The 123421-nt window shown below is 46.2% G+C and overlaps 1 pseudogene; it reads right to left on the bottom strand.

The window, feature by feature from the left end:
* Positions 1 to 24928: 24928 nt before the first annotated feature.
* On the bottom strand, positions 24929 to 110848 carry LOC103628040 (probable E3 ubiquitin-protein ligase BAH1-like 1; annotated as a pseudogene).
* Positions 110849 to 123421: the final 12573 nt, after the last annotated feature.

Genomic DNA, 123421 nt, shown 5'->3' with positions numbered 1-123421 from the left:
CTCATGAGATTCCTTGAGAATCAACTCCCGAATGGATTGGACATTGGGAACACACAAGCGGTCTTTGAACCATATCACACCTTCTGCATCTTCTCGAAAATCTTTGCCTTTGCCTTCTAGAATCAGTCGCCGGATCTCACTGATCTTCTCATCATTCTTCTGCGCTTCTTTGATTTCGCGCTCCAAGGTAGGTTCCAATTCAACTGTGACTCCTCGCGAATTGTTCAGAAATCCGAGACTCAACTTGTCGAACTCTTTGGCCAACTCGTAAGGCATCGGACGAGCGACCATCAGATTGACTTGACTCTTCCTGCTCAAAGCATCTGCCACTACGTTTGCTTTGCCTGGATGGTAATGAATCTCCAACTCATAGTCTTTTATCAACTCTAACCATCTTCGTTGCCTCATATTCAACTCTGACTGAGTGAATATGTACTTCAGACTCTTGTGGTCTGTGTAAACATCACATTTCTGTCCATATAGATAGTGCCTCCATGTCTTCAGTGCGTGAACCACTGCTGCCAACTCTAGATCATGGATTGGGTAGTTCTTCTCATGAACCTTCAGCTGTCGGGACGAGTAAGCCACAACTCTTCACTCTTGCATCAACACACATCCCAAACCTGTGTAGCAAGCATCACAATACACCGAGAAGGGCTTGTGCACATCAGGCAAGACTAGGACAGGCGCTGTTGTCAACTTCTCTTTCAGCGCTTCAAAGGCCTCTTGACATTTCTGGGTCCACTTGAACTCAACCTTGTTGCCTAGCAACGCTGTCATTGGTTTCGCAATCTTTGAAAACCCTTCAATGAATCGCCGATAATATCCGACCATTCCAATGAAACTCTTGATTCCTCGAGCATCTGTTGGCGCTTTCCAGTTCAGAATGTCTGTCACTTTCTTCGGATCCACAGCCAATCCTTACTTGTTGATTATGTGACCCAAGAACAGGACTTCATTGATCCAGAATTCGCATTTGCTCAACTTTGCATACAACTGGTGCTCTCGCAATCTCTGCAATACCATCTTCAAATGATCTGTGTGCTCTTCTTCGCTATGAGAATAAATCAGAATGTCATCAATGAATACCACCACAAACTTGTCAAGATAATCCATGAATACACTGTTCATCAGATTCATGAAGAACGCTGGCGCATTGGTCAAACCAAAAGACATCACTGTGAACTCATGCAACCCATACTTGAAAATGACTGCCGTCTTCGGAATGTTCGAAGGTCGGATCCTGAGCTGATGATAACCTGACCTCAGATCAATCTTGGAGAACACACTGGCTCCTCTCAGCTGGTCGAACAGATCTTCTATTTTGGGCAAAGGGTACTTGTTCTTGATCGTGACTTCATTCAGAGCTCGATAATCAATGCACATCCTTTTGGTGCCATCTTTCTTCTCCACAAATAGGACAGGGGTGGCCCAAGGCGAGGTGCTTGGCCGAATGTAACCTTTCTCTGACAGCTCATCAATCTGCTCCTTAAGTTCAACCAACTCTGGTCCAGATATTCTGTAAGCTCTCTTAAAGATGAGGGCGGTTCCAGGAAGAAGCTCTATGGCAAATTCAACTTTCCGCTCTGGTGGCATACCCGGTAAGTCCTTGGGAAACACATCTGGAAACTCGGACACGACCTTGATACTCTCAATCGGGTCTGCTTCACTGCTATCGACAGCTATCTGATAACAACTTCCTTTCTTTGGCTCAGGCGGGACTAACTCGGTCACCACTTCCTCTCCTAGTGGGGACACCAACTTGATTGTCCTCTTATCACAACTGATAACTGCCTGATACTTATCTAGCCAATTCATCCCTAGGATGACATCTATTCCCTGAGTACCCATTACTATGAGGTTGGCGGGAAACGCTATCCCCCTTATTTCCACGCTTATATTCAAACAAATGCTATCGGCTCGGATTCTACCACCGGCTGAGTCAATTTGAATGGGGGTTGACATGGTAGTAATTGGAAGATTATGTGCTTCTACCCATGATGCAGTAATGAAAGAATGTGTTGCTCCAGTATCAAATAACACTTCTGCAATATGGGAGTCGACTGGGAACATACCTACTATCATGCCGGGGGTCTCCTGAACTGCTTCAGCCTCCAAGTGGTTCAGTCTCCCATGATTATAGCGCGGTTGAGAGCGGTTGCCTGCTCCAGGCTGAGACACATTCTGCTTTGCTGGGACATTGGGGCCTGACTGCTGCTGGGCTGCCTTCTTCGGACATTGCATCACCCAGTGGCCTTGCTCTCCACAGTGGAAACATGCTCTGTTTCCAACCTGAGCTGGTGCTGCCTAACTGTTCTGCTGGGCTGCTGGGGCAGGAAGACGAGGTGCCTGTGGATTCTGCCTCTGAAACTGACCTCCTGACTGACTGCTCTGACGGTTCTGATACTGGTGCTGAGGATGCTGCCTTTGGAACTGCTGATGATGCTGAGGTGGACGCTGGTTCTGCCTGAACTGCTGAGGTTGATTGCCTGAGAAACGAGGACGATTGATGCTTCCAGGCTGGGGTCCACTGATCTTGCGCTTACGATCTTCCATCTCCTTACGCTTCCTCTCTGTCATGATTGCTCTGTCAATCAGGTGTTGGAATGTCGGGAAGGTGTGATTCATCAGTTGGTATTGCAGAGGGTCAACCAAGCCTCTCAGGAAACGGTACTGCCGCTTGGCGTCGGTGTTGACATCTTCAAGAGCATAGCGAGACAACTACAGAAACCTGTCCCGGTACTCACTGACAGACAATGGCCCTTGCTTGAGGGCCAGGAACTCCTCCTTCTTCACTGTCATCAGACCTGCAGGAACATGGTACTAATGAAAGCTTCCTCTGAACTCTTCCCAGGTGATGGTGTCGGGGTGGGCATGGGTGGCGAGGTAAGACTCCCACCATGACTGAGCTGCTCCTCTCAACAGACGGGGACCATACAGGACTTTCTCCCTATCGTCGCACTGAGCGGTATGTAACTCCCGCTCCACAGTGCGCAGCCAGTCTTCAGCATCCATGGGGTCAGAAGAGTGAGCAAACGTTGGTGGATGACCTCTCATGAACTCAGCACGCTTGTCTCTGGGCATCTGAGGCATCTGAGGCTGAGGTGGGGCCTGCTGCTGTTGCTGCTGCTGCTGCTGAATGGCGGCTAGAGTCTGACCTATGGCTTGAACTGCCTGAGTCTGCATCAGAAACATCTGCTCGATGGACATCGGGGGCGGGGGCGGCAGGTGCTGTTGCTGGGGCACCTCCTCCTGTTGAGCGGCTCGCTCCTGCTGAGCACGCCTTCCTCCTCTGCGCCTGTTCTCTGACATCTGCAGAATGCAACCACACATCAGAACTGATCTGGCAAATCTTGCAGCATAAGAAAAGAGTATAGAATCCTTCAACAGCACTGAACAGATGAGCATCTTCACTGATCTTCAACACAGACCAACACAACTTCTCAGATAAAGAGGAAAGTGGAATAAAAGGTTTCCCAACTAGCTAACTAACTCCATTAACATAATAGGTAAACCAAAATGCAGGGGATACCCACACTCTGGTGACAGTCATTACAAAGATCCAAACCAAACACAGTTCATCATGACAAACATAAATGCACAGGATATAGCAAACTATCCTGTCTAACTAAGACTAACTAAGACCGAGACTAACGCTAAGACTGAAGCTTCTACGTATATATATTTTGTATTAATTACAAGGTCCAACTCTAACGATCTATGGTTCTAGCTTTATCTTGGTCTTGCAGTCGGGATTGCCATAAGACTGGCGTCCACGCTGAGGTGAGCGGTACTGGTGCTGAGTCCCGACGGGAGCGGGGGAACCATCATCCAGGTGACGACGTTCCGCGCGCTCAGCCCGCAGCAGGGCGATCTCAGCACGAGCCCTACTCAGCCCGTCTAATGCATGGTCCAGCTCCGTGTTTAGCACGGCGGCTAGGTTGACTGTGCTGTTCAACCTAGGATTGCCCTCACCAACAGGTGAGACAATCACGCCTCCTGTGCTGCCAGATGGACGGCGGGGGTAATACTTCAGGTCAAGACCGTCAGCTACCCCACCGAGAACCGAGCAGTAGTGCGAAAGCGCACGCCGTGCAGCATCTTGCATGGCTGCCTCAGCTGAGTCCCGCTCAGAGATAGAATAGTGCTCTGATCAGGCCTCCGCACCCTGGAGACTGTTCTCCGGGCGGCACACCAAGCAGGTTGCCTCCCAGCGGTCCGGGTAGACCCTGCGACTATGCTGGTAGACCACACAGCGATACTTGATGGACCAAGTACGCCGGTTAAGTGCCCGACGTAGCAGGGTGTCGAGCGCATCGTGGAAGTGACACCCGCGAGCAGCGTCGCGAGTGATGGGTCGAGCAACCCATCCTTCTGGCTCATGGTCAGCAGAGAGGTTGGTGTCGTGGCTCGAGCTGTCGTCGCCACCTCCGTCATCTGGGTCTCCTCCAGCAGCCACTCTAGAAGCTGGGGCGCCCAGTGGTGGTGCAGGGGGCGCCTCCAGGGGAAGCACAGAGGAGCAGCTCCTCACAGACTCTATCTCCTGCTGGAGCGAGAAGGAAGAGCCCTGCTGCTCCTGTCGTCGACGTTCCTGCTCCTCATGCAGGCGGTGGTGCAGTCTCTCCAAGTGACTGGACTGTCCGGCCACGGAACGGCGAAGCGGACGCTCAGCAAGGCGGGAGGGTAAGAAGGGGATGACGGACTTTCGTGCAGTGTGTCTAAGTCGAGCCATCTACAAAAGGCATCGCAAGCAAAAGGGTGAGAACAGAATCAATATGACCAGCAAGTAATGAATCATAAATAAATGAAGGATTAGAATAAAACATGATTTTCAGCAAGGTATAATATATAGTAGAACATAGGTTTGGTCGGTATGACCAACTTTTGAAGGGATATCAAAGTCAAGGCAGGGATAGAGGTCTATAGTCCTTAGAACGACCATTCTATTCTAGATTAGCGGTCCTACAGTCAGCACGGCTTTGATACCACTTATGTCACACCCGGTTTTTAGAAGGCAAACCGAATGCGAACCATGTACGTGCCAGGATCAGTTATTCACGTACACAGCAGTTACATAACATGGACATCATCACACAGTGCTCAAAATGGTATTAAAAAGGGAAATAATAGTCGATTACATCATACGTCTGAGACGTCCATATAGTCCTTACAATAAATCAAAGTGCGGAAAAGAAACATAGATAAACGCGGCCTTCACAGGCAGCCGATTGGGGGTTGCCGCTAACCCACGCCTAGAACTCGTCGTAGTCTTGGAACTCCTGAAAGTCTCCTTCCACAACTTCATCTTCGCCTGAGCAGTGGTTGCAATGCTGGCAACCTGGGGATGGGGGGGTTTGGTGTGTAGAGCAAGGGTGAGTACACATCAACATACTCAGCAAGTATCCTGTTTGGCTGTAGTTGTCGGTGTTTTGGGTCCGACCGCACACCCGGGTTGCCCCTCTAGGTGCTTTTAGGAGTAGGACGGTGTCGACGACTGTAGCAAAATGGTTCGTGCCGATCGCACGAGGGACAATGGACAAGGTTTGCAGGTTCGGGCCGCTTAGAAGTGCGTAACACCCTACGTCCTGGTGAGTATATGAGCGTGGTTACAAGAGGATTCTCTGGATAGAAGGCACAGAGAATGTTTGTGGGTGGCTAAGTAGAATAGGGTCCCCTCTGAAGGGGTGCCCCCTAGGCCTTATATACTCGGCCGTGGAGCATTACATGTGATACGATAACAACAAGTAGCTGAAAGATAGTAAACCTCTTGAGTTTATCCTTACGTAACCTCCGCCGACTTATCCTCGCATGGCTCCGTTGCATGGGGGCTTCAGCGCGGGAAAGTCGGGTCTCTGTTTGTGATTCATTCGTTTGACGTTGTGGGCCGCCTGTGTTTGCACTAATCAGTCCCACGTCTTCTTTATTGGTTGTCTTTCCCTAGGCCCACGAAAGAATGACCTTACGAATTATTTGGGCCCTTGGGCTTTTCGTGAGGCCTTTTACTTCTTTAGTGGACCCAGGGGATATCTATCCCCCACAAGCCCCCGATCTTTGAGTTAATTTAGAGGTAATCAACTCAAAGATCCAAGGTCCGGAAAATGACTTCCTGCTGTCTTCTCTGGCTCTGATCACTCATTCGACCAAAGTTTGGTTTTGTGCTTGTGCCTTAGAGGTCGGCATTTTGGATTGTAAGACTCTAGACTTCATTGGGTGCACCGGAGGTGCACCCAATGGGTGTAGCCCCCGACCTTTGAGTAGATTTTACAAGATAATCTACTCAAAGGTCTTCTCCAAAGATTATCTCCATTCGCGTTCCTGTATCTCAGTTGAGGATTGACCTTTCCAATCTTGTTCTACGCCTTAGAGGTCGGCACTATATTGATTTAGAATGATAATCCATGGGGTGCACCGAAGGTGCACCCAATGGGTGTAGCCCCCGACCTTCAAGTGGATTTTTGAGGATAATCCACTCGAAGGTCTTCCTTCTGTGTCCTTTTGCTGAGAATTATCCTTTCTGCTTGTAAAAAATTGGCATGATGTCATCCGCGCTATGTCATCAGTTTTTATGCTTCAGAGGTCAGCATGTTTTCTGTCTTTTGCAGCCGAGTTCGCAATCCATCCATATCTCGCTAGGTAGTGTAATTTATTTGCTCTGTGACTGATTGGACATTTGATGGACGTTCTCTGTCTAGTCTTCAAGTCATTTCTGTCGACCATATTTTGCACTCCACTGGCTATATTTGGCTTCCCTCTAACTCTTGTTGATATCTCATTTTTGTCTTGAGGTATTCACTGCACGCCCTGCACGGATGTGACCGTTTGAAAAATATACTGATAATTCCTGGGCGTCCCCCCCCCCCCAATGGGTGTGGGCAAGAGATGGCTTGGTACGCTGAGTGTTTTAGCCTGGTTGCCTCTGAGTAGTAATGCGATGGGACGGCTAGTGTAATCATATCCTTTGCGCTGTTGACTGGAGTCCCAATGGGTGTAGTGTTGCATGAAACGGCGTCCGCCGCCTGACGTGTCTTCGGGTGGGTGGAAGTGCTTATTGAATGCCTTGCGACTGTTCAGTGACCGCGGTTAGAAGTGAGCGGTTGCCTTTCCCTTCTATAAATAACCCTTTTGCTTCTCTGGTTTCTTCGCATCTCTTCGTTGCTTCTTACTGCCTCTTCTCCTTCTTCTCTCCCAAAGCTCTCAACCATGGGCAAGAACAACAAGCGTAAGCGTGAGCCGACTCCTCCATCAGAGGAGTTTGGCGACTCGGAGTACTCGGAGGAGGAGTTCTCCTCCGAGCCCGAGGGGTCTCCGGCTCCCGTCTCTCCCCCGGCGTCGTCCGATGACTCGGACGACTCCCAGGGGATAGCCGCGGAGGTCTGGACATACATCCGGGCCGTCGAGCGCGCCGGGCTCGAAGGCTCGGATGAGTCGGAGTACTCCTCGGATGAGGAGGACTCGGACGGCGGCGAGGAGGGTGAAGACGACGACGACGACGACGACGACGATGACGACGACGGCGGCAGCAGTGGCGGGGGCGACGGCGACGGCAGAGGCGGCACCAAGGGCGGCAGCGGCGGCAGCGGAGACAGCACCAGGGGCAGCAGCAGGGGTAGCACCCGGGGCGGCGGCGGCGGCAGGGGCAGGGCCAGTGGCTAGGTGCCACTGGTCTTTTTAGATTTTAGTATAGTTTAGTATATAATGTAGTAGTAATTAGTGTAATTTAGTAGTAGTAGTAGTATAATGTAGTTTAGTAGTAGTAGTAGTGTAGAGTAGAATTAGGGAAGTATCAACTCATAAAGAGTTGGTTTGTAACTTGTTGACTTCCCTTCAATGAAAGTTGTCGTTTATTTCCTCTTTTTGATGACTCTTCACTGGTTTTGCTAAATGTTGAATCGATTCTTTTGATGTAGTAGAAATAACGCCGAGCAGTTGTGAAGATTGACATCAGCGTTTTAGAAGTAACACTGAGCAATTGAACACAAGACCAGCATTTTAGAAATAACGCCGAGTGATAGAATACCGGCATCAGCATTTTAGAAGTAATGCTGGGCGTGTGAACACGTGGTCGGCGTTTCAGAGGCAGCGCCGAGTGATTAAAGGTCGGCGTCGGCATTTTAGAAGCAATGCCGAGCGATTGAACACATGGTCGGCGTTTTAGAGACAGCGCCGAGTGGTTGAAAGTCGGCTTCGGCATTTTAGAAGTAATGCCGAGCGATTGAACACGTGGTCGGCGTTTTAGAGGCAACGCCGAGTGATAGCAAGTCGGCGTCGGCATTTTAGAAGTAATGCCGAGCGATTGAACCCATGGTCGGCGTTTTAGAGGCAACGCCGAGTGATAGCCAGCTTCTTCAAGTTTCTTTGAGGAAAATGGCCGAGTGATGAGGTGGCACATCGGCTTTCTTGGAAATAACTGTTAGATATCCACGTGGCGTGCTGAGATTTCGGAGATGACCGCTGGGTGATGACCGGGCACTTTTTCAAAAGGTATCTGGCTCAAGAATATCCCTTAAGTGTCGCGCTTTCAGCCGCCTTTGCTTTCCGTGCCCTAGTTCTTGCATTTCCGCATCTGAATCTTCTCTGCCACTCGCCTCCCACTCTGTTTCGCTAGCGAGAAGCAAGAATGGCGCCCAAGAGGAAAACCGCGAACTCGTCTGCTGCAGTGATCCCCGCCATCGATCCCAACAGTCAGTTACCCTTCGCAGGTAACCATATGTCTGTGATTTCTGAAGTTGAGCTTCTCCGCCTTGTTTCCGTCGGGGTTCTCCCTCCATGGGAACTCTGTTCTTGGCGTTCTTGCCATGGGACTACTGTCCCAACCGAAGATACCCACGAATCAGTGGTCTATACCCCTTTCCTTCTTCGCGGCCTCGGCCTTCCCATATCTCCTTTTTTCCGTGGCATCCTTGATTTTTATCATATCAACCTGACTCACCTGAACCCTAACTCCATTCTCCAAATCTCTATTTTCGTTCACCTTTGCGAAGCTTTTCTTGGCGTGCTGCCGCATTTTGGCTTGTGGAAATATTTGTATCACTGCCGTCCTGGGATGGCCGGGGGGCAACATCAATTGGTCGGAGGTGCCAGTTTAGAGATGCGCCGGGGCGGAAGACCGAGTATCTCGAGATACCCCTCAAGGATAGCATTAAAGGCTGGCGTCTGGAGTGGTTTATAGTGGACAATTATGAAAACTCTCTTCCTCCTCGTTCAGGGAGACAGGCAGACGTTCGCACTCCGAGTTGGACTGAATCTCCCACGGACCAAGAAGTAGCCGAGGCGGGCGTGTTGCTTACTGAGGTTGGATTACTGAAAGAGAGAGGTCTGACTGCCGAAGCTGTGGTCACAGATTTTGTTTTCAAAAACATTCAGCCGCTGAAGGACAGGGCCTATCCAGCATATCTTTACCGAGGGCTGGCCGACCCAACTCGAGTTACTAATAGGAGAATTCCTTCTGTTGATTTGATGAGCCGACTCGAGATGATCCTCAGGGGTAAGGTTTCAAACGTTGGAGCTCCAGTGGCATACTCGGCTTGGAATCTGCCTTCTCCCAAAGATTTCACTCTTTTTGTGTCCAATCCGCCCGTGACAGATAGCAATTTGGGTCTTAGAGTTCGACCTTCTGCTGAAGATGTCCGTTCCTTAGTTGCTTCGCTCGGGGAGATACCTGATGATGAACGACAGATTTATTTTGAAGTGCCCCTGAACCCTAGTGACGCAGACATAAATGACATGCTCGATCTGCTAGCTGAGGATTCGTCTGATACTGTTCCTGATGGTACACTGGCAGTGGTGCCGCCTCCAGAGGTTGTTGTGACCTTGGATGTCTCGAAACCTGCCAATATTCGCCCGAGGCGTCCTAGCCGAACCAGTCAGCCCGAGCCTTCTGCTGATGATCAGAAAAGGAAAAGAAGACGCCTCCGGCGAGTGTCTAGCTTTGATGAGGACGCCAGCACCTTAGCTCCTACTGCTGAAGAAATGACTGCAACTGGTCTAGCTGACGTTGATCCCAATGGGTGTGCTCCGCCTGTTGCTGACCCTAATGAGGATGCTGTCTGCGCTGCTGCTGTGGAAGATGAGGAGGAAGAGAATGAAACTCCATTAACTCGGAAGAACAGTCGGCAGCTCGTCGCTAGCGGTGGTAGTAGTGGGGTTCCTTCTCCTGCCTTGTCTGCTCTTATTGGTCTGCAAGAACTGTCCATGACCAATTTTGATCAAGCTCTAGAGGATATGGTCCCTGAGAACTTGCTGTTGGAGCCTGCAGACGTTGATGCAACAGAAATTTGCGCAGCCGTGCCAGATGCAGGGTTGAGGTCGTCCCGTGCCTCGTCGACCTTAGAGCACGATCTTGAGGGCCGGGATAATGACTTGGGTCGTCCTGATCCTGTGGAAACGGCTGAAGGCCCGTCGACCTTAGAGGTGGTCACGGCGGAGAGCTTGGATCCTTTGAACAGTGCTGACATGTGCCCAGCCCCCGAGGGTGTCGCCGGGGAGGACTCAACTCAGGTGAGGAGTGTAGGCCACTACCCAGCCCCCGAGGGTGTTGCCGGGGGTGACCCGGCTCAAGTGGGTAGTGCCAAACTTGACCCAGCCCCCGAGGGTGTCCGAGTGGGGTCTCCCTCCTGCACTTCTATGGATGTTCATGTGGGTTCACCTCCACATTCTGGCGGCATGACGGTGGCTCGGACTTCGGATCAGGGGGTCGCTTTGGAGGGCAGCATCCCCACTGGTCTGAAGTTGAACTCTGCTGAATGTACTGAGCTTGTTCCTGCTGGCCTACTACGAGCTGCTTCGGGTGGTGGTCTGATACCTGATTACCAGCTGATTTCTCCTGACCTGGGGATCTCTTCGTTCTTTTCCAACCTCCAGGTGCTGTGCCGTGCTTTAATTTGGTCTCTATGTTGCATGAATTGCTGTCATTATACTCATCTGTTCTTCTCGTCAGGCTTTGGTGAATGGATTGGTCAGTCAACTGAAATCACAGGGTGCTTCTACCCCAGAAGTGGCATCATCTCTCGAGTGTTGGAATCCAGTGTTGCTTCGCCGTCGTGTGTCTGAGTTGGAGGCCATCAATGCTGGTCAGTGTCCTTTTTTCTTCTTCTTTGCTCTTGTCCGTAGGTTGTTTTACCTTCTGATCTCGTTTTGTTTGAATACTTCTCGATAGGGATGACTCGGCAGATCATAGTTCTTGAAGAAAAACATTCTCAAGATCAAGCCGAGATGACTCAACGATGTGCTGACTTCGAGGAGAAGTATTCTCAAAGTCAGATCGAGTTGAGTCAGGTCTCTGCGGCTTTGGATGACGCTAACGCTCTGAGCTCTTCTCTTCATGTTCAGCTTAACTCTGAGAAGGTAGCTTACGAACCTGTGCTTCGCCTTATCACGATCTTGGATTCTGAATGAGCTTGATTTTTGCTTGTAGGAAGAGAAACGTAGCCTTGCTGCTTCTCGCGACAACTTGGACAGACTGTACCGGGATTCCAGTAATTCGCTGACCATCTTGGAGAGGAGCCACCGCTTTACGATGGAGGAACTTGACAATCAGCGCCGTCAACTGCAAGAATCTTCGGACGAAGTGGCCCGCCTTACACAGTTGCTATCAGCAAAGGATGCCTCCATCAAGGAACTCCGAGCTTCCAAGAAAACCATTGCCCGGGAGTTGGAAACTGCTCAGCAGGCTGTTAAAGTTGCTGAAGAGGCTGCTGTCACTTTCAAAACTCAGCGCGATAAGGCCCTGGACAAGGCCATTCGGGCGGGACGAATTTTGATGAGAAGACCTGGCGTGGTTGTCCCCGAGGATATAAGAGCCGATGTGGTTGCTGCCCCTGATTCCTCGAATCGCCCTTCTTCGTCAGTCGTTCCTGAAAGAGACATTGGAAGATAAAGAAACAGTTCGCGTGCTCTGAGCGCGCAGTTAGCATGAGCGAGTATTTATTTAGAGGACATCAGCTTATCACTCGAATGTTATGATTTCTTTCTTATCGTATCAGAATTAGTTTGCAAATTTGTGGTATGCTACATGATAATTATGAAGTCTGTTTGTGGGATATGGAGATCATCCCTTGAACTGCATAAGCGTGAGTATGCTATACTGGTTTAAACCATCAATTACTTTTAGCCGGTAACTTCCGTTAGTAGGGCATAGTGGTCACCCCTGAGTTAAATAAGCGTGAGCATGTTGCACCGCCTTAAGTCGTTGCCGACTTAAGCCGATTGCTCCGTTTGTAGGGCATAGTGGTCACCCCGAGTTAAGTAAGCGTGAGCATGTTGCACCGCCTTAAGTCGTTGCCGACTTAAGCCGATTGCTCCGTTTGTAGGGCATAGTGGTCACCCCGAGTTAAGTAAGCGTGAGCATGTTGCACCGCCTTAAGTCGTTGCCGACTTAAGCCGATTGCTCCGTTTGTAGGGCATAGTGGTCACCCCGAGTTAAGTAAGCGTGAGCATGTTGCACCGCCTTAAGTCGTTGCTGACTTAAGCCGATTGCTCCGTTTGTAGGGCATAGTGGTCACCCTGAGTTAAGTAAGCGTGAGCATGTTGCACCGCCTTAAGTCGTTGCTGACTTAAGCCGATTGCTCCGTTTGTAGGGCATAGTGGTCACCCCGAGGTAAGTAAGCGTGAGCATGTTGCACCGCCTTAAGTCGTTGCCGACTTAAGCCGATTGCTCCGTTTGTAGGGTATAGTGGCCACCCCGAGTTAAGTAAGAATGCAGGTCAATCATAAATGAATCAAGTATCTTTGAAATTTCTCTTTATTGATGACATATTTCCACTTTACAGAGTACATGGCCGCCCCGGCTGTTTTGAAGTACAGCTAGGGGTAAAACTTTCTGAGGTGTTCTATGTTCCAAGAGTTCCCGACTTCTGTACCATCCATCTGGGTGAGGCGATACGATCCGGGTCGAGTGACCTCTGCCACTATGAAGGGTCCTTCCCATAAGGGTGATAGCTTGTGTCGTCCCTCCCCCGTTAGAATTCGGCGGAGGACGAGGTCCCCTACTGAAAAGAACCTTTGCCGCACAGCCTTATCGTGATAGCGCCTTAGAGTCTGCTGGTATCGCGCTGACTGTATTACTGCATTCAGTCGTTCTTCCTCAAGTATATCAATATCTTCCAGCCTGGTGGCCTCAGCTTCCGCTATGCTTTCGAAAATCAATCTTGGCGCCCCAAACTTGAGATCAGCGGGTAGCACTGCTTCTGATCCATAGACCATGAAAAAAGGAGTGTTTCCATGCAGGGCCCGGCTAGGTTGAGTTCTCAAGCTCCAAACAACATAAGGCAATTCCCTTATCCATTTTCCTGCGAATTTTTCATTTTTATCAAAGACCCTCTTTCTGAGTGCCTCCAATATCATTCCGTTGGCTCGCTCAACCTGCCCATTGGCTCTCGGATGGGCTACAGATGCATACTTGATCTGAATGCTTTTCTGCTCGCAGAAGTCAAAGAATTCTGAGCTGGTAAAGTTGGATCCCAAGTCAGTGATGATACTGTTTGGTATCTCAAATCTGAATATTATGCTTTGTATGAATTCCACGGCTTTAGCAGAGGTTAAAGAGGCAATGGGCTGAAACTCTATCCATTTAGTGAACTTGTCAATTGCCACCAATACATGGGTGTATCCTCCTTGAGCTTTCTTGAAAGGTCCAATCATATCCAATCCCCAGCATGCAAAAGGCCAAGTTACTGGTATGGTTTGTAGTTGCTGTGCTGGCAGGTGCTGTTGTTTTGACAGGTACTGGCAAGCTTCGCATCTCTGAACTAGCTCGGCTGCATCATTCTTTGCTGTCGGCCAATAGAATCCCGACCTGAAAACCTTCCCAACTAATGTTCTGGATGCTGCATGTATTCCGCACTGCCCTGCATGGACTTCCTCCAGAAGTTGCTTCCCGGTGGACGGGAGAACGCACTTCATGAGGACGCCTGACGCGCCCCTCCGATATAATACCTCCCCAATGAGTGTGTAGTGAGCTGATTGTCTGGCAATGCGCTCTGCTGAGTTCTTGTCATCTGGCTCTTCTTCATTCTTTATATACTTAATAATCGGTTGCCTCCAGTCATCAGAGTCTGGCTCGGGTTGGTCTATGATGTTGCACTCTTCCCTTTGATCCATCGAGATGCTCGGCTGAAGGATTTCTTGCACGAAGACCCCGGGCGGGACTTGAGTTCGACCAGATCCGAGCTTTGACAGTATATCAGCCGCCGTGTTCCGATCTCTTTCTATATGATGAAACTCCAGACCTTCGAATTTATCTTCTAGCTTTCGGACGGCGGCGCAGTATCTCCCCATTGAATCATTTGAACAATCCCATTCCTTGTTTATCTGACTGATGACTACCAGAGAATCCCCATATACCATCAATCTCTTGACACCCAGTGATATGGCGATGTTTAATCCGTGTATCAAAGCTTCATACTCGGCTGCGTTGTTAGAGGCCGGGAATAGCAATTGGAGAGCGTACTTGAGGTGTTCGCCTCCCGGTGCAGTGAAGAGAATTCCTGCTCCTGCTCCCTGCAGCTTCAGCGAGCCATCAAAATACATTCGCCATACTTCTGCGGTTTCTGGATTATCCGGCACTTGCTGTTCTGTCCATTCTGATACGAAGTCGACCAGTGCTTGAGTTTTGATGGCAGTGCGAGGTCGGAACTCGATATCATGGGACCCCAACTCGCAAGCCCACTTGGCTATTCGGCCAATGGCTTCCTTGTTGTGAAGAATGTCCCCTATTGGAAAACCAGTAACTACTATGACTTTGTGGTCGTCAAAGTAGTGACGCAACTTGCGGGCAGTTAGAAGTACTGCATATAATAGCTTCTGAACTTGAGGATACTTTTTCTTCGATGGGCCTAGAACCTCACTGATGAAATAGACGGGGTGTTGGACCGGGTAGGCATGCCCTTCTTCCACTCGCTCGACTACCAACGCAGTGCTTACCACGTGAGTCGTGCAAGAGATATATAACAGCAGATCTTCAGCCGGCTGAGTCGGCATAGCTCGCCGGGGCGGTTTCAATACTGGCGGTGTTGTCAGGAATTTCTTCAGTGCGTCTAGAGCTTCTTGTGCCTCTGAAGTCCATTGAAACTTATCCACCTTTTTCAGCAGTTTATAAAATGGCAGACCTTTTTCTCCCAGTCTGGATATGAATCTGCTCAGGGCTGCCATACATCCGGTGAGTCGCTGAACCTTCTTCTGTGACCGAGGGGCTTCCATCTTCATGATAGCTTCGATCTTATCTGGATTAGCTTCAATTCCCCGGTGGCTGACAATAAATCCGAGTAACTTCCCTGCTGGTACCCCGAAGACACATTTTTCAGGATTGAGCTTCCATCTATATCTTCTCAAACTGTTGAAAACCAGCTGTAAGTCTTCGATGAAGTTTTCTGGATTCTCCGTTTTGATCACCACATCGTCCACGTAAGCTTCCACACGCTTGCCCCAGTGATCGGCTAAGCATGTTTGAATAGCTCTCTGATAAGTCGCTCCAGCGTTTTTGAGGCCAAACGGCATGGAGGTATAACAGAAAGCACCGAATGGGGTGATAAATGCCGTTTTTTCCTCGTCTTCTTTTGCCAAACTAATCTGATGATACCCGGAATAGCAATCTAAGAAAGACAGCATCGAACATCCAGCGGTGGAATCCACCACCTGATCTATCCTCGGGAGCCCGAAGGGATCCTTCGGACAGTGTTTGTTGAGATCGGTATAGTCGACGCACATGCGCCAATCCACTTTATTCTTTTTGAGTACAAGAACAGGGTTGGCTAACCACTCGGGGTGTAATACTTCTCTAATAAATCCGGCCGTGACCAAGCGAGCTAACTCGGCACGAATGGCCTCTCTCTTGTCGGGCGTGAAACGACGCAGCTTTTGCCGGATTGGCCTCGCCTGGGGATAGACCTTCAATTTGTGCTCGGCCAGTTCTCTTGGGACTCCCGGCATATCCGCAGGTTGCCATGCGAATACGTCTCGGTTATCTTGCAGGAACTGGACGAGCGCGCTTTCCTATTTGTCACTTAAACTGGAGCTGATGATGGCCGTCTTGCGCTCATCAGCGAAACCCAGGTTGATCCGCTTGGTGTCTTCAGTCGGCCGCATAGAGGTCGCGGCCTGAGCTTCGTTTGCCGGCACGGCGAGGTCTTCGTCAGGCTTAGAGTTCGCCGGTGTAGAAGAAATCGCTGATGGCTTGGTGGTGAGGGCTGCCTGGATGGCCACTCGGAAACACTCTGCGGCGCCTTGGAAGTCGGCGCGTACAGTTATGATTCCTCGTGGTCCTGGCATCTTCAGTATCATGTACGTGTAGTGTGGAATGGCCATGAACTTGGCCAGCCCTGGCCTCCCGACGATGGCGTTGTACCCGCAGTCGAAGTTCGCCACCTCGAACCTCAGGAACTCGGTTCTGTAATTATCCGGAGTCCCGAAGGTGACCGGCATGTAGATGTGGCCCAGCGGATACTCCCCTTCCGTCGGCACGATGCCGAAGAAAGGAGTGTCTGACTCGTGGAGCTCTTTGAGGTGAACCCCCAAGCCTTGAAGTGTGCGGGGGAAGGTGACGTTGATGCTGCTCCCCCCGTCCACTAGCACCTTCTTCACCCGGCTCTCTCGGATCACCGGATCGACGAGGAGCGGGTATTTGCCCGGGTGGTCGAAGTTGAGCCATTGATCCTCCCGAGTGAACGTGATTGGGTGCTCCGACCACCGGTACGGGGCGGGAGGGCCGGTGGTCGCCACCAGTATCTGGCGGTCGTTGAGCTTTTGTTGTCTCTTGTTCTCCTGCGACCCATGTCCGCCGAAGATGACGTTGACCTCCCTGTCAACGCGCGGGAAAGCTCCGCCTCCCCCTTCCTCCGGCTGATGGGGTTGTCGTGGTTCGTCTGGTCCTCCCCTCGGAGGAGGAGGTGGTAGAGGTTGGAAGGGTCGGCCATGCCCGACGGAGTGCTTGAAGTCCCGGCAGTTGCGGAGAGTGTGGCGCATATCCTTGTGGTACGGGCACTGGGCGTCGAGGATGTCGTCCAGCGTGCGTTCGCCTCCACGAGAACCTCCTCGGGCGCGAGAGGCGGGTGGTCCGGCGGCGTGTACCTCTTCGCGAGGCCTCTTCTCCCAGCGCTTGTCGGACGGCTGGTTCGCGTCGCGTCGTGGTGCCGCTGGTACGGGTTTTGTTCCTCCGATGAGGTCCTGGGCCCGCTCGTCAGCGGTGATGTAGAGGTCGGCTTCCCGGAACAGTTCCTCGGAGGTGGTTGGCGCCTTTTGTAGTATGGTTCGGACGAAAGCCGAGTCATTAGATCCTCTGTAGAAGTCCTCGATCACGGCCGCCTCCGTGACCTCGGGGATGCGGTTTCTCATGGTCTGGAACCTTTTAAGGTATGACCGGAGAGTCTCATCTCCCCGGCGCTTGATGGATTTGAGGTCCCATGGTTGCGCCGGCTTGTCGGAGAGAGACTGGAAGTTGGCGGTGAAACGTCGGCTGAAGTCTCCCCAGTCGTCGATGCAGTGTCGGGGTAGATGCCGTAGCCACTGCAGTGCGTCTTGCCCGAGGACGATGGGCAGATACGCAGTCATGACGTCCTCAGATGCCCCGGCAGCCCGAGCGGCGGTGGTGTAGACGGCTAACCAGCCCCCTGGGTCCTGCTTAGGTTCATATTTGTCGACGTTGGATACCTTGAAGTTTGGAGGCCATTGGATGGCCCTAAGGCGCGGAGTAAGAGCAGATACTCCGCACGTGTCCTCCTGTCGTCGAGGATGGCGCCTGTCCCGGGGAGGGGAGTGGCGGTGGTGGTTCCTCGACCGTTCCCGGGAGGTTCCACCGGTTGAAGCCGTTGCTGACTCAGTTCGGGTGGCCTGGCTTTGAGTCGGGAAGCCATGATCTCGGTCATACTCCTCCCGACGGCGAATTTCGTTCTTGTGCCGCCTTTCGCGCGAAGCATTGATAGAGCTTCGCGCGTCTCGGCGACTGTTGATGGCGTGTCGCAGATCGTTCGGCGGATGGGCGAGCGGTAGAAGATGATTGGCTGCCTGAGTGAACAGGCGCCGGTATCCCTCGGCGTCGGGGGTCCGAGGAAGTCCGTCGGCTATCCGGGCCAGAACGCCTCCGACTTCGCTCGGCGTATTCATAGCTCGGGCGAAGTCGGGGTTCAGGTTGCGCCCGAAGAGCGGATTCTCGCGTCGTTGCCTTGCATCTTGCTCAGCTTGCTCCTGAGTCCGACGGCGATCTCGTCGTCGGGAGTTCCTTCGTTCCCTGAAGACGCGTTCTTCCGGAGTTTCTCCCATCTCTGAGACCTCGTCTCGTGAGACAGGCTGCTCCGGATCCCGTTCTCCAGCTGCGTGATGTCGTCGGATGTTCCTGCGTCGGTTCCTTCGTCGGCGGGACTCTCGCTGAGGCGGTTCTTCTCCGGGTGCAGTCGGTTCATCGTCGGAGACGGCGAGCGATTCTGCCCTCCCAATGAAGAGGATGTCGGGGTAGAACGGCATCGTTGCCGCGGCGGATTTCTTTCCGTTCTCCTTTGAGGTCGGAGGAACGGGAAGAATGACTGGCCTCCCTCTGATCTCCTTCTTCCTCATGACTTGTGTCCATTCCTTCGTTGGGGAAGTAGACAGCGGAGTCTTCCGGGTCAGCGAGCTTCTAGCTCCAGCCTCCCCGGAGGCGATCTTGTTCCGAAGAGCCGGAGGTAGTGCTTTTCCAGCATCCTCGGAGTTTGTTGGAGGAGACTTCCGTTCCGGTAGATCCGCGAGGCGGTGTAGAATTCCTTCTTCGTCCACCACGGATGAGATTGTTCCGAAGCAGAATGTGGATCCGGGGCGCATGGTAATCTTGCTGTGGAAGGTGACGGCCATTGAGCTAGCTTGGATCGTCGACACACCCCCTACCTGGCGCGCCAGCTGTCGGTGTTTTGGGTCCGACCGCACACCCGGGGTTGCCCCTCTAGGTGCTTTTAGGAGTAGGACGGTGTCGACGACTGTAGCAAAATGGTTCGTGCCGATCGCACGAGGGACAATGGACAAGGTTTGCAGGTTCGGGCCGCTTAGAAGTGCGTAACACCCTACGTCCTGGTGAGTATATGAGCGTGGTTACAAGAGGATTCTCTGGATAGAAGGCACAGAGAATGTTTGTGGGTGGCTAAGTAGAATAGGGTCCCCTCTGAAGGGGTGCCCCCTAGGCCTTATATACTCGGCCGTGGAGCATTACATGTGATACGATAACAACAAGTAGCTGAAAGATAGTAAACCTCTTGAGTTTATCCTTACGTAACCTCCGCCGACTTATCCTCGCATGGCTCCGTTGCATGGGGGCTTCAGCGCGGGAAAGTCGGGTCTCTGTTTGTGATTCATTCGTTTGACGTTGTGGGCCGCCTGTGTTTGCACTAATCAGTCCCACGTCTTCTTTATTGGTTGTCTTTCCCTAGGCCCACGAAAGAATGACCTTACGAATTATTTGGGCCCTTGGGCTTTTCGTGAGGCCTTTTACTTCTTTAGTGGACCCAGGGGATATCTATCCCCCACAGTAGTGGACTAGCTTTATGTGGGGATAAGTCAAGCAGTTGCTTTTAGTTGGTCAGATTATTATTTACTAATAGAAAGCCAGGTTTTAGCATTAACCCAAGTTATTAGCCCGATGTACCCTTTCCAAACGGAAAGAATACCACTTACCAGTACCATAGTCATAACCAAAACCATCGATCTCATAACCACCTGTACCATAATGTCTCTGATCAAGTACCACTAATCACTGGAGCTCCCTTGGCCGCTCATAACCGCGAGCACGACTGATATATAAGTTTTCAAACACTCTACAGAGGTTGTGCACTTTACCCACAAGCCATGATTCCCTTTCTGCCCGGAGATCATGACTCTCCATTGATCACTACCAAGGTGACCCAACAGGGCATCACTACATAGTCTTTACAAAGATTCCCCGGGGCTGTAGCCACCCGTTAGGTTTCCTAAATGCACCACACTCCTCCCCAAGGGGCGAACCCAAACTTGGCAGAGCGAGCCGCATACACCGAGCCCCATTGACGGCACGACGGCTAAGTGATCTACACCCCGGATCCTCTAATTATTCAGCTAAGGGCATCCCATTCCACCCTCATGGTTGCACTGTTTTCCCGGGCGGTCATCCATAGAACAGGTCCTTACGGAGAGGCACTCGAGAAACCGCTCGAGCCCCCTTGAAGACCACAAGTATAACATCATAACAAGGGAGAGGAAATCAACGTATCATTGATAATCTCATCATGTTCATTGATTAGAGTTTGAGCAATAGCATGAATCTAGACAATAATAATCCAACCCAAATAGGTAAACAAGGACATGGATATCAAAGCTAGTCAATCCTTAGGCATAAATGTGTAATGCGGGAGGTGAATTAAAGAATGAATAGGACAAAGATATGTCAAGGGACACTTGCCTCCACCAACCGACTACTGCTCAGGGGCTTCTCCCGCGAGCTCTTCGGGCTCTTCAACCGGATCGTTCTCTATGCGATTGCAAGCATACACACATCCATATATTCAAATTAGGAAACAAACAGTACACCATACAGGAGAACAAATAAAGTATATATGCATAGAATATCACATACGATAATGAACTCACCACGGTTAGAAAGAAATGAGAAAAGGTCTCGCGAGAGTTAAAGCTTATGCCCGAGACGCACTACGGGTAAACGAATAACTAAACACTACGTGCTCTAGTTCCAATTGGTTCTAATAAAAGAATTAGCTACATGCACTAATGTAAACGTGACCACTTTTAGTAGATTAACATTGAATGAGATAGATGATTAGTTATACAAATTAACTAACGTAACCAATTTCTAAATTGAGACTCCTATCTTATTAATATAAACACGTGATTAGCGCGCAAAGGACACGGGGGGGGGGGGGGGTAGACGGGGATACGATGGGTCGTGCCAAGGCACTGCGCACTACGCGAGCACGCGCGCGAGACCGCACGCACACGCCACGAACTAGCCGTGCGCACGTCGGGGCCGAGCGCTAGCCGAGCTCAAAGCCTCGCGCTAAAGGCACGCTGGGCCGAGCTCGAGGCCACGCCGGGGCCGTCACGACGCGAGCAAGGCACGACGGGACAAGCGGGCAGGCACGCCAGGGCGAGGACACGACCGACCACCACGCCGGGGCGGGGACGGCGCGGCCGAGTCGGGCACGGGGGCGGGCTTGCCGGGCATAGCCGGGGGCGGCCGGGGCGAGGCCGGGCATGGGATGGGGCGGGGCGAGCTCGCCGGAGCGAGGGCGGGGAAGGGGCGGGTCGCCGGGGTCGGGGGCGGCCGAGCCGGGGCGGCCGGGGCGCGGGCGGGCTCGCCGGAGGGCGGCGCGGGGAGGGCGGACGCCATGGGCGGGAGAGCTCGAGGCGGCGGGGCCGGGGCGCGACCGGGCACGGGACGGGGCGGGGACTCGCCGGAGCGGCCGAGGCGGGGCCGGCGCGGCCGGGGGCGAGGCGGGCGCGGCCGGGCCCGGCGGGGCGCAGGCGGCCGAACCGCGGCGAGGGGCGGGCGCGGGGCGCCGGGGAGCGGCGCCGGCGGGCGGGGGAGGGGGAAGGGAGGAGAGGGGGGGGCCTCACCGGAGGGGGCGGCACGGCGGCGGCGCCGGGGGGAAGGGGCGGCGGCGGCGGCTAGGGTTAGGGGAGAGAGAGAGTTGGGGGAGGGGGAGGGGATGACGGGCGGGGCCCGCGGGGAGGGAATTTTGGAAAAAGAAAAAGGGGGGAAAGGGGCGGTTGGGCCGTCTGGGCCCAAAGGGGGGGAAAGGGGGGTGGGCGCGGGGTGGGCCGGCCAGAACGGCCCACGGCGGGGGGGGGGGGGGGGGGCTGGGCCGCCGCGGGGCCCACGCGGGGAGGGGGAAGGGGGGGGGGGGGCGGCTGGGCCGCCAACTGGGCCGACGCGAAGGGGAAGGAGGCGGCTGGGCCAAAAGAGAGAAAGGGGGAGAGAGAAAAAGAAAAGGCTTTTTCTTTTTCTAATTTCCACAATTTCTTATATGCCTAATTCTCCACTTCACTCAACCACAAACAAAAGAGTGCATAATCCGACATGATCCAACAAACAAAAATAGTTCTAGGTTTTGGTTGCACAAGATGTCGAGCTAATTCTCGCTATAACTTTTGAAAATATCAAGGCTTGGCGAGAAGAAAAGGGAAAAAGGAAAGAGTAACGCCTGAATTTGGTGAGAGAAAAGAAGAAAAAAATTCTACCCCCAAATTCAGGGCGTTACACCTACTGCCAGGCTCCATGAAAGGGAAATAGGGTTTAACCTTTTCCTATAAATAGTTTTGGTGGTTAAATGCTCAACACAAATAATTGGACTAACTAGTTTGCTCTAGATTATATTCCACAGGTGCATAAAGGTTCAACACAAACCAATAAAAAGATCAAGATAGAGTTCAAAAAGAAAGGAGCAAAGAAACCCAAGTGTGCGCTAGTCTGGCGCACCGGACTGTCTGGTGTGCCACCGGACAGTGTCCGGTGCACCAGGACCGTAAAGCTATGAACTCGCCACCTTCGAGTTTCTATGGCCGCTTCGCTATAATTCATCGGACTGTCCGGTGCACCAAGCGGAGCAATGGCTCTCCAGCGCAACGGTCGACTGCATAGTGCCCTGACAGCGCTACAGTACGTGGCAGAAGTCAGAACAGAAGTCAGAGGCGCACCGGACAGTGAACAGTACCTGTCCGGTGTGGCACCGAACTGTTCGGTGCCACAAAAGACAAAGCTCCAACAATCATCTACGTCCGAACCCTAACGGTTGGGTGACGTGGCTGGCACACCGGACAATGTCCGGTGGTGCACCGGACTGTCCGGTGCGCCCATCGACAGTAGCCACCCCCAACGGTTGTTGTCGGTACCCTAAAACTAGGGTACCCCTTACTACTATATGAAGACGCAGTACCCACGCGACTATCTTTAGTCGCATGGTAAAAGAGCTGTATGTGGGACCAGGCCATGACTCGCCCAGCCTCGGGCGACTACTCTGGGCCAGCAACAGCACCTGACCCCACCACATGGGCAGGTCCGGGACCGCCACGTGTCCAGAGAAAGTGATATACTCCAAGGTATCAACAGTGAGTCTGAATCCCCATGGGAGAGTGCCGGAACCCTGGATATACAGTCCGGATCTCCAAGTTTGGTCCAGGACCCCCACGTGTACGTATTGGACCCCTGGAATGGGATCCGAACCCCCCCGTATGGGGTCCGGGCCGCCCACAGCAGGGTCCCAAGGTCCTAGGACAGAACACGCCCGGTCCTTTATTAGGGCCCAGGTGGGGGTCCGGTGCCGACACGTGTCCGGACCTATCCGCATACACTCCTGCTCCTTGCTCAGGCGGAGACCCGACGCTGCCACATGGCATACTGCGCGCGGCATAAGCCAACGGGCGGAACCTGACATAACGACTCTGGGCTATGCGCGCCTTCGCATTCATTACGGATAAGGCGTGTGCATGTCCATTCCACTGACAGGCGGCATGCCTAGCCCACGATACGTGGGCCGCGCAATTACTCGCACGTTACTATATTAAGGGCAATCACTCACCATTACTCGTGCGGGTTACTGCCTACCAATGCTGCATGGACTGCAGCCATCATGGACTGCATTTGTTATTCCCATAATGTATTTCTTCCATTATGCTTCTGGGCCCACATGTCGGGGCTCAACATCCTTGTATGTGCCTCCCTTAAACTATAAAAGGGAGGGCACACAACGTTACAAAGGACAGACTCAATCACACTCTCAATACTACTTACACACACTGGAGGTAGGGTATTACGTTCCGGCGGCCTGAACCACTATAATCCCTTGTGTCCTCTTGTGTTCATCCACCATCTACCAGACATGCAAAACGCTTAGGCCCCCTCCTCATCTTAGGATTAGGGCGGGTGCGTTTCGCCACCCAGCCGGTGGATTTTTCCCCACCGACATTTGGCGCGTCAGGTAGGGAAAAAAAATCCACCTCCAGTTGGGTGTGCCAGTCGCTGAGGCGCTGGTGCTCAGCCTCAAGCGCCTCCCACTCCCATAAGATTGCTGCCCCAGTGTTGCTAAGGATCTAGTGGGCGTGGGACAGCATACAGGGGAGGGGGACTGGCGCAGCTTCTTGCTCGGCACCAGACCGGAGCCATCGCCCGAACACCACCTCCATCTCCTCTGGAGCAGGCAGAGGGTTGGAGCTGGACGCGCCTCCTGCGTCGCCGCCAGCGTCCGGAGGGGGCGCGGACCCCCCCAACTAGGGCCTCCAATGCCGCTGTGACGCCGCCCGTCGCTGGCGCCGCTGCCGCCGGACCCCCGGCTGGGGCATGGGAAGCTGCTGGCGTTGTCTTGGCAGCAGCTGAGGGCGGATCACTGTCACCACTCCCAGCAGATGCCTGCTGCTGAGAGCCAGACTTGTCGGTGGGCCTGGAAACCGACGGAGGAGGTGTGACCTTTGGAGCAGAGGGGGAAGAAGCCCTGAAAAGCAGACGATGGGTTAAGACTTGTCGGCATGATGATTAAGCTCAAAGAAAAAGGGGCTACACTTACTTGGGGACCTGGACCTTCCAGTGACCCTGGAAGTGAGATCGCCGCTCTTGCTGCTGCTGCTACTGTTGCTGTTGCTTCTGCTGGTGCCCCTGGGGGAGATCACCCCCAGATGGTGGTGGTGGCGGCGGGACCGATGGTGGTGGTGGCAGCGTGACCGGAGGACTGACGCGCCTCTGCGCGTCGTGGGCCTGGGAGCTCGCCTCCTCGACCCCGCCTGCGGTCCTCTAGCGCTTCTGGGGAGGCTCCGAAATGAGCGACCTGTCAGCGCGACGCAGCCGGCGTCGCCTCTCCTCTGACCCACCAGCGCCACCTGGGGTGGAGGCGCTGCTTGCAGCCCCTTTACCCTTGTCCAAGGGGCTGGGGGCCACGGCGGGGGCGCTGGGAGCCGCACCGGTGGGTTGGGGACCTCCAGCCGGTGTATCTGAGATCTATATCCTGCGGTGGGGGTCTCGACCACCGGTCTGGCGAACCGCCACGCCGCTCTCGCCGAGGGTTGGCAACTTGGCCAAGATCGCCGTCCTCGGCCCTGGGTCGTCGCAGAGCGCAGGGATGTTCTGGGGGAGGATCAGGGACTCAGGGACAAAAGTTTCCCCAGTGATCCCTCCCACTAGGACTGCCATCTCGTCCCAGGACAGGTCGGTGCTCGGCCCATGCTGGATCCGGCCAGTGAACCAGCAGCACTGGCGCAGTCTCCTCTGTAGCGACGCAATCCGGCGCTTCAGGAGGTCGCTGACCACGTGCATCGACGTCAGGCTGCCCGTGGCCAAGCCCTTGATCCTGTCCAATACGGACAAGAACTCTGGTGCCAAGGACGGCTTGGTCCTCCATAGCTTGCGATCGAGCGCCGTCCCATCGCTCGGCAGGACGAGGCAGTCGTTGGCCTCGGCGCTGGCAATCACCCAGTCGTTGCGCCAGTTTTCCCACCTCGCGCCACGAGGGTGGGGATGTAGACGACGGCTGGATCCGGCCTCGTCTAGAAGTAGTAGGCACCAATGTGGCCCCTAGTCTTCCCGGACTTGACCAGCACAAAGAAGTGGCGGAAGAGAGAAGTGTAGGGAGCCACACCTACGAACATCTCGCAGAGGTGGACGAAGATGGCCGCCTGGAGGACGGAGTGGGGCGTGAGGTGCTGAAGATGAAGCCCGAACTCCTCCAACAGCAGCAAGAAGAAGGGCAAGATCGGCAGCGCCAACCCGTAGGAGATGTAGGAGGTGAACAACACGAACTCCCCGGTGGCGAGATCGCCGAGGGGGGCAGCGCCGACGCGGATTCTTCCGGCGAGCCCTAGCACGCTCCACCCGAGCAGGCCACGCACCAGGTTAAGTGCCTCCTCAGACTGAAAGTGGTCAGGGTGACCAAGCGAAGCCATGGCGTGTGTGGCGGCACGAGCGGAGAGCAGAGGAGCATGAAGGCAAAGGGGCGCAAGAAATTGGGAGAGAATCGGAAAGGGTACCTGCTGCACGCGGGGTGAATGCTTTTTCAAGGAAACCAGAGTCCTTGTTAGGGAAACCCTTCCGCGCGCCCCTCAATCGCCGCAGGAAATCTCGCCCGACGGGCACCAAGGACCAAGACAACCCAGTCTATGACATGGGGGCCCGAGTCCACAAGTCATACAGTTTGTGTGCCGGACTTCGGGTGCGGAAAGAGCGAACCGCCGCACGCGCCTGTAGTGCGCCTCCTTAGGGCCGCTGCAGAAGACGAACCCAGTCTATGACACGGGGGCCCGGGTCCACAAGTCATATGGTTTGTGTGCCGGACTTCAGGTGCGGAAAGAGCGAACCGTCGCGCGCGCCTCCTTGGGACCGCTGCAGAAGACAGAAGGTAATATTTTAAAACCAATGTAGCAGCAACGAGGCAGCCCACACGTGGCCCGACAAAACCACCAGGCGTGGGGGCCGTGGGTCAGTCAGCCGTGGGTACATATATGGCAGTTGGCGTGACCGAAGGTGGATTGACGGTGGGTGCGTCAGCATACGCGCTGAAACAGCGCGCCAATCATCAATCAGGCCATGTTGAGACAAAGTACAAGCTTTGGACCCACTTGTAGGCTCGCATCCTCCCCTAAGGTGGGCCTGGGGGCCACTGTTGGTACCCTGAAACTAGGGTACCTCTTACTACTGTATGAAGACGCAGTACCAACGCGGCTATCTTTATTCGCATAGTAAAAGAGCTGTATGTGGGACTAGGCCATGACTCGCCCAGCCTCGGGCGACTACTCTGGGCCAGCAACAACACCTGACCCCACCACATGGGCAGGTCTGGGACCGCCACGTGTCCAGAGAAAGTGATATACTCCAAGGTATCAACAGTCAGTCCGGACCCCCATGGGAGAGTGCCGGACCCCTGCCGGACCCCTAGATATACAGTACGGACCTCCAAGTTTTGTCCAGGACCCCCACGTGTACGGACCGGACCCATGGAATGGGATCCGGACCCCCCCCCCCCGTATGGGGTCCGGGCCGCCCATAGTAGGGTCCCAAGGTTCCAGGACAGAACACACCCGGTCCTTAATCAGGGCCCAGGTGGGGGTCCGGTGCCGACACGTGTCCGAACCTATCCGCATACACTCCTGCTCCTTGCTCAGGCTGAGACCCGACGCTTCCACGTGGCATACTGCGTGCAGCATAAGCCAACGAGCGGAACCTGACATAACGACTCTGGGCTACGCGCGCCTTCGCATTTATTATGGATAAGGCGTGTGCCTGTCCATTCCATTGACAGGCGGCATGCCCAGTCTATGATACGTGGGCCGCGCAATTACTCGCACGTTACTATGTTGAGGGCAATCACTCACCATTACTCGTGCGGGTTACTGCCTATCAATGCTGCATGGACTGCAGCCATCATGACTTCCGCTAATTACTCATGCGTTACCCTATCAGCATTAGTTATTCCCATAATGTATTTCTTCCATTATGCTCCTGGACCCACATGTCGAGGCTCAGCATCCTTGTCTGTGCCTCCCTTAAACTATAAAAGGGAGGGCACACAGCATTACAAAGGACAGACTCAATCACACTCTCAATACTACTTACACACAGTGGAGGTAGCGTATTACGCTCCAGCGTCCTGAACCACTATAATCCCTCGTGTCCTCTTGTGTTCATCCACCATCTACCAGACAGGCAGAACGCTTAGGCCCTCTCCTCATCCTAGGATTAGGGAGGGTACGTTCCGCCACCCGGCCGGTGGATTTTTCCCCACCGACAGTTGTTTTTGTGGTTGAGGGCTATAAATACCCCCAACCACCTCTACTCCAACCATCCAAGCATTCATCACTCTCCATTCAATACAAGAGCAAAGTGCATCACTCCAAGACACAAATCAAAGCCACCGATCCGATCAAAGTCCCTAATTCAATTCAAGTGTTTTAGGACTTGAGAGAGGATCTCTTGTGTTTCTTGTTGCTCTTGTTTGCTTGGCTTGGCTTTCTTTTCTTTCTCACCTCTTACTCTCAAGCTTTGTAAGCGAGGCAAGAGACACCAATTGTGTGGTGGTCTTTGCGGGGTCTAAGTGACTCGTGAGATTAAGGAAGAAGCCTCACTCGATCTAAGTGACCGTTTGAGAGAGGGAAAGGGTTGAAAGAGACCCGGTCTTTGTGACCACCTCAACGGGGACTAGGTTCTTTGGAACCGAACCTCGGTAAAACAAATCACCGTGTCATCCACTTTATTTTCTTGGTTGATTTGTTTTCCCCTCTCTCCCGGACTTGGATTTTATTCAATGCTAACCCCGGCTTGTAGTGTGCTTAAAGTTGTAAATTTTAGTTTCCACCTATCTACCCCCCTCTAGGCTACTTTCAATTGGTATCAGAGCCCAGTACTTCATTAAGAGTCTAACCACTCAAAGTGATGTCGGGAGGATCCGCCAAGAGGGAGATGGAAACGGCCACAAGCCATGGGAGGGCTCCATCAAGGGATTCCGGCGCCTAAGGAAGGGAGGTGTCACCACCCCGCATCAAGTCGCATCAGAGTGGTGACAAGAAGAAGATGAAGAAAGTGGTCTACTACGAGACCGATTATTCGTTGCCATCCACCTCCGGCTCCGACGCCGCGTCCGTCACTTCTAAGCGCCACAAGAAGTTTAGTAAGATCCCCCTACGCTATCCCCGCATTTCTAAACGCGCTCCTTTACTATCTGTCCCATTAGGCAAACCACCAGTTTTTATGGTGAGGACTATTGTATGTGGAGTGATAAAATGAGGCATCACCTAACCTCACTTCGCGCAAGTATATGGGATATTGTTGAGTTTGGATCGCAGGTACCGTCCGTGGGGGATAAAGGCTACGACTCAGACGAGGTCGCCCAAATCCGACACTTCAACTCCCAAGTCACTACTATACTCCTCGCCTCTCTATGTCGAGAGGAGTATAATAAGTACAAGGGTTGAAGAGCGCCAAGGAGATTTGATACGTGCTCAAGACCGCGCACGAGGGAGATGAGGTGACCAAGATCACCAAGCGGGAGACAATCGAGGAGGAGCTCGGTCATTTCGTCCTCAACCAAGGAGAGGAGCCACAAGCTATGTATAACCGGCTCAAGACCTTGGTGAATCAAGTGCGCAACCTCGGGAGCACCAAATGGGATGACCATGGAATGGTCAATGTTATTCTAAGATCACTCATTTTTCACAATCCTACGCAACTTCAATTAATATGTCGCGATCCTAGATATAAGCTAATGTCTCCCGAGGAGGTTATAGGGAAGTTTGTGAGCTTTGAATTGATGATCAAAGGCTCCAAACAAATCGTCAACTTGGAGCAAGGCGACACCTCCACACCCGAGGTGCAACCTGTCGCATTCAAAGCGACGGAAGAAAAGAAAGAAGAATCTACATCAAGTAGGCTCCCCATCGATGCCTCCAAGCTCGACAATGAGGAGATGACGCTCATCATCAAGAGCTTCCGTCAAATCCTCAAGCAAAGGAGGGGGAAGGACTACAAACCCTGCTCCAAGAGGGTGTGCTACAAATGTGGTAAGCTCGATCATTTTATGGCTAAATGCTCTATGTCTAGTGATAGTGACAGGGACAACGACAAGAAGGGGAGGAAGAAGGAAAAGAATAGGTACTACACGAAGAAGGGCGGCGATGCCCACGTGTGTCGGGAATGGGACTCCGATGAGAGCTCCACCGACTCCTCCGACGATGATGCCGCCAACATCACCGTCAACAAGGGTCTCCTCTTCCCCAACGTCGGCCACAAGTGCCTCATGGCAAATGACGGCAAAAAGAAGAAGGTAAAATCTAGAGCCTCTACCAAATATACAACATCTAGTGATGAGGGTAGCTCTAGTGAAGATGAGGATAATTTGCTTACCCTTTTTGCCAACCTTAACATGCAACAAAAAGAAAAATTGAATGAATTGATAGGTGCTATTCATGAGAAGGATGAACTCTTGGATAGCCAAGAGGAATTCCTTATTAAGGAAAACAAAAAGCATGTTAAAGTTAAAAATGCTTATGCTCAGGATATAGAAAAATGTGAAAACCTAACTAAAGAGCTTAGCATTTGCCATGACACTATTTCCAACCTTAAAACTGAGAACGCTAGTTTAATTGCTAAGGTTGAAATATCAAATGTTTGCCATGATTCAATTGCCAATCTTAGAAATGAAAATGCTAGTCTAATTGCTAAGATTGATAAGTTGATTCAATCAATTTCTAGCCTTAAAACTGAGAATGCTAGTTTAATTTCCAAGGCTAGAGACTTAAATGTTTGCAATGAATCTATTTCCTATCTTAGAGATGAAAATGCCATACTGAAATCTAATATAGATGAATTAAATGTTTGCAAACCGTCTATATCTACTGTTGATCATGTCACTATTTGTACTAGATGTAGAGATGTTAATATTGATGCTATTCATGATCACCTTGCTTTAATTAAACAACAAAATGATCATATAGCTCAATTAACTAGTAAAATCAATGAGCATGAGATAGAAAATGAAATATTTAAATTTGCTAGAACCATGCTCCATAATGGGAGACGCCCTAGCATCAAGGATGGCATTAGTTTCCAACAGGGGAGCAATGTCAAACTTAATGCCCCCAAAAGATTGTCTAATTTTGTTGAGGGCAAGGCTCCCATGGTTCAGGATAATGAGGGCTATATTTTATATCCTGCTGGTTATCCCGAACACAAAATTAGGATAGTTCATGCTAAGAAGTCTCATTCTGTTTCTCACCATGCTTATATATATAAGAATGAGGCATTTAGCTCTAGGCATTCTACACATGTTAAAATGCCTAAAAAGAAAACTCCTACTGCATCAAATGAGCCTAATGTTTCATTTAAGACTTTTGATGCTTCTTATGTTTTAACTAATAAATCTAGCAAAGTAGTTGCCAAATATGTTGGGGGCAAACACAAGGGCTCCAAGACTTGTATTTGGGTAACCAAGGTGCTTGTTTCTAATGTGAAAGGACCCAAGACCGTTTGGGTACCTAAGAACAAGGACTAAAACTATTTTGCAGGTTTATGCATCCGGGGGCTCAAGTTGGATTATTGATAGCGGATGCACAAACCACATGACAGGGGAGAAAAGGATGTTTTCCTCCTATGAGAAAAACGAAGATCCCCAACGAGCTATCACATTCGGGGATGGAAATCAAGGTTTGGTCAAAGGACTTGGTAAAATTGCTATATCACCTGGCCATTCTATTTCCAATGTTTTTCTTGTAGATTCTTTAGATTATAACCTGCTTTCAGTTTCTCAATTATGCAAAATGGGTTACAACTGTATTTTTACGGATTTAGGTGTTACTATCTTTAGAAGAAGTGATGATTCAGTAGCATTTAAGGGAGTATTACAGGGTCAGCTATACTTAGTTGATTTTAATAGAGCTGAACTCGATACTTGCTTAATTGCTAAGACTAATATGGGTTGGCTCTGGCATCGCCGACTAGCCCATGTTGGGATGAAGAATCTTCACAAGCTTCTAAAGGGAGAACATATTTTGGGACTAACCAATGTTCATTTTGAGAAAGACAGGGTTTGTAGCGCATGTCAAGCAGGAAAGCAAGTTGGTACCCACCATCCACACAAGAACATCATGACAACGGATAGGCCACTAGAACTACTCCACATGAATCTATTCGGCCCGATAGCTTACATAAGCATCGGCGGGAGTAAGTACTGTCTAGTAATTGTGGATGATTATTTTCGCTTCACTTGGGTATTCTTTTTGCAAGAAAAATCACAGACCCAAGAGACCTTAAAGGGATTCTTGCGACGAGCTCAAAATGAGTTCGAATTAAGGATCAAGAAAATAAGAAGCGATAATGGGACGGAGTTCAAGAACTCACAAATCGAAGGCTTTCTTGAGGATGAGGGCATCAAGCATGAGTTCTCTTCTCCCTACACGCCTCAACAAAATGGTGTAGTGGAGAGGAAGAATAGAACTCTACTGGACATGGCGAGGACCATGCTTGATGAGTACAAGACTTCGGACCGGTTTTGGGCTGAGGCGATTAACACCGCCTGCTACTCCATCAACTGGCTCTACCTCCACTGAGTCCTCAAGAAGACATCATACGAACTCCTTACCGGTAAAAGGCCCAATGTTTCATATTTTAGAGTCTTTGGTAGCAAATATTTTATTCTTGTTAAAAGAGGTAGAAAATCTAAATTTGCTCCTAAGGCTGTATAAGGCTTTTTACTTGGTTATGACTCAAACACAAGGGCATATAGAGTCTTCAACAAATCCACTGGATTAGTTGAGGTTTCTTGTGACATTGTGTTTGATGAGACTAATGGCTCCCAAGTGGAGCAAGTTGATCTTGATGAGCTAAATGATGAAGATGCTACGTGCGTCGCGCTAAGGAACATGTCCATTGGGGACATGTGTCCTAAGGAATCCGAAGAGCCTACACAAGCACAAGATCAATCATCATCTTCCATGCAAGCATCTCCACCAACTCAAGATGAGGATCAGGCTCAAGATGATATTAATGAAGATCAAGAGGATGAGCCACCTCAAGAGGAGGACAATGGTCAAGGGGGAGATGAAGACAAGGAAGATTAGCAAGAAGTACAGGGTCCAAGACCGCCACACCCAAGACTCCACCAAGAGATTCAAAGAGATCACCCTGTGAACTCAATTCTCGGTGACATTCATAAGGGGGTAACCACTCGATCTTGAGTTGCTCATTTTTGTGAACATTACTCTTTCGTGTCCTCTATTGAGCCATACAGGGTGGAGGATGCACTAAGAGATTCGGATTGGGTGCTGGCAATAGAAGAGGAGCTCAACAACTTCACAAAGAATGAGGTATGGCATTTAGTTCCACGTCCTAACCAAAATGTTGTAGGAACCAAGTGGGTATTCTGCAACAAGCAAGATGAGCATGGTGTGGTGACAAGGAACAAAGCCTGATTTGTGGCCAAGGGATATTCACAAGTCGAAGGTTTGGATTTCGGTGAAACCTATGCACCCGTAGCTAGGCTTGAGTCAATTTGTATATTACTTGCCTATGCTACTTACCATGGCTTTAAGCTTTATCAAATGGACGTGAAAAATGCCTTCCTCAATGGACCAATCAAGGAAGAGGTCTATGTTGTGCAACCTCCCAGCTTTGAAGATAGTGAGTACCCTTACCATGTTTATAAACTCTCAAAGGCACTTTATGGGCTCAAGCAAGCCCCAAGAGCATGGTATGAATGCCTGCAAGATTTCCTTATCACTAATGGCTTCAAAGTCGGTAAAGCCGATCCTACTCTCTTTTCTAAAACCATTGCAAAAGATTTGTTTGTATGCCAAATTTATGTTGATGATATCATATTTGGGTCTACTAACAAATCAACTTGTGAAGAGTTTAGTATGATCATGATTCAAAAATTCGAGATGTCTATGATGGGGAGTTGAAGTATTTTCTAGGATTTCAAGTCAAGCAACTCGAAGAGGGCACCTTCATCAGCCAAACAAAGTACATTCAAGACATGCTTACCAAGTTTGGAATGAAGGATGCCAATCCCATCAAGACACCCATTGGAATAAATGGGCATCTCGACCTCGACACGGGAGGTAAGTCCATAGATCAAAAGGTATACTGGTCGATGATAGGAACTTTACTCTATTTATGTGTATCTCGACCGGATATTATGCTTTCCGTATGCATGTGTGCAAGGTTCTAAGCCGATACTAAGGAAGTTCATCTTAGGGCTGTGAAAAGAATCATGAGATATTTAGTTTACACTCCTAAGTTTGTACTTTGGTACCCCAAGGGATCCACCTTTGATTTAATAGGATATTCAGATGCCGATTGGGCAGGGTGTAAAATTGATAGAAAGAACACATCAGGGACTTGTCAGTTTCTGGGAAGATCCCTGGTGTCTTGGGCTTCAAAGAAACAAAACTCAGTAGCTCTTTCTACCGCCGAAGTCGAGTACATTGCCGCAGGCCATTGCTGTGCACAATTACTTTGGATGAGGCAAACCCTCAGGGACTATGGCTACAAATTGAGCAAAGTCCCTGTCCTATGTGATAATGAGAGTGCAATCCGCATGGCGGATAATCACATTGAACACAGCCGCACTAAGCACATAGACATTCAGTATCACTTTTGGCGGATAATGAGAGTACAAATCGAGATAGCTTATGTTAGCACCAAAGAACAATTAACCGATATCTTTACCAAACCATTAGATGATAAAACTTTTACCAAACTTAGGTATGAGCTAAACATTCTTGATTCTCAGAATTTTGATTGAAACATTGCACACATAGCTCATTTATATACCTTTGATCATATCTCTTTCATGACTACGACTAATGTGTTTTTCAACTGTATTTTTATAATAAGTCGTAGATTGAAAGGGAAATAGAGTCTTCAGCGAAGACAAGGCTTCCACTCCACTCTATCGGTATTATCTACCCCTCGCCGCCACTCCACATTACTCTCAAATTGGTATAATCTTCCACTCATATTTACTTGTACCAATGGGAGAGAAAGTAAAAAGGGCTCACAAAGTCTCTGTTTTTGGCGATTCATGCCAAAGGGGGAGAGAGTATTAGCCCAAAGCAAAAGGACCGCACCACCACCTTTCGAAAATTTTTAGTTGATATATTTCAAATTGGTATGATGATTTTCAATTGGTATATTTTCAAAATTAGCATCTCAATATATTTCCAATTGATGTCTATTAAAACCCTCTTGAAAACTAAGAGGAGAATTTCATTCAGGGGGAGTTTTGTTTAAGTCAAAGGAAAGGCATTTGAAACAGGGGGAGAAAATTTCAAATCTTGAAAATGCTTCTTGAAATCTTATTCATATACCTTTGACTATTTGCAAAAAGACTTTGAAAAGATTTTCCAAAAGAATTTGCAAAAACAAAACAAGTGGTGCAAGCGTGGTCCAAAATGTTAAATAAAAGAAAGCAACTTATGCACTTACCTTATGCAAACTAGTTCAAGTCTGCACTTATATATTTTCTTTGGTTTGTGTTGGCATCAATCACCAAAAAGGGGGAGATTGAAAGGAAAATAGGGTTTAACCTTTTCCTATAAATAATTTTGGTGGTTGAATGCTCAACACAAATAATTGGACTAACTAGTTTGCTCTAGATTATATTCCACAGGTGCATAAAGGTTCAACACAAACCAATAAAAAGATCAAGATAGGGTTCAAAAAGAAAGGAGCAAAGAAACCCAAGTGTGCCCTGGTCTGGCGCACCGGACTGTCCGGTGTGCCACCGGACAGTGTCCGGTGCACTAGGACCGTAAAGGTGCGAACTCGCCACCTTCGGGTTTCTGTGGTCGCGCTCCGGTATAATTCATTGGACTGTCCGGTGCACCAAGCGGAGCAACGACTCTCCAGCGCAACGGTCGACTGCACAGTGCCCTGACAGCGCTACAATACGCGACAGAAGTCAGAGGCGCACCGGATAGTGAACAGTACCTGTCCGGTGCCACAAGAAGACAAAGCTCCAACAGTCATCTGCGTCCGAACCCTAATGGTTGGGTGACGTGGCTGGCACACTGGACAGTGTCCGGTGCGCCCATCGACAGTAGCCACCCCAACGGTTGTTTTGGTGGTTGAGGGCTATAAATACCCCCAAACCACCTCCACTCAAACCATCCAAGCATTCATCACTCTCCATTCAATATAAGAGCAAAGTGCAACACTCCAAGACACAAATCAAAGCCACCGATCCGATCAAAGTCCCCAATTCAATTCCAGTGTTTTAGGACTTGAGAGAGGATCTCTTGTGTTTCTTGTTGCTCTTGTTTGCTTGGCTTGGCTTTCTTTTCTTTCTCACCTCTTACTCTCAAGCTTTGTAAGCGAGGCAAGGGACACCAATTGTGTGGTGGTCCTTGCGGGGTCTAAGTGACCCGTGAGATTAAGGAAGAAGCCTCACTCGGTCTAAATGACCGTTTGAGAGAGGGAAAGGGTTGAAAGAGACCAGGTCTCTGTGACCACCTCAACGGGGACTAGGTTCTTTGGAACCAAACCTCGGTAAAACAAATCACCGTGTCATCCACTTTATTTTCTTGGTTGATTTGTTTTCCCCTCTCTCTCGGACTTGGATTTTATTCTAACGCTAACCCCGGCTTGTAGTGTGTTTAAAGTTGTAAATTTCAGTTTCCGCCTATCCACCCCCCTCTAGGCGACTTTCACTCCACATCACCAAGGCTGAGCTCGTTGGCCATGGCACAAGCCCATGGTGCTTGGGGTAGCCTCAAGTTCATGGCGTTCGGTGCAGTAGCCGACCACCTCCTGCAAGTTCTGCCTTTGATATTGCCAAGGTAGAGCGAGCTGCTGCTTACCCTTTGAACCTGAAGGACGACAACATGGCTACACCAACCTCGCCATGGCAAGGCAGTCTACCGACCGTGGGAAACCCTCATGAAGGATGACCACGCGTTCCAGTAGGAGTCAAGGTGGGCACAGAAACCTAACCCATCGCCCTCAAGCCTATGGCGCTTGGGATAGTCCGAGTCAGGCTAGAAGGCTTAGGCGCATGACATTCAGAGTAGCTGTCGGACCTCTCCCCTCAGCACTGCCTTCGGGCATCGCCAAGGAGCAAAAGGATGTTGCTTACCCTTCGACTCCGGAGGGAGGCCGCACCCCCAACGGGGGTAGAAGAGAACATCAACCACCTCTCCGCCCTCGGCAGCCAAGTGACCGTCGCCTAACCTCGCCCTCGAGCATCACCGAGGCATGACTTATCAGCAGCGACACTAACTCATGGCGTTCGGGGAATGCTGTGCAGATCAGTAGCTCAGGACCCATGGAACTGGGTTTGCCATTGTTGACACTCGTCACCGACCCAATGTAGGCTGATGCTTACCCTTCCAGTCTGAAGGTTAGCAATAACCCGACAAGGCAAAAAGGGTGTCAGGCCAACGACGACTACATCGACATCAACCTTGCCGCGACAAAGACATCTCATCGGTCATGGGAGACCCTTATAGGGGCATTCCTTGTGCTTCGAAGGGATTTTACATCGGCATAGAGACCCAACTCGCCTACCACAAGCTCCATGGTGTTCAAGGTAACAGAAGGGACGATGCCCACCCTTAGAGTTAGATGCACAATGGAGCTCAAGCGGTCTAGGTCAGCCTCACATCTTCCATTTGTAAGGTAGCGTGAGAACAAACTCTTCCTTTGTAATATGATAGCATTTATCTGTGTTCTAGTCTGGTAAAATTCGCTCACGTAAACTCAGTCTCTGGCACCATCTGTGGTCCGGACCGGTAGGAGCCACCCTTGTAAACCCGACCTCTAATACACAGGTCTCTGGTGCCCAGTTATGATGGAAGAATACGTTCTCATTCATCGATTTCTTCTCCTTTTACAAGCTTTGTACCACTAAGGATCCATGCGTTTGATGTAAGTCATGAGAACTGAATTATGTAATTTGCTTTGCACTTAGTTTGGATTCCCGCTTGATGATGAATGTGGAATGGATTGTTAAGGGCTTGGTCTAAGGGAAAGGTGCACATTCTCCTGGGTGGTCCAGAGCTAGGTAGTCGCTTAGCTAGGTCCCATATCGTAAGCTCACACCTTCCATCACCTAAGAATAGCTGAATTAGTATCTTCTGGATCAAGTACTTGGGTGTTCGGACTACATTCATATTCTAGGGACTGGTTTCAAACTAGGATGGAAAAAGTTAAGTTACATGGTTTAGAGGATTGAATACAATAAAAGCAAAGGCATTAAGGGAATGTCGTTGGACCCGGACCACGTCCTGGATGGCCCCTGGCCTTGTGAAGGCCTCGAACCTCCAAAGTTGCCAAAACTTTAGGAGGAAGGGAAAAGGAGAGAAAAATTGGACAACCATAGTAGGAGGTGTACACATCAGGAACAAGCTGGTTGGGACTAGCCCCGTAAATCCGGACTGATCACAAACGATTCATAGTTCAGTAAGGTCGCTTGTGTAAAACCAGTCTCTGGCGCCCTCTGTGGCCCAGCCTAGTAGGAGTTGATCTTGCAAACCCGAACCTCCTCGAGATCTCTATCCAAGGTTTCATGCATCCTAAAAAAGAGGAAAGGTTTTTCTCCCAATCCAGCTCCAAGTACACAGGATCCATTATCATATCCTCGGCCAAGGTACGTTTTTCTCTTCCTGCCCCCACTCGGGACTATAGCTTCGTTGTTATCATGAATTTTGAAATATGTAACCAACTCTACTGCTCAATTTATATTCCCACTTGATACTGAATAAGGGCACATGTTGACTAGTACCTAGTCTAAAGGAAAAGTCCACAATCTCGCGAGTGGTCTAGAGACGGGTACCACTTAGTGTGGTCCCATGCCATAAGCCTACACCTTCCACTGCCCCAGAATAGCTGACTTAGTACTTTTCGGACCAGGTACCTGAAAGGCCTACCTCTCGTTCAAAATTAAGGGTCAGATCCATTAACCGTGCCTGGAAAAATTCGGCTACATAATTTGATGGAATGAGTACAACAAAGCTAGGATCCCGAGGGTACAACTCCTAAGCACTACTCCTGAGCCATTCTTGGAATGAGATACGCTCCTAAGCACTATCCTAAGCTGAACTCAGGTGTAGCTCCCTGGACCAAAATCAATCCTCCATGATTGTAAAAAACTCCAGAGAGCCTTAGCGACTAGGGGTCGGGAAAGAAGAAATCCCTTGGCTTCCCCTAACTAGATAAAAATGAGGACATGACCACTTTCTTTGTCTTCATGTAGCAATAACAGTGTGTCTGCAAGTGAAAGGGAAATGGCCTCAACATTTCCTATAATCGATTTTGGTATTTGACGTCCATCACAAACCGTATGGACTAACTAGTTTGCCTAGTTGATATTTTTCTCAGGTGCATAAAGTTCACATACACATACAAAGAAAAAGACCTTGGGACAATTCTACAAGTTTGGAGCAAACAGACTTACTGCAGCCAATGGCACACCAGACAGTGTCCGGTGAACGGGCTGGAGCCCTCCGCGAACTGGCCGTTCTCAGGTTTTCTCAACGCCCGTCCACTAAAAATCACCGGACTATCTGGTGAGACCACGAAGCTACGGTCAACTTCGCCAATGGTCGACTGCGCAGTAGTCTAACCGTCAGAGGTCAGAAGACAGTCTGTGATGTCAAATCGCACCAGGCTATCCAGTGTGGCACCGGACTGTCCGGTGCACCAAAAGGACAGAAGTCTTCAACGGTCAATAGCTCCAAACCCCAACGGTCGCCTGACGTGGCACACACCGAACAATGAATAGTGCTGTATCTGGTGCACCACCGGACTATCCGGTGTGTCCATCGACAGAGCAGTCAGCCAACGGCTAGAATAGTGGTTGGGGATATAAATACCCCCAACCACCTCCATTCAAGTCATCCAAGCATCCCACTCTCCTCATTCAATACAAGAGCAAAGAATACACTCCAAAGACACATTCAAAGCCTCAAATCCTCTCCAAGTGCCAAAATAAAGTCAAGTGATCTAAAGTGTTTAGTGACTTGAGAGAGGGTGATTTGTGTTCCAATTGTTGCTCTTGTTTCTTGGTTGCTTTATTCTTCTCCTTCTAATCTTTCCAAGTGTTTTGTAAAGCAATCAAGAGACACCTAATTGTGTGGTGATCCTTGCGGGTTCTTAGTGTCCCGTGAGATTAAGAAGAAGCACTCGACCGATCTAAGTGGCCGATTGAGAGAGGGAAAGGGTTGAAATAGACTCGGCCTTTGTGGCCTCCTCAACAGGGAGTAGTTTCTTTAGAACCGAACCTCGGGAAACAAATCGCGGTGTCCACTTGTGTTGATCTTCACCATTCGATTTGTTTCTTCCCTCTCCTCTCTCTAAAGTTCTCTTGCTTATATTGTTTTGTGTTAGCTCCCAAAGTTATCTGCATTGATTGAACAACTCATAAGCAAGAAGAACTATCTTCCGCACTTCGAATTCATAATTATTTATTTCTAACCCTAACTCTGAAAAGTGTGTGTTCAAAGTTTATAAATTTTAGGTTTTGTCTATTCACCCACCCTCTAGCCGACTTTCAGCAAGCAACCCACTCAACGTGAAGGCTACAACATGAAGATGTTGCACAAGGCTGACATTTCTGGAACAAGGCATAGGTATGGCCCCCATCCGAGGTGGACCCGGGGGCCACTGTTGGTACCCTAAATATGGGGTACCTAATATTGCTATGTCAAGGTGAGTACTTAGGGGCCACCGTTATGGATTTCACAAACAGCAGTCCTAGCACATGGCTAAGGCCCGCCATATGGAGTCATGACCAGGCCAGTCTCGCCTCCTGGCCTCATAAAGGGAGGAATCAACAACTTCAACTATAGGTATGGGATCCTGCCATTAGGACCCACATCTCCTTGTGCCCATCGGATTCCCAGACATAGGGACTCGGAGGGAACATAAAGCCCCGGAGGAGGAGGCGCTCTCTGGTTACAGCACCAAGTATTCAGAACGACTTCGGGCATGAAAGATAATATCCAGACCTTACGCCAGGTGAGGTCGGAGTCACCACGTGTCCAGGCAAGGGCTATAGTAGCATGGATCCCCTCGGGTATGGCTTGAACCCATGGTCAGGAAAGACTTGGGAAACAATGTCACCACTTATCCCTAGGTCTGTTCCTCACCCAGGCAGGGCTCCGGCACCAACACGTGGCCAAACGACCATAGCATAAGCCACCGGACGGTGCCTAACAAAAGCCTCTGACATAGGGCCCGCTATCATTGAGTACAGATGAGACACATACTTGCCCGCGTAAGTAGCAGGTAGTGTTTCCCTGGCATTAAATGCACGCGACGCCTTAGGCCTGTAACGTGCAAATTTTATTGTTACCGCACGTTAACGAGACAAGGGCATTGACCCAATTCGCCGTTTGGGCTCCCTTAATGATGACTTCCATTGTGCCTTGTGTGTTACCGAGGTGTGAAGGGACAAATGGAGAAGACTAGACGACACTGTCCGTTGCACCCTACACACGACAACAAACCAGGCTACACCGCAACCTAAGTCAAGGCCTGTGTTTGATTAGACGGGACAAGAAGTCAAGATAAGGATGCCAAAAGATCATGCAGCGCCTAAGAAGGGATACAAGATCCATCATTATCAGCTCTATCTCGTTGTTTTCCATTCTATACTATAAATTGTTCTAGCCCCACCAATCAGGGCATGAACTCTCTTGTTACGTGCCTCCTTTAGACTATAAAAGGCAGAGCAGTTGCTCCATAGCGGAGGAGGTGAGCTTACACTTATACCTTCAACTCCCCAATACTCAAGCAATACAACACACAGTGGATGTATGTTATTATGCTTCGACGGCCTGAACCACTCTAAACCCTTGTGTTCTTGTGTTCATTTAGAAGGCCAAACAATCACCTAAGCCTACTCCTCATCCAAGGATTAGGGTGGGTGCACTCCGCCACCTAGTCGGCGGATTCTTGCCTCCGATAGATATATATGTCAGCGAACCCAAATGTATCGAAGAAATGTTGTTTTGTTGCATGATGTGTTTTGTACTTAACACACCCACAATCAGTAAATAGGAAAATACATATAAGAGTTTTATTATTTGAACCTACCAGTAGAATGGAAGGAACAAAGGAATTTGTTAAATCCGGTGGCGTCCACTAAATCCGAGGCCCTCATTTGAATACATGAATCTTAGAGGAATAGGAAAAACGGAAACGGAAAAAAATCCAGCATTATAAGGGGGTGTTTGCTTTTTAGGGACTGATTTTTAGTCCCTCCATTTTATTTTATTTGAGTCTCTAAATTACCAAATATAGAAATTAAAAAATCTATTTTAGTTTCCGTATTTAGCAATTTATAGACTAAAATATAATAAAATAGAGAGACTAAAAATTAGTCCCTAGAAATCAAACACCCCCTAAAGGGGCCTGAACTAGGTGGAACCTGCCTCTGCAATGGCTTCGACTTCTAATAGGTTAATTTTGTTATAGATCAGTAGTTAACTTCATTGGTTGACGTGTGCCAGAAATTAACAACTGTAATTTGCCAGAGAACCTTCAGCTTTGATGACTATCTTGGTGACTATTGATGGCATTAGTGTTACAATAATTGAATTGGTAAGAAGATTGTAGCATTGCCTGTGAGTCCCAATATTCATTGGACTACTTCACCATCACGCTTCGCTCTTCATGCAATCTCTACGTAAAGTAATATTTGTCCCTGATTAAACAAGATATGTAAGTTATATCTAGGGCACACAACTCTCTCACAAGACATGCAAGTTAGATTCCAATACCTTCTCTTGAGGAGCAATTCTTGTTCAGTTAGACGCACTGTATGACCAAACACACCAACCTGAAGATCGTCAAATCAAAATTGTTAATTTGGAAGATGAATATCTCTACTGCTCTATCTCCCTCCCGAGCACACACCGTCACTTTATATTGATTATATGCAATAAGGTCCCTTAAAAAGATATAAATACAACAAGACTTCCCCTCAAGATGGGAGAAAGATAGCAATCATGCCTATCTTGTTACATATTGACTCGTTTTCATTAGGGCCTAAACCTTTTGTGAGGCAATCAACTAATTGGTTACAATACTTAACGTGCTCTAACCTTAATACTCCACTATCTATCTTCACCTTGATAAAGAATTTGTTGATCTTCACATGTTTAGTACGCTCAAACTGAACTGCATTGTTTGTATTGTTTATTGCAACAATATTGTCACAATGGAGTCTCATAGTTCCATTCCTCAGAACTTTCAACTCCCCCAATAGTTGCTTGAGCCACATCATCTCACATAGGTTTAATGCCATTGCTATATATTCGGCTTCTGTGGTTGACTTAGCCACCACAAGCTGCTTCTTGCTTCTCCATGAGACAAGATTACCTCCAACAAACACACAATATCTGGATGTAGATCTTCGATCATCTCTACTACTTGCCCAATCGACATCACAATACCCTTCCAAGTCTATATGCTTGTTCTTTTTAAACCACAATCCTTTCTAGGGGTTCCCTTTAGGTATCTTAGAATGTTATAAACAACATACATATGTCCTATCCTAGTATCATCCCACCACACTCACTGCATATGATATATCAGGTCTTGTGTGGCACAAGTAGATCAATCGTCCAACCAATCTTTGATATGCCTCCCTATCAATATGATCTCCTAATTTAACATGGGTTTGATGATTTTTATCAATAGGCGAACTACATGGGCGACATCCAAGCATTCATGTTTCTGTCAATAGGTCAAGGACATACTTCCTTTGGGAAAGGACTATTCCCTTTGATGACCGAGCAATTTCGATTCCAAGGAAATATCGAAGGTATCCAAGGTCCTTTATCTCAAATGCTTTCCCTAGCTTCTCCTTCAAACACTTGATCTCTTCCCCATCATCTCCAGTGATCACAATATCATCAACATAAATAGCCAATATAGGTATAGATGAACTCTTGTGCTTGAAGAAAATTGTATGGTCAACATTACATTGAGAATACCCCATATCACACATTGCACATCTAAATCTGTCGAACCATGCACGTGGTGATTGTTTCAGGCCATATAGAGATTTTTTAGTTTGCATACCTTCCCTATACGTTGTCCTTTTACAAATCCTGGTGGAATTTCCATATATAGCTCTTCTTGTAGATCACTGTGAATAAATGCATTCCTCACATCTAGTTGGGGAGGGCCCATCCAAAGTTGACTGCACATGAGATAAAAGCTCTAACTGTAACACTCCTGGTGTTACTGTAACTAAAACTTGAGCATGACATCATAAGCATTGGCATTGCATATGTTTGACACACCTAGAGTGCATTCACTAGGTAAAAATTTCAAACAAGTTGTATTGTTTTAGTGTTTTGCAAATAGAACCCTGGATAGGGAACTTAACCCTAAATAGGGATTAAAGGGGTAAGACCTAACCCAAATTGAGAAAAACCTAAAGTCTTTTGGAGAATAGTCATAAAATGACCCCAAGAATAAACTTGAATCACCTTTATACCCCTGGGATACCAAAAACCCTAATTAGAACCCTGGAAAACCCTAAAACCAAACCCTAGGGACCTATGTGCAAAATTAGTCCACTTTTGGGCTAAAGTGCAAAAACCAGGTTAATAGGGTATCCTAAGTCATATGGTTCACAAGAAGGTGGATTTGCAATCCAAAACTTGAGATTTGGACTTAAGTGCAAAAGAGCCATACTTGACTCTTCTTGGTTAAGTCTGCATTTCAATGATATGGGCTCAACTTTGGAGCCTTGTAACTTTCAAATTATAGGGTTTTTGCCCTAGGTCACCACATCAAGATTGTAGCCCAATTATAGGAGAACAACTTTGCTTAAGAGTGTAAGCATTGTTGTTAAGAAAATATTGGAGATAAGCAGGCCTGAAGTCAAGCTGTCAGGCTGATTCAGTCTAAATTTCAGATAGACAGTGACTTGGACCCAAGTTTGAGAGCCATTTCGACTTAGATCCAGTGAGAATCTACCTAGGGTTACTATAACAAAGTTGTAGAGTTATTAAAGAGGAACAACTTTGTTGTGGGTGTTTAGGTTTGGTACCACATGGAATTGGGAGAAATTAGAGCTCCAAAGTGCTCTGTCAGCTGCTCTGAATAAGTGCTCGCCATGGTACAGTGCCTGCTGAAGATCAGACCGACAGCGCGGCTGACTTACCACCAGCGACCGATTGCCGCCGTGATTCGTGCGACAGCCGGCCCAACTTGTGCTCGGGGTAAGTGGACAACACTTGGAGATCACCGCCGTGGATAAGCTCCAGCCGTTAAAGAACTCCGGCCACCGTACTGTGTCACCGCGGTGGAAGCCGATAAGAACGCCGGTGATAGCCGTCGTCCGACCTTGCGCCGTGTGTCCCAACCTTGCCACCGCATCGCCGTGACTCCCTCTAGCTTCCCGTCGACCACCGGAATTACTGCCACGACACTGAACACGTATTCACCGCATCAGCGTTCTTCTTCACCTCCGGCCGCCGCGCGTCAGCGCCCTGATTCACGGTCACCGCTCGCTCTCCCTATAAATTGAGCCCACGGTTAGCTGCGCCATATCATCGTGAAGCCTTAGCACCCACTCCCACCCGTAATCGTTCACTCGAGCTCTGGAATTTCCAACTCCCCCCCAAATCAAGTTTCCGCCACCGCGAAGAGTCCCTCACCGCGGCCAGCCCCTTTCCGGTCAGCTCATCCTCCTCTCTCTCTCGTTTGAGCACTTGCATAGCTCCGTGATACTTACCAAGTCATCAATTCGAACTGTGTGACCACCAATCGCCGGGAACACGATTGCCAAGCCGCCATGCTCTCGGTCACCGTGGCCAGAGCTCCTTAGTTGGTCATTAGTGCAATTAAGTTAGGGGAAATACTCTTTAGGTCGCGGATTTGGTTTAGTCCGAAGCTGAGCGCCGGTCTTGGCCTCCTCCGGCCGGTCTGCGTGCTCGCCGGAGTTCATCCTCCGCGCGACGCCGTCGGGGACCTTCCTCTGTGAAGGATTAGAAACCTGAGGGCGTTTCTGTAAACCGTCAGCGACACCTGAGAATAGTGTCTGAACCCGTTCGCAGTTAGACAGAAACGCGAGGGCCCCTGTATAAAGCCGCCAGCGCGGGCGCGCGCGCGTGCGCTTTCTCCTTTGAATTGGGCCGCCTGGGCTGGAACCAGCCCATTACTGTTGTATTCTCTTTCTTTTTCAAAAGATCTTGGGAAATTTGTTATAAATTGTAAAAAAATCCTAAAATTGTGAAACCAATTTTCCTAGGCTTGTTATTTTCCCTAGAATTTAATAAAAATAGTTTCATGATTTGTAGTTTAAACAGGGAATTTTAAGGTATTTTAAATAGTTTAAAGTCTTAGTTCTGGATTTTTAGAAAATAGATAATAAGTCCAAAAATGCCCAAACTTTTTATATGAACTTAAAACAATACTTAGAAGCCATGGGTAGAATTTGAATTGATTTGAACCATGTTTGATAACTAGAACCCAAAACCCCCCTGCTCTATGAACTCCTTTACCGACTCCGGAAACCCTAAGTTCTCGGAGTTCCGTGAAGGAAAGTTGTATTCAAGACTTAGAAAATAAATCTTTATTATCTTCACACTCTCATGCGCATTACATGGCATTCATTCTTATATATGTATATATATGGTTATGTTAGAACGCGAAGAAGAAGTGGAAGTCACTGAAGTAAAGACACCACCACCCTCGGATTCTCAGGCAGAAAACTGCTTCTACTTTGATATTTGTGGATCCGAACCAGACTCACCTGTGAACGAAGGCAAGCCCCGGTGCATTTGCCACCTCCCTTGATGTTTTTAAATCTTTCTCACTTGCTTGCTGCATTAGGTGATAGGAGTTGATTGATAAAGCAATTCTTGCATTACCTTCCTTGAACTTGATTACCTTCCTTGAAACCCTGATTTTACAAAAAGGTTTTTCCTATGCTTAGTAATGCTTTAGAAAAACAAAAGGATTTGTTTTACAAAAGATGTTTGGCAAAGTGGGAGGGTTGTTTTCAAAAATAAAACTTGATGGTGAATCCATCACGGCCGTGATGGATTCAACATCGGAAAAGATGTACCTCTGCCAGGTACCAAGTTTTTGGGTTAAAATGATTAAGCTGAGACCGGGCGGGTGACTTGCACGAGAAGAGAGTCTCGGTGTAGTGTCTCCGTCTGAGACGATTAAGGACCGTCTCGATGTAGGCCTGCTAACCAAGGACCCTTTAACTGGTCACATGCCTCGTCATGGGTAAGCCTTGCCTCTGGTGGACTAAGGCCAGAATAAGATAACACGAAATGGGCGTGGAGCGGTGGCGGGAGTAGCGTGTACCCTCCGTGGCAAGAGGCTGGACGGTGGTGTATCTGTGCTCCCGGTTTGCGTGAACCTGATCTGGTCTTAAGAACCCCGGTGGCGGGTTGACATATGCAAGGGTTAAGTGCTACATATGTCGTGTGATTGGAGATCCTCAGCTGAGTATAATCGATTCGGATCGCCGTACCTTCGCGGTTATGAAGACTTGGTCACTGACTTACACGTAGCATTCCACTAAAGATGATGGTTTTGTTAAGAAATTGGCTAGTGCAGGACAAGTGATTGAACTAGGGTAGAAAGAACTCTAGTTACAAGTAATTCTACTTAACTTGACAAATAAAACTGGATTTTTAAGGATCCACTTTAGTAAGCATTTCTGCAAAACAGAGTCTTTGATTTTGAAAAGCCTCACCTTGACTCCCTTATAACCAGCATACCCTTGAGAGTCTTTTCTTTAGTCGGGTAAGTCTTGCTGAGTAATTCCATACTCAGGGTTTTATTCCCTGTTGGCTTTCAGGTTCTAACTTTGTGCTGTTGTTGATGGTGTTAAGTGCCGGTGGGCTCGGCCTTCTTATAAGTCTAAGTAACCCTTCTATACTTCTTATTGAGGATGATCCCTTGAGCTAGCATATATATTTCAAACTTATACTTTTGTAATCACTCCGATAAACTAATGTAAAATTTTTGTAACATGTAAAATTTGGTAGTAAGATTTCCGCTGCAACAATATTGGGTGTGTGATTTGTGTTACTTAATCCCGCGGTTCTGGTTGTAAGTGGTTTATCCGATGTCCTTGGGGCAATCGGACAGATCCTGTTAAGTTATCTGGTGCACATGCATAGCCGTCTGAGGTCTTCGGGACAAGGACAGGTGCATGTGGGCCTAATAACTTGGGAGGTTCTGCCACAGCTGGTATCGGAGCGTAGCCCTTCTTTGCAGATATTATGAGGCATCTTCAAAAGGATTTTCTAAAAGTCTTACCTAAAAACTCTTTTCTCTTCTTACCTAAGTATTCTGATGAGTCTATCTTAAAGACCAGATAGGAAGAGTGCAATGTATAGAAGGTTGAATCAACTAAGGTTGATTCTGTACTTACACATGCATCATGCTAAGAATTATACTAATAAAGTTTTCCCCCTTAGAAAGATGCCACCGCGCAAGTCAACTGGACCAATCGGTGTGCCCCGACATCAACTGGCCCCTCGACATGAGGACAGTAGCAGCGGGAGTAATGATCCAATAGGAGATCTTGAAGCACGAGTAAGTCGACTTCAAGCGGAGTTGCAACACAGGACCAACGCTTGGGTTGCAGACAAGGATAGAATAAATGAACTAAGAAGAGACATCCGCCACCTGCGGGATCAGATTGCTGATCGGGACTTGGCGCTCGACTGGGCAGTTCAGTCCCGTTTGCTGGCATGTGCTAAGGAAGCAAGGGCTCAAGCCCGAATTAAGGAACTTAGCTCAACTGTCGACGACCTGCAGGTCTATTGCAATACGTTACATGAGGAAGTCCATGTACTGTATTCGCAATTACACCCTAGTGCACCTGCGCACCCTGTTGAGGCGGAAGCCGGACCCTCCCATGTTGCGGGACACGCGCTTGGTGGGGAGTTAGACCTTTTTGAGCCCCCTCCTTCCATGAGGCTGGTTGACGTATGGACTCCCACACCCGACGACGAGGCCGCCAAGAGCAACGGGAAGCAGGACTAGTGGTATAGTAGAAGTAGTGTAGTGTATTGTAGGTTGTACTAGTGTATAATAGGTAGTGCTATTGTATACTAGGTATTGTACCCTGTTGTAAGAGTCTTAAGTCTGTAACATTACTTTTGGTAATGTAAAATGGAATGGCTTTTTCTTTGGCATATCATATTGTTTTCAAATGTTGTTGCCACAGATGCCTTCCAAGACTCGAGCTCAGGACGAAGCTGGTACCTCCCGGGGAGGGGAATCCACACCCAATCCACCTCCGGTTCCTCCCACATTGGCTGAGGCAATTGCCGCCTTAGTGAACGCAACTGCTGACAATACCCGCTTTCTGAGAAAAATGGTGGGCCAACAGTACCAGCAGCCTGGTGGGCGGGGCTATCAACAAGGCCCCCGCGAAACTTCTTATCTGGACTTCTCGGAAACCCGTCCACCACTATTTGTGAAAGCTGAGGATCCACTGGAAGCCGATGAATGGATACGGGTTATTGAGCAGAAATTTGGTCTTCTGCGCTGTTCAGAGACACAGAAGCCTTTATTCGCAGCGCAACAACTACGCGGCCCTGCCAGCACTTGGTGGGGTAATTTTGTGGCCGTTCAGCCGGCCAATCATCAAGTAACCTGGGAGGAATTCAAAGTAGCCTTCCGCGAGCATTATATACCCGAAGGTGTTCTGCATATGAAGCAAGAATAGTTCATGAAGCTAAAACAAGGAGGAGATACTGTCAATCAGTATCTCAACAAGTTCAATCATCTATCACAATATGCAATTGATCAGGTGAACACTGATCTGAAAAAGAAAAATTGCTTTATGAGAGGATTAAATGATCGATTGCAGAGAAAAATGGCCACCTGAATAGATCTCACGTATGGAAAGGCTGTCAGCACAGCCCTATCTGTTGAAGCAAAATATGCAGGTTCCGGAAAGAACAAGGGATTTGGTGGTGAGAAGTCTAATCAGGGCCAGGTAAAAAGGCAACGGTTTATTCTCCGGCCTTCTAACTAGACTCCTCCACGTGCACCATCCTTCCCTTTCAAGCAGCCGATAATTATTCGTCCCAATAAAGCCCCCACTGCCCCAAGTCAGCCGGGTGCCCCAGGCACTCGATTCCCTGCTTTGCCCAGCTCTTCAACCGGATGTTTCAACTGTGGCAAGTCTGGACATTTCATCAAAGATTGCCCCTATCCCAAGCAGAATCAGTCGAATAATCAGCAGGGATTAGGGAATTCATCTCAAAGCAAGGGAAATGTTAAGGGCAAAAATTTCAAGAAGACGGGACGCGTATACTATACACAAGTGGCCACTACACCGGAAGGTGAACCGGTGATGATGGGTACGTTTCTCGTGGCCAGTCACCCTGCAATTATTCTTTTTGATTCTGGTGCTTCGCATACGTTCATTAGCAAGAAATTTGTGGAGCAACATCACATTGCATGCCATGAATCAAAAGAGGGATTTAAAATACACTCACCTGGGGGACAAATCTTTACTAGAGAAGTGGCCTATCAAGTGCCCGTATCATTGGCCGGACGGGACTTTCCTACCAATATGATCATCCTGAAAGGCCAAGACATAGATGTTATTTTGGGTATGAATTGGTTGGCCAAGCATAAAGCAACACTCAATACTGATCAAAGAACCATCAGGTTGAGTCATAATCAAGAAGAAATTCTTTTGCCCATCCCTATTCCAAACAAAATTACTGGCAGAGTTTACGAAGTCATGGTACCGGAAATCAAGGATATCCCGGTAGTATGCGAGTTCCCTGATGTCTTTCCCGAGGATTTGCCGAGACTGCCACCTGAGCGGGAGGTAGAGTTTGTAATAGAGTTGAAGCCCGATACGGCTCCAATATCTAGAAGATCGTATCGGATGCCTCCGAATGAGTTGGTAGAATTGAAGATTCAATTACAAGATCTCCTGGAGAAAGGATTTATCCGGCCAAGCTCATCGCCATGGGGTTGTCCAGCCATATTCGTCAAAAGAAGGATCAAACCTTACGAATGTGCGTGGATTATCGGCCCCTGAATGAGGTCACCATCAAAAACAAGTACCCTCTTCCAAGGATTGATATTTTATTTGATCAACTGACTGGAGCAAGGGTATTTTCAAAGATTGATCTCCGATCGGGCTATCACTAGATCCGTATTCGGCCCGAAGATATACCAAAGACCGCCTTCACTACGCGGTATGGGTTGTTTGAATATCTGGTAATGTCTTTCGGGTTAACAAATGCTCCGGCCCACTTCACATATTTGATGAACTCGGTGTTCATGCCCGAGCTAGACAAGTTTGTGGTAGTCTTCATTGATGATATTTTGATATATTCCAAGAATGAAGAGGAGCACGCCCAACATTTACGGATCGTGTTAACGCGCCTGAGGGAACATAAGTTATATGCCAAATTCAGCAAATGCGCGTTTTGGCTGGAGGAAATTCAATTTCTGGGGCATGTTCTATCTGCCAGAGGGATTGCGGTAGACCCCAGCAAAGTCAAGGACATTTTGGAGTGGAAACCCCCGACCACTGTTCATCAGGTCCGAAGTTTCCTTGGACTAGCTGAATATTACCGCAGATTTATACTAGACTTTTCTAAGCTTGTGAAGCCAATCACAAGTTTATTGAAGAATGATGTTAAATTCAATTGGTCTTCGAAGTGTGATGAAGCCTTTGAACAATTGAAGACATTATTAACCACTGCTCCGGTATTGGCTCAACCGGACATCACCAAGCCTTTTGATGTTTATTGTGATGCATCTGGCTGTGGACTCGGCTGCGTGCTAATGCAAGAAGGCCGAGTAATTGCATATGCTTCACGGCAGTTGCACCGACATGAGGAGCATTACCCAACTCATGATCTGGAGCTAGCTGCTGTGGTTCATGCTCTGAAAATTTGGCATCACTATCTGCTGGGAAATGTCTGTCATATCTATACAGATCATAAAAGCTTGAAGTACATCTTCACCCAGTCAGAATTGAATATGAGGCAGAGACGATGACTTGAGCTTATTAAGGACTATGAACTGGAAATTCATTATCACCCAGGCAAAGCCAATGTTGTGGCAGATGCACTAAGCCGTAAGGTTTCCTGTCATTGTCTTACGGTGAAGACCTCTGACAACACTTTATGCCAAGAGATGGAGAAGCTAAACCTGGGAATGGTCCAACAAGGAACTCTGAATCAGTTAAAGCTTGAGTCAGTCCTCTTGCAAAGGATAACTGATGCCCAAAAGGATAATGAGGGCATGAAACACATTCGTGAGAAGTTAAGGGCTGGAAAAGCCAAATGTTTCAAAGAAGATGATCAAGGCATTGTATGGTTTAATAACCGCATAGTGGTGCCAAAGAATGAAGAGCTCCGCCAGCAAATTCTTGATGAAGCACATCTTAGCCGCTACTCTATTCATCCCGAAAGCACTAAGATGTACCAAGACTTGAAGCAACATTACTGGTGGACAAAGATGAAGATCGAAATTGCACGCTATGTGGCTAGATGTGACACCTGCAGACGTGTCAAGGCCATACATTTGAAAGCTGCCGGTCCATTACAATCTCTGTCGATCCCAACATGGAAATGGGAAGACATAAGTATGGACTTTATTGTGGGGTTGCCCAGGACCGCAAAAGGGTATGACTCTATCTGGGTGATTGTTGATCGACTTACAAAGATTGCTCATTTTCTGCCGGTCAAGACAGATTCCCCGGTTACTGTCTACGCCCAATTGTACATTGCTCGTATTCTTAGTCTGCATGGTGTTCCGAAGACCATAGTGTCGGATCGTGGACCTCAATTTGTAGCCAAGTTTTGGGAAGCGCTTCACAAATCCTTGGGTACTAAGTTGCTCCATAGTTCGGCATATCATCCACAAACCAGTGGACAGACTGAGAGGGTTAATCAAATACTCGAAGATATGTTGCGAGCATGTGTTCTGGACTTCTCACAAAAATGGGATGAATGTTTGCCCTTGGCGGAGTTTTCATATAATAATAGCTATCAAGAAAGTATCAAGATGGCACCCTTTGAAGCTTTATATGGACGACGATGTCATACTCCGCTAAATTGGTCTGAACCTGGGGAAAGGTACTTCTTTAGGCCTGATATGGTGAAGGAGGCCGAAGAAAAGGTTCAGAAAATTATTCATAATATGAAGAAAGCACAAGCTCGGCAGAAGAGCTATGCAGACAGACGGCGAATGCCCTTGTATTTTCTTGAAGGGGACTACGTCTACTTGAAGGTTTCACCAATGAAGGGAGTATCGCGTTTCGGGATAAAAGGAAAGCTTGCACCCAGGTACATTGGTCCATTTCCTATACTTGAAAGATATGGGCCAGTGGCATACCGACTCTAGTTACCCGAAACATTGTCTATTGTACATAGTGTGTTCCTGAAAGGGAAATGTGCCCTTGGGCTATTTCTAAGTATTTTGGTGATTGAGTGCAACACAAGTGCTTAAATGTGATTTTATACCCATGGATGGACAAAGTGCAAATCAAGAGTAAAGGTATGTTTCTAAGCCTTAGTACATTGGTTTTGTGTACTAATATACTTGTCTAAGTGTTAGAAACAGAAAGAAGAAGAAAAGAAAAGAGGAGAAAAAGGCTTGGTTGTGAACAGCCAAGACTCAGCTCGGTCTGGCACACCGGACTGTCCGGTGGTGCACCGGACAGTGTCCGGTGCGCCAGGCTGACTCGGCGTGAAGTGGCCGCTCTCGGGAATTCGCCAACGGTGTACGGCTAAAATTCACCGGACTGTCCGGTGTGCACCGGACTGTCCGGTGAGCCAACGGTCGGCCGGGCCAACGGTCGGCCGCGGAATCTGCGCGCGACACGTGGCCGGGCCAACGGTCGGAAGGGGGCACCGGACTGTCCGGTGTGCACCGGACATGTCCGGTGCGCCAACGGCCCTCTGGCGAGCAACGGTCGGCTGCGCATTTTAGGAAGGAGATCGGGCACCGGACAGTGTCCGGTGTGCACCGGACTGTCCGGTGCACCAGTCGACAGAAGGCAAGATCAGCCTTCCAGATTTGCTCTCAACGGCTCCTAGCTGCCTTGGGGCTATAAAAGGGACCCCTAGGCGCATGGAGGAGACACCCAAGCAACCTTAGAGCATTCTTGATCATCCACACTCAGTCTTTGCGCATTCGTTTGTCATTCTCAGTGATTCGAGCTCCGTTCTAGTGAGAACTTTGAGATAGTCTTTTGAGCTCGATTCTTGGCCGTGTGTGTGCGCATTTTGCTGTGGATTTGTGTGTGTTGCTTCCCTCCCTTACTCCGTATTTCTTTGTGAATCTCAAGTGTAAGGGCGAGAGACTCCAAGTTGTGGAGATTCCTCGCAAACGGGATATTGAAAGGCAAAGCAAAACACCGTGGTATTCAAGTTGGTCTTTGGACCGCTTGAGAGGGGTTGAGTGCAACCCTCGTCCGTTGGGACGCCACAACGTGGAGTAGGCAAGCGTTGGTCTTGGCCGAACCACGGGATAAACCACTGTGTCATCTCTGTGTTTTGATCTCTTGTGGTATTGTGTTTTGTTAAGACTCCTCTCTAGCCACTTGGCGATTATTGTGCTAACACTTAACAAGTTTTTGTGGCTATAAGTTTAAGTTTTCACAGGATCACCTATCCCCCCCCTCTAGGTGCTCTCAATTGGTATCAAAGCCGTTCTCTTCAAGAAGAGGGACTAACCGCCCGAAGAGATGGATCCTAAGGGCAAGGGGATAGTGATCAACGATAAGGAGAAGGAGTCCTTCGTCAACGAGCCCAAAGATGACAAGCCTACCGACTCCGGCTCGGGTCATAGACGAAAGGAAGGGAAGAAGAAGAAGACAAGGCGCATCAAGGAGATCGTCTACTACGACGACAGCGATGAGTCTACTTCTTCCCAAAAGGACGACGACCACAACGACTACGAGAGAAGGAAACCGGTTAATTCGAACTTTTCCTTTGACTACTCTCGTATTCCGCAAAGTTCAAATTCACATTTGCTCTCCATTCCACTCGGCAAGCCCCCACACTTTGATGGGGAGGACTACGGATTTTGGAGCCACAAAATGCGTAGTCACCTATTCTCTCTCCATCCTAGTATATGGGAGATTGTAGATAGTGGAATGCACTTTGATAGTTCAGATAGTCCTATATTCATTAATGAGCAAATCCATAAGAATGCACAAGCTACTACTGTTCTTCTAGCGTCATTGTGCAGGGATGAATATAACAAAGTGAGCGGCTTGGATAACGCCAAGCAGATCTGGGACACCCTCAAGATTTCTCATGAGGGAAATGACGTTACCTTGCTCACCAAAATGGAGTTGGTGGAGGGCGAGCTTGGACGGTTCGCGATGATAAGGGGCGAGGAGCCAACTCAAACATACAACCGGCTCAAGACCCTTATCAACAAAATAAGGAGCTATGGAAGCACGCGATGGACGGACCACGACGTCGTCCGACTAATGCTAAGGTCCTTTACCGTTCTTGATCCTCATTTGGTGAATAATATTCGTGAGAATCCCAGGTACACCAAAATGTCGCCCGAAGAAGTCCTAGGAAAATTCGTCAGCGGGCGAATGATGATCAAGGAGGCGAGGTACGTGGACGACGCCTTGAATGGACCGATCAACGAGCCGCAACCTCTTGCTCTCAAAGCCACAAGAAGCAAGGAGGCGCTACCTAGCAAGGTGGCACAAATTGAAGCTGCCGGACTTAATGATGAAGAGATGGCCCTCATCATCAAAAGATTCAAAACGGCGCTTAAGGGTCGCAAGGGACAGCCAAGCAAGACCAAAGCCAAGGGGAAGCGCTCATGCTTCAAATGCGGTAAGCTTGGTCATTTTATTGCTAACTGTCCCGACAATGATAGTGATCAGGACCAAGGGAACAAGAGGGAGAAGAAGAAGAATTACAAGAAGGCCAAGGGCGAGGCACATATCAGAAAGGAGTGGGATTCGGATTGCTCCTCCGACTCCGACAATGAAGGACTCGCCGCCACCGCCTTCAACAAGTCATCCCTCTTCCCCAACGAGCGTCACACTTGCCTCATGGCAAGGGAGAAGAAAGTAAGCAATCATGATACTAGTACTTATGCTTCTTCAAGTGAGGATGAGTCTAGTGATGATGATGAGATAGATTACTCATGCTTATTCAAGGGATTAGATAGATCTAAAATTAATAAGATTAATGAGTTGATTGACGCTTTGAATGACAAGAATAGATTACTAGAAAAACAAGAGGATCTTTTATATAAGGAGCATGATAAATTTGTTAGTGCACAAAAATCTCTTGCTCTAGAAATCAAAAGGAATGAAGTGCTCTCTAGTGAATTATCTTCTTGCCATGAAACCATTGCTACTTTAAAAAGTATTAATGATGATTTAAATGCTAAACTAGAAGCAGCTAGTAAATCTAGTTCTTGTGTAGAACATGTTACAATCTGTAAGAGGTGTAAAGATTTCGATGTTGATGCTTGTAGTGATCATTTAGTTTCAATTTCCAAATTAAATGAGGAATTGGCTAGTCTTAATGCCCAACTTAAGACTAGCAAGAATGAATTTGATAAGCTGAAATTTGCAAGGGATGCCTACACGATTGGTAGACACCCCTCAATTAAGGATGGACTTGGCTACAAGAGGGAAGCCAAGGACTTGACAAGCCATAAGGCTCCTATCTCCGCCAAGGAGAAAGGGAAGGCTCCTATGGCTAGTAGTACTAAAAGGAACCATGCTTTTATGTATCATGATAGGAGACAAACTAGAAATGCTTATAGGAGTTATAATGCTTATGATGATTTTGACTCTCATGCCATGTTTGCTTCTAGTTCTTCCTATATGCATGGTAGAAATATGTCTAGGAGAAATGCTATTCATCATGTGCCTAGAAAGAATATTATTCATGCTCCTAGGAAAGTAGTGAATGAACCTTCTACAATTTATTATGCTTTAAATGCTTCCTTTGCTATTTGTAGAAAGGATAGGAAAATAGTTGCTAGGAAGTTAGGGGCAAAATGCAAGGGAGACAAAACTTGCATTTGGGTCCCTAAGAATATTTGCACTAACCTTGTAGGACCCAACATGAGTTGGGTACCTAAGACCCAAGCCTAAATTTGCCTTGCAGGTTTATGCATCCGGGGGTTCAAGCTGGATTATCGACAGCGGATGCACAAACCATATGACGGGGGAGAAGAAGATGTTCACCTCCTACGTCAAAAACAAAGATTCCCAAGATTCAATAATATTCGGTGATGGGAATCAAGGCAAGGTAAAAGGGTTAGGTAAAATTGCAATCTCAAATGAGCACTCTATTTCTAATGTGTTTTTAGTAGAGTCTCTTGGATATAATTTGCTATCTGTTAGTCAATTATGCAATATGGGATATAACTGTCTATTTACAAATATAGATGTGTCTGTCTTTAGAAGAAGTGATGGTTCACTAGCTTTTAAGGGTGTATTAGACGGCAAACTTTACTTAGTTGATTTTGCAAAAGAAGAGGCCGGTCTAGATGCATGCTTAATTGCTAAGACTAGCATGGGCTGGCTGTGGCATCGCCGCTTAGCACATGTGGGGATGAAGAACCTTCACAAGCTTCTAAAGGGAGAACACGTGATAGGTTTGACTAACGTACAATTCGAAAAAGATAGACCTTGTGCAGCTTGTCAAGCAGGTAAACAAGTAGGAGGAGTGCATCACAGCAAGAATGTGATGATCACATCAAGACCCCTGGAGCTGCTACATATGGACCTCTTCGGACCCGTCGCCTATCTAAGCATAGGAGGAAGTAAGTATGGTTTAGTTATTGTTGATGACTTTTCCCGCTTCACTTGGGTGTTCTTTTTGCAGGATAAGACTGAAACCCAAGGGACCCTCAAGCGCTTCCTCAGGAGAGCTCAAAATGAGTTTGAGCTCAAGGTGAAGAAGATAAGGAGCGACAACGGGTCCGAGTTCAAGAACCTTCAAGTGGAGGAGTTCCTTGAGGAGGAAGGGATCAAGCACGAGTTCTCCGCTCCCTACACACCACAGCAAAATGGTGTGGTAGAAAGGAAGAACAGGACGCTAATCGATATGGCGAGGACGATGCTTGGAGAATTCAAGACCCCCGAGCGTTTTTGGTCGGAAGCCGTGAACACGGCTTGCCACGCCATCAACAGGGTCTACCTTCATCGCCTCCTCAAGAAGACTTCGTATGAGCTACTAACCGGTAACAAACCCAATGTATCTTACTTTCGTGTATTTGGGAGCAAGTGCTACATTCTAGTGAAGAAGGGTAGAAATTCTAAATTTGCTCCCAAAGCTGTAGAAGGGTTTTTGTTAGGTTATGACTCAAATACAAAGGCGTATAGAGTCTTCAACAAATCATCGGGTTTGGTTGAAGTCTCTAGCGACGTTGTATTTGATGAGACTAATGGCTCTCCAAGAGAGCAAGTTGTTGATTGTGATGATGTAGATGAAGAAGATGTTCCGACGGCCGCTATACGAACCATGGCGATTGGAGAAGTGCGGCCACAGGAGCAAGATGAACGAGATCAACCTTCTTCCTCAACAACGGTGCATCCCCCAACTCAAGACGATGAACAGGTTCATCAAAAGGAGGCGTGTGATCAAGGGGGAGCACAAGATGATCACGTGATGGAGGAAGAAGCGCAACCGGCACCTCCAACCCAAATTCGAGCGGTGATTCAAAGGGATCATCCCGTCGACCAAATTTTGGGTGACATTAGCAAGGGAGTAACTACTCGATCTCGATTAGTTAATTTTTGTGAGCATTACTCCTTTGTCTCTTCTATTGAGCCTTTCAGGGTAGAGGAGGCCTTGCTAGATCCGGATTGGGTATTGGCCATGCAGGAGGAACTCAACAACTTCAAGCGCAATGACGTTTGGACACTGGTGCCTCGTCCCAAGCAAAATGTTGTGGGAACCAAGTGGGTGTTCCGCAACAAACAAGACGAGCACGGAGTGGTGACAAGGAACAAGGCTCGACTTGTGGCAAAAGGTTATGCCCAAGTCGCAGGTTTGGACTTTGAGGAGACCTTTGCTCCTGTGGCTAGGCTAGAATCAATTCGTATCTTGCTAGCATATGCCGCTCACCATTCTTTCAGGTTGTACCAAATTGATGTGAAGAGCGCTTTCCTCAATGGGCCAATCAAGGAGGAGGTGTACGTGGAGCAACCCCCTGGCTTCGAGGATGAACGGTACCCCGACCACGTGTGTAAGCTCTCTAAGGCGCTCGATGGACTTAAGCAAGCTCCAAGAGCATGGTATGAATGCCTTAGAGACTTTTTAATTGCTAATGCTTTCAAGGTTGGGAAAGCCGATCCAACTCTTTTTACAAAGACATGTGATGGTGATTTGTTTGTGTGCCAAATTTATGTCGATGACATAATATTTGGTTCTACTAACCAAAAGTCTTGTGAAGAGTTTAGCAGGGTAATGACGCAGAAATTCGAGATGTCGATGATGGGCGAGTTGAACTACTTCCTTGGGTTCCAAGTGAAGCAACTCAAGGACGGCACCTTCATCTCCCAAACGAAGTACACGCAAGATCTGCTAAAGCGGTTTGGGATGAAGGACGCCAAGCCCGCAAAGACTCCGATGGGAACCGACGGACACACCGACCTCAACAAAGGAGGTAAGTCCGTTGATCAAAAAGCATACCGGTCAATGATAGGGTCATTACTTTATTTATGTGCTAGTAGACCGGATATTATGCTTAGCGTATGCATGTGTGCTAGATTTCAATCCGATCCTAAGGAGTGTCACTTAGTGGCGGTGAAGCGAATTCTTAGATATTTGGTTGCTACGCCTTGCTTCGGGCTCTGGTATCCAAAGGGGTCTACCTTTGACTTGGTTGGATACTCAGATTCCGACTATGCTGGATGTAAGGTCGATAGGAAGAGTACATCAGGGACGTGCCAATTCTTAGGAAGGTCCCTGGTGTCGTGGAACTCTAAGAAACAAACCTCCGTTGCCCTATCCACCGCTGAGGCCGAGTATGTTGCCACAGGACAGTGTTGCGCGCAACTACTTTGGATGAGGCAAACCCTCAGGGACTTTGGCTACAATCTGAGCAAAGTCCCACTCCTATGTGACAATGAGAGTGCTATCCACATGGCGGAAAATCCTGTTGAACACAGCCGCACAAAGCACATAGACATCCGGCATCACTTTTTGAGAGACCACCAGCAAAAGGGAGATATCGAAGTGTTTCATGTTAGCACCGAGAACCAGCTAGCCGATATCTTTACCAAGCCTCTAGATGAGAAGACCTTTTGCAGGTTGCGTATTGAGCTAAATGTCTTAGATTCGCGGAACCTGGATTGAATTGTAGCATACATGTGTTTATGCCCTTGATCATGTTCATTCTGCATTTTGTTGCTTATTGTGGTGCTCAAGTTGTACAAACATTCCCTGGACCTCACAAGTCCTTGTGTAAGTGATGCACATATTTAGGGGGAGTTGTGTTACAACTTGACCCTTTGAGACTAACCATATGCTTGAGTTTGCTTGATTTAGTCTCGAAGGAGAATTGAAAGGGATAAGGTGGACTTGGACCATGCAAGACTTCCACTGCACTCCGATGAAAAGAGTAATTTTTCCAAGTTCATCTTTTAACTCTTATTGCCTATTTGCTCTTAATTGAAGATTTTGGTGAGGCAATGGGGTTAAAGGGCCAAGATTGATCCCGTTTTGGTGCTTGATGCCAAAGGGGGAGAAAATAAAGGCCAAAGTGATAAATGGATCAGCTACCACTTGAGAAATTTTGAAAATAGTAAAATAGAGCTTTTTGTTTTGTCAAAACTCTTGCATTGTCTCTTTTGTCAAAAGTTGGCCTCTTGTGGGGAGAAGTGTTGATTATGGGAAATAGGGGGAGTTTTTGAAATCCTTGATCAATCTCTTTTGGAATGACTCTCTTTATGCTTCAACATGTGTGTTTGACTTAGAGATAGAGATTTGAGTTTGATTTGCAAAAACAAACCAAGTGGTGGCAAAGGATGATCCATATATGCCAAAATTGAATCAAAATAAATTTGAGTTTTATTTGAAGTGATATTGCACTTGTTCTAGTTGCCTTATGTTGTGTTGGCATAAATCACCAAAAAGGGGGAGATTGAAAGGGAAATGTGCCCTTGGGCTATTTCTAAGTATTTTGGTGATTGAGTGCAACACAAGTGCTTAAATGTGATTTTATACCCATGGATGGACAAAGTGCAAATCAAGAGTAAAGGTATGTTTCTAAGCCTTAGTACATTGGTTTTGTGTACTAATATACTTGTCTAAGTATTAGAAACAGAAAGAAGAAGAAAAGAAAAGAGGAGAAAAAGGCTTGGCTGTGAACAGCCAAGACTCAGCTCGGTCTGGCACACCGGACTGTCCGGTGGTGCACCGGACAGTGTCCGGTGCGCCAGGCTGACTCGGCGTGAAGTGGCCGCTCTCGGGAATTCGCCGACGGTGTACGGCTAAAATTCACCGGACTGTCCGGTGTGCACCGGACTGTCCGGTGAGCCAACGGTCGGCCGGGCCAACGGTCGGCCGCGGAATCTGCGCGCGACACGTGGCCGGGCCAACGGTCGGAAGGGGGCACCGGACTGTCCGGTGTGCACCGGACATGTCCGGTGCGCCAACGGCCCTCTGGCGAGCAACGGTCGGCTGCGCATTTTAGGAAGGAGATCGGGCACCGGACAGTGTCCGGTGTGCACCGGACTGTCCGGTGCACCAGTCGACAGAAGGCAAGATCAGCCTTCCAGATTTGCTCTCAACGGCTCCTAGCTGCCTTGGGGCTATAAAAGGGACCCCTAGGCGCATGGAGGAGACACCCAAGCAACCTTAGAGCATTCTTGATCATCCACACTCAGTCTTTGCGCATTCGTTTGTCATTCTCAGTGATTCGAGCTCCGTTCTAGTGAGAACTTTGAGATAGTCTTTTGAGCTCGATTCTTGGCCGTGTGTGTGCGCATTTTGCTGTGGATTTGTGTGTGTTGCTTCCCTCCCTTACTCCGTATTTCTTTGTGAATCTCAAGTGTAAGGGCGAGAGACTCCAAGTTGTGGAGATTCCTCGCAAACGGGATATTGAAAGGCAAAGCAAAACACCGTGGTATTCAAGTTGGTCTTTGGACCGCTTGAGAGGGGTTGAGTGCAACCCTCGTCCGTTGGGACGCCACAACATGGAGTAGGCAAGCGTTGGTCTTGGTCGAACCACGGGATAAACCACTGTGTCATCTCTGTGTTTTGATCTCTTGTGGTATTGTGTTTTGTTAAGACTCCTCTCTAGCCACTTGGCGATTATTGTGCTAACACTTAACAAGTTTTTGTGGCTATAAGTTTAAGTTTTCACAGGATCACCTATTCCCCCCCCTCTAGGTGCTCTCAGTTCCACGTGTCCCAATTGAAGAAGTGTCTTCGGGTTCCCAATCGAACCGTTGAAGTAACAGATGTTGTCCTTGAACCGGACTTGACATACTCTGAGCACCCTATTCGAGTCTTGGATCAAAAGGACAGGGTTACCTGGAGAAAAACCCTCAAGATTTATAAGATACAGTGGAACCAACATTCTGAAGATGAGGCTACATGGGAAACTCAAGACTTTTTAGATAAGAATTTCCCAGGCTTTTTAGCCTCATGTAATTTGTAAAGTATATTTAGTCTTGTAATAAAGAAGTGACCCCCACATCACCCCTGCCTTGTACCAGAAATAAGGAAATAAAAGTATGCCGCGTTTCCTTTTCCATTACTTACCCTAGGACTTTTAATCTCGGGACGAGATTCTTTTATGGGGGGAAGGATGTAACACCCCTGGTGTTACTGTAACTAAAACTTGAGCATGACATCATAAGCATTGGCATTGCATATGTTTGACACACCTAGAGTGCATTCACTAGGTAAAAATTTCAAACAAGTTGTATTGTTTTAGTGTTTTGCAAATAGAACCCTGGATAGGGAACTTTACCCTAAATAGGGATTAAAGGGGTAAGACCTAACCCAAATTGAGAAAAACCTAAAGGCTTTAGGATAATAGTCATAAAATGACCCCAAGAATAAACTTGAATCACCTTTATACCCCTGGGATACCAAAAACCCTAATTAGAACCCTGGAAAACCCTAAAGCCAAACCCTAGGGACCTATGTGCAAAATTAGTCCACTTTTGGGCTAAAGTGCAAAAACCAGGTTAATAGGGTATCCTAAGTCATATGGTTCACAAGAAGGTGGATTTGCAATCCAAAACTTGAGATTTGGACTTAAGTGCAAAAGAGCCATACTTGACTCTTTTTGGTTAAGTCTGCATTTCAGTGATATGAGCTCAACTTTGGAGCCTTGTAACTTTCAAAATATAGGGTTTTTGCCCTAGGTCACCACATCAAGATTGTAGCCCAATTATAGGAGAACAACTTTGCTTAAGAGTGTAAGCATTGTTGTTAAGAAAATATTGGAGATAAGCATGCCTGAAGTCAAGCTGTCAGGCTGATTCAGTCTGAATTTCAGATAGACAGTGACTTGGACCCAAGTTTGAGAGCCATTTCGACTTAGATCCAGTGAGAATCTACCTAGGGTTACTATAACAAAGTTGTAGAGTTATTAAAGAGGAACAACTTTGTTGTGGGTGTTTAGGTTTGGTAGCACATGGAATCGGGAGAAATTAGAGCTCCAAAGTGCTCTGTCAGCTGCTCTGAATAAGTGCTCGCCATGGTACAATGCCTGCTGAAGATCAGACCGACGACGCGGCTGACTTACCGCCAGCGACCGATTGCCGTCGTGATTCGTGCGATAGCCGGCCCAACTTGTGCTCGGGGTAAGTGGACAACGCTTGGAGAGCACCGCCGTGGATAAGCTCCAGCCGTTAAAGAACTCCGGCCACCGTACTGTGTCACCGCGGTGGAAGCCGATAAGAACGCCGGTGATAGCCGTCGTCCGACCTTGCGCCGCGTGTCCCAACCTCGCCACCGCATCGCCGTGACTCCCTCTAGCTTCCCGTCGACCACCGGAATTACTGCCACGACACTGAACACGTATTCACCGCATCAGCGTTCTTCTTCACCTCCGGCCGCCGCGCGTCAGCGCCCTGATTCACGGTCACCGCTCGCTCTCCCTATAAATTGAGCCCACGGTTAGCTGCGCCATATCATCGTGAAGCCTTAGCACCCACTCCCACCCGTAATCGTTCACCCGAGCTCTGGAATTTCCAACTCCCCCCAAATCAAGTTTCCGCCACCGCGAAGAGTCCCTCACCGCGGCCAGCCCCTTTCCGGTCAGCTCATCCTCCTCTCTCTCTCGTTTGAGCACTTGCATAGCTCCGTGATACTTACCAAGTCATCAATTCGAACTGTGTGACCACCAATCATCGGGAACACGATTGCCAAGCCGCCATGCTCTCGGTCACCGTGGCCAGAGCTCCTTAGTTGGTCATTAGTGCAATTAAGTTAGGGGAAATACTCTTTAGGTCGCGGATTTGGTTTAGTCTGAAGCTGAGCGCCGGTCTTGGCCTCCTCCGGCCGGTCTGCGTGCTCGCCGGAGTTCATCCTCCGCGCGACGCCGTCGGGGACCTTCCTCTGTGAAGGATTAGAAACCTGAGGGCGTTTCTGTAAACCGTCAGCGACACCTGAGAATAGTGTCTGAACCCGTTCGCAGTTAGACAGAAACGCGAGGGCCCCTGTATAAAGCCGCCAGCGCGGGCGCGCGCGCGTGCGCTTTCTCCTTTGGATTGGGTCGCCTAGGCTGGAACCAGCCCATTACTGTTGTATTCTTTTTCTTTTTCTTTTTCAGAAGATCTTGGGAAATTTGTTATAAATTGTAGAAAAATCCTAAAATTGTGAAACCAATTTTCCTAGGCTTGTTATTTTCCCTAGAATTTAATAAAAATAGTTTCATGATTTGTAGTTTAAACAGGGAATTTTAAGGCATTTTAAATAGTTTAAAGTCTTAGTTCTGGATTTTTAGAAAATAGATAATAAGTCCAAAAATGCCCAAACTTTTTATATGAACTTAAAACAATACTTAGAAGCCATGGGTAGAATTTGAATTGATTTGGACCATGTTTGATAACTAGAACCCAAAACCCCCCTGCTCTATGAACTCCTTTACCGACTCCGGAAACCCTAAGTTCTCGGAGTTCCGTGAAGGAAAGTTGTATTCAAGACTTAGAAAATAAATCTTTATTATCTTCACACTCTCATGCGCATTACATGACATTCATTCTTATATATGTATATATATGGTTATGTTAGAACACGAAGAAGAAGTGGAAGTCACTGAAGTAAAGACACCACCACCCTCGGATTCTCAGGCAGAAAACTACTTCTACTTTGATATTTGTGGATCCGAACTAGACTCACCTGTGAACGATGGCAAGCCCCGGTGCATTTGCCACCTCCCTTGATGTTTTTAAATCTTTCTCACTTGCTTGCTGCATTAGGTGATAGGAGTTGATTGATAAAACAATTCTTGCATTACCTTCCTTGAACTTGATTACCTTCCTTGAAACCCTGATTTTACAAAAAGGTTTTTCCTATGCTTAGTACTGCTTTAGAAAAACAAAAGGATTTGTTTTACAAAAGATGTTTGGTAAAGTGGGAGGGTTGTTTTCAAAAATAAAACTTGATGGTGAATCCATCACGGCCGTGATGGATTCAACATCGGAAAAGATGTACCTCTGCCAGGTACCAAGTTTTTGGGTTAAAATGATTAAGCTGAGACCGAGTGGGTGACTTGCACGAGAAGAGAGTCTCGGTGTAGTGTCTCCGTCTGAGTCGATTAAGGACCGTCTCGATGTAGGCCTGCTGACCAAGGACCCTTTAACTGGTCACATGCCTCGTCATGGGTAAGCCTTGCCTCGGGTGGACTAAGGCCAGAATAAGATAACACGAAATGGGCATAGAGCGGTGGCGGGAGTAGCGTGTACCCTCCGTGGCAAGAGGCTGGACGGTGGTGTATCTGTGCTCCCGGTTTGCGTGAACCTGATCTGGTCTTAAGAACCCCGGTGGCGGGTTGACATATGCAAGGGTTAAGTGCTACATATGTCGTGTGATTGGAGATCCTCAGCTGAGTATAATCGATTCGGATCGCCGTACCTTCGCGGTTATGAAGACTTGGTCACTGACTTACACGTAGCATTCCACTAAAGATGATGGTTTTGTTAAGAAATTGGCTAGTGCAGGACAAGTGATTGAACTAGGGTAGAAAGAACTCTAGTTACAGGTAATTCTACTTAACTTGACAAATAAAACTGGATTTTTAAGGATCCACTTTAGTAAGCATTTCTGCAAAACAGAGTCTTTGATTTTGAAAAGCCTCACCTTGACTCCCTTATAACCAGCATACCCTTGAGAGTCTTTTCTTTAGTCGGGTAAGTCTTGCTGAGTAATTCCATACTCAGGGTTTTATTCCCTGTTGTTTTTCAGGTTCTAACTTTGTGCTGTTGTTGATGGTGTTAAGTGCCGGTGGGCTCGGCCTTCTTATAAGTCTAAGTAACCCTTCTATACTTCTTATTGAGGATGATCCCTTGACCTAGCATATATATTTCAAACTTATACTTTTGTAATCACTCCGATAAACTAATGTAAAATTTTTGTAACCTGTAAAATTTGGTAGTAAGATTTCCGCTGCAACAATATTGGTGTGTGTGATTTGTGTTACTTAATCCCGCAGTTCTGGTTGTAAGTGGTTTATCCGATGTCCTTGGGGCAATCGGACAGATCCTGTTAAGTTATCTGGTGCACATGCATAGCCGTCTGAGGTCTTTGGGACAAGGACAGGTGCATGTGGGCCTAATAACTTGGGAGGTTCTGCCACACTAACAGTGACCATATTTGCCACATGTGTAAAAGTCTCATCATAGTCCATTCCATATGTCTCACTGTATCCTTTTCCAACCAGTCTCTCTTTGTACATGTCTAACTTTCCTTTAGGGGTTTGCTTCACAGTGAAAATCCACTTACATCCCACAACCTTCTTTCCTTCTAGGAGTTGAACAAGCTCCCATGTCTTATTCTTTTGATGGGCATGCAATTCTTCTGTAGCACCGCGAAAATTCAAATCTTGAAATTTTCTCAAACTCGCTCTAAATTCAAAATGAATTTTAAATTTCGTTTCAAAATGTTTGTTTGCAAGTTGATCTAAACAAATAAAATATAGTGGTCTATATTCTCTCCAAAATCCTTCTCAAAATATCCTACAAATATTTTCCTAGTGACCCCCTCAAATTCTTTCCAGAAATACTGCCCAAATATTCTACCGATAATTCTCCAAATATTTTCCTCCTAAGAAATACCTTCATGATCATTTTTAAAGTCTCTACAAATATTTTCTTCATAATTTTCCTCATGCTCATACGTATACGTACGCCTCCGGTGTCATACAGTAAGCTCTACAAGCTAATTTCACTTATACATTACTAATACATGCGTATCTCCCACTAATCCTCGGCTCCTCCCCCTAATCCCCCCACCTTGCCTATAAATAGAGGGGCAAGGGCCTTCCCTCAAGCCACCCAAGATATTTCATGGCAACTCACTTCCCCCCACTCCCACTCCCACACAAGCACAACACAAGCACAAGGATCGTTCGATCGTTCATCCACCTATTTATAGTTCGTTCGTTCGTCCAATCGTTCATGGTTCGTTCATTCGTTCGTACGATCGTTCGTTCGTCCAAATAATCTTTGTTCAACAGTTATACACCCGAAATTCCAATCGTTTGTCCATTCGTTCATAATCCCTATTCAACGTTCATCGTTCGTTCATACTAACTATTCATCGTTCGTTCATACGAACTGTTCATCGTTCGTTCATAGTCACTATTCACCGTTCATCGGATCGTTCATAGTCACTATTCATCATTCATCGTTCGTTCATACGAACTATTCATCATTCATCGTTCGCTCATATGGACTATTCATAGTTCATTGGATCGTTCATAGTCACTATTCATCATTCATCAAATCGTTCATCCTACTATTCATCGTTACTATTCATCGGTCATCCGACCACCCAAATATTCAACTGCTCATCCATCATACTGTCCAGCTCACCTAAGACCTGTCAGACCAATATTTACGTCATACGGACTCCGGTGACTGTGATTTTCCTTCTAGTAAAAACTTCCCATCTGGTCACCCATCCTAGATTTCTTCAAGTTGAGCACGCTTTAACTTTGAGATTCTTTCGAACCAGGCTTCCAAAAAAAGGCAAACCATGTTTGTATGGATATGCCGTCAATCCTATAAAACCTGACCCAAGATACCACAACCCACCCGAACCAGAATACCACAGTATTCCAGCTATTTGTGTCCCGCCTTACTGTTGTCTCATGTGGCACAGTAGGTAAGAACAATTGCCACTAACATAAACCTCTGCCCAAGAATAGCCCAGAAATAATTCCTGGCACTCTGCTCAAAAATACATTGATTTTCCAGATATATCTAAATATTCAAATTCTGGAATATTCCAGGAATATTCCTTTCCCTTTTCTTTTTATGCCTATGATTATAAAATCCAAAACTCCTCCATCCAAACTCAGATTCCAATAATTCTTGTTTCTAAATTCTTATCAAATTATTCCCTATCCAACCATGCCAACCCTTAAGCATGGTTCATATTCTAGAAAACTCCAAAAATACTTTTGTCCCATACTGTGCCTATAATTTCCCTGTTCACACTAAGTCAAACAATTCATTCGCCACTATTCTCATCAACAGTGAACTCTACCGTACTAAACCACAGGTACCTAGCTATAAATACACCCAGCTACCCTCTCCCTCTCCACACACTCAACACCCTTAGCCAAGGCAAACCCCCACCCACTCAGTTACCCCGCTCCGCCGACTACACGCCTAGTGTCGCTTCGCCTCCAATCCACCCTCCTCGTAAGCACCTCCACTCCACCACCAGTAATATCACAACACCACATGACACAGATTCTTCTCAAGACTCTACCCATCCATATATCACCATTCTGACAATTATACTAAATATTTGATGATATACTTGCTGGTTTGTATGTTTGCTTGTTCATGTTGCATAGTTACGGAGCGTTCGTGTCGTCTTGTGAAGGCTAGTTCTGCAAGTCTACGCCAGACGGTGGAGCAAGAAGCCAGTTCCGCGAACTCTCACCCTTTCGTCAGCTAAAGCAGGGCAAGCTCACTGGATCCCTTTGATGCATAAATTACCCATGCTTTTCAACTACAACCCTCAGCCTATTATTTTATGCATGATATGATTTTGCTGCTAAGAGACATCTTAATATGGCCACCCAGCCTTAGAACTTTGCCACAATTCATCTTTATACCCCTCGACATTTTTGTTACAATATGATTTGGGAAAAGGTGAGTTTTAAAAAAATGTTTTTCAAAATGGTATGATGAAGGGTTGTCACCCTTATCACCTTTGAGTGGGATGATCAGGGCCTCCCTAGTTTGGGAGGGCCTTAAGGTGATAGCTCAACCAAGTTAGGTGTGAGCATGAAGGATTGCCCCTCTCGCCTAAGGACCAGTTTGTCATCGCTCCTTACCTATACTCTTATCAAGTACAACCACTCGAGACTGTATGGGAAGTCGCTTTATCGGAACTTGCACGGTCTGTGCCCTAGGGTTATGATGGTTGGGGAGCACCGAGAGGACAAGTAGGGGGAATGTTTTGTCCTGGTTTGGGCATGGAGGTGGCCTTGTGCCTTTCGGTATAACCGCTAAGGTAAAGTCGTGCAAGGGAAGAGAGAGTTTCGGCATTCGGATCTCACGACAGTGAGATTGCAGAAACCAGACTAGTGGGTAAAGTCTACACTTCTACGTAGAGTTTAAAAACCTATTCGAATAGTCTGTGTCCACGGATATGGATGAGTCATGGCATGGATTTGACAATTAGTGTTTTGTTTTCCAAAAATGCTTTTGAAAAGTGGTTTTAAAAGGTCCGGCGGTTGAGCCGTGAGCTATGGTGGACGGGAAGTCCAGTAGCTGTTTTTTTTTGAAAATGAAAACCGGTGGGAAACTGCTGAGATACTGAAAGGGAAATGTGCCTTTGGGTCATTTCTATAATGTTTTGGTGATATAGTGCCAACACATAATCTTTGAGTTGTTATGTACCAAACAAGCAAAAAGTGCAAATCATGTGACAAGGTACGTTTCTAGACTTAGTACATTGTTTTGAGTACTAACATATTTTGTCTAAGTACTAGAAACAGGAAAAGAAAGAATTGCAAAAGACTTGGCTGAGTGCAGCCAAAGTCTAGCTCGGTCTGGCACACTGGACTGTCCGGTGGTGCACCGGACAGTGTCCGGTGTGCCAGGCTGAGCTCCGGTGAACAGGCCGCTCTCAGGAGAATTTGGCGGCGTACGACTATAATTCACCGGACTGTCCGGTGAGCCAACGGCCGCCAGCGCAATGGTCGGCCGCACAATCCGCGGGCGACGCGTGGCCCGCGCCAACGGTCGGCAGGGGGCACTGGACTGTCCGATGCGCCAACTACCATGAATCTGCAACGGTCGTCTGCACCAGAATAGGAAGGAGATCCGCACCGGACCGTCTACAGTGACTGTCCGGTGGTGCACCGGACTGTCCAGTGCACCACCCGATAGAAGACAACTTTGGCCTTCCTTGTTGGCCTCCAACGGCTCCTAGCTGCCTTGGTGTTATAAAAGGGACCCCTAGGCGCATGGAGGAGTCACCCAAGCATTCACTAAGCATTCTAAGTCTTCCACACTCCGTCTCCACGCACTTGATCGATTGTGTTAGTGATTTGAGCTCCGTTCTAGTTGTGAACTCTTTGTGCTTCGTTTTGAGCTCAAGTCTTGGCTTGTGTGCGTGTGTGTGTGTTGCGGATTTGTGTGTGTTGCTCCCCAACCTTACTCTCGTGCTTTCATTGTGATTTTTTTGTAAGGGCGAGAGACTCCAACTTATGGAGATTCCTCGCAAACGGGAAAAAGAGATAAGGAAGAAAAGTCGTGGTATTCAAGTTGATCATTGGATCACTTGAAAGGGGTTGAGTGCAACCCTCGTCCATTGGGACGCCACAACGTGGAAGTAGGCAAGTGTTACTTGGCCGAACCATGGGATAAAATCGCGCGTCTCTTGTGATTGTTCCTTCTTTGATTGTCTGTGTTTGCAAGAGCTCGTCTTATTGACTTGATTAACCCGCACTAATATTATATAATCAAGCTTGTTGGAATTTAGTGTTGAATTCTACAGGATCACCTATTCACCCCCCTCTAGGTGCTCTCAATTGGTACCAGAGCCGTTCTCTTCACGTAAGGGACTAATCGCCCGAAGAGATGGATTCTAAGGGAAAGGGGATGGTGGTCAACGACAAGGAAAAGGAGTACTTCCTCAACAAGCCTAGAGACGACAAGCCAACCGACCCAGGCTCGAGTCTTAAGAAAAGAGATGGAAAGAAGAACAGGCGCATCAAGAAGATCATCTACTACGACAGTGATGCCTCGTCTTCTTCACCACACGACGACGACGACTCCTCTTCAAAGAAAAAAAACGGTTAATCAAAATTATTCATTTGATTATTCATGTCTTCCTTTCAATTCCAATGCTCATTTGCTTTCAATTCCTCTTGGTAAACCTCCACACTTTGATGGAGAGGACTACTCTTTTTGGAGTCACAAAATGCGTAGTCACTTATTTTCTCTCCATCCTAGTATTTGGGAGATAGTTGAAAATGGAATGCATTTCGACAGTACCGATAACCCTGTGTTTATTAATGAGCAAATTCATAAGAATGGACAAGCTACCATTGTTTTGCTAGCATCTTTGTGCAGGGATGAATACAACAAGGTGAGCGGCTTGGACAACGCCAAGCAAATTTGGGATACCCTCAAGATATAACACGAGGGAAACGATGCCACCATGATCACCAAGATGGAGTTGGTGGAAGGCGAGCTGGGAAGGTTCACGATGATCAGGGGAGAGGAGCCAACACAGACATACAACAGGCTCAAGACCCTGGTCAACAAAATTAGAAGCTATGGAAGCACAAGATGGACAGATCATGACATCATTCGACTAATTGAGAGCACCTAGAGGGGGGTGAATAGGTGATCCTGTAGAAACTTAAAACTTATAGCCACAAAAACTTGATTATATGTTAGTAGGCTAAAATAGCGAGCTCTTGTGAACACAAGTATCACAGAAAAGCAATCACAAAAGACACGCGAGTTATCCCGTGGTTTGGCCAAGTACAACACTTGCCTACTCCACGTTGTGGCGTCCCAATGGACGAGGGTTGCACTCAACCCCTTTCAAGTGATCCAAGGATCCACTTGAATACCATGATGTTCCTTTCTTTCACTATATCCCGTTTGCGAGGAATCTCCACAACTTGGAGCCTCTCGCCCTTACAAATGATGATCACAAAGAAGCTCGGATGTAAGGGAGGGAAAAGCAACACACACAAGTCTCAAAAGCAACAGCTCAAACACGCACACTAGTCACAACTTGAGCTCTAAGTTCACACACAGAGTTCTCAACTCAAGAGGAGCTCAAATTGCTATCACAAAGAATCAAACGCGCTAGAATGAAGACTTGGTGCTTAGAGATGATCAAAGAATGCTTGGTGTACTCCTCCATGCGCCTAGGGATGGCAATCGGGCGGGTATAATGCGGATATATGGATCGCGTATCCATACCCACGAAATAAAACCAAACCCATACCCATACCCATTTACGCTCGTGGGTACGGATCTGTATCCGTACCCGTACCCGCCGGGTATCCGTTATCCAACGGATAACCGTTACCCGCCCGTCCGCCCACTAAAATTTCAGCAACATTCCAATACATTGTACCAGAAATTTATCATAATTTAACATTCCAACAACCTCAAATAATAATTTTAGCACCACACAATAATTTCAACATTCCAAAACAATAATTTCAACATTCCAAACAATAATTTCAACATTCCAACAACATAAATAGATAACATTCTAGGCTTACAACAACATTTCACCATAGTGACATAGTCCATACTCCATAGCAAGTAGTAGAAGTAGCAAAGATAGTACAATACATCATAAAACATGTTCTTGGAATGAAATTACAGTCATACATAGTTTCCAAATGCAACAACAAATTATAGTAATGAGCATGGCTGAATGGCATTCAACTTCATTTGACATCTTGTGAATTTTCCTTCAAATATCTTCATTTGGCATCGTGGAGAATCCAAAGGAGAGTTCCTACAATGATATATAATTAGTTATATATATATCATGAAGTCATGGTAATTATCAGAAAAGAATATGCTAGTTCTTACAACGTACCACAAGTTCTTCTTGTATATCTTCAAGACAAGTCCACAAACCCATATAATCTTCTTTTCCTACAATAAGTGAGAGTACAACAAATGAGAGTAAACTGAAATCAAAACATACAAGTTACAACGACATACAATAATTTTAAAGATGTATTGTTTGTACCTTTTGCTTGACCAACACGAAGCCAATTTTGTGCACACATCAAAACCTCTAAAGTTTTGGCAGTAAGTCGACTTCGATGATCACTTAGCACTCTACCACTAGTACTAAAAGCAGACTCTGAAGCGACAATTGTAACAGGAATAGCAAATATGTCACGGGCTATCATCCTTAGAGTAGGGTACCGTATCCCAGAAATTTTCCAATAGCCTAATATATCAAATTCCTTTGACTTGGGAATACGACCTTCATCCACATAAAGATCAAGCTCAGACTTAGCCTTTTCTTCATCACTGCACATGTCATCGAGCTCTTCTTCCATGGCAGAGAACAACTCATCCGTATATGTGGAAGCATTAGAAACACAAGATGATGATGCATTTTGTCCACCACTAGTAACAGGTTTAATGCATTTGTTGTTGTACTCTTTAATCAGTTCATCAAATAATTTCCTCACATTTTCTATCTCTAGCATTGCTCTACTTTGTGCACCAAATAGACGTGTGTAGCATGCTTTCAACATTCCAAATTTGTATCTTGGATCAAGAACAACAACAATAGCCATTAGACCATGAATGTCAGTCCAATATTTATCAAATTTTGTAATCATACGACTTGACATGGACTTGATTAACTCATCATCACACTCTAGCCACTTGCTCATGTGTCCTCTAATTGCACATATCTTTGGAAAGAAGTCATTAGCTGTTACATATTGTGTTCCAGAAAACAATTCAGTAATTTCATAGAACAATTTCAACCTATCGCAAACTTCACTAGCAAACTTCCATTCGTCCTCACTTGGAGAAAAATCATAAGCTCTTTCACATTCAGCCAAACGATCAAAAGCCTCTTTGTAACAAATAGCAACACTAAGCATGATATAAGTAGAGTTCCACCTAGTTTTGCAATCAAGTGACAATTTCTTGTTGCATTCAACATTAACTTGTGCAACTATTTCTTGGAATCTCTCATGTCTTTTAGGAGTAGCATACCAAAATGCAACACTATTTCTAATCTTTTCAATCCCACTACCCATTACTTCCAAACCATCTTTGACAATTAAATTTAATATGTGTGCGGAGCAACGCATATGTAACAGCTTGCCACCCAACAAAGGTTTCTTTCCTCACAACTTTTGATTCATCAATGTGATGAGTGCATCATTAGTGGAACAATTATCAAGGGTTAAGGTAGATATGTTCTTATCAATGTGCCAATCCATTAGACATTTCATAAGAACATCACTAAGTGCTTCAGCAGTATGTGGAGATGGAACATAAATGAACCTACATATAAAAATACAGGCATACAGCATGCTATATCAATTAATAGCTAAAGGACAGCAAGGTATGTCAATTAATAGGTAAAGGACAGCAAGGTACCTCAAAATACAACTTCGAAGCTGCCATCCTTGGTCAATAAAATGTCTGGTAACAGTCATATAGCCTTTCTTTTGATTCTCAGTTGTCCACATATCAGTCGTTATTGCAATTCTTGCATTATTCTTCTGCATAAAGCTCAAGGCCTTCTTCTTCTCAATCTCATAAATCCCAAAGATGTCATTCTTCAAAGTGTTTCTAGTGATCATCTTAAACATCGGTTGAAGAGCACTTGAGTACCTTCTAAATCCAACATGATCCACAATGGACAATGGATATTCATGCAAAAAAACCATTTCAGCAAGGGCCTTTCTCGCCACATCTTGGTCGAAAACATACTTCTCCACCGACACTTGTCCTTGTTCGCTACTAGATGTGAACCTCAAAGAGCTTTGTATCTTATCTGTAGGATTCCTCTTTCGATAGATGCATGTCTCTAGATGGGCTTTCAAATGAGATGTACCATTCTTTGTTACACCCGAAAGCTTCTTTGAACAATAATTACACTTTGCCTTCCAAACATCTCCAACATTTACCCTCTTGAATTCACTCCACACTGCAGATTTCAATTTTCTTTTTCTCCCATTTTCTTCTACTTCTACTTCTTCATCATCCTCATCACCATCTTGTTCAACATTTATCACATTCTCTGGAAGCCCACTTCCACCCTCAACAGATGCTTGAGATGAGGGAGGTTGAAATTGAGTGTTGCTATTTTCGTTGGGAGTTGACATCACAATCTGTATAAACAGAGAGGTTGAAATTGAGTAACCTGCAAGGCTAACAAAGGGCAAAATCACTAACAGACAACAGACTAACCTGCAAGGCTAACAGAATAACCTGCGCGGCTAATAGACTAACCTGCAATCTGTAGAGGCGTGGAGGCGCGGTCGCGCGGACAGCGCCCGAGGCGGCCGACGGCGAGGCTGAGGTGGGGCCGAGGGCTCGGGTCGGGGCGGCGCGCTCAGGTCGGGCTCGCTGCTCGCCGTGGTCGGTGCTGCGCGCTCAGGTCGCTGCTCGTCGTCTCGCTGGTCGCTGCTCGCCGTGGTCGGTGCTGCGCGCTCAGGTCGGGTCGTCGGGAGTCGGGACCGGGATCTACTGCCTGCTGGAGCCTGGAGCGGGCGAGCGGCCGAGCGATGGAGGAGGACTGGAGCCTGGCGATGGCGGCTAGGGTTAGGACTTTTGTTGTTGGCTGTTGGCCTGTTGCTTGCTGACGCTGAGTCATAACTCGTAAGGCCCACGGGCCACGGGGCTGGCGCATGCGCATCCGCTGATCGGTCATCGGCGCATGGGACTGGGTGACTGGCTGACTGGGAGAATAAGATCTGGCCCACATGTCATATGCCCAACGGGTGACGGATATGGATAGTCTATATCCATACCCGCGAAATTATTACCCGCGGATACTATATAGTATCCATACCCGTACCCGCGGATACGAAAATCCACCATATCCGTACCCGACGGGTAAAAAACCGCGGTTATTTGCCCATAACCGTACCCACTGCCATCCCTACATGCGCCTAGGGATCCCTTTTATAGCCCCAAGGCAGCTAGGAGCCGTTGAGAGCAATCCAGGAAGGCTATCCTTGCCTTCTGTCGGGTGGTGCACCGGACAGTCCGGTGCTGATTGCTTTCCTATTCTGGCGCAGCCGACCGTTGAAGATTTGGAGCCGTTGGCACACCGGAAACTGTCCGGTGCACATCGGACAGTCCGGTGCCCCCATCAGACCGTTGGCTCGGCCACGCATCACACGTGGATTGCGCGGCCGACCGTTGGCGCAGTCGACCGTTGGCTCACCGGACAGTCCGGTGCACCACCGGACAGTCCGGTGAATTATAGCCGTACGCCGCCGACGAATTCCCGAGAGCAGCCTTTTCACCAGAGCCAGCCTGGCGCACCGGACACTGTCCGGTGCACCCAGACTGCTGAGTCTTGGCTGCTTCAGCCAAGTCTTTTTCTTTTTCTGTTTTCCCTGATTCTAGCACTTAGACAAAATATGTTAGTACACAAAAACCAATGTACTAAGTCTAGAATCATACCTTTTTATTGATTTGCACTTCTTCCACCATTTGGCATAGTTTCACACTTAAACCATTTATGTTGGCACTTGATCACCAAAATACTTAGAAATGGCCCAAGGGCATATTTCCCTTTCAATCTCCCCCTTTTTGGTGATTTATGCCAACACAAAAAAAGCAACTAAAAGAAGTGCAACTTCAATGCGAATGCGTACACAAATTTGTTTTGATTCAAATTTGGCATATTTAGATCATTCTTTGCCACCACTTGGTTTGTTTTTGCAAATCAAACTCAATTTCCTATTTCTAAGTCAAATTCACTTGTTGAGGCATAGAGAGAGGTATTCCAAGAGAAATTGATCAAAGATTAAAAAAACTCCCCCTTTTCCCATAATCAAACATTCTCCCCACAAGAGACCAATTTTTGACAATAAGAGACCATAAGAGTATTTTGACAAAACAAAAGCTCTAACTCTACTATTTTCAAAATTCTCAAGTGGTAGCTGATCCATTTCTTGCTTTGGCCTTAATTTCTCCCCCTTTGGCATCAAGCACCAAAACGGGATCATTTTTGGCCCTTAAACCCCATTGCCTCACCAAAATCTTCAAATAAGAATAAAAGGCAATAAGAGTATGAAGATGAACTTGGAGTAAGTTACCCTCTCATCGGAGTGCAGTGGAAGTCTTTCATGGTCCAAGTCCACCTTTCCCTTTCAATCTACTTTTGAGACTAAACAAGTAAACTCAAACACAAGGTTAGTCTCAAAGTGTCAAGTTTTAGCATACCTCCCCCTAAATAAATGCATCACTTACAAATGTACTTGTGAGGTCCGGGGATCATGTGTACAACTTGAGCACCATAATTAGGCAGCAATATGCATAAAAGAACATGATCAAAGGCATAAGACACATGTATGCTATAGATCAATCCAAGTTCCACGAATCTAAGACATTTAGCTCACTACGCAGCCTGCAAAAGGTATTCTCATCTAGAGGCTTGGTAAAGATATCGGCTAGCTGGTTCTCAGTGCTAACATAAAATACTTTGATATCTCCCTTTTGCTGGTGGTCTCTCAAAAAGTGATGCCGGATGTCTATGTGCTTTGTGCAGCTGTGTTCAACAGGATTATCCGCCATGCGGATTGCACTCTCATTGTCACATAGGAGTGGGACTTTGCTCAGATTGTAGCCAAAGTCCCTGAGGGTTTGCCTCATCCAAAGTAGTTGCGCGCAACACTGTCCTACGGCAACATACTCGGCCTCAGCGGTGGACAGGGCAACAGAAGTTTGTTTCTTAGAACTCCAAGACACCAGGGACCTTCCTAAGAATTGGCACGTCCCTGATGTACTCTTCCTATCAACCTTGCATCCAGCATAATCGGAGTCTGAGTATCCAATCAAGTCAAAGGTAGACCCCTTTGGATACCAGATCCTGAAGCAAGGCGTAGCAACTAAATATCTATGTATTCGCTTAACGGCCACAAGGTGACACTCCCTTGGATCGGATTGAAATCTAGCACACATGCATACGCTAAGCATAATATCCGGTCTACTGGCACATAAATAAAGTAAAGACCCTATCATAGACCGATATGCCTTTTGATCAATGGACTTACCTCCTTTGTTGAGGTCGACATGTCCATCGGTTCCCATTGGAGTCTTTGCGGGCTTGGCGTCCTTCATCCCAAACCGCTTGATCAAATCTTGCATGTACTTCGTTTGGGAGATGAAAGTCCCGTCCTTGAGTTGCTTCACTTGGAACCCAAGGAAGTAGTTCAACTCGCCCATCATTGACATCTCAAACTTTTGAGTCATCACCCTGCTAAACTCTTCACACGACTTTTGATTAGTAGAACCAAATATTATGTCATCGACATAAATTTGGCACACGAATAAGTCACCATCACAAGTCTTAGTGAATAAAGTTGGATCGGCTTTCCCAACCTTGAAAGCATTATCAATTAAAAAGTCTCTAAGGCATTCATACCATGCTCTTGGGGCTTGCTTAAGTCCATAGAGTGCCTTAGAGAGCTTACACACATGGTCGGGGTACCCTTCATCCTCAAAGCCAGGGGGTTGCTCTACGTACACATCCTCCTTGATTGGCCCGTTGAGGAAAGCGCTCTTCACATCCATTTGGAACAACCTGAAAGAATGGTGAGTGGCATAGGCTAACAAAATGCGAATAGACTCTAGCCTAGCCACAGGAGCAAAAGTCTCCTCAAAGTCCAAACCTGCGACTTGGGCATAACCTTTTGCCACAAGTCTAGCCTTGTTCCTTATCACCACTCCGTGCTCGTCTTGTTTGTTGCGGAACACCCACTTGGTTCCCACAATGTTTTGCTTTGGACGTGGCACCAGGGTCCAAACTTCATTTCACTTGAAGTTATTGAGCTCTTCCTGCATGGCCAACACCCAGTCCGGATCTAGCAAGGCCTCTTCTACCCTGAAAGGCTCAATAGAAGAGACAAAAGAGTAATGCTCACAAAAATTAACTAATCTAGAGCGAGTAGTTACTCCCTTGCTTATATCACCCAAAATCTGGTCGACGGGATGATTCCTTTGAATCGTCGCTCGGACTTGAGTTGGAGGGACTTGAGGTGCTTCTTCCTCCATAACATGATCATCTTGTGCTCCCCCTTGATCACACGCCTCTTCTTGATGGACCTGTTCATCAGTTTGAGTTGGGGATGCACCATTGTTGAGGAAGAAGGTTGATCTTGCTCCTTTTGTTCCTGTGGTCGCACATCTCCAATCGCCATGGTGCGTATTGCGGCTGTTGGAACATCTTCTTCATCTACATCATCAATATCAACTTGCTCTCTTAGAGAGCCATTAGTCTCATCAAATACAACGTCGCTAGAGACTTCAACCAAACCCGATGATTTGTTGAAGACTCTATACGCCTTTGCATTTGAGTCATAACCTAACAAAAACCCTTCTACAGCTTTGGGAGCAAATTTGGAATTTCTACCCTTCTTCACTAGAATATAACATTTACTCCCAAATACACGAAAGTATGAAACGTTGGGTTTGTTACCGGTTAGAAGCTCATACGAAGTCTTCTTGAGGAGGCGATGAAGGTAGACCCGGTTTATGGCGTGGCAAGCCGTGTTCACGGCTTCCGACCAAAACCGCTCGGGCGTCTTGAACTCTCCAAGCATCGTCCTCGCCATGTCTATGAGTGTCCTGTTCTTCCTCTCTACCACACCATTTTGCTGTGGTGTGTAGGGAGCGGAGAACTCGTGCTTGATTCCTTCCTCCTCAAGGTACTCCTCCACTTGAAGGTTCTTGAACTCGGACCCGTTGTCGCTCCTTATCTTCTTCACCTTGAGCTCAAATTCATTTTGAGCTCTCCTTAGAAAGCGTTTAAGGGTCCCTTGGGTTTCTGTTTTATCCTGCAAGAAGAATACCTAAGTGAAGCGGGAAAAATCATCAACTATAACAAGACCATACTTACTTCCCCGATGCTGAGGTAGGCGACGGGTCCGAAGAGGTCCATATGCAGCAGCTCCAGGGGTCTTGATGTGGTCATCACGTTCTTGCTGTGATGAGCATTTCCCACTTGTTTACCTGCTTGACAAGCTGCACAAGGTCTTTCTTTTTCGAAAGTCACATTTGTTAGACCTAACACATGTTCTCCCTTTATAAGTTTGTGAAGGTTCTTCATCCCTACATGTGCTAGATGGTGATGCCACAGCTAGCCCATGCTAGTCTTAGCAATTAAGCATGCATCTAGACCGGCCTCCTCTTTTGTAAAATCAACTAAATAAAGTTTGTCGTCTAGTACACCCTTAAAAGCTAATGAACCATCACTCCTTCTAAAGACACACATCTACATTTGTGAATAAGCAATTATAACCCATATGACAAAGTTGACTAACGGACAACAGGTTATAACCGAGCGATTCAACTAAAAACACATTAGAGATGGAATGCTCGGATGAAATAGCTATTTTTCCTAGTCCTTTAACCTTGCCTTGATTCCCGTCACCGAATATGATTGAATCTTGGGAATCTTTGTTCTTGACGTAGGAGGTGAACATCTTCTTCTCCCCCGTCATGTGGTTTGTGCATCCGCTGTCGATAATCCAGCTTGAGCCCCCAGATGCATAAACCTGCAAGGCAAATTAGGCTTGGGTTTTAGGTACCCAACTCTTGTTGGGTCCTACAAGGTTAGTTACAATAGCCTTAGGGACCCAAATGCAAGGCTTGTCTCCCTTGCATTTGGCCCCTACCTTTTTAGCAATTACTTTTTCATTTTTACATGAAAGAACAAACTTAGCATTGTAAGCATGAAACATAGTGGTAGATTCATAAAACACTTTCCTAGGAGCATGAGACACAAAATTTCTCCTAGGCCTACCATTAAAATTGGAACTTGATGCAAACCTGGCATGTGAGTTATAAGCATTATAACTCCTATCATGATGAACATTTCTAGAAAACTTCCTATCATGATACATAAAAGCATGGTTCTTTTGACTACTATTTGCCATAGGGGCCTTCCCTTTCTCCTTGGCGGAGATGAGAGCCTTATGACTTGTTAAGTTCTTGGCTTCCCTTCGAAAGCCAAGCCCATCCTTAATAGAGGGGTGTCTACCAATAGTATAGGCATCCCTTGCAAATTTTAGTTTATCAAAATCATTTTTGCTAGTCTTAAGTTGAGCATTAAGACTAGCCACTTCACCATTTAATTTTGCAATAGAAGTAAGGTGCTCGATACATGCATCAACATTAAAATCCTTACACCTATTACAAATTACTACATGATCAATACATGAGCTAGATTTATTAGCTACTTCTAACTTAGCATTAAAGTCATCATTAATACTCTTTAAGCTAGAAATAGATTCATGGCATGTAGATAATTCATATGAAAGCATTTCATTTCTTTTAACTTCTAGAGCAAGAGAATTTTGCGCACTAACAAATTTATTATGTTCTTCATATAAAAGATCCTCTTGCTTCTCTAACAGTCTATTCTTCTCATTCAAAGCATCAATTAATTCATTGATCTTATCAATTTTAGTTCTATCTAAACCTTTGAATAAACTAGCGTAGTCTACTTCATCATCACTAGACTCATCATCACATGAAGAAGCATACGTAATGGTACTTCGAGTACTTACCTTCTTCTCCTTTGCCATGAGGCAGGTGTGATGCTCGTTGGGGAAGAGAGCCGACTTGTTGAAGGCTGAGGCGGCGAGTCCTTCGTTGTCGGAATCGGACGAGGAGCAATCCGAATCCCTCTCCTTTCCAAGGTGTGCCTCGCCCTTTGCCTTTTTGTAGGTCTTCTTATTTTCCCACTTTCCGCTCTTTCCTTGTTCCTGGTCACTATCATTATCGGGACAGTTAGCAATAAAGTGACCAATCTTACCACACTTGAAGCAGGAGCGCTTTCTCTTCGTCTTGCTCTTGTTGGGATGCTTCTTGCGACCTTTGAGCGCCGTCTTGAAGCGCTTGATGATGAGGGCCATTTCATTCTCATTTAGCCTGGCCGCCTCAACTTGCGCCACCTTGCTAGGTAGCGTCTCCCTGCTACTTGTTGCTTTGAGATCAACGGTTTGAGGCTCGTGGATTGGGCCATTCAATGCCTCATCAACATATCTTGCCTCCTTGATCATTATTCGCCCGCTTACGAACTTTCCGAGTATTTCCTCGGGCGTCATCTTGATGTACCTAGGATTCTCACGAATAGAGTTTACAAGATGAGGATCAAGAACAGTGAAGGACCTTAGCATAAGTCGGACAACGTCGTGGTCCGTCCATCTCGTGCTCCCATAGCTCCTTATCTTGTTGACCAGGGTCTTGAGCCTATTGTACGTTTGAGTTGGCTCCTCTCCCCTGATCATCGCGAACCTTCCTAGTTCGCCTTACACTAACTCCATCTTGGTGAGCATGGTGGCGTCGTTCCCCTCATGCGAGATCTTGAGGGTGTCCCAAATCTTCTTGACGTTGTCCAAGCCGCTCACCTTATTTTATTCTTCCCTGCACAAGGATGCTAAAAGAATAGTAGTAGCTTGTGCATTTTTATGGATTTGTTCATTGATAAACATGGAGTTATCCGAACTATCAAATTGCATTCCATTTTCTACTATCTCCCATATACTTGGATGAAGAGAGAACAAGTGGCTACGCATTTTGTGACTCCAAAATCTGTAGTCCTCTCCATCAAAGTGTGGAGGTTTACCAAGTGGAATAAAAAGCAAATGAGCATTGGAATTATGTGGAATACGAGAATAATCGAAAGAAAAGTTTGAGTTAACCGTTTTCTTTTTCTCCTCGTATTCGTCGTCCTTTTGAGAAGAGGAAGATTCGTCGCTGTCGTAGTAGACAATCTTCTTGATGTGCCTCTTCTTTGTTCCATCCTTCTTCTTTTGACTCGAGCTGGAGTCATTGGCTTTGTCGTCCCTTGGCTCATTGAAGATGGACTCCTTCTCATTGTCGTTGACCACCATCCCCTTTCCCTTAGGATCCATCTCTTCGGGCGATTAGTCCCTTTCTTGAAGAGAACAGCTCCGATACCAATTCAGAGCACCTAGAGGGGGGGTGAATAGGTGATCCTGTAGAAACTTGAAACTTATAGCCACAAAAACTTGATTATATGTTAGTAGGCTAAAATAGCGAGCTCTTGTGAACACAAGTATCACAGAAAAGCAATCACAAAAGACACGCGAGTTATCTCGTGGTTCGGCCAAGTACAACACTTGCCTACTCCACGTTGTGGCGTCCCAATGGACGAGGGTTGCACTCAACCCCTTTCAAGTGATCCAAGGATCCACTTGAATACCACGATGTTCCTTTCTTTCACTATATCCCGTTTGCGAGGAATCTCCACAACTTGGAGCCTCTCGCCCTTACAAATGATGATCACAAAGAAGCACGGATGTAAGGGAGGGAAAAGCAACACACACAAGTCTCAAAAGCAACAACTCAAACACGCACACTAGTAACAACTTGAGCTCTAAGTTCACACACGGAGTTCTCAACTCAAGAGGAGCTCAAATTCCTATCACAAAGAATCAAACGCGCTAGAATGAAGACTTGGTGCTTAGAGATGATCAAAGAATGCTTGGTGTACTCCTCCATGCGCCTAGGGATCCCTTTTACAGCCCCAAGGCAGCTAGGAGCCATTGAGAGCAATCCAGGAAGGCTATCCTTGCCTTCTGTCGGGTGGTGCACACCACTGGACACTGTCCGGTGCTGATTGCTTTCCTATTCTGGCGCAGCCGACCGTTGAAGATTTGGAGCCGTTGGCGCACCGGACACTGTCTGGTGCACACCGGACACTGTCCGGTGCACACCGGACAGTCCGGTGCCCCCATCAGACCGTTGGCTCGGCCACGCGTCACGCGCGGATTGTGCGGCCGACCGTTGGCGCAGTTGACCGTTGGCTCACCGGACAGTCCGGTGCACTACCGGACAGTCCAGTGAATTATAGCCATACGCCGCCGACGCATTCCCGAGAGCAGCCTTTTCACCAGAGCCAGCCTGGCGCACCGGACACTGTCCGGTGCACCACCGGACTGTCCGGTGCACCCAGACTGCTGAGTCTTGGCTGCTTCAGCCAAGTCTTTTTCTTTTTTTGTTTTCCCTGATTCTAGCACTTAGACAAAATATGTTAGTACACAAAAACCAATGTACTAAGTCTAGAATCATACCTTTTTATTGATTTGCACTTCTTCCACCATTTGGCATAGTTTCACACTTAAACCATTTATGTTGGCACTTGATCAGCAAAATACTTAGAAATGGCCCAAGGGCATATTTCCCTTTCACTAATGTAAGGTCATTTACGGTAATTGACCCTCATCTTGTCAACCTTATTCGTGAGAATCCCAGGTACACCAAGATGACGCCCGAGGAGATTCTTGGGAAGTTTGTGAGCGGGCGCATGATGGTGAAGGAGGCTCGATATGTGGATGATGCTCTAAACGGTCCACTACCCGTCCACGAGCCTCAAACCATTTCCCTCAAAGCAACCAGCAACAGGGAGACGCTACCAAGCAAGGTGGCACAAGTGGAGGTCGCGGGCCTCAATGAAGATGAGATGGCGCTTATCATCAAGCGCTTCAAGACCGCATTGAAAGGACGCAAGGAGTACCCCAACAAGAACAAAGCAAGGGGAAAGCGCTCCTGCTTCAAATGCGGTAAGACTGGTCATTTCATAGCACAATACCCAATAATGATGATGACCAGGAACAAGAAAAGCACGGGAAGAGGGAGAAGAAGAAGGTCTACAAGAAGGCGAAGGGTGAGGCGCACCTTGGTAAAGAATGGGATTCGGACTGCTCGTCATCCGACTTCGACGATGAAGGACTGGCAGCCTCGGCCTTCAACAAATCTTCGCTCTTCCCCAACGAACGCCACACCTGCCTCATGGCCAAGGAAAAGAAGGTGAGTGTTCGAGATTCCCCCAAGTACTCTACTTCTAGTGATGAGGAGTCTAGTGAAGATGAAATAGATTACTCTAGCTTGTTCAAAGGATTAGATAGAGCTAAAGTAGAAAAGATTAATGAACTAATTGATGCTTTAAATGAAAAGGATAGACTTTTAGAAAAGCAAGAGGATATTTTGTATGAAGAGCATGATAAATTTGTTAGTGTGCAAAAATCTCTTGCTTTAGAATCTAAGAGAAATGAGATGCTATCTTCTGAATTATCTGCTTGCCATGAATCTATCTCTAGGTTAAAGATTTTGAATGATGATTTAAATGCTAAGCTAAAGGTAGCTAATCAATCTAGTTCATGTGTAGAACATGTTGTAATTTGCAATAGATGCAAGGATTTTGATATTGATGCTTGTGATGAACATCTTGCGTCCATTACTAAATTAAGTGATGAGGTGGCAAGTCTTAATGCTCAACTTAAGACTTGCAAGGTTGACTTTGATAAGTTAAATTTGCTAGGGAAGCCTACACTATTGGTAGACACCCCTCTATTAAGGATGGACTTGGTTTTTGAAAGGAAACCAAGAACTTAACAAGTCAAAAGGCTCCCGTTCTCAACAAGGAGAAAGGGAAGGCTCCTATGGCTAGTAGTTCTAAAAAATGTCATGCTTACATTTATGATAGAAAATTTTCTAGGAATGCTCATTATAATAGGAGTTATGATGCGTTTAATTCACATGCTATGTTTGCTTCTAACTCTACTTATGTGCATGGTAGAAGTAAGCCTAGGGGAAATCATGTTGTGCATCATGTGCCTAGGAGAGTATGTAATGAACCTTCTACTATTTACCATGCTTGCAACACTTCTTTTTCAATTTTTTGTAAGAATGAAAAAGTAATTGCTAGGAAGTTGGGATCCAAATGCAAGGGAGATAAAACTTGTATTTGGGTTCCAAAGGCTATTGTGACTAACCTTGTAGGACCCAACAAGAGTTGGGTACCTAAAACCCAAGTGTAAATTAGCTTGCAGGTTTATGCATCCGGGGGCTCAAGCTGGATTATCGACAGCGGATGCACAAACCACATGACGGGGGAGAAGAAGATGTTCACCTCCTACGTCAAGAACAAGGATTCCCAGGATATGATCATCTTTGGAGATGGGAACCAAGGCAAGGTCAAAGGCTTGGGCAAGATAGCCATCACCAATGAGCACTCCATTTCAAACGTATTTCTAGTAGAGTCGCTTGGTTACAACCTCCTGTCTGTAAGTCAATTGTGCCACATGGGCTACAATTGTTTGTTTACAAATGTTGATGTGTCTGTCTTTAGAAGGAGTGATGGTTCATTAGCATTTAAGGGTGCATTAGACGGCAAACTCTACTTAGTTGATTTTTCGAAAGAGGAGGCCGATCTAGATGCATGCTTAATAGCTAAGACTAGCATGGGCTGGATGTGGCATCGCCGTCTAGCACATGTTGGGATGAAGAACCTTCATAAACTTCTAAAGGGAGAACATGTGTTAGTACTAACCAATGTCTGCTTCGAGAAAAACAGACCTTGTGCAGCTTGTCAGGCAGGGAAATAGGTGGGAAGCACTCATCACAGCAAAAATGTGATGACTACATCAAGACCACTGGAGCTTCTTCACATGGACCTCTTCGGACCCGTCGCCTACCTTAGCATCGGGGGAAGTAAGTATGGTCTTGTAATTGTAGATGATTTTTCCCGCTTCACTTGGGTATTCTTTTTGTAGGATAAATCAGAAACCCAAGGGACCCTAAAGCGCTTTCTAAGGAGGGCTCAAAACGAATTTGAGCTCAAGGTGAAAAAGATAAGGAGCAACAACGGGTCCGAGTTCAAGAACTTACAAGTTGAGGAGTATCTTGAGGAGGAAGGTGTCAAGCATGAGTTCTCCACTCCCTACACACCACAGCAAAACGGTGTGGTAGAGAGGAAGAACAAGACGCTTATCGACATGGTGAGGACGATGCTGGGAGAGTTCAAGACGCCCAAGCGGTTTTGGTCGGAAGCTGTGAACACAGCTTGCCACGCCATAAACTGGCTCGATCTGCATCGTCTCCTCAAGAAGACCTCCTACGAACTCCTTACCGGTAACAAACCCAATGTCTCTTACTTTCGTGTATTTGGGAGCAAATGCTACATTTTGGTGAAGAAAGGTATACATTCCAAATTTGCTCCCAAAGCTGTAGAAGGGTTTTTACTAGGGTATGACTCAAATACAAAGGTGTATAGAGTCTTCAACAAATCATCGGGTTTGGTTGAAGTCTCTAGCGACATTGTATTTGATGAGACTAATGGCTCTCCAAGAGAGCAAGTTGATCTTGATGACATAGATGAAGATGATGTTCCAACGGCCGCAATACGCACCATGGCGATTGGAGATGTGCGACCACAGGAGCAACAAGAGCAATATCAACCTTCTTCCTCAACAATGGTGCATCCCCCCACTCAAGATGATGGACAGGTTCCTCAAGAAGAGGCGTGCGATCAAGGGGGGGCACAATAAGAACAAGTTATGGAGGAAGAAGCACCACTGACCCCTCCAACTCAAGTCCAAGCTACGATTCAAAGGAATCACCCCGTTGACCAGATTCTGGGTGACATAAGCAAGGGAGTAACTACTCGCTCAAGATTAGCTAACTTTTGTGAGCGTTACTCGTTTATCTCTTCTATTGAGCCTTTCAGGGTGGAAGAGGCCTTGCAAGATCCGGACTGGGTGTTAGCCATGCAGGAAGAGCTCAACAACTTCAAGAGGAATGAAGTTTGGAGCCTGATGCCACGTCCAAAGCAAAATGTTGTGGGAACCAAGTGGATGTTCTGCAACAAACAAGACAAGCACGGGGTGGTGACAAGGAACAAGGCTCGACTCGTGGCAAAAGGTTATGCCCAAGTCGCAGGTTTGGATTTTGAGGAGACTTTTGCTCCTGTGGCTAGGCTAGAGTCTATTAGAATATTATTAGCCTATGCCGCTCACCACTCTTTCAGGTTGTTTCAAATGGATGTGAAGAGCGCTTTCCTCAACAGGCCAATAAAGGAGGAGTTGTATGTGGAACAACCCCCTGGCTTTGAGGATGACAGGTACCCCGACCATGTGTGTAGCTCTCTAAGGCGCTCTATGGACTTAAGCAAGCCCCAAGAGCATGGTATGAATGCCTTAGAGATTTCTTAATTACTAATTCTTTCAAGGTTGGGAAAGTGAAAGGGAAATGTGCCCTTGGGCCATTTCTATTATATTTTGGTGATTAAGTGTCCAACACATAGTGAGTGAGTTATTATGTGCCAAATGAAGAGAAGTGCAAATCATGTAACAAGGTACGTTTCTAGACTTAGTACATTGTTTTGAGTACTAACACATATTGTCTAAGTGCTAGAAACAGAGAAAAGAAGAAAAGAAAAGAGATGCAAAAGATTTGGCTTGGACACTGTCTGGTGCGCCAGGCTGGCCTCCGGTGAACAGGCCGCTCTCGGGAGAATTTGGCGGCGTACGGCTATAATTCACCGGACTGTCCGGTGGTGCATCGGACTGTCCGGTGAGCCAACGGTCGCCAACGCAACGGTCGGCCACGCAATCCGCGGGCGACGCGTGGCTCGCGCTAACGGTCGGCAGGGGGCACCGGACTGTCCGGTGCGCCAACTGCCACGGCGCTGCAACGGTCATCTGCGCCAGAAAAGGAAACAGATCCTCACCGGACCGTCTATAGTGATTGTCCGGTGGCGCACCGGACTGTCCGGTGTGCCACCCGACAGAAGGCAACTTTGGCCTTCCTTGTTGTCCTCCAACGGCTCATAGCTGCCTTGGTGCTATAAAAAGGACCCCTAGGCGCATGGAGGATTAACCCAAGCATTCAAGAAACATTCTAAGCCTCCAAGACTCCAACTTCGCGCATTTGATTCTTTGAGATAGTGACTTGAGCTCCATTTGAGTTGTGAACTCCGTGGGTTGTGTTTTGAGCTCAAGTTGTGACTTGTGTGCATGATTGTGCTGTGATTTGAGTCTTGTGTGTGTTGCTCTCCCCTCCCTTACTTCCGTGCTTCCTTTGTGATCATCATTGTAAGGGCAAGAGGCTCCAAGTTGTGGAGATTCCTCGCAAACGGGAGAACGTCAAAGAAAGGAAAAACCGTGGTATTCAAGTTGATCATTGGATCACTTGAAAGGGGTTGAGTGCAACCCTCGTCCATTGGGACGCCACAACGTGGAAGTAGGCAAGTATTACTTGGCCGAACCACGGGATAAAAATCGCGTGTGTGGCAGAACCACCCGAATTATTCCTGCTTAAGTGCCTAAGTCACGCCTCGGGGGCAGTAACACACTTAAATTGGAATAACCCGTCAGTCCCTCAAATCTAGTCTGATAAAGCCACTTAACCAGGATCAAATACCACAAACCCACTCAATGGTGAGCCACAGAAGAAATACAATAAAACAGGAAACCTCAAATTAAAGTACTGGAGTTATTACATAAATTGGAGTTTTTCAAGTAGCTGATAAAAGTTCGCAAATAAAATGCAGCGGATAATCGATATCGTCGGTAGAGAGGAATCGGGCAAGGCCTAGCCCACTACTCCTTTTGCTCCTCTCCTGCTGGAGCAGCATCCCACTCGATCGTCCAACCCTGTGGCAGGGTGGTAGGCCAAGTCACACCGTCAACCATGTCCTGAAGCGTACCTGCAAAAATTGTGCCACAAGCAAGGCTGAGTATACTAATACTCAGCTAGACTTACCCGGTGTGAGGAATCCACTCCTCTACCTCTAGACCATGCAGTTGTTTGGCTGAGGGGTTTGGTTTGCCAAAAGCACTAGCTGTTTCTAAAATCCATTCTTAGCTTTTCAAATTCTAGTATCATTACCTTTAGCTAAGTTTGCTCCTTCTAAGCATACATGGTAACAAGCATTTAGTGCAAACAACAGTTATCTCATGTAAACCTCATTTCACTTCTTACTCAATGTAGTACAAGGGGTCAAGCAGTCTCATTAGCTGCGAGAAGCAGACGATTTGAATCGAGTTTTATCCTTGCAAGGTAAACCTAAACACACGACATGTAAGGGCACTCCGTCCCCACACATGTCAACCGTCCCCATCGATTCCCCGTTCGTGGCCAGGGCTCACCGCCTTGGCATACAATGCTCCACTGACCCCGGCTGCCGCCGTGCAGTGACCGCACTTGTACCCACCATAGCTAGCATGGGAGACCCAGTCTCAGGACGAGTGAGGGGAAAAGTCTGCGCCCGGCTTCACTCAGGTACTAGGTTTACCGGTTACCATATTTCCCGACATGTGTTTAGTACGTTTAAACGCTTGACTCAGGTATCCACACCTTAATCCTTAATTCCTTTTCCCGTCTCATGGACATGGCATCCTCCCTGGATCCAAGTCCATAGACCATCATAGATCTCGTTATCAAGATGAATACAATCAATTCTTGACCTCGCACGAGTGCTAGAAAAATCACTCGACTTCTACCGAGATCCTAGTAAGCAAAGCAGCTACTCGACCTAGCATACTAGTATTCATCTCAAAAAGGAATCCTAAGTTCATGCAACTACAGGTTTCAAGCAACTCCTACACTTAAGTGCACATTACAAGCCTACAAACATTAAGTGTAATAAAGTAGCATATATAAATACGGTTATGCATAAACCGGGGCTTGCCTTCAAATGCTGGGGCTACGGGGAGATCCTTAGTGGCAGTCTCGGGGGCTTGCTCCTGATCTTCCTCGTGGACAGCTCCTTGCTCGGGGATGAGCACGTACTCTCCGTCGGCGAGATTGCAGTCTAATGAATGCATTGAGTAAGATATATGCATGATATGATATGTAGTTTAGCAATTAAACTTTGATGGTGACTAATCCACTTAAATCAGGTAGGGTTTACTCTTGCTACAAAAGATTCTTGTGGCATACTTAGCAATTCATGGTCAAGCTTAGTCAAACTAAGTGGTAAGTCTATTTTGGGGTTCCACTGATTTCCTTTTAATGTCCTACTGAGAATTTGATAAGATTTCTAGTTAAACTTATTGGAGCGAGGTTTATTATTTTCCTTTCTTCTTCTTATTTCCTTTATGCTTTTAAGGTGGGTTTGAACTACAAGTTATATTAATAAATTTCCAAAAATTCTGCAAAAATTACAGTGGCTTCTTACTGGTGTATAATCCTCTGTTTCAAAATTTGGGGTTTAACAAGTAAGTAGTTCTTCCTAGAAAAATTATTAAATATTTGGGCATAAGGGGTGGTTTGAAATACAACTACCATTTAACAGAAGGTTATTCCTTAAGACATATTTTTGCTGGCATCTAGATGTTATAACATGACTTTGCACAAATTTCTAGCCATTAATACTTAATAGTTATTTTATTATGATTTTTCAAAGTTTCTAGCAAAAGGGGTGCTCTCTACTACCACTATAGTTGAAAAATATCAAACAACAGATTTTTGATTTTCCTAGTTTCTAATTTGTGCAAGAGCAATCATTCTGAAGTTTGGCATCTTTTTGCTTAAGGAAAGGGTGGTAGGAATTATTTGGATTGAATGGCCTTTTTCATGAAGTGTTGGCAAAAGTTACCTTTCTACATCTTTCAAATGAGTTTGCATTTTTCTCTGGTGGCTTATCTTATCATTGGTTTAGTAAAATTTTATTTGCCCATTATTGCATTATTTTTGGGTTGCTCATGATTTACTTGAAATAGGACCCAATATCAAGTTTTATTTGTTTACCCTACTTAAAATGATGAGCTGGGTGTTTATTATTTTTGCAGTGGGGTTCTAGTGGCTACAAGTCCACTGGATTCTTATTAACCATATTGGATTTGTTTTTATAATTTTAATAATTGTTTTCTAGTTGGAATAATGCTAAATAAAACATTTCACTTTAATTCTGTTCTAGACTAGTGGTCTTTTTATTTTTCCTAGCTCCTCTGTTACTTAAGTAGGCTAGGAAAAATAATTGCACTTACTGTTCATTATCTTTTAATGCCTTTATGATTTTCCTAAGTTTTGGGCAAAAATGGCTTTTAATAGATATCCCTTCTTAAATTTTCAATACTTGGGTTCCCACTGATTTTAAACAATGTCTAATTGGGGTTTGAACATCTACAAATTTTCTCAAGTTCAGCACATAAGCATAACAATTTTTCTCTAATTAAATAAAGTTTGGTCAGTTTCTGTATTTAATTCCAAACTCTAAAAATTAGAACAGAAAGCATGGGGTTTAGTATTTTTAATTGATAGTCCATAATGTTCAGAATCTAGCAAAATTGGTTTGACAAAATTTGGTCAAGTATTTATCAAGTTATGAATTTCCTAAGTCTTTTGCTGAATAATAAAGATTAAATCGAAAATGGTTTAAAGAAAACCAGTTTTGCGCTGGGGTCCCTGGCGAAAGATTTTAAAGGAATTACAGACAGGTCCCCGGGGCACTATTCATCTGAGTCTACGGCTCTGTAGAAAACCCCCTAGGGTTTCTGGAAATCAAACTCGCGGTCCCTCCCTAATGGAACAGTGGCCGCGGAGAAGAAAGAGGTGGAGGGGCTTACCAGCGGCGAGGTTGCTCCGGTGAGGTGGTCGAGGACGTATGGGAGGTCTCGAGGATCACGACGATGTGCGGGTCGCCGTCGGGGATGGTCGGAGTCGGCCGGTCCACGTGTGCAGGCGGAGATGCTCATCGGCGGCGAGGAATTCGGCCTACTCACGGCGCGATAGATCAATTGAATGGGTCAGAGAGCTTCACGGGATGCTAGGGAAGATGTGGGTGCAAGGAATTGGAAGAAGACTCACTGGTTAGCTCGGTCCACGCGCGGCGGCGGAAGACCAAAGTCCGGCGAGGGTGAAACCACCTCTCCGGTGAGGCAATGCCTCGTCTCAAGCTTGGAGAAGCTTCACGGCTTCACTGGGAAGAAATCCAGGGGCTAGGGCGAGGCTAGGGTTCAACAGAAACGGCTGGCCACGATGGTCGAGCCTGGGCAGGGATGGCGGGCGGCGGTGCTCGCTTTTCACGGTGAACTCCAGTGATCTCTGGCTCGGGCGAGGCTCGGGGTGTGCAAGTGCAAACGGCTAAGGTCTCTGGAAGCATTTATAGGCGTGGGCACGACACAAGTGCGCACAGCGGAGCGACCACGCGCGAGGCGCGCTGTCGCGGCAAGTCCGCGCTCGGCCGGTCAGGCAAGCGATCGAACACGTGGCGTTTTGCTTCTGCCCGAGTTCAAGCGCTCATAGGTTGAAGATCTTTGCGAATTTGGGCATGATCACTGTGCAAGAATTGCTCCCCCGACAGAGATTTGTCGTTTGTGTGTGGAAGTCGAGCGGTTTGGGGCAGTGTACAGAGAGTTGTCGTGTCACAAGGTTGAGTCCCGAGGTAAAACTGCGCCAAAACTGTGTCAAATGAAATTGGTTTGAGTTCAAACTTTTCCAGGGCGTGTTCAAGGGAATTTGGCACAACTTTGATATTTGGACTTGTTTGATTTGAGTTTTGAAAAACAGAGAACGAGATTGATCTTTGGGAGGGGGCTGAAATTCAGATTTCTGAATTTCCCCCAAGTGCATTAGTTTAGGGGCTGTTTTGGGGATTTTAAAAAGTTTAAAAGGCAAAACTTACTTACTATGCTTTGTTAGTTAATTAGTGAACTAAAACTTTGTAATTTGGTTTTCTCCAAAATTTGTATTTTCTCCCAAGGTTTTCTCCCATTTACCCTTTATGCTTAAATGGTTCACTTAGGATTAATTAGGGTTTGAGAGTTTTCCTTCCTTAGGATTCATGACAAGATTAAGGAGGGTTTAAGAAGACTCAACATAAATCTTTGTTCTCATTTTTAATGTTTTATCCCTTCATTGAGATTGCATGTGATAATAAGTTGGGGTTAGCTTAAGGAAGAACCCTAAGTGACACTGGGGTGTCACAGCCTTCCCCCCTTAAAGGAATCTCGTCCCAAGATTCGGGTCGGAGTCCTACCGGGGTGAAGCGAAGAGTGAGACTTACTTGAAGTCGATGCTTTATTTATTAAGGCAAACTGCTCTTCGAATGTCGTTCTCTTTGCAACTTCAGAAGGAAGCCCTTTTGAATTTTGGTTTTATAGCTTATTCTTTTCAATTTAAGATTATATTACCTAAATTTAGATTCGAAGGGCAGGAGGAGGGGTGGGGCATGAATACGTACCAATTTTCTTAGGTAGGCAATCGGGGAAGTTGGATCGCAAGAATTCCTCAGTCTCCCAAGTAGCCTCTTCCTCTGAGTGATTACTCCAATGGACCTTATACATCTTGATCGATTTAGCCTGAGTTGATCTTTCTTTGCAATCCAGAATCTTGGAAGGGTACTCTTGGTACGATAGATCTGGCTCTATCTCCAATTCTGGTTCTGCTATGGTCTCGGTTGGCAATCTAACACACTTCTTTAGCTGAGATACATGGAACACACTGTGGATGGCAGACATTTTTGGAGGTAACTTCAACTTGTATGTCAGGGGTCCACATGCCTCTATGATCTCATAAGGTCCAATGTAGCGAGGGGCTAACTTGCCCTTGATCCCAAACCTCTGCACTCCCTTGGTGGGTGATACCTTCAAATAGACGAAATCTCCCACCTCGAACTGGAGAGGTTTCCTTCTTTTTATCATGGTAACTCTTTTGCCTGGCCTGAGCAGCTTCTAGATTCTTCCTGATTAGTTTGACCTTCCTTTCGGCTTCAGTCACTAAGTTAGGTCCAAAAACTTCTCTTTCTCCAGGCTGAGACCAATTGAGTGGTGTTCTGCATCTTCTCCCATAGAGAGCTTCGAAGGGTGCCATCTTTAGGCTGGATTGATAAATGTTGTTATAAGCAAACTCTGCCAAAGAGAGGTTCTTATACCAGTTCTTGCCATAATCGATTGCACAAGCCCTCAACATATCTTCAAGAATTTGGTTTACCCTCGCGGTCTGACCATCAGTCTGAGGGTGGTAAGCCAAACTTCTGATTAGCTTGGTTCCCAAAGACTCCTGCAGTTGTTCCCAAAATCTGGCAATAAATGGGGCTCCTTGGTCAGAAACAATGGTCCGGGGCAATCCATGCAAACACACGATCCGGTCAATGTACAACTCTACATACTTTTGAGCCTTATCAGTGGTCTGCACTGGGAGAAAATGTGCCACTTTCGTTAGCCGGTCCACAATAACCCAAATCGAATCATGATGACGGAAGGTGTTGGGCAAACCCACAATGAAATCCATGCTGATGTCATCCCATTTCCACGAAGGTATAGATAGAGGTTGCAAAGCTCCAGCTAATTTCAAGTGGCTTGCCTTTATCCTCTGGCATGTGTCACATTCCGATACATATCGAGCTATCTCCCTTTTCATCCTGGTCCACCAATACAAGGGCTTCAGATCATGGCACATTTTGGTGCTTCGCGGATGCATAGAGAATTTGGAGAGATGGGCCTCATCCAAGATTTTCTTCTTGAGATCCCCATTTTTAGGAACCACCAATCTGCTTTTAAACCATAATACACCCTTTCCGTCTTGGCGGAAACATTTATACTTCTCGGCCTTCTGATGGAGATTCTCCTTGATAATCTGCACTCCCTTGTCACTGAGTTGGGCCATGATGATCTAGTCTTGCAAAGCTGGCTCAACGGAAAGGTGAGACAAAGCACCAGAAGGAATCACTTCAATCTACATTTTGCACAACTCATCACACACGGTGTCAATACGAGAATCCATCAGACAATTGCACTGCAACTTCCGACTCAAGGCATCTGCTACCACATTGGCCTTTCCTGGGTGATAATGTACCTCCAGGTCATAATCCTTGATTAGCTCTAGCCATCTTCTCTGCCTCATGTTGAGATCAACCTGAGTAAAGATATACTTAAGGCTTTTATGATCAGTGAAGATGTTACAGTAGGTTCCCATCAAATAGTGCCTCCGCATTTTTAATGCATGAACCACTGCTGCCAACTCTAGGTCATGAGTAGGATAATTTTGCTCATGAGGCCTGAGTGCTCTTGATGCATAAGCAATGACTCGGTTGTCTTGCATCAAGACACAACCCAGTCCAGTGCCCGAGGCATCACAGTACATATCGAATGGCTTGCTATTGTCGGGTTGCGCTAGCACTGGTGCTGTGGTCAGATGTTGCCTCAATGCGTGAAAGGCATCTTCACATTTTTGACCCCAAACAAACTTGGCTTCTTTCTTCAACAGCTCAGTTATGGGCTTCGCAATTCGAGAGAAATCTGGAATGAATCTTCGGTAGTAACCGGCTAATCCCAGAAAACTCTGAATTTGGTGGACTGTCGTTGGTGGCTTCCAGTTCATCACCTCTTGCACTTTATCAGGATCAACAGTTATGCCTGCCTGAGAGATAGTGTGACCCAAGAATTTGATCTCCTTTAGCCAAAAATCACATTTTGACAACTTGGCATAAAGGTGGTGCTCTCGCAGACGTTGAAGCACTACATGTAAATGCCCGACATGTTCTTGTTCATTCTTTGATTACACCAAGATATCATCGATGAAAACCACTACGAATTTATCCAATTCAGGCATGAAAACAGAATTCATCAGATACATAAAATATACTAGTGCATTAGTCAGCCCGAAAGACATCACCAAGAACTCATATAGCCCATATCTGGTTGAGAAAGCCGTCTTCGGAATATCGCTTGCTCGTATCTTGATCTGATGGTAGCCGGAGCGAAGGTCTATCTTGGAAAACACTTTGGCTCCGACCAACTGGTCAAAAGGAACATCAATACGAGGCAAAGGATACTTGTTCTTGATAGTCACCACATTAAGAAGGCGGTAATCTATACACAGCCTCAAGCTTTCATCCTTCTTCTTCACAAACAAAGCTGGACATCCCCAAGGCGAAGTACTTGGCAAATAAATCCCTTGTCTAGCAACTCTTGCAATTGCTTCTTCAATTCTGCCAACTCGGCGGGTGGCATCCGGTAAGGCCTCTTGGAAATGGGTGTTGTTCCCGGTTGCAACTCGATGGCAAATTCAATGTCCCGGTCAGGTGGCATTCCTGGCAATTCCTCAGGAAAAACATCTGCATATTCACAGACCACCGGAATCTTCTTCACAGGTGACTCCATCATAGCAAAAGCACATGATCGGGTGGAATCTTGGCTAGGTAGATATAACACCAGGTCTTCAGAGTTAGGGGAACGAATCTCCAGAGCTCTGGTAGCTACATCCATCACTACTTGATGATGAGTCATCCAGTTGGCTCCCAGAATGATATCCATACCCTCTAATCCCAGAATTAGGAGTGCGGTTTTGAAGATTTTACTTCCCATGGAGATAGGCACACTTCGGATTAATTGGTTGGTTGCAATTTTACCCCCAGGTGTGGTTATAATGAACGACCCTTTTGTATGACAGAAGGGCAATTGACATTTAGCACTGAACTTCTGGCTAATGAAACTATGAGATGCACCAGAATCAAATAGGATTAAAGCAGGTTGATTTAAAGCTGAAAAGGTACCAGTCATGATGGGGGCTCCCTCAGGTAACTCTTCTAGAGCAGTGAAGTTGAGCTACCCTTGTCTGACTTGCACCTTCTGCTTTCTTCTCTTGTCTTGATTTGGCGCTGGCATCTGCCTCTGCTGATTTCTAGGGCAGTTCTTGGCATAGTGGCCCACATTGCCACAAGTGAAGCACTTGTTCCCATTGCCCTGGCGGAACTGCTGCTGCTGCTGCTGAGGCTGATTGTTCCTTGGGGCGAGAGCTGAAAAGCGGTTGGGTGCCGGCTGCTGCTGCTGAGGTGGCCTGATCACCCATCTGCCTGCCTGCTGCTAAAATCCCCTGCTCTAATTGTGAGAAACAATCCTGAACCTCTGGGCCTGAGCGGATGGTGCTGCCATTGGTGCCTTCCTCTTCTTCTCTGCCCGGTGAGCTACAATACAGTCCTCCTGGGAGATAGCCAGGTTGACCAACTCATTGAAGCTATCAGCCCGGACAGTGTTAAGGCATTCTCGCAGCTTAGTATTGAGACACCTGCGGAAGCGGTCTCTGTTCTTCTCATCAGAATCAGCATGATATCCTGCATACTAGCACAGGTCATTGAAGTCCTGAGCGTACTGCAATACCGTGCGGGTTCCTTGATTGAGTGCCAGAAATTCATTCAACTTTCGATCAAGAATTCCAGCTGGGATATGGTGCCCTCTGAAAGCAGTCTTGAATTCCTCCCAAGACACTTCACGATCAGCGGGTAGCATAGCACAGAAGTGGTCCCACCAAGTTCGAGCAGGGCCACGAAGCTGCTGCGCGGCGAAGCGAGCCTTGGCATCATCAGGGCAGTCTCCCGTGAGGAGGGGAAACTTGGACTCAATGACATGGAGCCACACGTCGGAGTCCAATGGATCCTCTGCCTTGGTGAACAGGGGTGGCTGCGTACTCAGGAATTCCTGGTAGGTTGCCGCTGCCGGAGGTCGCTGCTGCTGGGGGTGGGGCTGGCGCTGCAAGAGCTGTCGCAGAATCTCATTCTGCTAGGCCAAAAGCTCCTGCACTGTGGGAGCTGGAGGAGGTGGCAGGGGAACCTGCTCATTATGCCCGCGACGCTGCCTAGCTGCCATCTGAAAACAGAGATTGTCGCCAGTGTTATCTCAATTCACTAGTTCGAACGACATGCTATTACTTCATATGGAAGAAAATTGCCATATTCATAACATTAAGCTCGAAATGAAGATAACATGATTACAAACATCCCACAGATTTTAAAAGTTCTCAAGGTTTACAGCAATTAGGGGAAAGTACCCGTAAGCCTAGTCCAAAATTTGTCATTACTAAGCTCGCGTAGGTTTCTATCCGCCTAAAACGTCAAAGCGACTGATCAACCCTGAGCGGTGGAAGCGACACTGGATGCGGGTGAAGGGGGCATCGCGGAGGTAGTCCCATTGGCACTAGGGGCTGGTCCTAACTCATCGGGAGCCTCTTCTCCCTCGCTTCTGGCCTCATTGGCCTCCATCTCCAAGTGGTGCATGTCCAAGTGGTCATTGGCTTCTTCGAGTTCCCTCTGCACATCATGGAGCTGGTTCTCCAAGACATCAATAGTGTTGTCTCGAATCTCCATCTGCTGCTCCAAGGTGGTAATGCGCTGGCTCAGCCTTTCCACCTGTAGATCCTTCTCCACCAACTCGGAGGACAAGTCGACCACAAAATCTTCTCGATTGTCGAGGGTGAGCTTGGTGGTTTGGGCGATGTTAGCAAGATGTGCCATAGCGTCGCTTTGCAGGGCCTAGAGGCGGTACAGCGCACTCATGCACTGAACAGTAACCCTCCCAACCAAGTCAGGATACATTGCCCATACATCTTTCACATGGCTCACACGGTTACACCACATGGGGTCATCCTTCTTCTCAGCAGGGAAGAGTCCCAAGGGGTGCATCACCATCTCCAGGGGATGGTAGCCACAGAACGTCGTCAGGGTCTTCATGGCCGCCGCTTCAGTGGTGTCGTCCGCCCTGAATCCAATCGTCTCGGAGTCAAGCAAACGCCAACCCGGCTGAAGGGGATGAGCCTCCAAAGTCAGCCAGACCCGACAACGAGGTACCCGATGCTCCTCATACAACTGCACCGTGTACAAAGGGGGCGTGGGATAACCGGTGGAGTTAAGAACTTCCCACAAGATGGAAGGAAAGCCATCGTGAGAGAGGAAGTCAGAGCTAAAACGAGTGTCTCCTCCGCTGGAAGGGGTGGGTGAATTCATCTGCGGAAGGGCATCAGATGTAAAGATTATGGTGGAAGGAAGAAAAAAAATAAAAGAGCCTGGATGGTTTTAAAAGAAAACGGGTTAGCTCAAATTTTACTTCTTTAGTTCTTAATCCCTTAAATTTTATCATGCATGCATGCAAAAAATATAACGTCTCCTCTCCGAATTAAAGGGTGCTCCTAGGGCATCCTTTAAAAATCTAAGTATTGGCCCACATGGCCTACTTACTTAGCCACCTATTTCTCCCTCTATTCCTAAGGCCTTTCGTCCTAGGTCTAGCGGTCTAGTCCTGATGATTCTTATCAGTTTCTAAGCAAGTTTTAGCTTTTGAAAATTGGTATTCATGGTTTATTGTCCTCCTCTGTGGTGGTATTTGCTCCGATACCAGCTGTGGCAGAACCTCCCAAATTATTCCTGCTTAAGTGCCTAAGTCATGCCTCGGGGGTCGTAACACACTTAAATTGGAATAACCCGTCAGTCCCTCAGATCTAGTCTGATAAAGCCACTTAACCAGGATCAAATACCACAAACCCACTCGATGGTGAGCCACAGAATAAATATAATAAAGCAGGAAACCTCAAATTAAAGTACTGGAGTTATTACATAAATTAGAGTTTTTCAAGTAGCTGATAAAAGTTCGCAAATAAAATGCAGCGGATAATCGATATAGTCGGTAGAGAGGAATCGGGCAAGGCCTAGCCCACTACTCCTCTTGCTCCTCTCCTGCTGGAGCTGCATCCCACTCGACCGTCCAACCCGGTGGCATGGTGGTAGGCCAAGTCACACTATCAACCATGTCCTGAAGCGTACCTACAAAAATTGTGCCACAAGCAAGGCTGAGTATACTAATACTCAGCTAGACTTACCCGGTGTGAGGAATCTACTCCTCTACCTCTAGACCATGCACCTGTTTGGCTAAGGGGTTTGGTTTGCCAAAAGCACTAGCTATTTCTAAAATCCATTCTTAGCTTTTCAAATTCTAGTATCATTACCTTTAGCTAAGTTTGCTCCTTCTAAGCATACATGGTAACAAGCATTTAGTGCAAACAACAATTATCTCATGTAAACCTCATTTCACTTCTTACTCAATGTAGTACAGAGGGTCAAGCAGTCTCATTAGCTGTGAGAAGCAGACGATGTGAATCGAGTTTTATCCTTGCAAGGTAAACCTAAACACACGACATGTAACGGCACTCCGTCCCCACACATGTCAACCGTCCCCATCGATTCCCCGTTCGCAGCCAGGGCTCACCGCCTTGGCATACAATGCTCCACTGACCCCGGCTGCCGCCGTACAGTGACCGCACTTGTACCCACCATAGCTAGCATGGGAGACCCAGTCTCAGGACGAGTGAGGGGAAAAGTCCGCGCCCGGCTTCACTCAGGTACTAGGTTTACCGGTTACCATATTTCCCGACATGTGTTTAGTACGTTCAAACGCTTGACTCAGGTATCCACACCTTATCCTTAATTCCTTTTTCCGTCTCATGGACATGGCATCCTCCCTGGATCCAAGTCCATAGACCATCATAGATCCCGTTATCAAGATGAATACAATCAATTCCTGACCTCGCGCGAGTGCTAGAAAAATCACTCGACTTCTACCGAGATCCTAGTTAGCAAAGCAGCTACTCGACCTAGCATACTAGTATTCATCTCAAAAAGGAATCCTAAGTTCATGCAACTACAGGTTTCAAGCAACTCCTACACTTAAGTGCACATTACAAGCCAACAAACATTAAGTGTAATAAAGTAGCATATATAAATACGGTTATGCATAAACCGGGGCTTGCCTTCAAATGCTGGGGCTGCGGGGAGATCCTTAGTGGCAGTCTCGGGGGCTTGCTCCTGATCTTTCTCGTGGACAGCTCCTTGCTCGGGGATGAGCACGTACTCTCCGTCAGCGAGATTGCAGTCTAATGAATGCACTGAGTAAGATATATGCATGATATGATATGCAGTTTAGCAATTAAACTTTGATGGTGACTAATCCACTTAAATCAGGTAGGGTTAACTCTTGCTACAAAAGATTCTTGTGGCATACTTAGCAATTCAGGGTCAAGCTTAGTCAAACTAAGTGGTAAGTCTATTTTGGGGTTCCACTGATTTCCTTTTAATGTCTTAGTGAAAATTTGATAAGATTTCTAGTTAAACTTATTGGAGTGAGGTTTATTAATTTCCTTTCTTCTTCTTATTTCCTTTATGCTTTTAAGGTGGGTTTGAACTACAAGTTATATTAATAAATTTTCCAAAAATTCTGCAAACATTACAGTGGCTTCTTACTGGTGTATAATCCTCTGTTTCAAAATTTGGGGTTTAACAAGTAGTTCTTCCTAGAAAAATTATTAAATATTTGGGCATAAGGGGTGGTTTGAACTACAACTACCGTTTAACAGAAGGTTATTCCTTAAGACATATTTTTGCTGACATCTAGATGTTATAACATGACTTTGCACAAATTTCTAGCCATTAATACTTACTAGTTATTTTATTATGATTTTTCAAAGTTTCTAGCAAAAGGGGTGCTCTCTACTACCACTATATTTGAAAAATATCAAACAACAGATTTTTTTTATTTTTCCTAGTTTCTATTTTGTGCAAGAGCAATCATTCTGAAGTTTGGCATCTTTTTGCTTAAGGAAAGGGTGGTAGGAATTATTTGGATTGAATGGCCTTTTTCATGAAGTGTTGGCAAAAGTTACCTTTCTACATCTTTCAAATGAGCTTGCATTTTTCTCTGGTGGCTTATCTTATCATTGGTTTAGTAAAATTTTATTTGCCCATTATTGCATTATTGTTGGGTTGCTCATGATTTACTTGAAATAGCACCCAATATCAAGTTTTATTTGTTTACCCTACTTAAAATGATGACCTGGGGTGTTTATTATTTTTGCAGTGGGGTTCTAGTGGTTACAAGTCCATTGGATTTTTACTAACCATATTGGATTTGTTTTTATAATTTTAATAATTGTTTTCTAGTTGGAATAATACGAAATAAAACATTTCACTTTAATTCTGTTCTGGACTAGTGGTCTTTTTATTTTTCCTAGCTCCTCTGTTACTTAAGTAGGCTAGGAAAAATAATTGCACTTACTATTCATTACCTTTTAATGCCTTTCTGATTTTCCTAAGTTTTGGGCAAAATGGCTTTTAATAGATATCCCTACTTAAATTTTCAATACTGGGGTTCCCACTAATTTTAAACAGTGTCTAATTGGGGTTTGAACATCTACAAATTTTCTCAAGTTCAGCACAAAAGCATAACAATTTTTCTCTAATTAAATAAGGTTTGGTCAGTTTCTGTTTTAAATTCCAAACTCTAAAAATTAGAACAGAAAGCATGAGGTTTAGTATTTTTAATTGATAGTCTATAATGTTCCAAATCTAGCAAAATTGGTTTCACAAAAATTGGTCAAGTATTTATCAAGTTATGAATTTCCTAAGTCTTTTGCTGAATAATAAAGATTAAATTAAAAATGGTTTAAAGATAAGCAGTTTTGCGCTGGGGTCCCTGGCGAAAGATTTTAAAGGAATTACAGACAGGTCCCTAGGGCACTATTCATCCGAGTCTACGGCTCTGCAGAAAACCCCTAGGGTTTCTGGAAATCAAACTCGCGGTCCCTCCCTAATGGAACAGTGGCCACAGAGAAGAAAGAGGCGGAGGGGCTTACCGGCGGCGAGGTTGCTCCGGTGAGGTGGTCGAGGACGTAGGGGAGGTCTCGAGGATCACGGCGATGTGCGGGTCGCCGTCGGGGATGGTCGGAGTCGGCCGGTCCACGTGTGCAGGCGGAGATGCTCGTCGGCGGCGAGAAATCCGGCCTACTCACGACGCGATAGATCAATTGAACGGGTCAGAGAGCTTCACAGGATGCTAGGGAAGATGTGGGTGCAAGGAATTGGAAGAAGCTCACTGGTTAGCTCGGTCCACGCGCGGCGGCGGAAGACCGAAGTCCGGCGAGGGTGAAACCGCCTCTCCGTTGAGGCAATGCCTCGACTCAAGCTTGGAGAAGCTTCACGGCTTCACTGGGAAGCAATCCAGGGGCTAGGGCGAGGCTGGGGTTCAACAGAAACTGCTGGCCATGATGGCCGAGCTTGGGCAGGGATGGCGGGCGGCGGTGCTCGCTTTTCACGGCGAACTCCGGCGATCTCTGGCTCGGGCGAGGCTCGGGGTGTGCAAATGCCAACGGCTAAGGTCTCCAGAAGCATTTATAGGCGAGGGCACGGCACAGGCGCGCAGGGCGGGGCGACCACGCGTGGGGCGCGCACTGCCGCAGCCAGTCCGCGCTCAGCCGGTCAGGCAAGCGATCGAACACGTGGTTTTTTGCTTCTGCCCGAGTTCTAGCGCTCATAGGTTGAAGATCTTCGCGAATTTGGGCATGATCACTGCGCAAGATTTGCTCCCCCGACAGAGCTTTGTCGTTTGTGTGTGGAAGTCGAGCGGTTTGGGGCAGTGTACAGAGAGTTGTCGTGTCACAAAGGTGGCAGTGTCACAAGGTTGAGTCCCGAGGTAAAACTGCACCAAAACTGTGTCAAATGAAATTGGTTTGAGTTCAAACTTTTCCAGGGCGTGTTCAAGGGAATTTGGCACAACTTTGATATTTGGACTTGTTTGATTTGAGTTTTGAAAAATAGAGAACGAGATTGATCTTTGGGAGGGGCTGAAATTCAGATTTCTGAATTTCTGAATTTCCCCCAAGTGCATTAGTTTAGGGGCTGTTTTGGGGATTTTAAAAAGTTTAAAAGGCAAAACTTCCTTACTATGCTTTGTTAGTTAATTAGTGAACTAAAACTTTGTAATTTGGTTTTCTCCAAAATTTGTATTTTCTCCCAAGGTTTTCTCCCATTTACCCTTTATGCTTAAATGGTTCACTTAGGATTAATTAGGGTTTGAGAGTTTTCCTTCCTTAGGATTCATGACAAGATTAAGGAGGGTTTAATAAGACTCAACATAAATCTTTGTTCTCATTTTTAATATTTTATCCCTTCATTGAGATTGCATGTGATAATTAGTTGGGGTTAGCTTAAAGAAGAACCCTAAGTGACACTGGGGTGTCACAGCGTGTCTCTTGTGTGCTTTACCTTTGATTATCTGTGTTCAAGAACTCGCTTCAAGCACTTAGCCGTTCTAACTTTCATAATCAAGCTTTGTGGCTATTAGTGTTGAATTTTACAGGATCACCTATTCACCCCCTCTAGGTGCTCTCAGAAAGTCGATCCCACTCTTTTCACTAAGACTTGTGATGGTGATCTTTTTGTGTGCCAAATTTATGTCGATGACATAATATTTGGTTCCACTAACCAAAAGTCTTGTGAGGAGTTTAGCAGGGTGATGACTCAAAAGTTTGAGATGTCAATGATGGGCGAGTTGAACTACTTCCTTGGGTTCCAAGTGAAGCAACTCAAGGACGGCACTTTCATCTCTCAAATGAAGTACACTCAAGATCTTCTCAAGAGGTTTGGGATGAAGGACGCCAAGCCCGCGAAGTCACCTATGGGAACCGACGGACATGTCGACCTCAACAAAGGAGGTAAGTCCGTTGATCAAAAGGCATACCAGTCTATGATAGGGTCATTACTTTATTTATGTGCTAGTAGACCGGATATTATGCTTAGCATATGCATGTGTGCTAGATTTCAATCCGACCCAAGGGAATGTCACCTTGTGGCCGTTAAGCGGATTCTTAGATATCTAGTTTCTACGCCTTGCTTTGGGATCTGGTATCCAAAGGGGTCTACCTTTGACTTAATTGGATATTCAGACTCCGATTATGCTGGATGCAAGGTTGATAGGAAGAGTACATCAGGGACGTGCCAATTCCTAGGAAGGTCCCTGGTGTCTTGGAGTTCAAAGAAACAAACCTCCATTGCCCTATCCACCGCTGAGGCCGAGTATGTTGCCGCAGGACAGTGTTGCGCGCAACTACTTTGGATGAGGCAAACCCTCCGGGACTTTGGCTATAATCTGAGCAAAGTCCCACTCCTATGTGACAATGAGAGTGCAATCCGCATGGCGGATAATCCTGTTGAACACAGCCGCACTAAGCACATAGACATCCGGCATCACTTTCTGAGAGACCACCAGCAAAAGGGAGATATCGAGGTGTTCCATATTAGCACCGAGAACCAGCTAGCCGATATCTTTACCAAGCCATTAGATGAGAAAAACCTTTTGCAGGCTGCGTAGTGAGCTAAATGTCTTAGATTCGCGTAACTTGGATTGATCTATAGCATACATGTGTTTTATGCCTTTGATCATGTTACTTTATGCATTTATAAAATTTGTTGCTTATTTATGGTGCTCAAGTTGTGCAAGGGATCCCCGGACCTCAAAAGTTCATGTGTGAATGATGCACATAATTAGGAGGAGAAGTGCTACAACTTGACCCTTTGAGACTAACCCTTGTGTTTGAGTATACTTGATGTAGTCTCAAAGGTGAATTAAAAAGGAAAAGGTGAACTTGGACCATGCAAAGACTTCCACTGCACTCTGGTATAAGTGTACTCACCTCCAAGTTCATTCTTATGCTCTTATTGCCTTTTTGCTCTTAATTGACAATTTTTGGTGAGGCAATGGGGTTAAAGAGCCAAAAATGATCCCGTTTTGGTGCTTAATGCCAAAAGGGGAGAAATTAAGGCCAAAGCAAACGGATCAGCTACCACTTTTGAATTTTTGAAAACAATAGAGTTAGAACTTTTGATTTGTCAAAATACTCTTATTGCAAAATTTGGTCTCTTGTGGGGAGATTTTATGATTATGGGAAAAGGGGGAGTTTTTGGATCTTGATCAATTTCACTCTTGGAATATCTCTCTTTATGCCCAAACAAGTGAGTTTGACTTAGAGATAGGAAAATGAATTTGATTTGCAAAAACAAACCAAGTGGTGGCAAAGAATGATCCAAATATGCCAAATGAGAGTCAAAAACAATTTGGTCCTCATTTGCATTGATATTGCACTTATTTTGATTGCTTTTTGATGTGTTGGCATAAATCACCAAAAAGGGGGAGATTGAAAGGGAAATGTGCCTTTGGATCATTTCTATAATGTTTTGGTGATTAAGTGCCAACACATAATCTTTGAGTTGTTATGTACCAAACAAGCAAAAAGTGCAAATCATGTGACAAGGTACGTTTCTAGACTTAGTACATTGTTTTGAGTAATAACATATTTTGTCTAAGTACTAGAAACAGGAAAAGAAAGAATTGCAAAAGACTTGGCTGAGTACAGCCAAAGTCCAGCTCGGTCTGGCACACCGGACTGTCCGGTGGTGCACCGAACAGTGTCCGATGCGCCAGGCTGAGCTCCGGTGAACAGGCCGCTCTCGGAAGAATTTGGCGGCGTACGACTATAATTCACCGGACTGTCCGGTGGCGCACCGGACTCTCCTGTGAGCCAACGGCCGCCAGCGCAACGGTCGGCCGCGCAATCCGCGGGCGACGCGTGGCCCGCGCCAACGGTCGGCAGGGGGCACCAGACTGTCCGGTGTGCACCGGACAGTGTCCGGTGTGCCAACTGCCATGAATCTGCAATGGTCGTCTGCGCCAGAATAGGAAGGAGGTCTGCACCGGATCGTCTACAGTGACTGTCCGGTGGTGCACCGGACTGTCCGGTGCACCACCCGACAGAAGGCAACTTTGGCCTTCTTTGTTGGCCTCCAACGGCTCCTAGCTGCCTTGGGGCTATAAAAGGGACCCCTAGGCGCATGGAGGAGTCACCCAAGCATTCACTAAGCATTCTAAGTCTTCCACACTCCGTCTCCGCGCACTTGATCGATTGTGTTAGTGATTTGAGCTCTGATCTAGTTGTGAACTCTTTGTGCTTCGTTTTGAGCTCAAGTCTTGGCTTGTGTGCATGTGTGTGCTGCGGATTTGTGTGTGTTGCTCCCCAACCTTACTCTCGTGCTTTCATTGTGATCTTTGTTGTAAGGGCGAGAGACTCCAACTTGTGGAGATTCCTCGCAAACGGGAAAAAGAGATAAGGAAGAAAAGTCGTGGTATTCAAGTTGATCATTGGATCACTTGAAAGGGGTTGAGTGCAACCCTCGTCCATTGGGACGCCACAACGTGGAAGTAGGCAAGTGTTACTTGGCCGAACCATGGGATAAAATCGCGTGTCTCTTGTGATTGTTCCTTCTTTGATTGTCTATGTTCGCAAGAGCTCGTCTTATTGACTTGATTAACCCGCACTAATATTTTATAATCAAGATTGTTGGAATTTAGTGTTGAATTCTACAGGATCACCTATTCACCCCCCCCCCCCTCTAGGTGCTCTCAGATACCTGGATGGTTTAGTCCAGGGGATTTTGTTCTAGATTGAAAAACTTCTTGCTCCTTTGGGAGAGGATGTGCTTTGAAAAATGTAAGAAGTTTTACAAAATAACCCTACATCAAATATTGTTCTTTCTGCAAAATATCCTGAGTTCCACATACTCCATGCATTATATCTGATTTCCCCATTCCGTGGGTGAAGGTGGGCTGCTGGTTACGTAAGTACTCACTCTTGCTTATTATTGTTTTTTAGAGAAGGACATCGCTATCGGGTAAGAGTTACGCCTGTTCCCAACCATGCCTCTGGCTGTTGGACCGCTGATTTGCTTCGCTGCGTATATCGGGCTGCTTCAGCCCCACTCTTATGATATGTCCCGAGTTGTGGACCAACTCTTAAAGTTGATCGCCACCTTTATAGGTTTGTCTCGTTTAAGCAGATCTAGAACCATCTGATGTATAAATGTGTTTACTACCCTCCTGGGACTAGTAATTGTATCACATTTGAGTCCTAGTCTCCCAGAGGATTGGGACGCTTCATTTTCTAGCATTGACTCTATGTTCCCTATGTTGTGCAAGGGGTAAATCAACATGTTCAAGAGAATGTGCAATATTACCCATTTCAGGTAGAGGCAAGGAGCTTGATGGACAGATATCTGAAGAGAGGTCTAGACTAGAGATGAGGTGATCGTGGCTTTGGTTGCATCATTTGCCCCCTGATTTTTATACCGTCTCCGTTGATACACTATCACTCGTTTCTCATTAGCCTTCATGTCATCTGGCCTTACTTCTTTATCCTGATTCCCTCCTGTGTAGTTTCTTGGGCACAAGATTGTCCCAACGACCACCACTAAATTGTTATCATGAACATCATTCCTCTCATTGGCATCATCCAACCGTATAACAATCTCATCCATAAGAGATGGAATCCTTCCATTAATTATCCCTTCTTGTGTACCATTCTCCCCCTTTTCAGAGTCACTTTTATATCCTTTACAATTACTCTCATTGGCTGAGGAAAAATCTTCAAAAAACTGGTCAAGATCACACTGGTTTGTGCAGTATGTCTCAAACTCACGAAATGTCACATCCACACTCATAAACAATCTTCTTCAAATAAGGTCCCAACACCTGTACCCTTCTCTATGTGGGTGCATAACCAACAAACACACACGTGATGGCATGTGGATCCAATTTATCAACTGAAGGTCGATGGTCTTGTACGAAGCAAACACAACCAAACACCCTAGGTGGAAGTTTGAACTCTCGTTGTCCCAATAGCTCAGCGGGTGATCTCATACCAAGCACCCTGGATGGCATGCGATTAATGAGATATGCAGTTGTCATCACTGCCTCGCTCCGGAGATATTTAGGAACATTCATTTGAAACATCAGGGACCTTGCCACTTCCAACAAATGACGGTTTTTTCTCTCAGCTACAACATTTTGTGGTGGTGTACCAGACATGTGGTTTGATGAATGATCCCTTTATCTAAAAGATATGAGACAAACTCATTGTTCACATACTCGGTTCCATTGTCAGTGCAGATAATTCAAACCTTGGCATTAAATTGATTTGTGACTAGGTTGTGAAAGTCTTTGAAGCATCGAAGAACCTCATTCTTGTGCTTAAGCATATAGATCCATGTCATGCAAGTGTAGCAATCAATAAATGTGACAAACCATTTAAAACTGCTCACAAATGTGACTGAGCAAGGCCCTCAAACATCAGAGTGTATTAACCTAAAAGGTTCACTTGTACGAAGTCCAATACTAGGATAAGTAGATCTAGTATGCTTAGCAAGCTCACATGCATCACACACAAGAGTTCCTTTCTATATTCCCTTAAAGATTTCAGGGTACAACTTACTCATCTCTCAAAAGGTACATGTCCTAATCGACGATGTAGCAACTTGATTTCCTTTTCATTTCCTTCTATTGTTGCTAAGAATGCTTGATTGCTCCTCTTGATTGATGAACCATAGCCCATTACGCCCAAGCCCAAACCCTACCTTTGAGACCATGTTAATTTGGAAGAGGAATATCTCTGCTGCTCTATCTCCCTCTCGAGCACACACACAATCACTTTATATTGATTATATGCAAAAAGGTCCCTTACAAAGATCTAAATACAACAACAGAAATCATTACCATGAAAATTGGAACGCACTGTTTGGAATGTAGTATGGATGCCAAGGTAATTTATGGGTGATGTAAAAAGGAAAACTAAACCAAACTAGGACGTACTACATGGCTTTGTATTAATAAGAAAACATAAACTACATTCACGCTGACAATTTATGGGAGGCGATAAAAGAAAACATGTCACAAATGGAAGATGCCATAGAGAAGACAAGTTTCATAGCAACAAAGAATGATGTCTGGCAGCAAGTAGGATTCCTCACATACCGCTGGGCATACAGGTTATTGGCCTCTGGTGGTGCCGACTTGACACCGTGGAAGCTGTAGATAGAAGCAACACCACATGCACAGGATTTATAGAACAGATGCCCGCAAATAAGTGTGTAATGGTTGAACAAAGTGTCATGTACACATGTTAAGTAAAAAAATAAGTGAAAAAATCACACAAATGGACGTTAAAATCAGCACACATATCTTCAAGCAAACTGAAGAGGGATAAAATACCCTGCAGGGACAACATGCAAAGTTTCCACAACAAACATACCTATCAACAAGGGCTACTCTTTTAGTTCTATGATATTTAAGAGCCAAAGAAAACGGACGTTAAGGAATAACTCACCAATCAAATCGGATAAGTTAGGCTATACTCATACTTTTGAGTTTCAGAAATGGTCATTGTCAGTAGTGGCTGTGCTCCACTCGGGTCACAAGAAACATTTGTTTCCTGAAGAATCCATTCTTGAAGAACCCTTCATAAGCATCTGATGCATCACAGTTGAGATGGAAAGCACCAAGCTCTATCAGCCAAGGTGACTGCAATAGTTCAATATATGCTCAGTTTGCATCTTGCTGTTGAAATCTCTGCCAATCACAGAACCATGTATCTGCGGGATTATAACAACCATATAAATACACAAACATACATTGAATATGTCTGCTGACAATTAGGATATCAACACTTACCTTGTCATATTTCTTAAGAATTTTGCGAATAACAATATCATTCATGGTCACATAATTGAGAAGCATTCTGCCTTCTTGAACCATTATTTCTTGATCATCTATGAGACACTGCCAAAAACGCCATATACAACGTTGTATTCCACAAGGAACATGAAGATGGAGGAGACATTATAAGTTCTTTAAAGAACATCTCACCACACATTGAACAAGGAAGATACTAACATTTAAAACACAGTAGTGTAAGTTGTAATATAAACATAGCAAAATAAAAAAAAGGTGTAGCAAATTGTAAAGTTAATAACCTTACGTAAAGAATTCTAGTTAGGCTATCTTGTTCTAGGTTCCTAGCTATAAATTTGTATGATCAGACCAAGGATACTCCATAATTGGATCAAACATACATGGATACTGGCCCATCTAAGACTAACAGTATTTTGAAAGCAAGGAACCAGTTGTACATAATGAAATGACTATTATTATTTAGTAGAAAAAATAATGACTGTTGTCATCTGTTGGGGGCCTTTGGCTTCCGAAGGTCCTCAAAACGTGATTTGACAATGTTTTCTAAGTATGCGAGCAGGTATCTTCGGAATCAGGTTGCGGGTATACAGAAGCATGGTCAAGACGAAGCTTGACTGAAATGGAAGACGATCATGACGAAGGATGAAACGATCACGAAGCTATGTGCAGAGGAGCTTCGGCATGACAGCAGAAAGGGAAAACCGACTTAAAGATGAAAAGCCAAATCAGCCCTCGAAGAATTACTATAGAGTTATTGATAGAAGTAAAGGGCATTAATGTAATTTTATACGGGTTGCGTCCCGTGCCTATAAATAGATGAACAGTATTCATGTACTGTTCACGCTGACTTGGCATTGGCATCACGCTTGTACCCTTTACTTTCCTTCAAGCCGAAGGTACATTTGCTGTTGTTGTTTATATAAGCAAAATAAATGAAAATGAATTAATGGTCAAAGTAATCATATTACTTTACGCATGAATCTTCTTTACTTTTTCATTATGATTATGATTATGATTATGAAGGTGTGACCTTCATAACCTTCGTCCGAAATCCATTATATCCAAAGAGAAATAATGCTTCGAAGGACGAAGGGCTTTAATATTTAACATTTTATGTTGCCTTGTTCTTAATTCATAGCATTTGAGAACAAGTCCCCAACATTGGCGCCCACCTCCGGTGAACTCACTTCCATTTCTTGAGCTCTGAACACCTTCGGCAAGCATCACCTTTGTCATGCCGCCGAAAAAAGCTTCAGCGACAGGGGCTGCTACTCTGCAGCCGTTGGACCCCAATCAGGACGTCCTTTCTCTTAGGGAGGCCCGAAGCCAGAAGAGGAAGGTTGCTAGTCCAACGCCTCCGGAAGATGACTTGGATCAGGAGATCCAAAACCTGGAGATCCTTCAGCAACAGGTGCAACGAAAGAAGGAGAAGATGGCTCGTTTAGCTGACCTTCAGAGACAGATAGATGAAGCTTCCGAAGAGGTTCGTCATCTTGTTCAAGATGACCAGAACCGAAGGCCTCCGCGCAGAGAGCTCCATCAGGAAGGCTTCTACAATGAGGACGACTGGTATGAAGATTTCCATCATGGAAATTTTGCTTTCGATGATGCTTCTCCTCTATCAACAGAATTGCAGGCTACACCATGGCCCCAGTCTTACAAGCCACCCCAGCTCCCCATGTACGACGGTCATACAGACCCGAAGCGATTCTTGATGAGCTATGAAGCAACCATATCTTCGTATGGTGGCAATACTGCAGTCATGGCAAAATCTTTTGTCATGGCTGTCAAGAGTGTCGCTTAGACCTGGTACTCCTCTCTCCGGCCAGGGACAATCACCTCTTGGCAGAAGCTGAAGGATATGTTGATAACCAGCTTCCAAGGGTTTCAGACGAAGCCAGTTACTGCTCAAGCTTTATTCTAGTGTACCCAGGACCACGAAGAATACCTCTAGGCGTATGTCCGAAGGTTTCTGCGTCTAAGGGCACAAGCGCCAACAGTGCCCAATGAAATTGTCATTGAGGCCATGATTAAGGGGCTTGGGCCGGGACCTTCAGCGCAATACTTTGCTAGGAAGCCACCACAAACTTTGGAGAAGCTGCTCCAGAAGATGGACGAGTACATCCGGGCCGACAATGACTTCCGCCAAAGAAGGGAGGAGGCATTTAGGTTCTCTGAAATGACCAGGGGCTTTGGAGGAAGATTTCATACGAGGCATGTCAGGTCAATTCATAACTCCACTCAAAGTGATGATAGAGGGAGCCAACAGCAAAGGCCACAATACTCTTCGCAGGCTTCAGGACAACAACAAAGCTCTGTTTGGCCGCCAGCGCCAAGGGGCAGAGGCGCCAGGGGCTTCAGGGGAAGATTTGGGGATCAGCCAAGAAGAATTTACTGTCTATTCTGTGGTGAAGACAAGGGCCATACCACCAGGAAGTGCCACGTCACCATCCAGAAGCAAAAGGAGATAGCAGAAGCTGCAGCACAACAGAGTCAGCCGAAGCAGGTCATGCACACTGCTTTGTACCATTCGCCTTACATCCCAGAATATGTAGGCAATCACTCTGCAGCTTCTGTTGCTTCGGCAAGTCAACCCCAAGCATCTTGGCAACAGCCTCCACCGCCACCACCAACGCAGCGAGGACAGCAGCCAGAAGGGAGTCAGCACACTCACCTTCAGAGGGACTTTAGAGAGGAGTCCGAAGCTCGCACAGTCAATAGCACTGTGCCAGAGTCGAAGCACATTTACTGACAAATATCCTACCTCGACAGCAGTTTTTTCGCATTTTTACATTCAGTATTACTTTTTTGTTAATAAGGAACAATTATGAGAAGTCTAAGTGTCTTTTATTGTTTTTCAATTTCTTGTAACAGTTTTGTCTTTTACCATAATAAAAATATGTCTTCTCCATAGGCTTGAGTTGCCGAAGCATACGAATTTATGGTGGCATGAAGGACCTTTGTATTATCAAAAATTTGTTCTAAGGGACACAGTGCAATTTATTTGAAGTAGTAAAAAGTCGTTCCTAAGGGAGCGCAGTGTAAGTTTTCTGAGCCTACAGCGAAAAGTCAGCGCTGATTCCGCCAAAAGTAAAAGGCGAAGAAGCTCCTAAGGGAGGCTTACAGCGAAAAATAAACGTTGATTCCGCTGAAAGTAAAAGGCGAAGAAGCTCCTAAGGGAGGCTTACAGCGAAAAATAAACGTTGATTCCGCTGAAAGTAAAAGGCGAAGAAGCTCCTAAGGGAGGCTTACAGCGAAAAGTCAGCGCTGATATAAAAAGATTGTGTGCTTTATTGCAGGGATGTGTGTATTTTCGGCACAAATATCATTTTGCATAACATAACATCATTACATCATTTTGCATAACATAAGCATCATACAGCATATTGCATGTGGAACAAGAAGGGCATACAGTATTGATCTTCGGACAGTGTTTTGAAAAAGAGAAAATCGTGCTAAGGCACAAGAAAAATTGAGAAGAAGTGTAGCTTCATTAGAGAGGCAACATAAAACTTTTTTATAGCTTCGGAGAATATTTCACGAAGCTTGGATATCCCTCATCAGAGAAGTATGGAAATTCTTGTGATATATAAAAGATTTTCTTCACGAAGCATGAAAAGAAGGGAAGGTGGTTTTTCGCCGAAGGCTCAAAAAACGGTATGTATGCAAAATTTCATGCATCGTAAAGAATTGAACTATAAATAGATTATATATTACATTCAAATTTACAATGTATTATACATGTTACATTCCAAATATTTTTACAATAGCATCTAATCCTCCTTAAGAACTATTTCTGCAGCTTCGTTCAGTAGCTGATCGACAACCTTGTCCATGATGGCTTCGGCCATTTTTCTAATTTTATCGTCCCCCTTCGGGTGGGGGCCCGGAGATGCCTCAGCAGGTTCTGAGGGAGGAGAAGATACGGCTATATTACTATTACAAACCGCGAGCAAAGTCCGGAATCAAAAATTACAACAGAATAAAAACCACTAGTTAATACCTATTTGCCCTTCGGGCTCTGCGCCTTTCTCAGCAGCCTCTGCTATCTTCCTAGCATCATGAATGCCTTTTTCGCTTCTTTGAATGATCTCTTGAGCCATTTCTCGGCCGCCATTGTCCCAAATGTCGGTGAAAAATTTTCCACCAACCAGGCTTGAATCGGCCGAGGGGTCCTTTATGTCTTCGGTGGACAAGACGGTTTCGGTTTGTGCTAAAGATTTCACATGGTTACAGCCTTTTCTTTCCAACACAGTAGCAATCCCCCTGGCGCCTGAAAAGGCACATATGTCTCCGCGGCTATTCAAGATTTCTTCGAAGGCCTCAACTTCGTGACTGATCCATTCAATCGGCCCTTCTGGATTTCCCCTTGTGAAATTCTCTTCGCTAGAGAATGCGCCAACGCTGGCGAAGCTGGATTTTATCTTCTTAACACACTCTATGGATTTATCATAGTATCTTTTCTTGGAAGCACGAAGCTCTTCAACATTTATTTCCAAATGATTTGCCCATTGATCACTAAGTTCTCGTTTTGTTTCTTCTAGTATGCATTCTTCTTTAGCCCTGGCCAGTTGTTTCTGAAGATCCTGAATTTTGCGTTTTTGGGCTTCAGCTTGAGCCTTGGAGGTAGCTTCGCCTTCCTTTATTTTATCCACTAGTGTAAGCAGAATTTTATCTTTCTCCAAAGCTTCGTTCCTCAGCTTGATAACCTCTGCTCGTAGGTTGTTGAAAGCAATATTATAACTTTCGTCTTCAGCATTCTTTTGCGCTCTCAAAGCGTTGCTTAGTATTAAACCCTATATGAAAAAAGAATTACTATAAGAATAAAAGAATGATTCAAAAATTGTAAATTTCCAAATATACAATTTTCACACCTTCAGACTATTATATGCAAGGCTATCCGCAAGATCGTCCTTCGTCATAGCGCAGAGTCCAGCTTCAAGCTTCGGAAACCCCATGCTTCTAACCATCTCCCGGCAGACGGATAATTCTTTGTTGTCTGGGAGGCAGTATAGGAAGTCATCTTCGTCTGTCCCATTGAACACTAGTGCCCCCTTCGGATATTTCAATTCTCTGGCATAGTGATTAGCTTCAAAAATCTCTTCTTCGGATAATTTTTTCCCCGAAGCGTGTCGCACAATATAATCGTATATTTTAGAAGGTGCTTCGGGGGCAGCAGTGTCAATTTCTTCAACCAAAATTGGCTCTGACATTTTTATTTTTTCGGCTTCCTTTGCAATTTTCGTTTCTTCGGTTTCCAAAGGTTTTACCTTGGTGGGCTCTGAAAGCCCAGCTTCAGTTTCAAATTGCTGCTTCGAAGCTTCAGCAACAAAGGCTTCAGTAGACACTTCAGAAGTTTCAACAGTTTTCATTGGAGTTACGCTTGAAGATTTAATTGTCTCCAAAACATCTAACACATTAACCATCCTTTTTCTTTTCGGGGTCACTGTTGGACCCTTCTGGCTTTTTCCTGTCTCAATCTTTGCTGAAGGACTTAAAACTTCTAATGTTTTTGCTTCTTCAGTCCTTGGTTCTTCCATCTTTTCTATCGCTGGCACTTCGGCCAACTCTTCGATTTCTGGCAGCTGAGTTGATTCTTTAGCTTCGGTGGCCGAAGAGGTCTCGCCGGCGAACTCAGGCACTGTGGCCAGTTCAATATAACGTGGCCGGTGTGTGAGAACCTTTACCCTTTTCCTCTTCGGCGCCGGCTCACTAGGAGCAGCTGAAGTAGTTTCCTTCGTAGAGGAAATATTTTTTCTTTTTTGACCCCGCACTAGATAATGGTAGTCGGGGTAGACGAACCCAATTGCGTCAAATACTCGGTTCAGCCTCTTCTTCTTTCGGCCTCCGAAGGCTGCTGACAATGCAGTATCTTCGGTCTTTGAATATACCCCAAGCAGTTCATCACTTACAGTTTCAATGCTTTTTAGCCAGTCATCATCTGGCTCAACGAATTTATCTCCGAACTTAAAAGTGTATTTCAGCCTGACTAGTCCACCTTCGTCAGTCTCTTTAATGGTCTCCTGCGGCATTTCCCATTTTTCCACAAGTGGCCATACTCTGAAGGCAATGTGTTATTGGACCAAATCCCTCGTCCCAATAAAAGAACAAACAACACCGAAGGCTCTCTGGCATTCTTCGGCTGCTTCATTCATTTCCACCTTCGGCCTCCGCAGGCCGAAGCGTTGCCAGATGGGGCGCATAATGATTTTCTTTATATCTTCTCGTGATTTCAAGTCATTCTTCACGTAAAACCATTCCGTCATCCAGTCGCCAGGCCACCTCTTTCGAAAGGTCGGCACAGGGCAGCTTGACCCAGACCGGGAGCCGAAGCTGTAGCAGCCAAAATTGTTGTGATACTGTTCCTTACCCCAGGGTTTTGTCTCGTACAATAATTCATGTATGGTGCAGAAACTTTTCGCATTAGGTTCCAAGCCTTGGCTTCTCACGGCCCACACAAAGATATTCATTCTTATGATCGCTTCGGGGGTAAGTTGGTGAAGGTAGATTTCAAATATCTTCAGTACCTCTACAACAAAGCTGCTTAAGGGAAATCGTAGTCCAGCTTTCAAGAAGCTTCAGAATACCACGACTTCATTTTCCTCAGGAGTCGGACAAGTCTTCTCTCCTTCATCAGCCCTCACAACGGACAAGTCCCGGAAATATCTGCCCCTCATGTTGACAAGATGATTTTCTTTAATACTTGATTTGCCAAAAACCGCATGGCTTGGTCGCCAAGGTCGATCTTCGGAGTCTTCACCACCACTATCCACATCATAGCTGTCACTGTCACCAGTATCTTCAGATAAACCCTCCAAAATTTCTTTAGTAATCTTCTCTGTATTAGTCTTCGACATTGATTGAAGAAAACCTAGATGCGTCTCCTCAGAAAGACTTAGCTTCGAATCACCAACAGCTTTTTTATCTTCAGACATCCTTGCAAACGCTGAGAAAGTGCTCTCGAAACCGAAACTTTAAAATCTAAAAGGCCAAGCAAGTGTTGTTGCGCGCAGGCTAAAAGTTGGGTGAGTAAAAGCAGTTGGCAAGAGAGCGTGCCAAATAAACTCGGGATGAGCTCTTATTTATACGCCCAGAGCGTTAAAACTGGAGGGTCCCGCTTGTCAAAGACTGTTGCTATTCTAGCAAAGAGAAGGTGTTTTTTCGGACCTTCGGCTTAAGGCCTTCGTCCATATCGCAATATGAATTTATCATTACAGCAAATTAATATTGCGAGGGGCTACTGTTGGGGGCCTTCGGCTTCCGAAGGTCCTCAAAAACGTGATTTGACAATGTTTTCTAAGTATGTGAGCAGGTATCTTCGGAATCAGGTTGCGGGTATACAGAAGCATGGTCAAGACGAAGCTTGACTGAAATGGAAGACGATCATGATGAAGGATGAAACGATCACGAAGCTATGTGCAGAGGAGCTTCGGCATGACAGCAGAAAGGGAAAACCGACTTAAAGATGAAAAGCCAAATCAGCCCTCGAAGAATTACTATAGAGTTATTGATAAAAGTAAAGGGCATTAATGTAATTTTATACGGGCTGTGTCCCGTGCCTATAAATAGATGAACAATATTCCTGTACTGTTCATGCTGACTTGGCATTGGCATCACGCTTGTACCCTTTACTTTCCTTCAAGCCGAAGGTACATTTGTTGTTGTTGTTTATATAAGCAAAATAAATGAAAATGAATTAATGGTCAAAGTAATCATATTACTTTACGCATGAATCTTCTTTACTTTTTCATTATGATTATGATTATGAAGGTGTGACCTTCATAACCTTCGTCCGAAATCCATTATATCCAAAGGGAAATAATGCTTCGAAGGACGAAGGGCTTTAATATTTAACATTTTATGTTGCCTTGTTCTTAATTCATAGCATTTGAGAACAAGTCCCCAACATCATCTTTCTTTGGTTTTAAAATCTAGTTTCATCAAGTTGACCCCTTCTCTCTCTTCCCCCTATCAAAAAAATAATGACCATTTCCAGTAGTTCACCCATATGGTCACCCAAAACACTGTTTTACACTATTCACAGAGTGGAGTTTGAATATGGGGGATGGGGATGGGTAAATTGCTAGAGATAGCCTTACTCATCCACATACCTATATTCATACTCCACTCTACGAACAATACAATCTAAAATGCAAAACAATATTTTGGATGATTATATAGGTAAACTGCTGGACATGGTCTCACAGACCACAAGGTTCGGCTACACTGGGCCCAACGCCAAGTGACAATGTTGCCTCCCTAAGGGGCATGTACAACCCAGAGACTTTAGCTCGGTTTTCCAAGTATAAGAGATAGCTAAGAGACTGCATGATACAACCCTAGGCCCATAAATCATAAATACAGTCAAGTCACAATATGTATAGAGAGTCGTGTAGAGACGGACTCTTAATGAAGAGACCATCTCTTGATATTTTTTTCACTTAGGTCCTGCTTGTTTCCCCTTGCCAAAGTTTAGCACTACACTTATTGCTCAAGTTTAGCTACTAAAGAAACAAACAAGGTGACTAAAAGTGTTGTGCTAATGTTTAACACCCTGTTGGGGGCCTTCGTCTTTCGAAGGTCCTCAAAAACATAATTTAACAATGTCTTCCAAGCATGGTTTATAGACAGGTACCTTTGGATTCAAGATTAAAGACATATACGATGAGAAGGGCATGATCGCGACGAAGGTTGTCGTTGCTTCGAAGCTATGCACAAGGGAGCTTTGGCTCAATCGCGGGAAAAGGAACCGACTTAAAGGGGAAAAGGCTATCCAGTCCTTATAGATTTTTCCATAAGCCAATAGTAAATGTAAAGGGCATGACTGTAATTTCTCACAGGCTGTGTCCTGTGCCTATCAATAGGTGAACAGTACCCCCGTACTGTTCACGCTGACCTGTATTTGCTCGTGCGTCACTCTTGTACTTTTACCTTCTGTCAAGCCGAAGGTACTTTTGTAATTCCATATCATTTCTATTTTTTCATGATAATAAAGTGGGAATGAGTTGATAATGTGATATAATTGTTCATGTTATCTCTTATATTTCATATGTTTCCCCTTTTATTAACATATGCTGCGATAATGAAGGTATGTCATTCATGACCTTCGTCAGAAGATCATTATATCATGTTGGGGACTTGTTCTCAAATGCTATGAATTAAGAACAAGGCAACACAAAAATGTTAAAGGTTAACGTCCTTCGTCCTTCGAAGCATTATTTCCCTTAGGATATAATGAACTTCGGACGAAGGTCACGAGCATAATATTACGAAGGTTTCACCATCGTAATTAAACTTATATTAAAAGTAAGATAGAACATGAAACATTAAAGATAAATATATTAAAAATGAATGATATTTGAATACAACGTTTAGGTACATTTATACCTTTGCCTTGACAAACAATAATTCTCGAGTGATGCGTTAGCAATTACAGGAATCCGTGAACAGTAAAGGAATACTGTTCACTATTTATAGGCACAGAACACAGCCTGTGAGGAATTACAATCATGCCCCTCATAAAAGTTTACCACAATGACTCAGACCCCTATGGGCTAAAAGGTCATTCTATCTTTAAGTCGGTTCGACCCTTCATCTTCGGATATGTTATAGTACCGAAGCTTCATGAATGATGCCTTCGGCGTCACGTACGAGCAGCTTCAGCCGAAGCTGTTTCTTTTTGCAGGACCTTCGGCGATGAGGCATGGTCCCAACATATCCTAAGGGAAATAATGTTTCGAAGGACGAAGGGAAATAACATTTAATATTTATGTGTTGCCTTGTTCTTAACTCATAGCATTTGAGAACAAGTCCCCAACATTGGCGCCCACCTCCGGTGAACCCTTTTCGACCACCTTTCGACAAGCACTGACATTCGCCATGCCGCCGAAGAAAGCTTCAGCACCAGGGACCGCTGCACTGCAGCCGCTGGACCCAAACCAAGAAACTCTTTCTCTTCGAGAGGCTCGAAGCCAGAAGAGGAAAGCTACTTGTCCAACATTCCAGGAAAAGGAGTTGGATCAAGAGATCAGAGATATGGAGATAATCCATCAGCAAGTACAAAGGAAGAAGGAGAAGATGGCGCGATTGGCTGATCTTCAAAGGAAGATCGATGAAGCCACTGAAGAAGTGCGTCATCTTGTCCAAGATGAACAAGATCGAAGGCCCCAACACAGGGAGCTTCGTCAAGAAGGCCTATTCAACGAGGATGCATGGTATGATGATTTTAATCATGATGCCTTTACTTTTGATGATGTTTCTCCCTTGGCAGCAGAACTGCAGGCTACCCCATAGCCCCCATCATACAAGCCACCTCAGCTCCTCATGTATGATGGACACTCAGATCCAAAGCAGTTTCTGATGAGCTACGAAGCAACTATATCTTTGTATGGGGGCAACACTGCAGTCATGGCGAAGTCCTTCGTCATGGCAGTCCGGAATGTAGCCCAAACATGGTATTCTTCTCTTCGGCCAGGGACCATCACGTCGTGGCAGAAGCTTAAGGACATGTTGGTTACCAGCTTCCAAGGCTTTCAAACGAAGCCGGTCACAGCTCAGGCTCTATTCGAATGAACGCAAGACCACGAAGAATACCTTCAGGCCTATGTACGAAGGTTCTTGCGACTAAGGGCACAAGCGCCTACAGTGCCCAATGAGATTGTCATTGAGGCCATGATTAAGGGCCTTCGGCCAGGACCTACGGCTCAGTACTTCGCAAGGAAGCCCCCGCAAACTCTGGAGGAGCTGCTTCAGAAGATGGATGAGTACATCCGAGCTGACAACGACTTCCGCCAAAGAAGGGAGGAAGCTTACATATTCTCTGAAATGACCAGGGGCTTCGGAGGAAGAGTCCATCCGAGGCACGTCAGGTCAATCCACAACTCCACTCAAAGTGATGACAAAGGAAGTCAGTCTCAGAGGTCACAATATACCTCACAATCTTCAGGGCAACAGCAAAGCTCCTTCAGGCCACCAGCTCCAAGGGGCAGAGGCGCTAGGGGCTTCAGAGGAAGGTTTGGGGATCAGCCTAGAAAGATTTATTGCTTATTCTGTGGTGAGGACCAATGCCATACTACAAGAATGTGTCATGTCACCATTCAGAAACAAAAGGAAATAGCAGAAGCCGAAGCCCGACAGAACCAGCCGAAGCAGGTCTTACACACTGCTTCGTGTCACTCTCCTTACATACCAGAGTATGTGAACAATCATCCTGCAGCTTCTGTCGCTTCGACTACCCATTCACAGGCCTCCTGGCCACAACTCCCGCCTCCGCCACCACTACAACTGACCTATTCCCGAAGCAAGCAGCCAGAAGGGCGTCAGCACTCTCAACAGCAACGGGAATTCAGAGAGGAATCCGAAGCTTGCACAGTCAACAGTACTGTGCCAGAATCAAAACACATCTATTGAGAGATATCCTACCTCTAAAACATTTTTACGTTCATTGTCATTTTGTTTTTAATAAGGAACAATCAATGTAAACCTAGTTTTAATTTCTTGTAATAGCTTTGTTCCTGTCAGAGTGAAATATATCTTCTCCGCAGACTCACGAAGCTCAAAAATTGTTGAAGCTCAAAAGACGTTTCTAAGGGAATGCAGAGCTAAAAATCGCATTGCAAGTTTCACCGAAGCTACAAAAATTCGTTCCTAAGGAGCGCAACGTAAGTTTGTCGAAGCTACAAAAAGTCGTTCCTAAGGGAGCGCAGTGTAAGTTTTCTGCTCAAAAGTCGTTCCAAAGGGAATGCAGAGCCAAATACCGCCGAAATATAAGGCGAAGCGCGAAAAGTCAATGCGAATACCGCCGAAATAGAAGGCGAAGAAGTTCAAAAGATGTTCCTAAGGGGATGCAGAACTTACACCAAAAAATAAGCGGTGAAGCCGAAAAATAAACGGCAAAGAGATTTTGATCGTTCCTAAGGGGACGCAGAGATTGTGTTTCAGCGTGGGTATGTGTCTTTGGCATTAGCATCATATCATCGCATCATACCGCATAGCATCACATCATTCATCATATCACATCAATGACATGAATTGGAAACGAAGCCGATCTTCGGAGAATGCTTTACAAAAATGAAAAGGTGCTAAGGCACAAAGTAAGCTGATAATTATAGCTTCATCAGTTCTGATGTGGAAGAAGGAATCTATTGTTTACGAAGCATTGATGTTTTTACAAAATTTGGATATTCTTTACGAAGTGTGGATATTCTTACGAGGCATAAAAATTCTTCTTTACGAAGCATGAAAAGAAGGGAAGGTGTTTTTTCGGCGAAGGCTAAAAAGGTATGTATATAAAAGTTTCATGCATTGCAAAATAGTTTACATGTTAGATTCAAAACTATACACATCAAATGTTACAGACTTCATTCAATAAATGTTACATTAATCACCTAAGAACGTTTTTACAATAACTACTACTCTTCCTTCAGAACCTTCTCCGCAGCCTCGTTAAGCAATTTGTTGACGACTTCGTCAACGATAGATTCGGCTATGTTGATAATTTCTATTGCTTTCTGTCGGGGACCATAATTAGGGGTACCCTCAAGGCTCCTAATTCGCAGCTGGTAACCCCCATCAGCACAAAGCTGCAAAGGCCTGATGGGTGCGAACAAGTCAGGGATCGGTCCATTCGAGGGACTCGATCACGCCTCGCCCGAGCCTAGCCTCGGGCAAGGGCAGCCGACCCCGGAGGATCTCCGTCTCGCCCGAGGCCCC

Source organism: Zea mays, chromosome 5 (genome assembly GCF_902167145.1).
Source record: "Zea mays cultivar B73 chromosome 5, Zm-B73-REFERENCE-NAM-5.0, whole genome shotgun sequence".
In the NCBI taxonomy this organism is placed as follows: Eukaryota; Viridiplantae; Streptophyta; class Magnoliopsida; order Poales; family Poaceae; genus Zea; species Zea mays.
This window is presented reverse-complemented; position numbering and strand designations above follow the sequence as displayed.